Source organism: Emys orbicularis, chromosome 10 (assembly GCF_028017835.1).
Source record: "Emys orbicularis isolate rEmyOrb1 chromosome 10, rEmyOrb1.hap1, whole genome shotgun sequence".
In the NCBI taxonomy this organism is placed as follows: domain Eukaryota; kingdom Metazoa; phylum Chordata; order Testudines; family Emydidae; genus Emys; species Emys orbicularis.
Genome location: NC_088692.1, coordinates 90,901,860 through 91,023,755, shown reverse-complemented (window position 1 = coordinate 91,023,755; position 121,896 = coordinate 90,901,860). Strand labels below are relative to the sequence as shown.

At 44.9% G+C, this 121,896-nt stretch overlaps 2 protein-coding genes across 2 annotated transcripts; one reads left to right on the top strand and one right to left on the bottom strand.

Moving 5' to 3' along the window:
- Positions 1-4,873: 4,873 nt before the first annotated feature.
- TUBGCP4 (tubulin gamma complex component 4) lies at positions 4,874-40,250 on the top strand. Its single transcript, XM_065412844.1, has 17 exons — positions 4,874-4,951; positions 5,031-5,159; positions 8,637-8,759; positions 9,377-9,430; positions 10,367-10,423; positions 14,478-14,557; positions 15,590-15,791; positions 21,611-21,776; positions 23,888-24,012; positions 25,150-25,200; positions 27,795-27,900; positions 28,644-28,751; positions 29,054-29,192; positions 31,227-31,404; positions 32,945-33,079; positions 39,339-39,455; positions 40,107-40,250. The coding sequence occupies exons 1-17, from the start codon at positions 4,874-4,876 to the stop codon at positions 40,248-40,250; spliced, it is 1,992 nt and encodes a 663-aa protein (XP_065268916.1).
- Positions 40,251-43,013: 2,763 nt separating this feature from the next.
- TP53BP1 (tumor protein p53 binding protein 1) lies at positions 43,014-106,260 on the bottom strand. The gene is made up of 27 exons (XM_065412843.1): positions 106,096-106,260; positions 105,832-105,964; positions 105,417-105,504; positions 104,932-105,014; positions 103,444-103,605; positions 102,889-102,970; positions 100,303-100,487; positions 98,149-98,275; positions 95,072-95,166; positions 90,305-90,510; positions 87,806-89,108; positions 75,955-76,074; positions 75,024-75,260; positions 74,357-74,414; positions 70,810-70,902; positions 68,799-69,303; positions 62,810-62,962; positions 52,954-53,243; positions 52,248-52,424; positions 51,543-51,973; positions 50,852-51,043; positions 50,053-50,256; positions 49,186-49,401; positions 48,435-48,523; positions 45,812-46,011; positions 43,838-43,983; positions 43,014-43,201 (listed from the first exon to the last, which is right to left on the bottom strand). Exons 1-27 carry the CDS (start codon positions 106,258-106,260, stop codon positions 43,014-43,016), a joined length of 5,928 nt encoding a protein of 1,975 aa, XP_065268915.1.
- Between the last annotated feature and the right edge of the window lie 15,636 nt (positions 106,261-121,896).

Sequence of the window (121,896 nt, the reverse complement as noted above, 5' to 3'; positions counted from 1 at the left end):
AGGTCTGATACTCACAGATGGCGCACCACGAGGAAGCACAAGCAGGAGAGCGCAAGAGGGGAGGACTCCTGTCTCAGACTGAGAAAGCGGGACAATCAGCGAGTTATCTTAAGTGTCTATACACAAAAGCAAGAAGCCTGGGAAACAAGCAGGGAGAACTGGAAGTCCTGGCACAGTCAAGGAACTATAATGTGATTGGAATAACAGAGACTTGGTGGGATAACTCACATGACTGGAGTACTGTCATGGATGGATATAAACTGTTCAGGAAGGACAGGCAGGGCAGAAAAGGTGGGTGAGTTGCATTGTATGTAAAAGAGCAGTATGACTGCTCAGAGCTCCGGTATGAAATGGCAGAAAAACCTGAGAGTCTCTGGATTAAGTTTAGAAGTGTGAGCAACAAGGGTGATGTTGCGGTGGGAGTCTGCTATAGACCACCAGACCAGGGGGATGAGGTGGAAAAGGCTTTCTTCCGGCAACTAACAGAAGTTACTAGATCGCAGGCCCTGGTTCTCATGGGAGACTTTAATCACCCTGATATTTGCTGGGAGAGCAATACAGCGGTGCACAGACAATCCAAGAAGTTTTTGGAAAGTGTAGGGGACAATTTCCTGGTGCAAGTGCTGTAGGAACCAATTAGGGGCAGAGCTCTTCTTGACCTGCTGCTCACAAACTGGGAAGAATTATTTGGGGAAGCAAAAGTGGATGGGAACCTGGGAGGCAGTGACCATGAGATGGTCGAGTTCAGGATCCTGACACAAGGAAGAAAGGAGAGCAGCAGTATACGGACCCTGGACTTCAGAAAAGCAGACTTTGACTCCCTCAGGGAACTGATGGGCAGGATCCCCTGGGAGAATAACATGAGGGGCAATGGAGTCCAGGAGAGCTGGCTGTATTTTAAAGAATCCTTATTGAGGTTGCAGGAAAAAACCATCCCAATGTGTAGAAAGAATAGTAAATATGGCAGGTGACCAGCTTGGCTTAACAGTGAAATCCTTGCTGATCTTAAACACAAAAAAGAAGCTTACAAGAAGTGAAAGATTGGACAAATGACCAAGGAGGAGTATAAAAATATTGCTCAGGCATGCAGGAGTGAAATCAGGAAGGCCAAATCACACTTGGAGTTGCAGCTAGCAAGAGATGTTAAGAGTAACAAGAAGGGTTTCTTCAGGTATGATAGCAACAAGAAGAAAGTCAAGGAAAGTGTGGGCCTCTTACTGAATGAGGGAGGCAACCTAGTGCCAGAGGATGTGGAAAAAGCTAATGTACTCAATGCTTTTTTTGCCCCTGTCTTCACGAACAAGGTCAACTCCCAGACTGCTGCACTGGGCAGCACAGCATGGGGAGGAGGTGACCAGTCCGCTGTGGAGAAAGAAGTGGTTTGGGACTATTTAGAAAAGCTGGATGAGCACAAATCCATGGGGCTGGATGCGCTGCATCCGAGGGTGCTAAAGGAGTTGGCGGATGTGATTGCAGAGCCATTGGCCATTATCTTTGAAAACTCATGGCGATCGGAGGAGGTCCCGGATGACTGGAAACAGGCTAATGTAGTGCCCATCTTTAAAAAAGGGAAGAAGGAAGATCCAGGGATCTACAGGCCAGTCAGCCTCATCTCAGTACCTGGAAAAATCATGGAATCAATTCTGAAGCACTTAGAGGAGAGGAAAGTGATCAGGAACAGTCAGTAAGGATTCACAAGGGCAAGTCATGCCTGACTAACCTAATTGCCTTCTATGATGAGATAACTGGGTCTGTGGATGAGGGGAAAGCAGTGGATGTGTTATTCCTTGACTTTAGCAAAGCTTTTTTGCCGGCAAGTTAAAGAAGTATGGGCTGGATGAATGGACTATAAGGTGGATAGAAAGCTAGATAGATCATCAGGCTCAACGGGTAGTGATCAATGGCTCCATGTCTAGTTGGCAGCCGGTATCAAGCGGAGTGCCCCAAGAGTCGGTCCTGGGGCCGGTTTTGTTCAATATCTTCATTAATGATCTGGAGGATGGCGTGGACTGCACTCTCAGCAAGATGACACTAAACTGGGGGAGTGGTAGATACGCTGGAGGGTAGGGATAGGATACAGAGGGACCTAGACAAATTAGAGGATTGGGCCAAAAGAAACCTGATGAGGTTCAACAAGGACAAGTGCAGAGTCCTGCACTTAGGACGGAAGAATCCCATACACTGCTACAGACTAGGGACCGAGTGGCTAGGCAGCAGTTCTGCAGAAAGGACCTAGGGGTTACAGTGGACGAGAAGCTGGATATGAGTCGACAGTGTGCCCTTGTTGCCAAGAAGGTTAACGGCATTTTGGGCTGTATAAGTAGAGGCACTGCCAGCAGATCGAGGGACGTGATCATTCCCCTCTATTCGACATTGGTGAGGCCTCATCTGGAGTACTGTGTTGTTTTGGGCTCCACACTACAAGAAGGATGTGGAAAAATTGGAAAGAGCAACAAAAATGATTAGTTTCAGAGTAGCACCCGTGTTAGTCTGTATCTGCAAAAAGAACAGGAGTACTTGTGGCACCTTAGAGACTAACAAATTTATTTGAGCATAAGCTTTCGTGGGCTACAGCCCACTTCTTCGGATGCACAGTTCTTGGGAGACAGACCTGTCCTTGCTTACAGACAACCCCCCAACTTGAAGCAAATACTCACCAGCAACCACACACCACTGAACAAAAACACTGACCCAGGAACCTATCCTTGCAACAAAGCCTGATGCCAACTCTGTCCACATATCTATTCAAGTGACATCATCATAGGACCTAATCACATCAGCCATGCCATCAGGGGCTCGTTCACCTGCACATCTACCAATGTGATATATGCCATCATGTGCCAGCAATGCCCCTCTGCCATGTACATTGGCCAAACCGGACAGTCTCTACGCAAAAGAATAAATGGACACAAATCTGACATCAGGAATCATAACATTCAAAAACCAGTAGTAGAACACTTTAACATGTCTGGTCACTCAATAACAGACCGGAGGGTGGCAATTTTGCAACAGAAAACTTCAAAAACACTCCAACGAGAAACTGCTGAACTTGAATTGATATGCAAACTAGATACAATCAACTTAGGCTTGAATAGAGACTGGGAATGGCTGAGCCATTACAAACATTGAATCTATCTCCCCATGTAAGTATTCTCACACTTCTTATCAAACTGTCTGTACTGGGCTATCTTGATTATCACTTCAAAAGTTTTTTTTTCTCTTACTTAATTGGCCTCTCAGACTTGGTAAGACAACTCCCACCTTTTCATGCTCTCTGTATGTGTATATATATCTCCTCAATATATGTTCCCTTCTATGCATCCAAAGTAGTTGGCAGTAGCCCACGAAAGCTTATGCTCAAATAAATTTGTTAGTCTCTAAGGTGCCAAAAATGATTAGGGGGCTGGAGCACATGATTTATGAGGAGAGGCTGAGGGAACTGGGATTGTTTAGTCTGCAGAAGAGAAGAATGAGGGGGGATTTGATAGCTGCTTTCAACTACCTGAAAGGGGGTTCCAAAGAGGATGGATCTAGACTGTTCTCAGTGGTACCAGATGACAGAACAAGGAGTAATGGTCTCAAGTTGCAGTGGGGGAGGTTTAGGTTGGATATTAGGAAAAACTTTTTCACTAGGAGGGTGGTGAAGCACTGGAATGGGTTACCGAGGGAGGTGGTGGAATCTCCTTCCTTAGAGGTTTTTAAGGTCAGGCTTGACAAAGCCCTGGCTGGGATGATTTAGTTGGGGTTGGTCCTGCTTTGAGCAGGGGGTTGGACTAGATGACCTCCTGAGGTCCCTCAGAACCCTGTTGGGAAGGGGTTCCTTCCCCCAAAGCCTTTTTTTGGCTGTTACAGCCTTCTCAGGAGTTTCCCAGTATCATCAAACCCAGCCATTCAAAGCTCTTGAGTCAACCCCCCCAAAATGATGAGATTTTAAAAACTACGATTTTTTTAAAATAAATTTGGTGTGTGTTTCATTTGCCTTCTGGTTTCTGTGCAGTTGGGGGCACCTGCTTCACATTTTGAAGCTTTTCCTGCAACCACAAGGGCTAGAATGTTTTTCTTAAATGAAAGCTGAGATACTCACACAATCTTCAATGCCAGCAGCTGGGGCTTTAAGAACAGCCCCAAATATGACAAGACTTGTGACAAAATCTCAGGAGTTGGCCACACTGGTTCCCCTCTGGAGCTGCAGCTTCCTGGCTGCAGGAAGGGCAGATTTCTCTGGATTTCCAACAAATCGGTTCCATGCTAAGTAAAAAGAAAAGTCCTTTTCCCCCAGAGGATCCTCTCACCGGCGGGGTGGCCATGGAGGCGGTCAGGGCAGTCCCCACACAGGCTCTGTCACTGTGGAGATCGCCCACAGGCCGGGGTCCTTCGAAGGGCGAGCGGGAGCCGAACGGCTGTTTCGCACGAGCCTCGGTCTGGAACTACACTTCCCAGTGGCCTTTGCGGGAGCAGCCTTTCCCTTCGGTCTGTGTGAGGCGTGGGACTACACTTCCCAGTGGCCTTTGTGGGAGCAGCCTTTCCCTTCGGTCTGTGTGAGGCGTGGGACTACACTTCCCAGTGGCCTTTGCGGGAGCAGACTTTCCCTTCGGTCGGTGAGAGGAGTGGGACTATATTTCCCAGTTGCCTTTGCGTGAGCAGACTTCCCCTTCGGTCGGTGAGAGGCGTGGCACTACATTTCCCATTGTCCTTTGCGTGAGCAGACTTTCCCTTCGGTCGGTGAGAGGAGTGGGACTATATTTCCCAGGGGCCTTTGCGGGAGCAGACTTCCCCTTCGGTCGGTGAGAGGAGCGGAACTACACTTCCCAGGGGGCGTTGCGGAGCTCGCTGGGCGCGTGGAACCAGTCGGCGGCTGGTTCCAAGTCCCAGGATGATTCACGAGCTGCTCTTGGCGCTGAGCGGGTACCCCGGGGCCGCGTTCACCTGGAGCAAGAGGAGCGGTCTCCAGGTACCACCCGGACCGGGTCCCCGTCCCCCCATTACCCCGTGCTCAGGCCCTGCGCTCACCCGGCTTCGCTTCTCCGCAGGTGTCCCAGGAGCTGCCGTTCCTGCACCCCAGCGAGAGCAGCGTCCTCAACCGGCTCTGCCGCCTCGGCACCGACTACATTCGCTTCACCGAGTTCATCGAGCAGTACACGGGCCACGTGCAACAGCAGGTGCGGGCGGGCCGAGGGGCTGAGTTCTCCCTTCCCCTCCGGGCGCATGGAGAGCCCCCGGGGGAAGGGCGCGCTCCTTCTCCATCCCCTGAGCCCTCAGTGGAGTCAGGACTCAGCTCCCTGCGGGGTGTGTGTGTGGGGGGGGGGGAGTGGCCCCTACCTCTCGCACCGGTCTGGATGTGCCTGTAATTAAACTCCATAATACATTGATTATTGCGTATAAAATGTGAGGCCTACCCCAGAGGCTTATTAACTTGTTACCCTACTAGAAAATAGTCCTTCAGTTTGCTAATGTGCAATAAACAAACATATCACTTTGTGTCTCCAGCAAGATCTGCCCAATGAGAAAGACAAAGCCCACTTCAGCACTTCCCTGAGCATCTGACCTCTCATTTGAAGTCAGTGGGTGGTGCTTGTACCAGGGCTGAATTAGGTCTTAAGCCTCCAAAATGAAAGGATAGAGAAACACTTATGGCTAAACTAATTTTTCAAAGCAAAATCTATTAACTAAACTGCCTCAGGATGGGACAATATTGCTATGAAAAATAGACTTCAGAAAGGACAAAACTGCTTTCTCGCCACAAGACTTTCAAATTATCCATGGAAAAAGCTTTCCCAACTTTACTTACTCAGTAACTCATTATTGTACTATAGAACTACTTTCTGTAAGAAGCAATAGCTCCCACTCTGAAATTTATGCCACTATGTTTTTATTCTTTCCAGGCTAGGTTCACACTAAAAATAGCATTGTGAAACCCTAGTTGTATGTTAGACTTGTACATTCAGAATAATGAAATTTCAGTAAACAATTAAAACACTTTTTAGATAGTAATCTTAAAAATGTATTCCTTCCTGCTATGGTTTAAATACCTCACTGCTCCGTTTAAGGAACAGAGAGTCCTGTGGCACCTTTAAGACTAACAGATGTATTGGAGCATAAGCTTTCATGGGTGAATGCCCACTTCGTCGGCATTCGTCTACATGCATCCGACGAAGTGGGCATTCACCCACGAAAGCTTAAGCTCCAATACATCTGTTAGTCTTAAAGGTGCCACAGGACTCTGTTGCTTTTTACAGATCCAGACTAACACGGCTACCCCTCTGATACCTGCTCCGTTTAAATAACTTATTTGGAAGTGTCTAGAATGCGGAGGTAGAAAGAGCAAAGATGTGAAACCACAGGATGAGTGTGTTGGAGATATGAGGTGAGGGGACGTGTAGCTCTCTGTCTTATGCAGTGGGTGACTCTTCCATAACCAGTTGAACTGTGAAGTCTGTAAGGTCCCTCTGAGGCACACTTGCTCTTCCCCTCAGTCAAGGTCACTCAGCATACTTCTCTCTGCATTTGTGCATCAACCTAGCCAGCTCCCGAAGGCTGACTGTCTCCGTGGAGCAGCTCAGTCTCGTTTAATGGAATGGATTAAAAGACTTGCAAGCATAAATTTGGATAGAGCTGCAGAAATCTAATTAGAGGCCCTCTGTGCTCATTGAAGCCTTCACTGCAATGGAACAAACGACCAGGGTGTAGAAATGAGAATGTCAGAACAAAGGGAATGACAAAGGATATTAGAGGGGTAGGATTACTTTGCCTTGATAAAGTTTATTAACTTGCATCTTCATTCTAAACACCAGGGTCCCATTTCAGCCTTTGAGGTCCTAAAAAAAATTACTGGAGAAAGCTGACAGACAGTCTTGGAGGCTGCAGTCCTTTAGCCACACAATAGGTACAGCCCAGAAAATGTGGTACAAACTTTCCTCCATATTTTCCCTTACCAGTGTATCTCAGTCTTGAACTGGATTAACTACCTACAGTGCTAAGAAAAGATTTCGGTCTTCATGGTCCATGCGGTCTTAATGTCAATAGACAGGTCATCAAGATACTCCTTTTCAACTAATTCATATGTGTAAAAGCCAGAAAAGACCATTGTGTCTCTAATCTGATTATTTACGTAACATGGATTATAGAATTTCACCCAGTGATTTCTGCATTGAGCTAGAGCAGATCTTTTTAGAAGTCCGTGATGAAGAATCCACCACGTCCCTTGGTAATCTGTTTCAGTGGTGAATTACCCTTTCATTAAAAAATTGCATTTCTTTTCCATTTTGAACTTTGACTTCGGCTTCTAGCCACTGGATCATGTAACGCCTTGGTCCACTAGTTTAAAGAGCCCTCTAATATTAGTTGCCTTCTCCCTGTGTAGGTAACTATAGACTGATAGAGTTGTCTCTTAAATATCTCTTTGATAAGCTACATATATCAAGTTTCTCTCTAGCCTTTAATAGTAAACCAGGGTTTCTAGACCACATCCTTTTTTAAAGTGGATACCATAACAGGACACTCTACTGCAGTAAAAAGAACAGGAGTACTTGTGGCACCTTAGAGACTAACAAATTTATTAGAGCATAAGCTTTCGTGGGCTACAACCCACTTCTTCGGATGCAGTAGTGGGCTCACCCATGCCATGTATAGAGGCAATATTACCTCCTACTTCTGTACCTCATTCCTGTGTTAATACATCCCAGTATTGTTATCCCTTTTTGCAACAGCATTGCATAGGGAGGTCGTGTGCAGTTGGTTATCTACAATGACCCTCCACATATTTTTCAGAGACACTGCTTTCCAGAATACAATCTCACATCTTTCCCACTTTAGCCAAATTAATTGGGAGGGGGAGAGAGGAGACTGTTTCTCCCCCATCATACATATGCATGCCAAGTAGCCTTTTCTAGCAGGGAAGAGAGAAGAGCAAATGACTCATGAATCCACTACTGGCTTTACAATGCAAACCTAAATTTATCTGATAGGTGCTTAAATATTACCATGATGATTGTATAGAAAACCCTTAAATAGATAGAGGCAGGAGGCTATGTATGATGGCATTATATGGATACTTACGTATTCAAAACTGGACTCAAATCTCTTATTCTGGTTAAAAAAAGAAGCCTTAAAATAGATAACAATTTCTTGTTACTAACAGACTGTCTGGATTTGTAAAATAAGGATAATGCTCACTTATCCCACAGGGATGGCAAGGCTGTGTTACAGTTTGCAAAGTAGTTTGAGATTCACTTGTGAACAGTTCATGTCAGCACAAAGTAACAGTGAAATGTACAAATGGCCACTGTATTATGCAATCTTCTGTCTCAAGAGTTCCTTACTTGTATATCCAAATGGACTGAATACAATTCTGCTCCATCTTTGCCAGCTGACCCACCTCCAGATTAACTGCTGATTTTATTGGTACTTTCAGTGGTTGTTTAAGATGGACTTCACTATTTTTGTTATTTGGATTGGTGATCTAGTGGTGAACACCTCTATCCACTGTCACTTAGGCCTAGCTCCTCAAAGATATTTAGGAGCTGAAGGTTGAAATCAATGGGAACTATGTGCCTAAATATCTCAGGGATCTGGGCCTTAGTTCCCAGTCCACTCATCAATGTACTGGGGCTAATTCAAAACTTACTGTTTGATTTTAGGATCATCACCCTTCCCAGCAGAACCAATGTGGGTTACATGGGATTTACTTGCGGGCCTTCTGTACAGGGCTCGATTCAGTGCTGCAGCCCTACCGACAGGCGTTGCTTGACCTGGAGCAGGAGGTAAGGGAGAGAAAACTGGAAGAAGCTGTGCTCTATTCAATGTTATGAGCTGAAATACTGTGCAGTGGGAACTTGTCTCTTCAGTAACAAATAAGCTAACAAGAAGCAGCCAAAGATGGGATGGAATCTTTCATTTCCAGTGCGGGGGTGTCTTCCAAATTGCTGCTGTGAGGTTCCACTGTAACCCACTGGTCAGTATGTTACATGTCCCCCTCTATGGCTGATCCACTATGTCAGATCCACAGAAAATGCAAGTGTTTGAGTCCTCAGTTTCAGATCCTTATTCTCTAGGTCAAGCTGTAGAGAGTCATGCTTATAGCTCTGAAGGTCCTCAGTTAAATCTGTGTTGTGTCAGCCAAGTTGGTAGGCGTCACACCATCTCTTGGGTAGATTCATTTTGAGTCAATGCCCAGTGATTGCATGGGCTGCTCACTCTCATCATAAGTAACAGCCTGAAGAGGGATATGATTCAAAAGTTTTTGTGAAAAAATCTGAGAGTTAAAGTTATCAGGACTTCTGAGGGTACAGTTTTGCTATTTACCTTTTTCCACCCAGGTTTAGTGCTACCGATTAGAGGCTTATTTTGGTTTGTACTAACTTTTCTGTTGTGGTTGCAGTTCCTGGCTGACCCTCACCTCTCCATCTCCCACATTAACTACTCCCTGGATCAGGTATGTTGCATTTGTTGCCATCTTACTACTGGTATATACAGCATGTGCAATGTTGCAGAGCTACCATTGTTACTAAAACTTCAATTTCTGATGTTTGTACACTTAAATTCCGAGCCTTAAAGTTGTATTAATGTCATCTTTAGCTTTTAATATGGTGTAGTTATACTTGTAAGAAATAGATTTTCCTTTCCAATGTCCACCTTCATGCAAAATTGAAATAGCTGGTAGCATGTATCACACTTCAGAAATGTTAGGAAAGCTACAGTCTGCACTTGACTTTAAGCAGCTCTAGCTTTCAGATTACAAACCAATTTGTTTTCTTTAATGACCTTTTCACCACAGAGTGCAGCTGTTGGGGTCATGTGCCTACCTATGTGGCCATGGAACCTTTTTGACTAGATGTCAGCTGGGGAGGCACGCATCATTGCCTTGTCAGGGATAGAATAGCTCCCCCTTTAACCATCCAACAGTTTCTCTCTGCCTTCAAAAGTCCCATTTAGAGTTTAGCTGCATCATAGAGGGAAGCCAGTGCAGCTCTTCCTATCCTCAAATTAGAGTCTCCTAAATTTATCATCTTGAGAGACTTCAGTACCCACTTAGACAGCACTTCTAGCACATTGGCACAACTCATGTCATCCATGAAAACCTTACTAAGTGACCAAAGAATCTCGGGATAAGCGTCACCTCCACTGTTCAGTCTAGTTGTTGACGTTAAGGTAGAGTAACATCACCAGTATCCTGGTATAATCATCATCTCATCTCTGCAGAAGCCATGGTCTCTCTTCCAGGGACATCCAGAACACTAAGTGGGGCCAGTGAGGTGATAGAGTGGTAAACCACCACAACCAGCTGCTGTCCATACTAGCCCCTAAATGCCCCATCCCTACATATCGCTACTTAGAAGCCTATTTTTACATGTTGGTCCTTGCTTTGCAGTTCCAACTCCTCTTCCCCTCGGTGATGGTTGTGGTGGAGCAGATCAAGACCCAGAAGGTATGGTAAATGGGAGCTGGTTTCTCTGTAGCAGAATCTGTTGTTCCCATCCATTCCCTTTAGTTAAAATTGCATGATGGTGTAAATGACACTAGATGTTTGACAGAGCTTGTAGGAGATAGGTAGATGGGGCTTCTCAGGAAACATTTGCTTTCCTTTTCAGAGTTTATATCTTCCTCCTGAAGACTGCATGGTTCAGGCCAGGGAAGATTTTTGAGGATCAGCAAGAACGAGGCACTGGGGTGGTCAGAACCATACATATGTGCTCCCTGTGTATGGGGCAGATTATCTATTTACTGGCTATGGATTGGTTTTTCACTATGTCAGTGAGGCACCTTGGACATTGCTCATTTGGTGTCACTTACATAAATAGATGGAGAGACTAAGGCAGAAAAATTGTATGGTGGAGGTAGCTCAGCAGCATGAAGCTCGTGCACTGATATCAAATTCCCTTATTTTCCCCTTTGTAATTTACAGAAGATGGGGGCGGAGGATGGAGGGGTGAGCTGGCAAGGCTGTAATTGGAGCTGGTGGGAACGGAAGGTTGTGCATTTCTGTGGTTGGGGAAAGATTCTGAGACAGGTTTGAACGGAGAAACAGAGGGAAAGATTTGGAGCAAGGATGGAAGCAGATGAGTTTGGGGAGTGAGACTGCAGAGAGCCTTTGTCTTTGATCACATTTAATTCACAGTAGAAAAGTATGGAGCACATTTGCCACCTTTATTGTGTGTTGGTGACTGGGATTTCTTTTTCTTGAGTCTTATAAATCCCAAAGACAAGGCAGAAGAAGCAGGATTTCTGACTTCACAATCCATGAAATGTCCTCTAGCCAGTAACGGGGGTTATGGGAGAACTTGTGTGTTGAAGTCCACAAGTCTGCTGGGCCCTTATGTGGGGTGTGGGAGGAAGGTATATAAGAACATGAGAATGGCCATCCTGGGCCAGACCAAAGGTCCATCTAGCCCAGTATCCTGTCTTTCGACAGTGGCCAATGCCAGGTGTCCCAGAGGCAATGAACAGAACAGGTAATCATCAAGTGATCCATCCCCTGTTGCCCATTCCCAGCTCCTGGCAAACAGAGGCTAGGGACATCATCCCTGCCCATCCTGGCTAATAGCCATTGATCGACCTATCCTCCATGAAATTATCTAGTTTTTTTGAACCCTGTTATAGTCTTGGCCTTCACAACATCCTCTGTCAAGGAGTTCCACAGGTTGATTGTGCAAAGCGTGAAAAAATACTTCCTTTTGTTTCTTTTAAACCTGCTGCCTATTAATTTCATTTGGTGACCCCTAGTTCTTGTGTTATGAGAAGGAGTAAATAACACTTCCTTATTTACTTTCTCCACACCAGTCATGATTTTATAGACCTCTCTCATATCCCCCCCGAGTCATCTCTTTTCCAAGCCGAAAAGTCCCAATCTTATTACTCTCTCCTCATATGGGAGCTATTCCATTCCCCTAATCATTTTTTTGTCCTTTTCTGAACCTTTTCCAATTCCAATATATCTTTTTTTTGAGATGGGGCAACCACATCTGCATGCAGTATTCAAGATGTGGGTGTACCATGGATTTATATAGAGACAATATGATATTTTCTGTCTTCTTATCTATCCCTTTCTTAATGATTCCCAGTATTGTTTGCTTTTTTGACTGCTGCTGCACATTGAGTGGATGTTTTCAGAGAACTATCCACAATGACTCAAAGATCTCTTTCTTGAGTGGTAACAGCTAATTTAGACCCCATCATTTTACATGTATAGTTGGGATTATGTTTTCCAATGTGCATTACTTTGCATTTATCAACATTGAATTTCATCTGCCATTTTTTGTTGCTCAGTCACCCAGTTTTGAGAGATTCTTTTGTGTAACTTTTTGCAGTCTGCCTGGGACTTAACTATCTTGAGTAGTTTTGTATCATCTGCAAATTTTGCTACCTCACTGTTTACCTCTTTTTCCAGATAATTTATGAAGATGTTGAATAGGACTGGGCCCAGTACAGATCTCTGGGGGACACCACTATTTACCACTCTCCATTTTGAAAACTTGACCATTTATTCCTCTTCTTTGTTTCCTGTCTTTTAACCAATTACCAATCCATGAGAGGACCTTCCCTTTTATCCCATGACAGCTTACTTTGCTTAAGAGCCTTTGGTGAGGGACCTTGTCAACGGCTTTCTGAAAATCTAAATACACTATATCCATTGGATCCCTTTTGTCCACATGCTTGTTGACCCCCTCAAAGAATTCTAGTAGATTGGTGAGGCATGATTTTCCTTTACAAAAACCATGTTGACTCTTCCCCAACAAATTATGTTCATCTATGTTTCTGACAATTTTGTTCTTTACTATAGTTTCAACCAGTTTGCCTGGTACTGAAGTCAGACTCACCGCCTATAATTGCCGGAGTTACCGCTGGAACCCTTTTAAAAAATTGGCGTCATATTAGCTATCCTCCAGTCATTTGCTACAGAAGCTGATTTAAATGATAGGTTACAGCAATGGTTCTCAAACTTTTGTACTGGTGACCCCTTTCACATAGCAAGCCTCTGTGTGACACCCCCCCCCTTTTAACTTAAGAACACTTCTTTACATATTTAACCCCATTATAAATGCTGGAGGCAAAGTGAGGTTTGGGGTGGAGGCTGACAGCTTGTGACCCACCATGTAATAACCTTGTGACCCCCTGAGGGGTCCCGACCCCCAGTTTGAGAACCCCTGGGTTACAGACTACAGTTAGTAGTCCTGCAATTTCACATTTGAGTTCCTTCAGAACTTTTGGGTGAATACCATCTGGTCCTGGTGACTTATTACTGTTTAGTTTATCAATTTGTTACAAAACCTCCTCTGACACCTCAGTCTGGGACAGTTCCTCAGATTTGTCATCTAAAAAGAATGGCGCAGGTTTGGGAATCACCCTCACATCCTCAACTGTGATGACCAATGCAAAGAATTCATTTAGTTTCTCCGCAATGGGCTTATCGTACTTGAGTGCTCCTTTAGCATCTCGATCATCCAGTGGCCCCACTGTTTGTTTAGCAGGCTTCCTGCTTCTGATGTAGTTAAACAAAATTTGCTATTACTTTTTGAGTCTTTGGCTAGCTATTCTTCAAATTCTTTTTTGGCCTTCCTAATTATATATTTACACTTAATTTGCCAGAATTTATGCTCCTTTCTATTTTCCTCACTAAGATTTAACTTCCACTTTTTAAAGGATGCCTTTTTGCCTCTCACTGCTTCTCTTACTTTGTTGTTTAGCCACAGTGGCTCTTTTTTGGTTCTCTTCCTATGTTGTTTAATTTGGGGTATACATTTAAGTTGAGCCTCTATTATGGTGTCTTTAAAAAGTTTCCATGCAGATTGCAGGGATTTTACTTTTGGTGCTGTACCTTTTAATTTCTGTTTAGTTAACCGCCTCATTTTTATGTAGTTTCCCTTTCTGAAATTAAATGCTACAGTGTTGAGTCGCCGTGGTGTTTTCCCTGCTACAGGGATGTTAAATTTAATTATATTATGGTCCCTATTACCAAGCGGTTCAGCTATATTCACCTCTTGGACCTGATCCTGTGCTCCACTTAGGACTAAATCAAGAATTGCCTCTCCTCTGGTGGGTTCCAGGACTAGCTGCTCCAAGAAGCAGTCATTTAAGGTGTCAAGAAACTTTGTTTCTGCATCCCGTCCTGAGGTGACCTGTACCCAGTCAATATGGGGATAGTTGAAATCCCCCATTATTAGAGTTTTTTATTTTAATAGCCTCTTTCATCTCCCTGAGTATTTCACAGTCACTAACACCATCCTGGTCAGTTGGTCGGTAATATATCCCTACTGCTATATCCTTATTATTCAAGCATGGAATTACTATCCATATTTCCCCTTCCTTCCAGTTCTCACTGGGACCCATTTCCCTTGCACCGTGCACCATTTCCCATATCATTGCAAAGCCTTCTTTGTACATTCAGCTGTAAATGTAGCATTTGAACATCTGAAACTTCGGTATAGAATCAAGTGAAGATTTCTCACTGCAAATCCAGTTTGACCACTTTGTTTCTTCTGCAGATTCATGGCTGTCAACTCCTGGAGACTGTCCATAAACACAGCTGTGGGGGGCTGCCCCCTGTGCGTAGTGCACTGGAAAAGTAAGGAGATTCACTAATACTACTGCTTGGCTATTATGCTCTTGTAACAGCTGGAGTTAGTGCCAAAATATCTTCTCTCTCTAGCTATAGCAAATAGAGATATGTCTAACAAGAGCCCTGTGCAGTCTGAAAGGCAGGAGTGGAATGCTGGGCTGACCGCCCTGAAGGCTCAAATCCTCTGTTTATGTACAGGATAAGTACAACATAGACAGCTGCAGTACAAGCTTCCTTCACACACTGAACTGCCAGTTATCTAGGGTGACCAGTTGTCCCAATTTTATAGGGACAGTCCTGATTTTTGGGTCTTTTTCTTATATAGACTCCTATTACCCCCCCACCCCCATCCCGATTTTTCACATTTGGTGTTTGGTCACCCTACACATTGTGAAAAGGCATGGCCGCACATAGAGAAGGAAGGCCAGGATAAGAGAAGAATGGAAGACATGTTGTGATCAGCGCAATCTCACCGCTGAGCTTGAGGCATTTCCTACGGAAGATGGGAGTTTACTCTCCCTGGCCTCTCTGCTGAGACTGCCAACGAGGGACCAGTTGTGACTGGCTTAGGGATGGCTTTGTAAGTCTTTCTGTCTCCCACGCCTGCACTTTTCCCCTTACCTAATGCAATTTGTATGGAAGTTGCAAAGGAAGAAGTTCCATTGTGTCAGTTGACCCCCTGGATCATAGATTGGAGATTCAGACGTAGGGTGATTTGATTGGCTGAATATTACTAGAAATGGGCTCCCTTGGAGGAGGAAATTAGAGCACTGACTTTCAAGGTGCAGATCGTGGAGCTGCTAAGATGGCAGCTAAGTGAGTAGGAGCAGTGATAAACTAACATATTGGATACTGTAGTTTGATCCTACTTCCTGTGAGGGAGGTAAACAAACAGTACTTTAATGGCACACTCAAGGCCATTCACCTTCCTCCATGAGCAAATTTCACTTGTTAGCACTTCAGCTCTCACCATGCGTATTTCGTTCTGATTGTTATATACACTGCCCTCTTTCACTTTCCATTATGCTTGGTCCCCAGGATCCTGGCTGTATGTCATGGAGTCATGTATAAACAGCTCTCTGCCTGGATGCTGCATGGACTGCTCCTGGACCAACATGAAGAGTTCTTTGTTAAACAGGGCCCATCTTCTGGGAATGTCCCTGCCCAGCCTGAAGAAGAGGATGATGACCTGGGAATTGGGGGACTAACAGGAAAACAGCTGCGAGAGCTGCAGGACCTGGTGAGATTGCAGGTCAAAGCATGGCATTCTCAGAGCATTAGAGAATGTAGTCAGAAATCTGTCTTTTTCTGCTTCAATGAAAGAGCCATGACTTAACGGGCATTAATGAGCAATGGTAGGATGACAAATCAATGAGATACTGTAATATGCAGCTACAAACTAGGCAAAAAGGACTGGTGAGGTCATAGAGGTGGGGGATATGGAATGTTTTAAGCATTGTGCCACACGTGTCAAACAAGAAAAGAAGCAGGAAAGTAAGAAAAGGAGAAAAGTTTAGCATGGATAAATGACTAAGTCCATGAGGTTCAGACTAAGCAGATATCCTTCAGAAAAGGGAGATTCAATTCTAGTGAAGCCATTAGAAAGGATCAAATTACAGCAAGTAAAGTGAGGAGGTGGGTGAGGTAATATCTTTTATTGGACCAACTTCAAGCTATACAGAGTTCTTCAGGTCTGGGAAAGGTACTTAGCTGTGACACTTTAGCACCTTTCTTAGACCTGAAGAAGGGCTCTGTATAAGCTCAAAAGCTTGTCTCACCAACAGAAGTTGGTCCAGTAAAAGTTATAACTTCACCCACCTTGTGTCTCTAATATCCTGGGACCAACACTGCATCACCTTGATCGATTGGTCCGTCAGCCCTCCTATTGATTGCGCTGATCACAACACGTCTTCCATTCTTCTCTTATCCTGGTCTTCCTTCTCTGTGTGCGGCCATGCCTTTTCATAATAAAATCTTCCCATCTCTTTGGAGGTCGTCCGAGTGGTTGTTTCAGTTCCCGTGGGTGCCACTCAGCGACAGCTGCAGTCCATCAGTTGCCAGTGAGCCTCGCTATATGCCCGGTCCATCACATTTTACTGTACCTGCTTTCAACAACAACGTCCTGCACTCCAGTCTGCTGTCTGATCACTTCATTGGGGACTTGGTCGCAGGTTGAAATCCCCAAAATTCTTTCCATCACCCTCTCCATGATAGACCGTTGTTGCTCCTCTATCTTTGTCAGTACCCAGGTTTCGTTGCTGTACAACATTGCCAGCAGTACTGTTGAGCTGAAGAGGTCAGAACGTGTTGCCTTATTGATTTTTTCCTTGGAGGACATCCTTGATAGAATTGAATGTGTGCCAACCAGTTTTCTTTCTTCGCGAGAGTTTGCCTTCCTGATTATGGCGCATGTTAATTTCTTGGCCCACATAAACATATAGCTCATCTTCTATTTGTTCTCCCTTGACTATTATTTGGGCTTTTGGCAAGGGATCAGACTGCATACATTTCATTTTAGAGCGGTCCTTTTGTGTTGAGTTCTTGCAGCATTTTCTGTAGTTTGATGGTGTTTTCAGCAATTAACACGATATTGTCCGCGAATCTGAGGTGGTTTAACTGCTCTCCATTGATGCTAATTTCACCCTTCCAATTCATCTGCCTCATTACCATTTTGAGGCAGGCTGTGACGAATTTCGGTGAAATCGTGTCTCCTTGCTTCACACCTCTTTTGACTGGGATGCGAACAGGAGTGTTGAACAGCATTATATCCATGGTGCAGTAAGAGTTTGCTTCCTTTAGTAGTTTGAGTCGATGCCCTGCTCTGAAAGAGCTTTCAGCACTGCATTGATCTCTATGCTGTTGAACGCTTTTTCATAATTGTTGAAGGCAATGCATAAAGGGAATTTATATTCCCTTGAGCACTCCAATAGCTGGTTTATAGTGAAGATATGGTCTGTTGTGCTAAAATTCCTTTGAAAACCTGCCTGCTCTGTTGGCTGCTGTTCGTCCAGATTCTGTGAGAGTTGGTTTGTTGTTATTTTGGTGAACAGCTTGTAGACATGTGAGAGCAGACATATTAGAATCATAGAAGATTAGGGTTGGAAGAAACCTCAGGAGGTATCTAGTCCAACCCCCTGCTCAAAGCAGGACCACTGCCAACTAAACCATCCCAGCCAGGGCTTTGTCAAGCCGGGCCTTAAAAACCTCTAAGAAAGGAGATTCCACCACCTCCCTAGGTAACCCATTCCAGTGCTTCACGACCCTTCTAGTGAAATAGTGTTTCCTATTATCCAACCTAGACCTCCCCCACTGCAACTTGAGACCGTTGCTCCTTGTTCTGTTATCTGCCATCACTGAGAACAGCCTAGCTCCATCCTCTTTGGAACCCCCCTTCAAGTAGTTGAAGGCTGCTAACAAATCCGCCCTCACTCTTCTCTTCTGCAGACTAAACAAGCCCAGTTTCTCAGCCTCTCCTCATAAGTCATGTGCCCCAGCCCCCTGATCACTTTTGTTGCTCCCCGCTGGACTGTCTCCAATTTATCCACATCCTTTCTGTAGTGGGGGGCCCCAAACTGGACGCAATACTCCAGATGTGGCCTCACCAGTGCCAAATAGAGGGGAATAATCACTTCCCTCGATCTGCTGGCAATGCTCCTACTAATGCAGCCCAATATGCCGTTAGCCTTCTTGGTAACAAGGGCACACTGCTGACTCATATCCAGCTTCTCATCCACTGTAATCCCCAGGTCCTTTTCTGCAGAACTGCTGCTTAGCCAGTCGGTCCCCAGCCTGTAGCGGTGCATGAGATTCTTCCGTCCTAGGTGCAGGACTCTGCACTTGTCCTTGTTGAATCTCATCAGATTTCTTTTGGCCCAATCCTCCAATTTGTTTAGGTCACTCTGGACCCACCCTCCAGCGTATCTACCTCTCCCCCCAGCTTAGTGTCATCTGCGAACTTGCTGAGGGTGCAGTCCACCCCATCATCCAGATCATTAATAAAGATATTGAACAAAACTGGCCCCAGAACCAATCCCAGGGGCACTCGGCTTGATACCAGCTGCCAACTAGACATCGAGTTGTTGATCACTACCCATTGAGCCTGACAATCTAGCCAGCATTCTATCCACCTTATAGTCCATTCATCCAATCCATACTTTAACTTGCTGTCAAGAATACTGTTGGAGACCATATCAAAAGCTTTGCTAAAGTCAAGATATATCACGTTCAATGCTTTTCCTGTATCCACAGAGCCAGTTATCTCATCATAGAAGGCAATCAGGTTGGTCAGGCATGACTTGCCCTTGGTGAATCCATGTTGACTGTTCCTGATCACCTTCCTCTCCTCCAAGTGCTTCAAAATGGTTTCCTTGAGGACCTGCTCCATGATTTTTCCGGGGACTGAGGTGAGGCTGACCGGTCTGTAGTTCCCCAGGTTCTCCTTCTTCCCTTTTTTAAAGATGGACGCTATATTTGCCTTTTTCCAATCGTCCGGGACCTCCCCCGATCACCATGAGTTTTCAAAGATAATGGCCAATGGCTCTGCAATCACATCAGCCAATTCCCTCAGCACCCTCGGATGCATATTGGACGATAGTTCTTCAGATCTTCGTGATCACCTTTCTTGTACAGCAAAATGATGTTGGACTTTTTCTAGCAAGAGGGTATTTTTGCATTTCCAAGCAAGGCTAAACCTTTGAGCAAGGGTTTACCAGAGGTCTTGGCCTCTAGCTCTTATTTTGGTTCTAAGTCGGTCTTTTCCTGAAGCTTTTCCTTCCTTCATTTGATAAACTGTATGCCAAACTTTGCTGATGAGGACTGGGAGTACGCGCTCGTTGGTCTCTTGAAGTGTTGGTAGCGTGACATTTATTTGAGATGCGAACAGTTCGGTGTAGAAATCTTTGCAGACCGTTTCCATCCCTGTTCTGTCAATTACTGCTTTTCTGTCCTTGTTCTTCAGCACCATTATTGTCAACCTGTTCAGCATCAGTTCCCATTTGCATTTTTTGAGGCTTCTGCAATCTTTAGCCGTCTTTAAGAGCCTTTCATTTCAGTACTTCTCAAAGTCCTCCTTTAGTCTTATTAGCTTGCAGAGCAGGGAGTACTCAAGTTTGTCGCCATCATTTCGCTTCATATTCCTCCGCCTCTCTAACAAGTTCCTTGTTTCCTCTGAGATTCTTCCCTTTGCTCTTTTTGGTCTTTCTTTCTAGGCTAATTTCATGCATTGCCTCAGCTTATCAGCAAAGTTTTTGTAGTCCTCATTGCAGTTATCTATGAGGTTCCAGTCTTCTTTGGAAATGTTTGCTTTCGGGATTGCCTCGTTGAATATTTTCGGCTGCAGTCTCTGATTTGCCATCTGTAGCGCTTTCTTCTCCACCTTTTTTGTTGACGTTGAGCCTCGCTCTGAGCAAGTGACAGTCACTACCGGTGTTGAATGATGGTACTACTGAAATGTCTTGTACGATGCGCCGCTGATCAATCAGAATATAGTCGATCTCGTTCTTATTCTTCGCATTGGGTGCGATCCATGTCCACCTCCTCTTAGCCTTCTTAAACCAGGTGTTATCAATGAACATTTCTTTAGTCTCCGCCAGAGTTGCCAGGCGCTCTCCTCATGGATTCCATTCGCTGATGTCATACCTTCCAATGAATTTTTCGCCTTCTTTCCTCCTTCCGACCGTGGTGTTGAAGTCTCCCTTCACAATCGTATATATGGATTTTTGAGCGAGGGTTTCCTCAAGCTCCTGATAGAATTTTTCCACATCATCTTCACTTGTGCACAACACTGAATACAGCAAGTGTATTATTATGCAGCCTCGCACAGTATGGCTGTTTGTCCTTCTCTAGCAGTTAGACCAGCAAGGTTTGAGTGTGGTACTGAATTCAAAGTAATGAACTTGGTCCTTTAGCTCAAACAGTAGAGGCCTCTGTTTTAAGATCCAGCATTCCCAGATTCTGTTCAGATGGCCTGACTGGGGCATTGTTACCAAAGTATGGGGATTGCTTAGAGGCAGTAGCAGACTCAAAGTTCTAGTTGATCCAGCCACTAGTGGGAGACTGGAGGGGGACCAAACCACACTTAGTGTAGCTTTCACACAGATAGATGGACCTAAGAGGGATTTTTAAGGGCAGATAGCCAAAGAAAAATTATTTCAGTATATTCTACAGGAAGTCTGAGAGAATTGGTAAATCTGCACAATCTCGAGGCGGTGAAAGGGCTGTTAAGGAGAATAAAGACACTGCAGAGGAGCCTAATGATATCTTTTCCTCAGTCTTCACCATAGAGGACATTGGAGATTCCTGCCTGAGGGCTACTTTTTTCCAGATAATAAAGATGAGGCACCCTCAGATTGAGGTATCAGCAGAGGAGGGAGGTATTAGAATGAACTGATAGATGAAGACTGCTCAGTCCTGCTGACTTGTTCTTAATTTAAGAGGGCTGGAGGGACTTGAGAACAGAGTGGCTGAACTGTTAACAAAAATATGCAAATACTTCCAGAAATCAGCTATTAAATTGGAGAACCAGAGACGAACAATTCAGCTCTTTAAAAATGGTACTGAGGTGATCCTTGGATTATGAACCAATGAACCTTTCTCATCAGTACCAAGACAATTGGTTGAAATACTGATTAGAGAGTTATGAAATATCTAGATTAACAGAAGGACAAAGTAGCACTGCTGTTGAGGAAAATCATGCATTTCTACTTTACAGAATTTCTGAATATGTTAACAGAATACTGGATAAAATAGAACCAGTTAATATAGCACTATATTTTCAAAAAGCCTTTCATATGCAGCTATCAAGGAAACAAATTACTCAAGGGGTGAGAGGCTGCTGGCATGGATTAGAAACAGGCTAAAACACCACTGGGATCAGTTAGACTTACCTGTATCTGAATAATGTAGGGTGTGTTTGCGTTTTTTCCACTTTATTTACATTGGTTTTCCTCTCTCTTGTTTTTTCGTCCCATGCACCTTTCTTTCTGTTCCCCCAATCCCTCTTTCTGCCTGGCCTTGTGTTTTCTACTGCTTCCACGTTCATCTCCTTGGGGGTTGTGATAGCGCCTGATTGAGGAGGAGAACATGTTAGCACCATCTCTGAAACAGTTTTCTCTGCGAGTGGAAATGTTACCATCATACATCCCTGTCCGGGTTGCTGAGAAAATCCTCTTTGTGGGAGAATCAGTACAGATGTTTGAGAATCAAAATGTGAACCTGACCAGAAAAGGTAGGAAACAACTGCCCTGTTGGCTTGTTTACTTGGCTTCTTGCCAGAACTTGGCTGCCCCATGATCTTTGTTCATTTTGATTAACTGCAGAGTACTTTCCAAAGAGTTGTATCATACATCTCTCAATACTATGATCTTTGGTTTGTCTGGACTCAGCTGAGAAGAGTTTTAAATAGTTGGTCCAACTCCAGTGCAAGAACCAGCACTTTCTTTGGACTTACAAGCCATGCTTTGAAGCCATGGAGGTTTGTACTCCCTCCCATTTAGCTCTTAAAGTTGTGGTTATCACAGCAGCCAAGAGTGTGTATTGTCTGGCTGACCCACCCTTCAGTGTTTCATAGAAAAAAGCTTGTCTATATCCACACCAAAGATCCTGCCAAAAGGATGCCCAAATTCCATCTCATCCAGTTCCCTAGTCTTCTCCTCTTCCCATCCCCAAATCTCACAACTTTCCAGCAGAAGGGACATGGCACAAGTTGGATATAAAGAGGCTTAGAGTAACTATCCGTATCCAATCTTGTTAGTGATATCAATTCTGTTCTAGTGCCTTATGGTGTAGAAACCTGTTCTATCAGACGAGGCAAGCTCTCAGAGCTGATGCAATGAATGCTTTCCTCTCTGAGACCTGCCACAGAGCTGCATTCGCATTTTCACTCAGCCCTGCTCTCTCAGCTTTGGAGTCATGCACAGATACCAGTACAGGGATAGCAGTGGTCATGTGTCCGCCCCCCACCCCGGACAAACGACTTCATAGCTATTAGGACTACATGCAAAAGTTTGTCAGACAATTGTTGGGGAGGCAATAGTTAGTGCAACTTAGCCCTTAAACTTTGTAGCACAGTTGACTTTGTGGATGCAGTAAAATCTGCGCACTATCAAAATCAACAGCTCCTTTGCTGGCAAACTTCCTGAATTCCTCCTTCCCGCCCCCCCACCTCACTTCAGTCTCCCTTAATATTTCCTCTTCACCAGAAATGGACCCCCACCAAGCATCCTTCCTGAGAGCCTCCCACCTTGGGTTCAGAGGTCTTTACGTGGCAATCCCACTGTGTACACTGCCACACCCCTTCACGGTATCTCCCTCGCTTATGCCCCTCTGTTCCAGCTGAACTATTCCTCAGCCAGTGAGTCAGCTGACACACACACTGGTTTGCCAGCACAAGAGTGTTTGCCACTAGCAGGGACAGTAATAGGTGGCGTGGAGCTGGTAGCTGAGGGGTGGTGAGGAGTGCAGCTACCACCTCTCCCTCAACTCCATCCAGCAGTCCATCCATGGATCACCAGCTGGTATTCCTGCTCTGATGATCCACCTGCTGTTCGTCAAAGTGAATACTAGCTGGTGAACCATCAGTGTCTCGCCAGCTGAGGTGTGGCGCAGCTGAAGCGGGGGGGTTATTATTGGTGGGGCAGGGCACGTGAGAGAGCATGGGTTGGGGAGAAGGGGTGGTAGGATCAGAGTCCATTCCTGAGTAAGGAAGATTCTGTGGGGGGCCATTCCCAAAGAGGGCATGGTGTGGAGGGAGGAACAGAATGGGACTTGCAACCAGCAAACTAAGGAGGTTTGCCAGCTGAGGCAGTTGTCACTGCTGAGCCGGCCATGAGGAGCCTGCATCTGGTTTTCGGGGGGGGGGGGGGGCACAATGTAGACAAAGGCAAACCTTAGACCAGGTGAGGGTGACTAGTGAGGATGCACTCGATTGTTGGTGCTTTATTCAGTGTTCTTGTGTAGACAAGGCCAAAGACCGTAAGAGAGAGGGGTTTGGTTTTTAGTTTAGTTGGTCAAAAAATCTGATCTGAGTCCTGGATTGGGATGGAACTAGCAGGAAACGTCATTGCTTGCAGAGTGACAGATGCTGTGCTATTGTGACAATAGGCTGTCTGGAAATGTTCCACTTACCAGATGGCCTAGAGCTGTAGGTAAGTAGTATTTGTTGTCCAATGAGTAAGCAACTTTGGACATGAAGGGCTGGCACAATGTTCCTAGGCAATCCACACATACAACTTTCCTGGGCAAGGCTGCTGAACAGTCCGTTAATAGCATACCTGGAAAGTGTCTTGCTTTTTCGTGCTGTTTTACTTCAGTCCAGATGCTCTTCTCTTTTCTGGGTAGGCTCCATCTTGAAGAACCAGGAAGACACTTTTGCTGCAGAGCTACACCGCCTCAAGCAGCAGCCACTCTTTAGTCTGGTGGACTTTGAGGCTGTGGTTGACTGGATTCGGAGCACGGTTGCTGAGGTAATCCCAACATGGGGGGTCCTGGGTCCACAACTCCTACCAGGGGCTTAAACACCTTGGAACCCTATGCCTCTCCCTTTGCAGCTTAGAAACACCACATGGACCAAGTCTTTTGGGAAGGAATGTGCTTGAGGGAATCCTGACTAGACCCCCAAGGATAGCTAGGGACAGAAGCATGAGCCTCTGGAGAGCTCCTTGGTTCTAGAAGACAGGGTGTGTCAGAACCTGCCAAGAGAGTGAGTTTCTGGGGAAGGTGGGACATGCTAGAGCTCATGAGGTGAACAGGCGTGGAAGGAGCAGGCAGTGGAGCTGGAGACTTTACAGGGCAATGTTTAGTGAGACAAGGAAATTAATGGACAACTGTTGCTTATTTGCTGTGGGAGGGAAAAAAAGGAGTTAGCGTCCACAGACTTCAAAGGTTTTTGACTTCTAAAACTGTACTGAGAGGAGATAATGCTGGAGGATACGTTTGTTTATTGAATGTACATTATGATAGTGTACTCGTACATTTATTTACAAGATTATATGAAAAGTGAGTATTTGAACATTTACCTACCCTCCTTTATTTTTTCATTTCCATACTTTTAAATACTTAGTTAAAATATACATATCAAGGAGAGTTACAGTCCAAAACACCCTAAGAAGCAACTTTAATGAAGTTTTGTCTGTTAATTATAAAACTTGTCAATAGAGCCCATATCAATGGGAACCTCAAAGGAATAATGCTCGTTCTGCCCATTTACCCAAGCCATCCCGAGGGAATTGAATTGGAATCAAGCAGTTCCTAGAAGGAGGGATGGAGTTGGTTTGATAACAGAGTTTGATTTTCATTACAATTTGTTATAATAACTACTTGTATTTGACTGATATTTAAGAAATCCTGGTTGCAGTTTGCTGCCAGAAGTAATCATGCTGGTGTGAGTTAGAGGGTTCATTAATTAGTAACATGGGCTGCCAGCAAACGGATGCTCCCTCTTCCTATTCTGCCCTAGTATTGGATGGATTGTTATATGTAGACATTTTTTTAAAACTATGCTCATCATCGTGGTATTCTGAGTGTGGTAGCTAACGGGTTCAGTTAAGAACACTGAGTTTGGAGTGCTGGGTTCTGCTGAGCATGTTCTGGTTTCTCCTTAGCACCTATGGAAGCTGATGGTAGAAGAATCAGATTTACTAGGACAACTAAAGGTAACCTAACTCTTTCTCTGAAAAAGCTGAAATTGAGAGATTTTTAAATGAGTTCTTTCCCATCCAATGTCAGCACTCATTTTCTGTGTTTGCCTCCATTGGACAAAGCTGTTTTTGCGTCCTATATTCTAAAAATGGGAGCACATGGCATGATCTTTCAGGGTCTATGATAGAATCAGAGAAACGTAGGGCTGGGAGGGAGCTCAAAGTCATCAAGCCCAGTCCCCTGCACTGAGGCAGGACCGAGTAAACCTAGACCATTCCTGACAGATATTTGTCTAACCCAGGAATTCTCAAACTTCATTGCACCGTGATCCCCTTCTGACAACAAAAATTACTACACGACCCCGGGAGCGGGGGACTGAAGCCTGAGCCTCCCATCCAAGCCCCACGGCCCTTGCTGGGGGTCCAAAGCTGTAACTCAAGGGCTTCAGGGTGGGGGTGGGGGGCTGTAACCTGAGCCCACCACCCAGAGCTGAAGCCCTTGGGCTTCAGCTTTGGCCACGAGCGGTGGGGCTCAGGCTTTGGCTTTAGTCCTGGGCCACAGAAGTCTAATGCCAGCCCTGATGACCCCATTAAAACAGGGTCACGACCCACTCTGGAGTCCCAACCCACAGTTTGAGAACTGCTGGTAACCTGTTCTTAAAAACCTCCAATGATGGGAATTCCACAACTTCCCTTTGAAGCCTGTTCCAGTATTTAACTACCATTATGGTTAGAAGGATTTTCCTAATATTTAACCTCAGTCTTCCTTGCTTCAGATTAAGGCCATTACTTCTTGTCCTACCTTCAATGAACATGAAGAACAATTGATCACCATCCTCTTTATAAACAGCCCCTCATGTATTTGAAGACTACACCTCCCACCACACCAAATCTTCTTTTCTCAAGACTAAACTTGCCCAGTTTTTTAAACCTTTTTAACCTTTCCTCACATCATGGACCGTGAAATCTGGTCTTTTGTGTGCTTTTACCCTATACTATACAGATTTCATGGGGGAAACCAGCATTTCTCAAATTGGGGGTCCTGACCCAAAAGGGAGTTGTAGGGGAGTCACAAAGTTATTTTAGGGGGGGTTGCGGTATTGCCATCCTTACTTCTGCACTGCCTTCAGAGCTGGGCGGCCAGAGAGTGGCGGCTGTTGGTCGGGTGCCCAGCTCTGAATGCAGTGCCTCTGCCAGCAGGCAATACCATACCATGCCATCCTTACTTCTATGCTGCTGCTGGCGATGGCTCCGCTTTCAGAGCTGGGCAGATGGACAGTGGCGGCTGCTGACTGATGGCCCAGCTCTGCAGGCAGCAGCACAGAAGTAAGGGTGGCAGTCCCATACCATGCCACCCTCCTGTGGTGGTGCTGCTGGCAGTGGCTCTGCCTTCAGAACTGGGCTCCTGGCCAGCAGCAGTGCAGAAGTAAGGGTAGCAGTACTGCAAACCCCCCTCCCCCCCCCCCCCCCACACACACACACTAACTTTGCAAAAAAACAAACAAACAAAAAACAACCCTCCTTCTGGGGTAAGGAACCCTACAATTAGAATACTGTGAAATTTCAGATTTAAATAGCTGAAATAATGAAATTTGATTTTTTTTAAATCCTATGACTGTGAAATTGACCAAAATGGACTGTGAATTTGGTAGGGCTCTACTCATAGATCAGGTATTCTAAACCTTTGAACATTTTTGTTGCTGTACTCTGGCCCCTCTCCCATTTTTCCTAAAGTGTGGCTCCCAGAACTGGACACTGTGCTCCAGGTGAGGCCTCACCAGGGCTGAGAGCAGGACAGTTATCTCCCATGTTTCACATACGACACTCCCATTAATACACCCCAGAATATCAGCCTTTTTCACAACTGCATCACATTGTTGATTCATATTCAGTTTGTGATCCACTATAACCCCAGATTCTTTTTAGCAATACTACCACCTAGCCAGTTATTCTCCATTTCATAGTTGTGCATTTGATTTTTCCTTCCTAAGTGCAGTACTACGCACTTGTCTTTATTGAATTTCATTTTGTTAATTTTAGACTAATTCTCTAATTTGTCATTGTTTTGGATTCTAATCCTGTCCTCCAAAGTGTCTGCACTCCCTCCCAAGTTGGTGTCATCAGCAACTTCTATAACCATACTCTCCACTCCATTATCCAAGTCATTAATGAAAATTGGAAGAGTTCCAGAACCAGGACTGAACCCTGTGGAACCCCAGTAGATATGTCCTTCCAGTTTGACAGCAAACCATTGATAACTACTTTGAGTATGATCTTTCAACCAGTTGTGCACTCACCTTATAGTAATTTTATCTAGACCACATTTCCGTACGAGTCATTCTCTAGGATTCACCCAAGTGTGTGTGTGTGTTGCAATCTGCATCTTGGAGAGACACCACAGACCTTTGGGACATAAGACAGATTCTTCCCAAAACCAGAAATCCTGCTCTGGAGATTCAGGTTGTACAGCTGCTCTTTAAAATGGTATAAACTGCAGTCCGTCCAGTAATGAAAGCAGATACTATAAACCAGGAAAGGTAGGTAAGTGGGGGTTTTATAATTTCTGTTCAGTTCTTTAGAGTTTTGAATTTAAATATTTTTCTTCACAGATTATTAAGGATTTTTATCTATTGGGGAGAGGAGAATTGTTCCAGGCCTTCATAGACACTGCACAGCACATGTTAAAAACCCCACCCACAGCTGTAACTGAACATGGTGAGTAATCATTATTCAGTTGCCAAGACCTGCTCACTCTGCCCACTGTGGTAAGAGGACACCAGCCCGTGTGAGACGCATTCAGTTGTGTTCTGGTGCTTGTGCTCAAGTGTGAGACTCGAGCAATCACCAAGGATGAACCTGTATTTTCCCACTGCAGCATGCAGCTGTCTTAACATTGCTCTGGATAGTCTCCATGACATCAGAGCTAAGCAGATGTAGGTGGCAGTGTGCTGTAGAGAACAATCCTGCACTGTCCAAGGAGTAAGATCAACTAAATGGGATCTAAAAGAGCTTTTCCTTCTCTTATATTGGTCATTTACCAAACAATTGCCTAGTAATTTGGTAAATTACTTTGCAAACACAGGCAGGTCATATCTTTGGATGAGTGCACTGGGAGAGAGAAGCTGCCATCTTGGCATATAGAAGCACCCCCTTTACTTCTTAGAGATGATGACATGCAGGTTGCTGAACTAGAATGTAGAATGTCATACAGACTGGCCATCCCTTCATGACTCTGTCAAGTATCCCATGTGGTAGGGCAGGTCAGTGTTCCAAAGCTGAGGCAGGAAATCATTGAGAGGGATGGGAACTAGTTGCAATTTAGAACATTGCCTTTGAGTCCCAGCATGAGCTACTAAGGACTGAGTAGAATTCTCAGCCTCTGGCCCCGTAGCAACTCTGTGATTGGTGTCAGTTGTACCTTGATGCTCTCTTTGACATTCATGCTCTTTCCCTATCAGATGTCAATGTTGCGTTCCAGCAGTCTGCTCACAAGGTGTTGCTAGATGATGATAACCTCCTTCCTTTGCTCCACCTTACCATTGAGTATCATGGAAAGGAGCATAAAGGTATTGACTTGGGCCTGCTTGCTAAGGGTGGGGATAGTGGTGCTGGCCTGCTTCAGTCTCTCTATTCATACTGCAGACTTTTAGGATTAAGAAATCTTAACTCTGTGTGCTCCCTCTCCTCTTTTGCCTTCATGACTCAGAAGTTTCTCCCCCCTCCCCCACACCACATTGTACCTTTGGATGCCCTGCTGCTGCTGCCTCTCCTCATTCAGTCCTTCCCTCCTTTGTTTCTTACCAGGTATGTCTCCCCCCACTAAGAATCTATATATGGGTTATAGTTCAGCAACTCCATTCTTTTCCAGATGCTTCTCAGGCTCGTGAAGGCCCTTCCCGGGAGTTATCTCCCCGTGAAGCCCCCACATCTGGTTGGGCAGCTCTGGGGCTCTCTTATAAAGTGCAGTGGCCATTGCACATCCTCTTCACTCCTGCTGTCTTGGAGAAGTGAGTACCTGATCCTTGTCTGTTCATGTAGGCAGCCCACCTTGTAGGCATCAGCCATGCAGTGATTCTCTATCCTTCACACTGAATGAAGGAAAAAAGCTTCATTGCCTTTGTCTGCTTTCCAAATTATTCGGCATAACTTACTTACATTATGGCCACTTGTTGCTGATGTCATGGCGAGTGCAGTAAGGTACTGCTAGATTTGCTTCTCCCTCAAAAAACTGTCCATCTACAGCTCTACTCCTTCCTCCTCATGGTGAAACTCCTGCAGAGCACTAACAGAAAACCCCTGTAGCCTGATAGGTGTATCAATTGATTGATAAGGGTTCGGTCTCCTGAGTGGCTACAGCATCAGGAAGGTTATTCCCAGTATCATTAGAATGTGAGACCTGAGGAGCACATGAGAAACTATTGCAATTTATCACAAATCTCTTTATTACAAATCCACTAAGCAGCTAAATAGTCTCTCAAACACAGAAATACAACAGCAGATTGAGTGAAGTGTTTAACCCTGTAACTGGCATCAGATCTCCTGCTGGGGAACCCTGGAGTGTCAGTCATGATCTCCTCCTCATCCTCATCTTCATTGTCATCACCACCAGTGGGTCTCATTGTGGCATCTCCTAAGGCACACAGGCTGAGATACAGCTTTTATAATGTGTAACGCTGATGCCCACTTGGGTTCATACATATTTATGAAGGTTTCATCTATATTTTATCTGTTTCCATACCCCACTAAATTTGGGGTGCCTCATTTTCCATAGGTTAACTTTTTAGTTCCTTTTATACCCATTAACATTTACATTACTCAATCACTATAACAACTTGTGGTTAGCACTTTACTGACACCCTATGTCTGCAAACATCCCCCAAATACTCTAACCGGCTTTAACTGGTACATGGCAATATATATTTCCTAAATATCAGCAGTTAACACTGCTGTTCCTGTGACGGTTTCATCTTGTGACAGGGTGACTCAGGGGTAAGGCTGCATTTTAGTCACGGACAGTAAACAAAAATTCACATCCCTTGACCTGTCCATGACTTTTTTACTAAAAATACCAGTGAATAAAACTTGAGGTGGGGGGGAGCCTTCCCGGGGGCCCCATTAGTGCTGGGGGAGGGTGTGGGGCAGTGGCACGTGGCCTGGGACCCCCGCTGGTGCTGGAGGGGAGTGGTTGGCAGGGATGGCAGGCTCCATACCTAGCTCCGTGCCTCTCCCCAGCAGCAGAGTTTGGGTGTGGGAGGGGACAGGTGCTTACCTGAGGGTTCCCCAGAGGCAGTGACATCCCCCTCACTCAGCTGCTAGGCGGAGGCACTGCCCTTGCAGCTCCCATTGGCTGCGGTTCCCCGACAATGGGAGCTGTGAAGCCAGCGCCAAGCCTCTGCCTAGCAGCTGAGTGAGGGGGATGTTGCTGCTTCCAGGGCGCCCCCTCAGGTAAGCACTGCCCAGAGCCCACCTCACCCCGTCCTGTGCCGCTGCCCCCTCCCACACCCAAACTCTGCTGCAGGGGGGTCGGGGGGTGCAGTGGTCTGAGACTGCTCCAGCAGGGACCGATGCATCTAGTGCAGGGGCTGCCCCTGAGCCAGGCGCACTGGCCCCTGCAGAGGTCACGGAGGTCATGGAATCCATGACTAATGTGACAAACCTGCAGCCTTACTCCTCAGTTAGCTACTCATGTCAGTCTGTTTCTAAGCCTGAGGCCTTGTTTGACTAAGCTAAATACCTTGCAGGCCTGAGGCCAGTAGGCTCTGGGTTATAACATTAAAAAATAATTACATTTCACCTCTGTATCCTCAATATACCTGATTTTTTTTTATTCTTGGCTACACCCTGAGTTCAATGCCATTAAGGACAAAAAACATTTCTATTTACAGGGCTGGGCCATGCCCCCACCTGTTCTGCATGTTGCTGTTCTGCTCTCCTCCTCCTTTTTGTCTCATGTCCATGTTCCAACCGTTGTCTGGTGTGGGACTTGGGCTCCAAGGAAGCCTTTCTTTTTCTTGAGAGGTTGATGTTTGTCTTGGCTGCAGATACAACGTTGTATTCAAATACTTGCTGAGTGTGCGGCGGGTCCAGGCTGAGCTGCAGCACTGCTGGGCTCTCCAGATGCAGCGCAAGCACCTGAAGTCCAACAGAACTGATGCCATCAAGTGGCGTCTGAGGGATCACATGGCCTTCCTTGTGGATAATCTTCAGTACTACCTGCAGGTGGGGGTGCAGAAGAGGATGATGTGTGCCATTTAGGCAGATAAACAGGAAGAGGGAAATGGAGGGGAGGCACTGAGCAGGCGTCTAAATCCTCTACAGCAAGACTCAGATTATGCCACACCGTATCTTTTCCTGGGGAGTTTGCCTGCAGGTTGTAGGGGAGAAGGGTGGATAGGGTGGGGAGAACAAGGACTGAAAAGCACAAAGCAAGAGCTATTAATTGCTGGACTGGTGCCAGAGCAGAACTGCTGAGCTGAGGGACCAGGGACTATCTTAAAGCTTGTGGTCTCGTGAGCCAGCAGAGCAATAAGTGAATGCTATGCAGGAATTCCAGCTTTCCAGTGATACCTAGTGTTCATAGGTAGCCCAGGTGGTGTTTGATACCATCCTGCCTTTCTCTCCTTCAAATTCAGCTGCAGCCTGAGTTTAGTGGTTGCTGTTTTGAGCATTGTTAGAAACAATGCTGTAAACCAGTAGTTTTCAACCTGTGGTCCATGAACCTCTGGGGGTCCGCAGACTGTCTGAGAAGATTCTTTACCACAAAATAGTGATTTTCAACCTGTCTGTGGACCCCCGATGGTCCACAGATTATGTTTAAGATTTCCAAAAGGGTCTGCACCTCCATTTGAAATTTTTTAAGGGGTCTGCAAAGGATAAAAGGTTGAAAACCACTGCTCTAAACATCTGAGCTTGAAACTGCAGTTTTCAAAGGGTAAAAATTTAACTTCTAGTTGCCAGGATTTTGTGAGGCTATTGGCTGTTAAAATCACACTGGCACTGTGAAATGAAAGCAGAAGCATGAGGGGTGAACAAGACCATGATAGATGAAAACTGATTCGGAGGTGCAAAAAGCTCAGCTTTTTGTTGAATATTAACTATATAAAAAGTGTCACAAACCTTAAAAGAAAATGACTATTAAACTCTCCCCTCAAGTGATAGTTAAACTGAAAAAATATTTAACTTCCCCAACCTTGTAGCTGATATTTTCTCCAATTAGCTTAATTGGGCAGTCTCAGTGCCTCTTGCATGTGGACACAGGGACTGCTAATGACAACAGTATGGGACTCAGGTTGGCTTCCAGAATTTGGGTGAGTGCGACAAAGGGGCAAATTAACTTTGTTTTGTGAAACTCTTGAAATGTTACATAATTAACTAAAAGATTGAAAAAATAAATTGCTAACCCTGCTTTAGAATCCAATATTTCATGGTTTGCCAGTAGGAAAAAAGTGGGTGAGAATTTAATTAATATTTAACAGAATTTGAAAGGTGAGAGAACTTTAAACTAGTTTTTAGACATTTTGGGGCAGGGGGGGATGAGGGGGAGGGCAGAAAATGGCCCATTTTTGAGAAGCTCTACCAGTAAATAACAGATCCTAGATTAAGGTTCAGACAAAAGTGTTCAGACTCGTCTGGGGTAGGGCACTCCTGAGATTTTTCTAGCTCTTGCTTCAGGCAGGTTGAGGAGGCTAGGTAGAGATGGAATTGCTCCCAGCAGGTAAGGAAGAGTGGTACTAATGAGATTTCTGTACCTGCCTATCAGGTGGATGTGCTGGAGTCTCAGTTCTCACAGCTTCTGCTGCAGATAAACTCCACTCGGGATTTTGAGAGCATCCGGTTGGCTCATGATCACTTCTTAAGTAACCTGTTGGCTCAATCCTTCATCCTGCTCAAACCTGTAAGTAGATTTTGCTCTCTGGTTCTTTTCCACAAGATACCCCAGGGGTTTTATATTCCATTGTGAATAGATATACCAATAACATTTCCCATATTCATATAGATAAGGTCAGAAGGGACCACTGTGATCATCTGTGACTTCCTGCATAACTAATTCCTGTTTGAACTGAAGCATCTCTTTTAGAAAAACATCCAATTTTGATTTTAAAATTTCCAACGATGGAGAATCCACCACAATCCTTGATATGTTGTTCTAGTGGTCAATGATCCTCAGTGTTAAGTTACCTTATTTCTAGTCTGAATTATCTAGCTTCAGCTTCCTGCAACTGGATCTTGTTATACCTTTGTCTGCTAGATTGAAGACGCCATTATCAAAGTTTTGTTCTCCTTTATACACCTCTACCCTGATATAACGCTGTCCTTGGGAGCCAAAAAAAATCTTACTGCGTTATAGGTGAAACCGCGTTATATCGAACTTGCTTTGATCCGCCAGGGTGCGCCCCCCCCCCCCCCCCCGGAGCGCTGCTTTACCGCATTATATCCAAATTCATGTTATATCGGGCCGTGTTATATCGGGGTAGAGGTGTACTTAGACTAATCAAGTCTCCCCATAACCGTCTGTTTGAGGAGCTAAATAGATTGAGCTCCTTCAGTCTTTCACTATAAGGCATATTTTTCAATCCTTTAACAGCTCATCTCTGCACCCTCTCCACTTTGTCGATCTCCTTGAATTGTAGACACCAGAACTGGGCACAGTATTCCAGCAGCAGCTGCACCAGTGCCAAACACAGGGGTAACATAACCTCTCTATGCCTACTCAATATTCCCTTGTTGATTCATTCAATGATTGTATTAGCTGTTTTGGCCCCAGTGTAGCACAGAGAGCTCATGTTCAGCTGCTTATCCAACATGCTCCCCAAATCTTTTTCAGAATCACATCTTCCCAGGATAGAGTCTCCCATCGTATAAGTAGGGCCTATGTTCTTTGTTCCTAGATGTCTACATTTGCATTTCACCATATTGAAATGCTTATTTGCTTGCATCCAGCTTACCAAGATGTTCAGATCACTCTATCAGTGATCTGTCCTCTTCCTTATTTACTACTCCCCCAGTCTTTATCATCTACAAACTTTCAGTTTTTCTTTTAGGATGGTCACTTATAAAAAATTTTAAACACGGTAGAGCTAAGAGAGGATTCCTGCAGAGCTCCACTGGAAACACATCTGCTCGGTTATTATTCCCTGTTCACAGTTACATTCTGAGACCTTGCAGTTAGTCAGTTTTTAATCCAAATGTTGTGTAGTACCAAGTCAGATGCCTTACAGAAGTAAAAGGTAATAGTGTTGATATAATATACTTAAATCAACCAAACCTGTTATCTCAAAAAACATACCAAATTAGTTTGACAGGATCTGTTTCCCATGAACCCATGTTTATTGGCACTAATTATATTACTCTCCTTTAATTATTTTTATTAAAGGAGTTCCATAACAATCATTCCATTATTTTGACCAGGATCAATATCAAGTCATTCCATTTACTCTTTTATAAATATTGGCACATTTACTTTCTTCCTGTCCTCTGGAACCTCACCAGTGTTCCAAGACTTACTGAAAATCAAAATTAATGGTCCAGAGACCTCCTCAGCCCTCTTAACTTGCAATTATGTGGTTTTTAATCTGGACCTATTTATTTAAAAATGACTTAAAGCAGATACTAATATACTCCTGAGTTAGTTAGAATGGAAAATATTTCATCACCATATGATATGATTACATCATCTGGCTTTTTCTCAAATATGGACTAGAACTATCCATATTGAACACTTCTGCTTTTTCTTCAGTGACAATTCTACCATTTCCATCTAGTAATGGAGCAAAAGACCATTTAGGATTTTTTGTCCTTCCTAATATAATTTTAGAACCTTTTTATTGTCCTAAGTGATGTCTACATTTGCATTTAGTGATTTAACTAAGTGATTGGGCAACAAAATGGCAAATGAAATTTAATATGGATAAATGTAAAGTAATGCACATTGGAAAAAATAACCCCAACTATACATACAATATGATGGGGGCTAATTTAGCTACAACAAGTCAGGAAAAAGATCTTGGAGTCATCGTGGATAGTTCTCTGAAGATGTCCGCGCAGTGTGCAGAGGCGGTCAAAAAAGCAAACAGGAATCATTAAAAAGGGGATAGAGAATAAGACAGAATATTATTGCCCTTATATAAATCGATGGTACGCCCACATCTCGAATACTGTGTACAGATGTGGTCTCCTCATCTAAAAAAAGATATACTGGCACTAGAAAAAGTTCAGAAAAGGACAACTAAAATGATTAGGGGTTTGGAACGGGTCCCAGATGAGGAGAGATAAGAGGCTAGGACTCTTCAGCTTGGAAAAGAGGAGACTAAGGGGGGATATGATAGAGGTATATAAAATCATGAGTGATGTGGAGAAAGTGGATAAGGAAAAGTTATTTACTTATTCCCATAATACAAGAACTAGGGATCATCAAATGAAATTAATAGGCAGCAGGTTTAAAACAAATAAAAGGAAGTTCTTCTTCACGCAGCGCACAGTCAACTTGTGGAACTCCTTACCTGAGGAGGTTGTGAAGGCTAGGACTATAACAGCATTTAAAAGAGAACTGGATAAATTCATGGTGGTTAAGTCCATTAATGGCTATTAGCCAGGAGGTTAAGGAATGGTGTCCCTAGCCTCTGTTTGTCAGAGGATGGAGATGGATGGCAGGAGAGAGATAACTTGATCATTGCCTGTTGGTCCACTCCCTCTGGGGCACCTGGCATTGGCCACTGTCGGTAGGCAGGATACTGGGCTAGATGGACCTTTGGTCTGACCCGGTACGGCCTTTATGTCCTTAACTCTACTGGCCATGTATTTCTTCTTGTGTTCTTTTGCTTCCCTTACCAATCTTCTACAATTCCTAGCTTCTACTTTATATTCATTTCTATCAACTTCCCCTTTTTCCATTTGTAATTTTTTTATCACTGCTTTCACTTCCCCTCCAAGCCATGCTTTTTGGTGGTCGTTGTTTTTGGGTTTTTTTAATCAGTGGAGTCTTTTTTTCTCAATTGTGGGTTTTGGGGCATCTAGTAAAATGTTCTTATAGTTCAACTTATTCCCCCTTTTTTGTGCAAATTCTCTCAGCTGATATGTCTCATAATTGTACCCAGGTTTGTGAAACTGGCGCTCTTAAAGTGCCAAGTTATATATTACTGGTTTGGACTTCACATTTATTATGTGCAAATCGTATGAGCAAGTCGTCATCATTTGCACTTATGCAACCACTAAATTTTATCAATTCCTCTGTCAACATGAGGTCTAATATAGAATTCTCCTGTGTTGGATTCATCATTGCATGAGATAGAAAATTGTCATCTATAATTTTTAGTAATTTCAAGGACATTTTAATACTGGTAGCATGAAACTTCCATCATGCTGCTAAGATTGAAGTCCCCCAGGGTAATGCAGCTAGGGTCATCCTGCTTCTTAATGTAATGTGGTGATCTGCATCATATACCGACTAATACCACATCTTATGTTTTATCTGTAAGCATTCAATATCATTTGCTTCAGTCATCAGTGACTTGGAAACAGGTGTTTCCATTTTTGACAGTGTGCCCTCTCCCCTACACTGTACTTCCTAAATAGTGATTTTAACATTCCCATCATGCAAGTCTACTTGGTTTCAGTAATACCACATAGGTCTAATTTATGCTCATAAATGAACAATTCCAATTCCTCTTTTATTACCCGGGTTGCTAGCATGGGTGTATAGGAAATTAAACAATCTCTTCTCTTCATATCTGTGGTGCTTTGAATAACTTTGTTCTCAACATCTTGATTTTATACAAAATGAGTGCTCAGTTGTCCAATCAAATTATCTACCAGCCAGTCTAAATCCCACCTCCAGTTCACGGCTTCAATGTTTGTTTACCTAATGTCTGTCTGTCTAAACTTAACAGTCCAGCTGCTCACACCTAGTGACCTCAAACAGTAGGATAGGTCATTAAAATGCTTGTCCATTCCCACAAGCAATGGACAGTGCAAGTACATTTTCTAGCACCTTGTATAGTCCAGTTTTAAACCTTTACAATGATAGGACCCCCATTACTTCCTTTCAGAGAGTATAAAAACATATCCCAGATGTGATCACCCCAAAGCCTCAGATAGGGAAACTGGCACCTTACGTCTTAGGACCTATTGCTTCCTTGTATGTAGCCCAAAATTGCAATAGCCTGTTTTGCTGCCATGTTATATTTCACACACTCATATTATGGTATTCTAGGTTTCTCCCTGGCTTTTAGTATCTGGGTTTGATTGTATTTCTGTAGAGGTATTAGCTGCTTTTCCCCCCACAGCATTTAAGGCCAGATGGGACCTTAGATCATCTACCCTAACCTCTGACATATATTGGAGGCCACAGAATTTCACCCAGTTACCCTTCATTGAGCCTGCTAACTTATTTGACTAAAGCAAGTTTTCCAGAAAAGCACCAGGCTGGATCTAAAGACAGCAAGAGAATGACAATCATTGTTTAAAAAAATTATGCTTTCTTCCCAAGCTGAATTCTACAAAACTGGGTGACGGGGCAACAGAATGGCAGATGAAATTCAATGTTGATAAATGCAAAGTAACACACATTGGAAAACATAATCCCAACTATACATATAAAATGGAGTCTAAATTAGCTGTTAACACTCAAAAAAAAAAAAATCTTGGGGTCATTGTGAATAGTTCTCTGAAAACATCCACTCAATGTGCAGCAGCAGTCAAAAAAGCAAATAATACTGGGAATCATTAAGAACGGGATAGTTAGTAAGACAGAAAATATATTGCCTCTATATAAATCCATGGTACGCCCACATCTTGAATACTGCATGCAGATGTGGTTGCCCCATCTCAAAAAAGATGCATTGGACTTGGAAAAGGTTCAGAAAAGGGCAACAAAAATTATTAGGGGAATGGAACAGCTTCCATATGAGGAGAGAGTAATAAGATTGAGACTTTTCGGCTTGGAAAAGAGACGACTAAGGGGGCATAGAATAGAGGTCTATAAAATCATGACTGGTGTGGAGAAAGTAAATAAGGAAGTGTTATTTATTCCTTCTCATAACACAAGAACTAGGGGTCACCACATGAAATTAATAGGCAGCAGGTTTAAAACAAACAAAAGGAAGTATTTTTTCCACACCGTGCACAATCAACCTGTGGAAGTCCTTGCTAGAGGATGTTGTGAAGACCAAGACTATAACAAGGTTCAAGAAAGAACTAGATAAGTTTATGGAGGATAGAGCCATTAATGGCTATTAGCCAGGATGGGCAGGGATGATGTCCCTAGCCTCTGTTTGCCAGAAGGTGGGAATGGGCGACGGGATGGATCACTTGATGATTATCTGTTCTGTTCATTCCCTCTGAAGCACCTGGCATTGGCCACTGTTGGAAGACGGGCTACATGGACCTTTGGTCCGACCCAGTCTGGCCGTTCTTATGTTCTTATTTTGCTTATTCATGCCCAAGTTTCTAGTCTCCTTTTTCTCCTTTTCAGATCATTAGTCCTTGCTAGGTGACTCAGCAGGGAAGCATATCTATCCCCCTAATATTTTTCTGTTAGACTCCCTAACAGATTGTAAAAAGTGAATTTTAAAAGTCAGTGTCCCTATTTACGCGGTTTTCTTTTTGTGTTTCTCTCACTTTGGATGAAAATCTTTCAAGCTCTTATTGCTACGTTTGTGTTTCAAACACCTGTAGTGGATCGTTTGTTTAAAAATTGTTTTCGCTCGCATTTTAAATTGTGGCAGCATGTCTCGTTTGTACAAAAATCTCAAATGTTAGGCTACATTTAAGCTGCGTCCCTTCAACTTTATTAGTATGATTTTAGATTATCAGCTTTCTAAATAAGAAAAGTGATTCAAAATATTTCATATTACAGCCCTGAAGTGTCCTAATTTTAAAAGAGGTTATGTGTAGAAGTAGTGGGCTCCCTGTTCATGGCTTTAAGGAAAGGAAGGGGTGAGTTAAAGTGGAAGAAGTTGAAATTTATAAAGGTATTGGAGGGAGGGCAGCAAATGACACTATGCTACATTCCTCCTCCTCATAGGATATTGCTGCTGTTTTTAAATAGTCAGGTCAAGCAAGACCCAATGAACCAATGTGGGAAAATGCCCTCTCATTGGCTCTGTTTTTGGCATCTAATTTTAAAATTGCTTTGTTATGACTTACTCTCTCTGCAGGTTTTCCATTGCCTGAATGAAATCCTGGATCTCTGTCACAGTTTCTGTTCTCTGGTCAGTCAGAATTTGGGCCCATTGGATGAGCGTGGAGCTGCACAGCTGAGCATCCTGGTAAAGGTGAGTCTTTGTCCATCCAGGTCCTCTCCTCCTTTCTGCTGTGTGCATACATAGGACATGACAAACAGATAGAGCTGATTTTGGATTTAGGCTTGACAATGACAGTTACATTTTTTTTTAAACTGATTTAGTAAAACCAGTGCAAATCCCTATGTGGACACTTACTTAGGATTAAGAGTAGCCACCCTATGTCGATCAGGAATTTGTTTTAAGCTAAACTGAAATTAAAAACAAGTTTTAGTTAAACTGGGGCAACTCTTATGTAGGCAAGGCAGCACCCAGGCCCTACCCTTTGCTGTCTACAAAGAACTGATGAGTGCAGAGCTGCAGCCAGCAAGCTCGTCACCTGTGTTGAGCAAGCAAATACAAACTTGCAATAAACTTTATAAGATTGTGGTGTTGGGAAAAGCAGCTTGTGAGTCTCAAGGTCTGTACTTTCACCCTGTTATATCAAGCACTAGAATGTCATGGGGGAAATAGCTAGCTTACCTTACAGTGGAGATGGCACAGTGTCACTTTGCTGTCAAAGGCCACTTGTATCTGGAAGGAAATGTCACTTTAGGTCCTTGAAAGATTGTTTTGGCAGCAGTGAGGGACAGAAAGCCACAGTAGCCTTAGCATCCTCTTGTTCTGGTCTTCTGTAATTTGCAGGGCTTCAGCCGTCAGTCCTCGCTCCTCTTCAAGATTCTCTCCAGCGTTCGCAACCACCAGATAAACTCTGACTTGGCTCAGCTGCTGCTCCGCCTGGACTACAACAAATACTACACCCAGGCTGGCGGGACCTTGGGCAGGTAGGAATATGCAGCACTGAAGCCCGTAAGGGCATCAGGTTTGGTGGTAGCAGCAACTCTGCTTTCTGAGGTTATTAAAACAAAGTGGATTAACTAATTCTTGGTGATTTTATTAAGAGGTTCTGTTGTGGGAGGACTTGGTAATTTTCCTTCTGGGCCCAAAATTACTTATCAAAAGGCTCAAATGGGCATTACATGGACTAAAGTGCTGCCATGTGATGGGGCCAGTGGGTCTGAATTAGTGCCACTCACCATAGCTGCTGCTTCCTCACGGTTTGTACATTTACTTTGGGATCAATGTAAGCTACCTACCATGTGGTGTTCACTGATCACTGGAGCCATCTACCCACTTGCATGGAGGGAATTTCTTAGGGTATGTAATTAATGGTGTCTCTTTCCTCCTCTCTTGCAGTTTTGGGGTTTGAGCACTGAGACCGGTTTTTCTGGCTGAGAACTAGTGCGCAGCAAGGACAACAACTGCCGCTGCAGTGAGCGTATTTTCCTGGCCCTGTTCCTAGGGAATTCGCATTTTCCTGGCCAAATCCTTCTCAATAGCTGTTTGATATCCTGGCAATAGCTGAATATAATCTCTCTCTTCTGGAAAAAACGAATGGGGAGAATGTCTCATGCAGTCAGTGCTCCTAGTGACTGCAGGGAGCCATTCCACTCATTGAATACAGCAGTGAGCACACGCTCCTGTAGCATTTCTATATCCCTGTTGTGCTTCATACCTGGTGTCATTTTCTGAAGAGGAGGAAATGCAAGATCACGAAGCTCCTCTTCAGCCAAACTGTTAACCTTTGCCACTAGGGAAGCACAGAGAGAAGTATCCTACAAAATGCCTCCGTATGGTAAAAGGATCCGACTGTATGCATAGGGTTCAGTTTGTACAATAAATCATTTTGCAGTTGCCATGATCTCCGATTCAAACAAATCTGCAGATATGTCTGATGCAGCAGGGAGAAATCACAAGAATTGGGTTGTAGGTGTACGTTGCTGTAGTGCTGGATTAGGCAGCTAATAGTGTCTTTACAGCCTAAGGTTTGTGCAAATGCACACTGGACTTTGTTTGAGCAAGAAAGAGAAGTATGGGGTTATTGATGCAAGCTGTTTCTTTCTGTGAAAAGAGAATTTTATCTTAACCCAAGGAGAGGTAAAGGCAGTGGTGTGGTTAGGTCTAAGCACACCTGTTCTCACTTTCAGGTGACAAACAAGAAGCAGGCAGCATTCTCTCCAGCAAATGTGAACAAACTTGTTTGTCTGAGCGATTGGCTGAACAAGTAGGAGGACTGAGTGGACTTGTAGGCTCTAAAGTTTTACATTGTTTTATTTTTGAATGCAGGGGATTTTTTTGTATATAATTCTACATTTGTAAGTTCAACTTTCATGATAAAGAAATTGCACTACAGTACTTGTATTAGGTGAACTGAATAATTTTTTACAGTGCAAATATTTAATCAAAAATAATATAAAGTGATCACTCTACACTTCGTATTCTGTGTTGTAATTGAAACCACTATATTTGAAAATGTAGAAAACATCTAAAAATATTAAATGGTATTCTATTATTGTTTAACAGTGTGATTGAGATTAATTTTTTTAATCGCTTGACAGCCCTACAATTTACACTCAACCTCTTTTGTACCTACAGCCTTCTGCCAGCTATGGACTATGAGGTCTTGATACGAGTGCAGCTGGCTAAGGCCTGTGTGGTAACTGCTTGCTTGTGTGATGGGGGCCAGATGCTGTACTGTTCCTGCAGGGGAAAGGGCTTGCCTCATACCTGGAATCTTAAAGTAGGGCTGTCAATCACACAACGCCTGTGATTAACTGAAAACAAAATTAATGTGTTAATCACATACCTCTACACAGAGAGGGAGGCATGGACAGGAGGTGGCTAGAGCCCCAGCCCAGAGCCTATATTTGAAAATATAGAAAACATCCAAAAATATTTAAATAAATTGTATTCTATTATTAACAGTGCAATTCAAACTGATCAGTTTTGGGGTTTTTTTGCCACCCCTACTTAAGATAACTTTAACCCTTCAAACACTGCTGCCTGTTCCAATTTTCTGCTCTGCCACCACAGATAAATAGTCCCCAGGGTCTATGTGCCTTCTCTGGTATCAGCCATGCCAGTCTGTGCACAGTCTAGTATACATGCTAGGAAACAGTAGCCAGAATGGTCACAGGAAGGCAGGCAAGATAGCACTTGCTCTACCCTGGAGTTCCATAATCGCAGCAGTGCCAAGCACACCTTCACCCACTTTCATCTCAAATCCATCCTGTGAAGAGAGCAACATCAGCAAATCCAAGCTGCTCCGCAAGAGACATGCACATCCTAACCCGTGCGCGCACACAGCAAGGGAGTACTCAGTGCCCCACACTAGACCTGGCACTTGGTTGTGGGGTGAATGCTCCCACAGTCAAATAGGGCATTCAGTTCATTGGTCTGGACTTACTTGGGCTGAGATTTTAGACCTGGTAGCCACCTTTAAAGCAAGCAGGAGAGTGACAAGGTGTTTAGCAAGGGGAAATTTAGCTGAAATCCACTATCTGCCCCTGAAAGGAGCCAAGTCATGGGCTCATAGGGGGGGGAGAGAAAAAGTGTTACCACAAGAGATTCAACATTTATTTCATCATAAAAGTCCAGCAAATAAAACTATATACAGTGATCCATGCATGTGGCCAGTAACACAGAGACATTTAAAACCTGATTAAAAACACAGTCTTCACACCAGCAGGGAGGGCAGGACACAGGGTGGCATTAGCAGGGGCCATAGTCATGTTTATATTTTGGATGCTTGTTGTAGCCAACTCTCTCCCCAGCAATGAGGCTCTGAATAACCCACTCCTGCGACACAACAGGCAGCCGTAATGCTTCCGCACACTTCAGGACAGCAGCTGGGCAGGACGAGTCACTCACCACCACATCAAACACCCCCAAAGCAATATCTGCAGGGAGCAGGACACAGGCTATTGTCAGGGGGAAAAGAAAAGACTCCTCCCTCCCTGCAGTAAAGAGATGCAGTCTCACTGGTCCAGCAACCTTAATCAGAAAATTCTATGTCTTGTAAAGTTAAAAGTACTCCACATCGAGGCTTGAGCTCAGATGGAGCCTCAAGTGCTGAAGATCAAAAAACAAGGCTGCCGTTTGGCAGATGAACAAACAGCTGCTTGGTCCCACATCCTACATGAGCTCCATAGCTCACAGGTCACCCTCACTGGGACTGGAGGGAGAGGAGATTCATTGCCTGACAGCAGACCCAGAAGGGAAGCAACTGCTGACCCAGTTTTCCCTTTCTAAAAGCACAGACTGGACCACCACCTGAACTTCTGCAGCATGCAATAGTTCACTCCCAAAATGGTGTCAGGGGAAAAGCGGAGACTTCCCCATTTTATCCAGGCAGAGGATTTACCAGTTATCCTGCCCTATGTCTGCTACCCCATCACTGCTCTCACCTACAGCAGCCAAAGCCCCTGATCAAGACAATTCTAAATCATCTGAACTCCACACAAGACTGCACAGGCACTGAAATCCCAACTACTGGATATGAGATTCACACATGAGGCTCTCCGGCTGGTGGGTACCTTTGTTCTGGGCATTCGAGTAATGTTGTTTAACTGATGCTGCTCCCCCTGTCATGAGGATTTCTGACCAGAGCTCCAGGAAGTTCTGCTGTTGGTCTGATACCAGAAGAACCTTCAGGTTACCAAAGGGGTTCTCTCGGGGGTGCCTGGAAAGGGAACAAGAGGAGGGTGGAAGTGGCAGATCCCTACAGACTCAAAACAGTAACTTAATTCTAGGGCCACTTACTCTGGTAGCCTGTCTGCTTAGTTAAATGACCCCTCACCACCCTTGTATCTGAATGCCTCACAAACATCAATAACTTTATCCTCCCAACAGCCCTTTGAGGTAAGGAAGTATTAACCCCTTTTACAGATAGGGAAACGGAGGCACAGACACTGATTTGCTCAGTCACATGATGAATCTATGGCAGAGCTGGGAAATGAACACAGATCTCCCATGTTCCAAGCCATGCCTTAGCTACAAGGCCACTGTCCCTTCTCAGTGAGGACAGGGGGTGGGGGTGGGTGAGGGTGAGAAAAATTGTGGCTGGAGGGGATTGCTGAAACAAAGTATACTAGTGTTGTTCTCTTCTAATTGTTTAAGCTCTTTCTGGTAGCAAGGTGCCTGCAGCTGAAACCAATATCCTGGGTACATTTTCATCAGAGCTGCATACAGCAGGATTGTCACTTCCCTGTTCAATTAAGAGGATAACTAAAATTAGAGATGCCATTGTTTATGAAGCCAAAATAGCAGGCCTTCTGCTGCCATCTCTCATTGCAAGCCCACATTCCTGCATCCCAGATTTCTCCTGCCCACGGAGTATTTGGGAGTGTTGGGTTATTTCTGCCCCAGATGTATTAGCTGTGTTTTCCCCAAAGAATCTCCTCAGAAATATGAAGGAAATAACAGTCTCTTTCTAGTTCCCTCTCTATTTTTCTGTCCTCTGTTTAGTATGTATTTGCTAGTGCAACATGTTAACCTTTCCCTTACCAGATCATTAATATTTAATAAAATAGATACTGTTGTGCAACTCTGCTGCATCCACTACACAGCCAATCTCAAGGAATATGATAACCTATCAGCTGCTTTACTCAAGTCCATAGCCAACATCTGCTGCTTTCCTTAATAGACTACAATTGTAATTCAAATTTACAATAGATCTGCTAGTTTTCATGGGCTAGGTAACCCATCTGGGGCCTGTCAAACCAAGTAATTCTAATGTTCTGAGAACTGAAAAAACCCTCTATCTGGACCTGTGTCCACCCTTCCCTTTCTTCATTCACTCATGAAATCACTTGCTTCAGTCATCTTCAAGTCTCTTCCATGGGGCCCTCCCCAAGTTGTCCTTGATTTTAACTCATTTCCCTTCACTCATGCTGTGGGAGTTCAACCTTCCTCAGAATTCCCTTTTGTCTAGCACCTGGAAAACACTGGCCCCAGAATATGGAAGCACAGGAGGTAAGCAGAGGGGACAAAAGAGGTTGGCCAGTGAAAGCTGGCAGGGTTCTAGAATCTGCCCCAGAAACTAGAGTGAGGAATACAGCTCCCTCTGCCCAACTGCATATATTTAACCTGTTTGCTCCCCAAAAGCCCTTGTCCTAATGGAGCCCAGGATCACATGGTGCAGAGAATAATTTCTGTCCTATGGGTGGGGATAGTGTCTGCTATAGAGACAGACCTTCCCAACTAGAGAATTCAGTTAGATAGCTCCAGCTGCTCTTCTCTTCCTTACTTCAGTTTTGCTTCTTGTTGTGTCCAGGGCTAAAGGCAGATTGTCACAGGACATGGTCTGCTCACTGCATGACCCCAAAATATTGCTCCCACGCATTAGGGAGAAAACAGGGGGCTATGTTCCCCCCTCTATCTAGTTACTCATATGACTCCCAATATCACAGTAGTGCAGCACCTCCCAATCACTAGTGTATTTATCGTCACAACAACCCTCTTACTTTAACCCTACCTATGCCTTCAGATCCTGGTTACTCAGTGCTTACCACTCCAGCAGCCTTTCCTCTTGGAGGCTGTAGCCAGCTGGGAGAAGATAATTACAGTAGTTTTGAAGTTGGTTAGCATGGCAACTGTCACGGACCCAGACATGAGATACACAGGGAATTCCATTGGCAAGGCACAGGAAGTACTTCCGGGTTCGGCAGTGCTGATCTGCAATCAGGAGACACTGATATGCCGCGTTACACTGGGGGGGGGAGGCAAAGAAACAAAGCATCAGAGCCTGGTACTACCGAAGCAGCAGGAAGAATCCTTCCATAAAAACTCTTTGGGGGAGGGGAAGTGCAACTAAGAGCACTCAGGAGGCACAGAGGGCAGGAGGAGAGGTGTGCAGCTGCTCCCTGCAGGACTACACTCCACTAGCCATCCACTTAGGCATCGCACATGAAGTATATTCCCTCAGTCTTCTGTGATGTCAGGTGGTTAAGGTGACTTGGTCATCTGGCTAAACCTGAAAAGTCCACCCCTTCCAGGGTCCTAAAGTCCAAGAAATCTTCTGAGCTGAGCTATGGCCCTCCTGGGCTTTTGTCAGTCTACAACTCCTCTCCTTAATATCATAGTTTCATCTGATAAGATGGCAGTAGGGGGGGAACCCAGGGCCCAACCTATTCAGTGGTTCCCAGCCCTGGGACCCCCTAAAGAGCTGGGCTTCCTGTCCCTGTAACCAAACAAAAAAAGGACTTGCACTCTTTCCCAGGGCCTCTTCCTACACTACCAGCCTTCCTAGCTGGCCTCCTACCCTTCGAAGAACACGGATTCCTAGCAGTCCCTCTCAGCTTGGCTCTCCCAGCTTCCACCAGGTCCTCCTTCAACAGGAGCAACAGATCACCACTCTTCCTGGTGTTGTCTCTTCACCCTGCCTCTGTACTCCTTTAGCAACAGCATGCCTTCTGCCATACTGCAGCCCTCTTTGGCCTCTTCAGAAACAGTATGAGCAGACACCCGTTCACCAGTAGTCTGTGTCTTTCCCAGGACTCCTCTCTTTACACCCTCAGCAGGCCTGCTCCTAGTCACCTGACTCTTTGGCTCCGTGTGGGGAGGAAGGCCAACTCTGGTGCCGCTGAGCCCTCAGCCTTCTTAAAGGGCCACCTCATGCGGTGATACAGGACTTAAAGATCTTCTAAACTCGAGGTAGATTATTTTCCGGAAAGTCCAGAGAGGCATCAGAGTATCCAAATATTTGGAGATTTAACCTCAAGTTTCAAACCCTCAGGCTGGAAGCTGTCTGGATCTTTGTATTTCATTGGGCCTTTCATCAGGAGATCTTCCAAGAGAGGTAGCTCCCAAGGAGTTCAGACACTTTTGGAATCAAGGGATCCAGGAGTTTTAAGGCTAGCCGGGGGCTACTGGGGATTCCCTGACCCTCTCCAACATGATCTTCCTAGCAACTCTGGTGAGAAGAGGCAGAGGAATGAAGGTCAGATCAGCTGAATGAGGAATCATCTGTCCTCAAGACTGTTGATTCCAGTGCCTGGAGCAGAAGAGATCCAATGTTTTGTTCTTGATGGAAGCAAACCAATTTATTTGTGGAAAACCCCATTTGAGAAGCACTAGAGGGAGAATCTGTTGTTCAGTTCCCATTCCCCCGGGGAAAGAGTACAGTAGCTGAGCCAATTGACTTGGGTGTTGAACTTGCCCTTGACATAGGCTGTCCCGAGAGAGAATGGTTTCCTTTCTGCCCAAAGGAGGATTCTGGTGGCTTCTGCCTGCACAGAGGAACTGCAGGCCCTGTCTTGCCTGTTGATATAGACCACTGCTGCCTGTTGCCCGACTGTACTAAGGCAGCAGAGGTCAAGGGAGGGGAAAAGCATCTAAGGGCATTCCTGATGGTTCTAAGCTCTGGTGGGGAGGGAGGCGCAGAGAAAGGAGGACGACTGCCCACCGCACCTATGGGGTTGTGGCCTATTTCCCTTCATGAGGCAGAGCGATCTAGAGACGCTATGGATGGTGGCATAGAAGCAAAACACTCTGCAGGAATGGCTAACTGAATTAGTCTCCAGACCAGACAATTGTTATGATAATTTGTTTTATTGGTTTTAAATGTGTTGCCTTTCGATTTCCTTAGGTGTCATACAGACATCAAGGAGACTGATGGTGAATTTGAGCTCCTCATCACATCCCTTCTTTGTCTCCTCTTTAAACAACAATCTGAATTTTTTCAATCTCTGTTCACAACAGTCTATGAGCAGTCCACAACAATGCGCACGTCTCCCCCAAGTTGATATAGTTAATTTAGAACCCAGTAAGGTGCAAGAGCAGTTTAAATTATTTCTTCCAATGTGAATTACCTTGCACTTGTCATCAGTGACTTTCATCTGCTTTTGATCAAGAGCATCAAATGCTGTGGGAAGCCCAAAAGAGGAAGAGAAAGGTGCATGGGCCCTATTCACAGACTAGGGCCCCACTCTATCATCCAACCCATCCCTCCCCACAAGATTTCCAGGCATTACACAAACATTGCTTACACCACCCATCACAACATGGTTCCAATTGCCCTGCTCTGTACTGCTCCAACCACTCTCCAGAGTAGTCATCCTCCCCTCACATAGTTTCAGCTCCTCACCATTTCTATAGGAATAAATTTTGGGCAATCAGACTGCACGTCCTCACCTGGGTTTCATTGAAGTCCTCCAGGATGTAGCCGGCTCCAGTTCGCAGCTGCAATGCTGTGTACTCTTTGTTGTAAGGAATTGAGAATTCTAGAACAGGAGGAGAAGAGAGCTAAAAGCCTTGGCTACCTAAGCTATGCACAGCCCATGCCCTCAGCCCACAAGAGAGGAACAGACTGACCCCACAGAGATTCTAATATCAGGAACATATGGTGAGGACACAGAGCACCTCATGGAGATACAGCAGAGAACGGAGTACACTGCTGGCCAAACTGGTCACTCAAGTAACCCATGACTCTGAACAGCTGCTTTTAAAATCAAAATATCAAGTTCATGCACATTAGCACTGTATCTGCCAAGGGTAAGTTCAAGCCTCTTGTTCCGGCTTTCAAGCCTTAAGTCACTCAGCCCCATCCTGTGTCTGAGAGAGACTCTGTTCCCATATCTCCTCCTGCAATCTGCCAGTAATGCCAGCCGCGACACCACCTTCATTTCCTTCACTAACTGAAGAGCCTGCGATCCTTACCATAATTTTCATCCTATGCCTCCCCTTCCCTGACATCATATCCTTCCCTGAAGCAGAGACTGGGTCTGTGCTCATTTCTGTGAAGGGCCTAACACACAATGGGATAAATAGTAAAGAAGTGGGGACAACAAGAATTTGCATATATGCCTGAGTAGATACCACCCATCCCCTTTCCCTAAACCTACAGGATTCCACCTGGAAATACAATGGGGAAGATTCATCTCACCTTCCTCTTCCTCACTACTGCCTGCAGGACCATCTGATGGCTTCTGGTGAATAGCCAGTTTGTCACTGGGGGTTGCCATAGTGAGAAGGAAAGCATAGCCCAGAAAGAGGGTCTTGTTGTGGGGCAATGGCCCATGATGCTCCTCCAGCATCGAGGGATCTCCTGTGTGATCTCCACTTTCACAAGGACTCACAAATTCACCTGCCCTCACTGCCCCTGTGGAAAGAAGGAACTGCTATGAAAGCCCCAGCATTGGGTCACCCAATGCAATGGCATCAGGGATAAATTCAGGCTGTTCCAGATGGCTCACCATGCTGGTACTTTTCCTTGGTGGATGCCATGTTGTGCTCCAGAATTAAAAAAAAAAAAAGTTTCTAAGTCTCTTGCCCTCATGGTTGCAAAGAATCTTCAAAAGATAACTGGAGTGTATCTAGCACAATAATGTCTGCTAGAGCGGGCAGACAGCCTGAAACAATGGCTCAGAAAATGGACAGCTGTCCCATTCATTTCCATGAGTGTTAATTCTGAAGTCTAATCATGTCAACAGAAATGTCAATATGTTAGGTATTTCAGTGCTGATCAAAACATACAAGAAAGGGGAGGGATGATCACATCCCTAACATCTGAATAATATTCTGCAAAGCACATCTTGGATGGGCAGAACTTGGGACAGCATTGCAGCTTATTTTTAATCCTTCTGTCCAAGGTAAAAGAGTCTCTACATGTCCAAGGAGAAGCATAGCCTCAAACACAGAGGCCATGGGTTCCAAACATTTACTCAGGAGAAAGGGAAAAATCTACTTTCACATGCAGGGAGAGAAGCCTGCAGCCCCTGAGTTTGTTTAGGGCAGAACGGAAGGTTCTTACCAGGTTTCATTGCTGCAGACTTGCGCCCTCGTTTGGCTGGGGATCTCTCATCTTCGGAGGCAATTAGCTTCCTCTTCCCAGACAGCAGGCCTGGGGCAACACGCGGACTCTCCAGTCCTTTGCGAGTGGGTGTAGTGCTGCTGCTGGAAGTGCTGGGTGAGCCAAAGTTACTGCGCCGCTTCCGCTTCCCCTCCACCAGGTTATCTAAACCACGGTAAGCCAGTGGCCAGTCATCCATCTCCCACTCACCAAACCCACAAGCATCACCCATCCCAGAGTGATAGACAGCCTCATATGCAGAGCACACAGAGCTTTACACATCATCTCCTGGCCCAGGGGGAGAGAATCAGCTTTCCTACATCTTGTGTCTTCGTTCACTCCCCATGAGACTCCTTACCTGCCTTCAGGGGGCTGACATGGCATCCCTTCATTGAGCTAAGGCAAGTACTACAGATGCCCCTGCAGCTCCCTCTCTTCCAGTCACTGCCCCCTCTTGGCATCTGTTCCTTCTAGGTAAATCATACCTGTGCAGCAACCACACACAGTGCTGTTGGAGCAGCACTAGAAAGCAGAAGCAGCAGAAGCATGATCCATGCTTAATTAGGGCCTGTCCAGGGTCAGTTCCCACTGAATTCTTATAGATATCATGCAATGCCTCAAGGCTGCAAATAGACAAAATATGACTAGCAAAGTCAGTGTGTTGCCAGTAGAACCAGAAGCTGACTTCACACCTGGAGTAACACATGGTTTGGATGCAGTTTGGGAAGCCCCTCAACAGTTCAATACAGTCACTTCTTACCCAGGCTGATATCAGCTGCCTTGGTCAGAGGTGTGATTGGTTCATACGGACTCAGCCCAAACTGCTCCCGAAGCTTGTTTCCTTGTTCCAAGGACAGGATTACTGCCATACGCTTGTACCATTTCCTCTGGCCTTCCTTTTCAATACAGTAATACAGCTCTCCAGACTCCTTCCGGTGGCCCTTCACCACACCTGACAAGATAGCAAATTAGAACTGTTTACTGACAAGATCTTTGACTCTTCACACAACGCATAGTCAACCTGTGGAACTCCTTGCCAGAGGATGTTGTGAAGGCCAAGACCATAACAGATTTAAAAAAAGAATTAGATAAATTCATGAGGATAGGTCCATCAATGGCTATTAGCCAGGATGTCGTCCCTGGCCTGTTTGCCAGAAGCTGGGAATGAGCAACAGGGGATGGATCACTTGATGATTGCCTGTTCTGTTCATTCCCTCTGGGGCACCTGGCACTGGCCACTGTTGGAAGACAGGATACTGGGCTAAATGGACCTTTGGTCTGACCCAGTAGGGCCATTCTTATGTTATGTTCCTGACCCTACCCCACAGCCAGGCACCCACCTCCCAGCAGACAGCTCCTGCTGGATTCAGTGACCTACACCAAGGCCACTGGCCTTTTTCAGACCAGAGAGGAAGTGAGGAATTGAGCTGCAGGAGCACAGCTGTTGTTACCTGCACTGAAATACTCATCCTCAGAGAGCGCAGTCACCTCAGTTTCCAGTGGAATGGGATCACAGAGTAAAATATCTTTGCCTAAGACATCACACTCGTATCCATCATCAAAGAGCAGCTTGTACTTCCCTGCCCCAACATCCTGGGTGATTGTCCCAGAATAGAAGTAGGCATTTGAGGACCACTTGGCTACAACTCGCAGGCCCACAAAGCTGCTCCCAGAGGATAAGTCCGCACTGTCCGAGGGACCTGCCACCACCTGCAAGGGAATTTCCGGAGAGTCACTTCGGCGCAAAGTGCAAGGGCCAGCAGCATCAAATCTGTCCCCACCATCTGGTGGGCGAACCACAATGCGCACAAAGGGCTTCTCCTCTGGTGACGCTGTAGTCGAGATATCTTCCACCCCTAGCAGGCCACTCCCAGCTGCATCCCTGGGAAAGGGAGAGAAAAAAGATGTGAGCTCCATGGGGAGCACAGAAAGCAACTATTATGTATCAAAGGAAGATTTCCCAAGCTGGGTACTTGCATAATCACTCCTTTCTCCCCCACCAACCATAAACCAGCCACCTCTCTCTGCTCATCCCTGCAGTTCCCCACTGAGCCCCTTCTCACCCACTCCTCCCATCATATGCAGCCACCTGCTCCCTATTCACTATTTGCTCATTCAAAAAAGAGACCCGGTTCCATCCTACTTTTCCAGGGTACCTTGTTCCAGTTGCTCGAGATGGCGGGCGGCCCCTTCTCCCTCGCCCACGGGGTGTAAGAGGTGCTTTCCCACCCTGTCGGATGCCAAGTGCTGGGTCTTCATCCTCCTCACATGCTGTTGCTCCTGTCTGACCGGCCCTGAGAGGGGACCCTGGCTGGCCAGCCCCTTTTCTAGGGCTAGGAATTAAGTGATATTATTTCACTGCCCTAGAAGAAGCCATCAGCAAATCCACTCCCTCCAAGTTTCTATGTGTCCCCAATTTCTGGGGAGAAGTTTGCCTGACAGCCACCTTGCTGGCAGAGTTTCATGAAGCCTACGGGAAGCACTGCACCAAGGGGAGGCAAATCCACTCCTTTCAGGAAGAGAGGAGGGGTTGGGAAAAATAAAGAAGAGAACAGAAGATTTTCCCCTTTCCATATATCCAATCAGATCCCTCCCAGGAAATGTATGCAATACTCCACCCTTAGGACAGTCACCATCCACTTGTCTTCATGAGACTTAGCAGCTCACCCTCTCCCCAACCTAAGGTTGCCAACCCTCCAGGATTGGCCTGAAGTCTCCAGGAATTAATATTTAATTAAAGATTAATCTTTATGTCATGTGATGAAATCTCCAAGAATACATCCAACCAAAACTGGCAACCCTACTCTAACCCCACCCCCCAAGGAAGCACCTGCCTTCCTGTCCCCAAGGCATTATACGCACCTCAATTTTCCTAGGACTCCTCTACCACTGGGTAAGGCAAACTCTCCAGCTTCCATTCCGCTGACTTTCCCTTTGAAAGATCCAGCTCCCCTCCCTGAGCTACTGCCACCATGTGTAGCTGACACGCCACTACTGGCTCCACTAGATGTACGATGGAGACTCGAGACCTTGGATGAAAGGGAGCTGATGTCACCAAGGTCCCCGGAGGTCAGTGACGAGCCCCCTGTTGTTCGGGAGGGGGAGATGTCTGTCTCACTCTCCTGGCAATCCACTATGGGCTCTTCAGTTTCCTGAAAAGGAGAGGTCAGTCTATGTGAGACAGAAGCTGTATGTCGATGGAGGGTGTCTAGTGGTCAGATAAGAGCTCTGAGAGAAGAGGGGATCATGTTCGTATCACATGAACCTGAATACATCAATCCAGCCCAAGAGTCTGGACAGATCGAAGAGAGGGAACCCTAACTCAGAAGGTGCTGGATGAGCTCCATGTGAGCGAGGAGAGGTAGTTCCCTTGTACAGTAACTGGAATTCTTTGAGATATTTGCTTCCTATGGAAGTTCCACATGAGGGCATACGTGCACCCATACACACTCTTGCCTGGAGATTTTTTCATTAGCAGTACCTGCAGGTCCATGCCTGCACCATATGCCTCTTCATGCTCCAGTACAGGGGCATATAGGGAGGAGCAGACCACACCACTCCACTTCCTTCTCAACCTCAGAGCATGGTAAACTTCCAAAGCAGAAGGAAAAGGAGGATAGGTAGAGGAGCATCTATAGCGACAAAACATCTCAAAGCCTCCAGTTACTGTTCATAGTAAGTAACCTCTTCCTTCTTGGAGTTATTATCCTACGGGCACTCCACATGAGGAGCTTCCTCAGCCACATCTCAATGCAAAGAAGGGTGCTGAGGAGGTAGATTCAGTACATAGGGTAGAACAGCTTCACCAAAGGCTGCATCTGCTCTGGAGGCCTATACTAAGGCAGAACGCTGTGAGAACATGTTCATGGGGGATGAGTGGGCTGCCTTACAAATGTCCTTGATGAATACCTTCCTAAGGAGAGCTATGGAAGTTGATTGAGCCCTTCTGGAAGGAGCAGTGACTTTAGGAAGAAGTGTACACCAGAGGATGCATACCATGCCAGAATTTAGGTAGTCTCTGGGTGGAAATAAGCGTGAACCCTCATCCTCTCAGCAAAGAAGAGGAAGAGCCTGGGGGAAACCCTGGAGGGTGTAGTCCTGTGTCGATAGAAGGTCAGAGCTCTAATTATATCCGAAGTATGGAGACTGGTTTCTTGCCTTAAAGAGTGAGGCTCGGGGTTAGAGACTGGTAGTTGGGATGTCCTGAGGGATATGGAACTCCAATGAAATGAGAATGGGGATGCAAAGTAACTTTGTTTGGGTAGAACACTGTACAGTAGGCTAGGCATGAGGGCACCTCCTTCCCCATCTCTCCTGGCTGAAGTGACTACCACAAGGAAGGAAGTCTTGAAGGACAGGTGGAGGAATGAACAGGTTCCCACGAGTCTGAAAGGAAGACTTAACACACTAAGCATGAAATTGAGGTGCCAGGATGAAGTAGGGTCCCAAATTGAAGGAAACAGGTTAAGGAGGGTTACCTCCTGGCATACCAGGGTACAATCCAGCCTAATGAGTAGCTGGGTCACCCTTGTCCTGTAACCTGGGTGCCCTTTACAATGCTTTGCTGCTGTAGTCTCCAACCTGGACTGCTCACAGCCTCCAGCATGGAAGTCTTACCAGCCTTGGTTATGCTGTAGGGTGACCCCCAGTCCCAGATTTTCTCCCAGAAAAGTATGGCCTGTACTGCCCAGCCCTCTCCTGAACAGTACAAATATGTTAAATCCATTATTCCTTTATGGGAGTAACAGGCACACAACTTATTACACCAAATGTAGTTGCCCAGACAGTTCAACTTGAACACACTAGATTAGATAAAACAATAAAACAAGTTTATTAACTACAAAGAGAGATTTTAAAGGAGTACAAGTAATAAGGCGTAAAAGTAAAAAAAATGTTAAAAATAAAATGCTTACTGGTGCCTAACTTAAAGTATATTAGAGAGACTGAAAACAATGTTGCCTGATCTGTTGATTGTATATTAGTTCTATTGATTATTTAAGAATCAATAATTAGCCACTTTGTGGTTTGGCAGGATTTCATTCCAAGATCAGGCCCAAATTTATTAGAATTACTATTAATCTGGGAAGCCCAATGTCCACAGGACCATATCACACTGAGGAAAAACCTTTCGCGGTTGCAATAGTTTTATTAACAGGTTGTAAAATCAAACACTTCAATCCAGAGATAATATAAGATGAACATCTGAGCATCCATCTACTCACACCATCCCTTGCAGTAACCCATTGTTAGTCATTATCTCCTTCATCACCATCATCAGGTGTCATCCTGGTGTCTCCCAAGGCCCGTAGGCCAGGATATAGCTTTTATAACGGGTTATGCTGATGCCCATGATGCCTAATGCATATTCATTAGAGGTTTCAGATCCATTTCATTATTTGAACTTTCACATCCCACAAAAGTTGGGAGTGCCCTTTTCCCATAAGTTACTAGGCCTTTTACCTCAAGCTTATTAGCATATATGTTAATTAGTTACCATGGCATTCTTACGGTTGGACTTCTGCTTATGTTCCTATCTTAAAATCTCTCAAGCTGTCATCAACAAGTATATCTTATGGTTACCAATCAGCAGTTTAGTCATTACAGCGTTCTATCTTCTGATAAGAACGGCCATACTGGGTCAGACAGAAGGTCCATCTAGCCCAGTATCCTGTCTTTCAAGAGTGGCCAATGCCAGGTGCTTCAGAGGGAATGAACAGAACAGGTAATCATTGAGTTATACATCCCTGTCACCCATTCCCAGCTTCTAATCAAGAGTTACTCTTGGTTAGCTGCTTGTGCTAAGGCTTTTTAGGCCTTGATTAGTTTAGCTAAACTATTGTTTTGCAGGCCTTGAGGTTTGTAGACACATTGCATTACTGTCTTAACTTATACCTATGTCTTACCTAGCAAATACATATACCTATAGGCTACAAGAACATTAAGTAATTGCTTTTGATATTCTAAACTTGCCCCTTTGGGACACATCCGTTCAAACAGTAATAACCACATTCTTAAAAATGCCTTAAAGACAAGAGCATCCTTGGAAGTGTGATAAATGTGTTAGGTACTAAAGGACTGAATTGATTATCATAAGTTAATGTAATAAGAAATATTGGTAATCTCCATTGTTTCTTGGTGTAATTGCTGAGCCTCAACTCTACAGTCTGAGATAATGGCTTGAAAGACTTTATTGTGTGTATAGCACACACCCAGAACAGTGGTTATGTCTACACTTGAGTTCTGAACTGTTGATTGTAAACTAACGTGGTTCTGGGTGAACTAATAAATTGTTTGTTGAAGAATAAGCAAGTGTCCTGATTTAAGACATATTTTTCAAGTTAAAAGTTGACTTGAAAAGAACCTAGCGAGGAGTACGCGGCATCGATGGGGGAGCCTGCCTGCAGCGTCTGGACCCGTGGTAAGTTCGGACTAAGGTACTTCGAATTCAGCTACGTTATTAACGTAGCTGAATTTGCGTACCTTAGTCCAAAGTGGGGGGTTAGTGTGGACCAGGCCCAAGTGTGTACACATATCCCCTTTCAGTCAGATTTTTGGTACCAATGTCCATGGGGTCTGCACTTGCATCCTGTATATCCTCGTGCTCTGATCCGAGGGCATATATGGAGCTCTCTCAATTACAAAATTTGACATAGCAAGGACTCCAAAATAGAGGAAACGGAGAGAAAAATGGAGTGCCCATTGAGACAAAACATCCAGAAGAACAGCAGTTACTCTACAGGTAAGTAGCCACTCCTTCGAGTATTTGTCCCTGTGGGTGCTCCATATTAGGTGGCTCCTGAGCAGTGTCCCAGTAATGGACGTGGGTGCTGAGGAGAGATCTAGTACAGATCGAAGAACAGCTGCACCCAAGGCTGCATCTGTCCTGGAAGCATGCACAATAGCATGGTGCTGAGAAAAAAAAGTGCACAATGACCAGGCATCAGCTTTTCAGATGTCTGCAATGGTCATGTTCTAAAGCAGGGCGACAGATGTGGATTGTGCCTAGTGGAATTGGCAGTCTCACAGAAGACACTCCTACTCCATCAGATTTAGGAATAGATTTGATGGTTATTAGCATATATGTTAATTAATATATTAATTTGGGGGGGAGGCAAGTGACAACTCCCTACCAGGTCGGACAGATCAGTGGTCTCCAAAGTGGGGTGTGCACACCCCAGGGGTGTGTGCAAGAGGATCCTTCAGGGTGCACGGCAGGAGGAGTGCCACCAGAGCTGCGCCGCTTCCCTTCCCCTCCCTCGGCAGTTCGGCCGGGAGTCCGAGCGGCTTTTTTTTTTTTTTTTTTTGTGCTTCGACAGTTTGGCCGGGAGCAGGGGGTGCGTGCTCAAAATTTTTTTACTGATGGGGTGCGCGATCAAAAAAAGTTTGGAGACCACTGGGATAGATTCCGAAGAGGGGTAACTGATCCCAGCCCTCACTATGGCCAGTAGGAGTCAACAGGTGGTAATAGGAGTCTGAGTGACTGAGTCAAGTGCGGTGGTGGCTGGTCCCAGCACTGTGGGGTTCTCCTGGGAAATGGATAAGGGCGGTACAGGAATAGTTCTTCCGATGGGTCTGAATCTCCCGAGGAGGAAAAAGCCGACTAGGGTTCCAGTGTTGGTACTGTCAGTGCTGTTGGAGAGGTGTAAACTCTGTGTGAGTGTGAGAGAGAGAGGATAGGCTCCGTCCTTCAGGGAAGGTCTCTTGCAGGAGATATAAGCTCCCTAGAAACAGAGGGTCCTGATGGAGGGTGGATTCTGGAAGTGACCTCGAGAGATCATCTAGTCCATTCCCCAACACTCATGGCAGGACTAAGTATTATCTAGACCATCCCTGACAGGTATGTGTCTAACCTGCTCTTAAAAATCTCCAATGATGGAGATTCCACAACCTCCCAAGGCAATTTATTCCAGTGCTTAACCACCTTGACAGTTAGGAAGTTTTTCCTAATGTCCAACCTAAATGGCCCTTGCTGCAATATAAGCCCATTGCTTCTTGTCCTATCCTCAGAGAACATAAGAATATAAGAATAGCCCTACTGGGTCAGACCAAAGGGCCATCTAGCCCAATATCCTGTCTTCCAACAGTGGCCAGTGCCAGGTGCCCCAGAGGAAATGAACAGAACAGGTAATCCATCCCGTCGCTCATTGGCCTGCTAAACCCAGGGTTGTGAGTTCAATCCTTGAGGGGGACACTTAGGGATCTGGGGCAAAATCAGTACTTGGTCCTGCTAGTGAAGGCAGGGGGCTGGACTCGATGACCTTTCAAGATCCCTTCCAGTTCTAGGAGACAGGGTTTCAAAAAAACAAACAAACCCACAAACAAACAAACAAACAATTAATGGAGATATCCTGTTATAGACTTGGCCTTCACAACATCCTTTGGCAAGGAGTTCCACAGGTTGATTGTGCATAGTGTGAAAAAATACTTCCTTTTATTTGTTTTAAACCTGCTGCCTATTAATTTCATTTGGTGACCCCTAGTTCTTGTGTTATGAGAAGTAGTAAACACTTCCTTATCTACTTTCTCTACACCAGTCATGATTTTATAGACCTCAATCATATCTCCCCTTAGCCATCTCTTTTCTAAGCTGAAAAGTCCCAGTCTTATTAATCTCTCCTCATACGGAAGCCGTTCCATACCCCCTAATCATTTTTGTTGCCCTTTTCCAATTCCAATATATCTTTTTTTGATATGGGGCGACCACATCTGCACACAGTATTCAAGATGTGGGCATACCATGGATTTATCTAGAGGAAACATATTTTCTGTCCTATTATCTATCCCTTTCTTAATTATTCCCAGCATTCTGTTTGCTTTTTTGACTGCCGCTGCACACTGAGTGGATGTTTTCAGAGAACTATCCACAATGATTCCAAGATCTCTTTCTTGAGTGGTAACAACTAATTTAGACCCCATCATTTTATATGTATAGTTGGAATTATGCTTTCCAATGTGCATTACTTTGCATTTATCAACATTAAATTTAATCTGCCATTTTGTTGACCAGTCACCCAGTTTTGAGAGATCCTGGGTCTTAACTATCTTTAGTAATTTTGTATCATCTGCACATTTTGCCACCTCACTGTTTACCCCCTTTTCCAGATCATTTATGAATGTTGAATAGGACTAGTCCCAGAACAGACCCCTGGGGGACACCACTATTTACCTCTCTCCACTCTGAAAACTGACTATTTATACCTACCTTTTGTTCCCTATCTTTTAACCAGTTACCAATCCATGAGAGGACCTTCCCTCTTATCCGTGGCAGCTTACTTTGCGCAAGAGTCTTTGGTGAGGGACCTTGTCAAAGGCTTTCTGAAAATCTAAATACACTATATCCATTGGATCCCCTTGGTCCACAAACTTGTTGACCCCCTCAAAGAATTCTAGTAGAATGGTGAGGCATGATTTCCCTTTACAAAAACCATGTTGACTTTTCCTCAACAAATTATGTTCATCTATGTGTCTGACAATAGTCTTTATTATAGTTTCAACCAGTTTGCCCGGAACTGAAGTCAGGCTTACAGGCCTGTAGTTGCTGGGATCACCTCTGGAGCCCTTCTTAAAAATTGGCGTCACATTAGCTATCCTCCAGTCATCTGGTACAGAAGCTGATTTAAATGACAGGTTACAGACTACAGTTAGTAGTTCTGCAATTTTACATTTGAATTCCTTCAGAACTCTTGGGTGAATACCATCAGGTCCTGTAACTTATTGCTGTTTAATTTATCATTTTGTTCCCAAACCTCCTCTAATGATACCTCAATTTGGGACAGTTTCTCAGATCTGTCACCTAAAAAGAATGGCTCAGGTTTGGGAATCTCCCTCACATCCTCAGCTGTGAAGATCAATGCAAAGAATTCATTTAGTTTCTCCACAATGGCCTTATCGTCCTGGAGTGCTCCTTTAGCATCTCGATTGTCCAGTAGCCCCACTGGTTGATTATCAGGCTTCCTGCGTCTGATGTACTTTAAAAAAAAAAAAAAAAAAAAAATGCTATTACTTTGAGTCTTTGGCTAACTTTCTCAAATTCTTTTTTGGCCTTCCTAATTGTATTTTTACATTTCATTTGCCAGAATTTATGCTCCTTTCTATTTTCCTCACTAGGATTTAACTTCCACTTTTTAAAGGATGCCTTTTTGCCTCTCACTGCTTCTTTTACTTTGTTGAGCCACCGTGGCTCTTTTTTAGTTCTTACTAAGTTTTTTAATTTGGGGTATACATTTAAGTTGAGCCTCTATTATGGTGTCTTTACAAAGTTTCCATGCAGCTTGCAGAGATTTCACTTTTGGCACTGTACCCTTTAATTTCTGTTTAACTAACCTCCTCATTTTTGTGTAGTTCCCCTTTCTGAAATTAAATGCTACAGTGTTGGGCCACTGTGGTGTTTTTCCTGCCACAGAGATATTACATTTAATTATATTATGGTCGCTATTACCAAGAGGTCCAGCTATATTCACCTCTTGGACCAGATCCTGTGCTCCAATTAGGACTAAATTAAGAATTGCCTCTCCTCTGGTGGGTTCCAGGACCAGCTGCTCCAAGAAGTGGTCATTTAAGGTGTCAAGAAACTTTATCCCTGCATCCCGTCCTGAGAGGACATGTACACAGTCAATATGGGGATAAATTAAATCCCCCATTATTATTATTACTGAGTTTTTTATTGTAATAGCCTCTCTAATCTCTGAGCATTTCACAGTACTTTGCATTTGTCCTTATTGAATTTCATATTTACTTCAGACCATTTCTCCAGTTTGTCCAGATAATTTTGAATTTTAATCCTATCCTCCAAAGCAATTACAACCCCTCCCTGCTTGGTATCACCCACACACTTCATAAGCGTACTCTCTATGCCATCACCTAAATAACTGATGAAGATATTGAACTCAGACCTGATCCTTGTGGGACTCCACTCGATATGCCCTTCCAGCTTGACTGCAAACCACTGATAACTACTCTCTGGGAATGGTTTTCCAACCAGTTATGCACCCATCATGCAGACAGTTAGTGCACGGTACACTGGATCACTGCAGATTTCACACCCCAGCTTACCATGCATTAACTCACCATTTAGACATGTCCTAATTTTCAGTCAGTCACTTTCCAAACCACCGTTCTTCAGACAGGCCGAAGGTTCCTCATTCTCAGCAACAGCAGAGTCCCAGGGATGGTTGCAATTTAAATCTAACCTGCCAGTTGTCTGAATACCAAAAAGGCACACTATTTCTTAATGCAGGTGTATGTTCACACAGCAGTAGTAGTAATTAATCTCTCATTTATATAGGATCATATATCTGTATAAGGGCTCAACTTATTTTGTAAGATATAAGAACATGGATCTCAGCCTGAAAGCATAAGATGTTTTAATGCCCCAAGCTACGTTCCCTCTAAGGTGCGCGCCTACGCAGGAGGCCACCAAGGGCCGCACAGGTGTGCACCCTGCACTCAGGGGTATAGGGGAACGTAGGGGGTGGTGATGGGGGAGCTTGGGGCGTGCAGGGCTGCAGTCCCAGAGCTGCTGCAGCCAGGGAGAGAGACGCTCTCCCCCAGCTCAGGTGCTGCTGCGGGAAGAAAGGGCTGGAGGGAGTCCTCTCTCCCTGCCGCAGCCCTGGGCAGCCTGCACCCCAACCCCACATCCCCGGCCCTACCACAGAGCCTGCACCCCAACCCTCTGCCCCAGTCCGGAGCCCCTTCCCACACCCTGAACCCTTCATCCCCAGCCCCACCCCACAGCCCGCACCCCCCATGCCCAAGCCCTGAGCCCCCTCCCACACTCCAAACTCCTTGGCCCCATCCCTGCCACACATCACCTCCATATTGGTGCACATAACAAAATTCATTCTGCACATGGGTGGGAAAAATTAGAGAGAACATTGAAGGGAATGTTTTTGAGACTCTTCTGATAAGCAAAGCGATCAAGGCGGTTTCTACTGATTCCTTGGTCTCCCAGAAGGAGAGTTAGCTCAAAAATGAATATAATGCAGCACTAAGTTACACAGTTTTGTTAAATCACTAAAGATTGTTGTTCCCTGTTGGAATTTTTACCCCTCTGAAACTCTCAATGTTATGAAGGCCAAAACTACAACTGGGTTCAAAAAATAATTACGTATGTTCCTGGAGGATAGGACCAGGAATGGCTATTAGCCAAGATGATCAGGGATGTAACCCCATGCTCTGGGTGTCCCTAGTCTGACTGCAAGAAGCTGGGATTAGATGACAGGGGATGGATTACTCGATAATTGCCCTGTTCTGTTCATTCCCTCTGGGGCAACTAGTATTGGTGACTGTTGGAAGACAGAATACTAGGCTAGATGGATCATTGGTCTGACCCAGTACGGCTGTTCTTAAACCATCTTTTTCTGCAGAAGGCAAGTGAGGCACCTTCCATCACCTCACACCTGTCCATTACCGGCCTAGTCAAAGGAAGGAGAGAAATAGCAGATATTACTTCAGCTAGTGTAATATGGTCACCACACAAGAAACGTGGCATCAACATAAGGAAGCAGCTTTTCATTTAAACACGGTGTGATTCTTAATGAAAGATATTCAATCTGATAGGGGTGAGCAAAGATCAGTGCCAGAGCATGGGAGCTTGTTAAGTTAACTCTGCTGTTTCCTGTGGCCACACAAATATCAGCAGCCAAGGTCCCTGCTCATTTGGATTTAATCTGTCCTCCTGCAAACAGATCACTACTTTCACCCCTGAAATTGGATTTACCTCAATCACCTTCCGCTCTACCTCAGCGCCATCTACATAGTAAACATCTGTGATGATACGTGTGACAACTGTGCGCACTTCACGGATGGTTCGCATGTGGCGATGCTGGACGCGGCCTCGGGGTGGCTGGGGCAGGTTAAACTCCTCCTCTCCCTGCAACGACAAAATGAACTAATAAATATGAAAGCAAGCCACCCCACTGCACAAACATTTTTGTTGTGCAATTCTGTGAACACCATGTTACCAGGAGACAACATTCAACAAGTTGTTTTAACACCAGACTCTGATCAAATGGAGAATTTCTGCCACGATTCCACACGCAGGTTTCTCCACAACATTCTTGATTCTGGGCTGCCTCAGGATTGTTGTGCAGAAGCCTTCATAAGTTGTTCAAGGTAACAGAAGCCCAATTCAGCCTGTTACATAATACTCGCAGCTGGAAGCCCGTGCTGTTGCACAAGTAAGGCAGTTGGGTCAAGTAATCCACTATCCATGCAGTGTCCCTCATATAACCAATACAACTGTTGCATGCAAATTAGCTGTAAAGGTAATGATTGGTTGAGTTACATCTGATATCATGATAGTCTAGGACAGTGGTCTCCAAAGTGGGGGTGCGCAAGAGGATCTTTCGGGGTGTGCGGCAGGAATAGCGCCACCAGAGCAGCGCCGCTTCCCCCCCCCCCCCTTCGACAGTTCGGCCGGGAGCAGGGGGTGCGTGCTCAAAAATTTTTTACTGATGGGGTGCGCGATCAAAAAAGTTTGGAGACCACTGGTCTAGGACATCGGTTCTCAAACTTTAACAACCTGAGGACCCCCACTTTTATTTTAAAATTTTCATGGACGCCCAAGCCTACTGATGTTTATTTACATTTGAAGAAAAAAATTCCATGTTCATGAAAAGCTCTATTAATTTTTTATTTATAAACTATTGTACCACTAACATTATTATTTATTAGACAGATGCACATAAATGTGTCTGGGTAAGGAACTATTCTTTATTTTTATCATCATTAAATCTAAACAGCTAGAAAACTTCATAAAAAACCCACACAAACTAACAAAACATTAATGTGAAGGATGTTGTTCTTTGCCAAAACAAGATCACAAATGTTTGGCTCATTGGTGGAAAGTTGTATTCTTAGATCTGGTTCTACAGTCAGTCGATTTCTGTAGTTTGATTTCACATATAAAAGTGCAAAGAATGCCCATTCACATAAATATGTTGTGGGAAACGACATTAAATACTTCAGTGCTTTGGTTGACAGTTTGGCATAATCAGGTCTCAGACATAACCAAAAGTCCGTCAGACTGTACGGATTCAAAAATCAAATTTCAAAGAGGTGTCACATGAAAGATCCACAAGGCTATTTTCTTCAGGTGGTGTTAACATCTAACATTGAATGGATCCCTGATCCAACTGTTACCGGAATCGGGAAGAGGAAAATAATCCCTGAAGTTGTTCTTCAAAGCCTGCAAATGTTCAATGAGAACGTTTTGTATTTCATCAGAGATTTTCTTCTGACATTTCAAGAAAATCGTTCAGCATTGGAAATGATTCATACACACAGTTCTGAAGACAATTTGACCATAAAGTCCAATTTTTTAATCAGCACTTCTGCTTTGTCTTCAACTTTAAATATAGGTTACAGCTACCCCTGGTAGGCTCAAATTTAGTCCATTCAAATAGGTGAAAATATCGGCCAAGTACGCTACCATAGCTAACCACGAAAAAAATCATTGAAATGCTCGCTCAGTTGAAATGTCTCTATGAAAAAATATTCATATTTCATCACGCAACTCAAACAAACGGTTGAGTACTTTCCCACGAGACAACCAACGCACTTCTGAATGTAAAAGAAGCTGTTTATGATCACTACCCATGTCATCGCAAAGGGCATTAAAGATGCAGGAATTTAGTGGATGAGCTTTAATAAAGTTGACCACTTTCACCACCGCATCCAGCGTTGTCTTCAGTTTTCCTGCCATTTTTCTGACAGCTAATGATTCTCGGGGTATACAGTAATGATTCCACGCAACTATAGGTATGAGATCCTTAACACGTGCAACGAGTCCACTGTACTTTCCTGACATTGCACGAGCCTCATCAGTACGGATTCCTACCCATTTTGAACACCTGATTTCATTTGTTATTATGAAATCATCCAGACTATTAAACACAGCTTCAGAGGTAGTATGTGTTGGTAATGCATGGCAAAATAGGAAATCTGTGTTAATTTTACTGTCAAATTTGTATCAAATGAATGCCAGCAAATTAGCATTGCCAGAAACATCTGTACTTTCATCCAGTTGCAGTGAATAGTATTGACTTTTGCGTACTCTTGTAATTAACTGCTCTTTAATATTCAGACATATCTTCTATTCTACAGGTGACAGTGTTGTTGGATAGTGAGATCAAATTTAAATCTTTTGCAGCTTGATCCCCAGCATTGCACTGGTCATTGCTTTTGCAGCAGACAGAATTAGTTCCTGTGCAATAGTGTGAGGTTTCCCTGCCTTTGCTATTAGTAGGGATACTTAAAAAGGCTGTGTTTGCTTCTTATCATCATCCATTTCTGGCTTGCACATAGTTTTTGCTGCTTGTTTTGGAAAAATTCGAAAGATTGGTTCATGTGTTGCTTATATTTAGTTTCTAGATGCTGGCGAAATTTGGCTGGTTTCATGCATTCGTTTGATAATAATTCATAGCAGAGAACACATTGTGCTTTCTGCCAGTCTTCAGAATCTGCACTTGTAAATCCAAAAATAAGTAATCATCACAGTACTTACGTATTTTGCATTTTAGTTCACGTTTGAATAGTTTCACTCTAGCATGATGCACCTTCACCTGAGTCACCATTATTTTTACATTTTAACCAGCGAACCATAATTATTGGCACGTATAATAATGCCAAAAAGTGTATAAAAACAGAACACACATGTATAATATGACACCATAAAGCAAGGGTAAGAACATGAGCTTCAACGCCCAGGTGCTGGCTTCTAATTTTCCCCGGGAGCGCTCAACCCCAACTCAGCCCCAGGCCCTGCCCCCACTCCACCCCATCCCCCAGGGCCCCACCCCCACCCCACCTCTTTCTGCCTCTTCCCCCGAGCGTTCCCCATCCCCGCTCCTCTCCCTCCCTCCCAGCACCTCCTGGTGGCCCTGAACATGACTCGCAGACCCCCTGGCGTACCCTCGCAGACCCCAGTTCGAGAAACACTGGTCTAGGACACTTGGCAAGTCATAGATACATGCCTTACTTTAGCTGAAAGCCTGTGGTGTCACACTGGTGTAATCTGTAAAATCAAAATGGCTGAAAACTTAAAAACGGAACGGTCACAAAGTGAATCCCAGTGCTGATTGAACCTAGTGACATTCTGAACAAAAAGAACTCTCAGCCATGCTCCTAGCGGTTTCCTTTGTTTCACACTGAATCAGACATTCTACAGTTCAGAGTGACCCACAGAAGGACAACTCTGAAATCTTATTATATAGTGTAAGTCAGCAAAGTTGAAGACAAATATTGGTATTAACTAGCCTGCTTAAATTAAAAGAACTGAGGTAAGGGGTCTTCGAGCACCCTGGTAAAGTCACAAGTTGGCACGGCACAGGCTGAAAGATTCTAGAAACGGGAAGAAGTTAAAATCACCAATATGTTTATTGGTTAAAGTTGGGAACGAAGTTGCCTTCCGTTTCTGGACATTGTTTATTGGGGGTGTGGGTGGGGGGAAATCACTGAAGGGCACAGCAGTTTGCGGGGACTGGAAGAAGCGAGCTTCATCATCATCACTGCTGCTGCCCACACCACTTGCTGGTAGAGTTGGATTAATTGATTTTTCAGTAAAATCAGAACAAATTCAGCTTCAGAAAAGAAAGTGAGCATCTTCCCTCCCCTCCACCTTTATCCCTGTGGCTAGGGCACTTGCCTGGGATGTGGGAGACCCAGGTCTGAATCCCCATTCTGGAGCAGGGACTTGAACTCAGATCTTCCCCCTCCCAGGTGAGCATCCTAATAGCCAAGCTGTCGCCTATTCGGAAATGGGTTGCTCTCAATTGCTCCTGTTGAAACTTTTCCACTTTGTATAAATACTTAAATATTCATGGGACCAAAGAGATAGAGAATGACGGGTGATTAAGGCACTCACCTGGGAGGTAGGAGATGTGGGTTCAACTCTTCTTTGCCTGATTCAAAGGAGGGATCTGACCTCATCTCCTACCTCCAAGGTGAGAGCCTTAAATCATCGGATCCTGAAAGATGTCCTGACCACACTAAGTCAGAAAGGGGAAAACCTACATGACACTAACAGCTTCAGCTACCTTCTTAATAAGACATCTAGGATGCAAGTCAGAGTTTCCTGCTGTGTCCCACTCAGTCACGTCATCTCCCCATTCCACCTCATTTCTCTTCTCTCTCTCTTTCTGTCTTACACGGTCAAGACAAATCTACTCTTGCAACACTGCTGCAAGCTGCATGACCAGAAAGGCAAGCTAAAAAGCAATGCTTTAAACAGCTTGATGCTGGTAAAAGTTTGCCTGGTCTTGGAAAGGTGGATACAACTGTGTGACAAGTCTATACTTTCCCAGCAGTTTGACTGTGACAGCAGAAGAAAGCATCAGATAGAAGTGCTCTCTTTGCTAATCTTTCCCTTTTGTGTGAGTTTGTCTTGTTTCATTTTACAAAGAAATAGGATCAGACTTCAACAGCAACAAGAGCTCAAGACCATCCAAATGAACTTTTTCTTTTCCTCCAAACAGTCAATTGTTAAAATGAAAGCCTTACATAATTCTTTGTTTCAATAGCTTTAGCTGTTTTCCTTCTTCTGTGTGTTTAATAAAAAGGTTTTTAATGGCAATTGTTATAATGAGAGGAAACCAATGATAACTTGATAAAAAATCCCAAACCACAAAACTGTTTAATGTTAAAGTAAGATTTAACATCTTAACACTTGTTGGATATGAGATGCCCTCTTATCAAAATATTACCAACCAGTGCTCTGAAAACAGAGCAGAATATGTAAAAAGCCTTAGGAAACAGGAGCTCTCTTCCCATAGTGTTTCCAGTCCAATACACCCCTTGCCCCTTGGACAGGAAGCTAGGTGATTAAACGGGAACATCCAGATCATATTCAGCTTCTCCTTGAAGTAGTCCAATGGCAAGGGTGCCACAGAACTGGAGTAAATGGAAGGAGCTAAAGCTGGATGTGATGGAACCTAAGAAAATACCCAATTGGGTCAATTCACTCTGCATAAGTTTATCAAGGAATCTTCTTGCCTAATAGTCATATCCAGGGCCCTGTGTCTCCTTCTGATTTGGAGTTTGCCAGAGAATCCACCAATTGCTTTCACTTAAAACCACCACATATTTTCTAGCGCTTATGGTTGTGAAGAAACCTTCAGAATGTGATCCCAATGCAGTGGTCTTCTCAAGTCTGCACACTTCTTTACAAGAGTCCTGAGGCTTTGGTCAGTCCATTCCACTCCTCTCACTGGGTTCATCTCAGGAGGAAAATTTAATAGAACAACATTTTAAAGCTATTTCTTTCCAGGAACACTCCAGGAACATGCTTATCCATGGCCATTGGATGAAGTCACAGTGATAAGGGCTGGTTGCATGCAGAAGACTAAGAGTTCAAACCCCTTCCCTCAAGAAGTTACTTCCAGCCCTGCCCAGCAGAGAGAGGGAAAGAGGAAATGTATTACCTTACCTGTATCCTGGGTACAAAAAAGCAATAGTCACCTGCCATACACCTCCCCAGGTGACAGATGCCCAACATTCCACTACACAGCTCTCCCCACCCACTGAGACTACTTCTCCACTGCAATTTTGGTACATTCAAAATTTAGGGCTAAGGATGCAAAGTAAAACCACCATAAGGACACTGTACTGACTGGAGTATTATTTTCATATCTAATGCAGTAAAGACTTCAATTTCAGAACCTAGGGGCTGAAACTACATAAAAGCGACCCGAGCTCTTGCTCATTCTCACCTGGCTGTGCAGAGACTCAGTGTCATCTCCAGGGGCATTTGCAAGCTTCTCTCCACTCTCCTCAGTTTGGACCTTGGCATCTTGTTGGCCAGGTCTTTGCCCAGCCATGCTCGTTCCCACTTCTACCTGACTGCTCACTCCTGTCATGGTCTGTGTTGCTGCTGACACAGCTGCTGGGGCCAAAACAGAACCTTCTGTAGTTTGGACCTCTTTGTTACTGGTGCCAGCCCACAACTGCTGGCCTTTATCCCTCTCATGGGTTGCCAGAGCCTTACTCAGCTTCTCCTGTGTGTTCTTCCCTTCCTTTTCCAGTTCCCTTTCAATATCAACTTCCATAGCCTCTCCCTCTTTTGCATGGGATGGCTGATGTTTGGAGTCCTGCTCTGCAGGCTGAGAAACTTTAATTTCCCCACAAGGGATGTGCTTCTGACGCTGTTGCCAAGCTTCAGGATTGTCATGCAGCTCCTCCTCCTCCTGTGTGCTTGGGAAACTGAACAGGTTCCCCCTGCAAACCAATCACATGCAGATCAATATTAAGAGGATGTTCAAAGCAATAGGTGCCCAAGCACCCACCACATGCAAGCAGGACTCCCCGTGCTTTTTATAGGATGTTCATTTAATAATCTGTTGGGAGTGCATAAGAATCACTTAGTTTTATGCACTGGGAACAGATTAACTGGTGACTCTACTACAACCTTCCTGTAGCTAAACACAGCAGTGTTCCTATAAGTGCCAATGTTCCTTTGAAATGTCATCACCTCCAAAGTGACCCAACCAGTGGTAAAGATGACACTTAGCACAAACTAAAGCATTAACTAAAGTGTGTTTTGCTCCAGGTATCCGATACCAATTAGACACAGCCCTACTGGTAGTTATCCCATCTTCAGGAACCATCACACTTTACTGTACCATTCCTTTGGTGTTACGGTGGCTAATGACAATGAAAAATGTAACTGGGAGATGGTGTAGAGGAGCAAACACTAATGTTTTCTAAAGTTTTGACTAGACTTTATCTACCTTTTGCTGACTGGCCATTTGCTCCAACCTACTCCCACACTGATTCTCAGTCTCTTCACCTCAGCCCCACTCTACACATACCCCTCATGCATTCCTTCTCTCCCTCTTTTCTCCTGCTCTAACCCTGTCACCTCATTCCCTTTCCTTGTATTTCCATTTGGCTATACCCCCACCAAAAGAGGAGGGAGGGAAGAGATAGTGCAACAAGCATGGCATTTGCTAGTATCTCTTATCCATTTCCCCTACCTTTTGTCTGTCTTGTCTAGATAGACAATCTTCTCAGGGCAGGGACTACCTCCTGCTCTGTGTTTGTATAGCGTCTAGTACTATGGGGCCTCAATCCTGGTAAGTCCATAGGCACTACCATAACAAACATGATTAATAATACTATATACAATGCATGTATGTTAATCTGCTGTATGTGAGAGCCCATACCCCTGTAATCTCACTCCCCAATCAACAGATGTCAAGCAAGGTGCAAGAGTGAAAAGCTTCTGGATGCTAGTGGCTTACATAGTTATACTGCATTGTCTTCTAACAGCTACCAGTAAGCACCTCTATAACCCTTTCATTTTAATTTGGTGATAGCCAGCTGCATTGTAAGGAAAAAAATGACTTGGAAAGAACAAGAAACAATAGCTGATATGGTAACAAATAAGACCATGCCATTTTTGGCAGGATAAGCAAAGGGCAAGGAGGCAATAGCCCTTGTATGGACAGCTTCTGAATGACCCCACCTACAACACTGTCTTCGGCTCTGGGCATCTCAGCCAGCTGCAACAGCAGCACTCCTCAGGTCAAACTTCAAAGCTAGAGAGCACAGCTTGATTACTACCTGATACACACCTACCAGTCATATTATTGATTACATGCACACAGTGCCCCCCGTCTTTCTCTAGAGGTCACCCAAGAATCAGTACACAGCACAGGGCTCCTAAAGGGACATGGGACCTCACTACAGGGCCAAACAAAAATAAAATGCAAAGCTCTATACCTAAATGGAGAAGCAGGAAGATCATGACCTCTGGCCTCATCCTCTCGTCGGACTTCACAGACACGACTAAACACAGACAGTGTCTTCTGTGAGCTAGTTGTACAGATTAAAGAAACAGGTCACAATCACAGGAACTAGGAAAGTACTGTCATTGGAAAGGAGAAATGTCTAAAATCACTAGAACCAACAAGAGACTGGCCTTTAGGCTGATTAATTTGTTGTGCCATAAATCAGCAAAGCAGTTGGAGTTGGTCAGAGCTCTCCAGGGTCAAGAGACAACTCACAATTGTAAAAAGTTGTTTCCCACTTCCTTTGTCTCAGGCCCCTTCTTGCCAGCCAGGAGAAACTCAGTAGCTTGAGACAGTGCAGTAAGCATGATGTCAGCATTACACTGGCTTTCGAGAAATTACAGTATCACTGTCCAGTACTTCCTCGCTGCCACTAGGTGGTGATATTAGATAATTTGCACCTTACATTTTAATAAAAGAACAGGAGTACTTGTGGCACCTTAGAGACTAACAAATTTATTAGAGCATAAGCTTTCGTGGGCTACAACCCACTTCTTCGGATGCATATAGAGTGAAACATATATTGAGGAGATATATATACACACATACAGAGAGCACGAACAGGTGGGAGTTGTCTTACCAACTCTGAGAGGCCAATTATGTAAGAGAAAAAAAAAAACTTTTGAAGTGATAATCAAGATAGCTCAGTACAGACAGTTTGATAAGAAGCAAGTGTGAAAATACTTACAAGGGGAGATAGATTCAATGTTTGTAATGGCTCAGCCAATCCCAGTCTTTATTTAATCCTGAGTTGATTGTGTCTAGTTTGCATATCAATTCCAGCTCAGCAGTCTCTCGTTGGAGTCTGTTTTTGAAGTTTTTCTGTTTTAAGATAGCCACCTGCAGGTCTGTCATAGAATGGCCAGACAGGTTAAAGTGTTCTCCCACAGGTTTTTGAGTATTATGATTCCTGATGTCAGATTTGTGTCCATTAATTCTTTTGCGTAGAGACTGTCCGGTTTGGCCAATGTACATGGCAGAGGGGCATTGCTGGCACATGATGGCATATATCACATTGGTAGATGTGCAGGTGAACGAGCCCCTGATGGTATGGCTGATGTGATTAGGCCCTATGATGATGTCACTTGAATAGATATGTGGACAGAGTTGGCATCGGGCTTTGTTACAAGGATAGGTTCCTGGGTCAGTGTTTTTGTTCAGTGATGTGTGGTTGCTGGTGAGTATTTGCTTTAGGTTGGGGGGTTGTCTGTAAGCGAGGACAGGTCTGTCTCCCAAGATCTGTGAGAGTAAAGGATCATCTTTCAGGATAGGTTGTAGATCTCTGATGATGCGCTGGAGAGGTTTTAGTTGGGGGCTGAAGGTGACAGCTAGTGGTGTTCTGTTATTTTCTTTGTTGGCCCTGTCTTGTAGGAGGTGACTTCTGGGTACTCGTCTGGCTCTGTCAATCTGTTTTTTCACTTCAGCAGGTGGGTATTGTAGTTTTAAGAATGCTTGATAGAGATCTTGTAGGTGCTTGTCTCTATCTGAGGGATTGGAGCAAATGCGGTTATATCTTAGAGCTTGGCTGTAGACAATGGATCGTGTGGTGTGTCCTGGATGGAAGCTGGAGGCACGTAGGTAAGTGTAGCGGTCAGTAGGTTTCCGGTATAGGGTGGTATTTATGTGACCATCGCTTATTAGCACAGTAGTGTCCAGGAAATGGACCGCTTGTGTGGATTGATCTAGGCTGAGGTTGATGGTGGGATGGAAATTATTGAAATCATGGTGGAATTCCTCAAGGGCTTCTTTTCCATGGGTCCAGATGATGAGGTCATCAATGTAGCGCAAGTAGAGTAGGGGCGTTAGGGGACGAGAGCTAAGGAAGCGTTGTTCTAAGTCAGCCATAAAAATGTTGGCATACTGTGGGGCCATGCGGGTACCCATAGCAGTGCCACTGACTTGAAGGTATATATTGTTCCCAAATGTGAAATAGTTGTGGGTGAGGACAAAGTCACAGACTTCAGCCACCAGGTTAGCTGTGACATTATCGGGGATACTGTTCCTGATAGCTTGTAGTCCATCTTTGTGTGGAATATTGGTGTAGAGGGCTTCTACGTCCATAGTGGCCAGGATGGTGTTTTCTGGAAGATCACCGATGGATTGTAGTTTCCTCAGGAAGTCAGTGGTGTCTCGAAGATAGCTAGGAGTGCTGGTAGCATAGGGTCTGAGGAGCCCGATGCCAACTCTGTCCACATATCTATTCAAGTGACATCATCATAGGGCCTAATCACATCAGCCATACCATCAGGGGCTCGTTCACCTGCACATCTACCAATGTGATATATGCCATCATGTGCCAGCAATGCCCCTCTGCCATGTACATTGGCCAAACCGGACAGTCTCTACGCAAAAGAATTAATGGACACAAATCTGACATCAGGAATCATAATACTCAAAAACCAGTCGGAGAACACTTTAACCTGTCTGGCCATTCTATGACAGACCTGCAGGTGGCTATCTTAAAACAGAAAAACTTCAAAAACAGACTCCAACTAGAGACTGCTGAGCTGGAATTGATATGCAAACTAGACACAATCAACTCAGAATTAAATAAAGACTGGGAATGGCTGAGCCATTACAAACATTGAATCTATCTCCCCTTGTAAGTATTTTCACACTTGCTTCTTATCAAACTGTCTGTACTGAGCTATCTTGATTATCACTTCAAAAGTTTTTTTTCTCTTACTTAATTGGCCTCTCAGAGTTGGTAAGACAACTCCCACCTGTTCATGCTCTCTGTATGTGTGTATATATATCTCCTCAATATATGTTTCACTCTATATGCATCCGAAGAAGTGGGTTGTAGCCCACGAAAGCTTATGCTCTAATAAATTTGTTAGTCTCTAAGGTGCCACAAGTACTCCTGTTCTTTTTGCGGATACAGACTAACACGGCTGCTACTCTGAAACCTTACATTTTAATATCCTCCTCTTCCCAGTGTGAGCTGATAACAGCTTTCATGACACAGCAAAAAATACCTGAGATGACAAGCTCGCATCACACTTGAGAGGTCAAACTCGCCACACAGCTAGAAAGCTTCCCCACTCTCAGAAAAATGAGTGATGGCAATGCTCACACAAAGCATGCAATTCTGTGGCAAAGGTCTCTTAACACTTATTTCAGGATTTCCTCCCTGCCCCAAACTATCTGAATCTGTCACAACCAAATCCTGGTGGGCCACCATTTTAGCCCCTCCACTCTTGCCAGGGCCTCGTGGGGCCAAGGAAGGCAGGAAGTTAGCAGGAAGCCCCCGGGCCAGAATAAAATGGCAGGTGGGGGCACCTGAACCAAGGCAAGAGCCCTGCACCAGAAGCATCAGTGCAGGTGCCAAAGGGTTAAGGCAGAAGCAGTGGCTGAGCCAGCTCCATGCTGCTGGGTCTCATTTTCATTTATTTTTCCTGCTGTTGGTAGATGATCATTTTTCTCATTACCAAGATCTTTGCATTCAACCGCTTTGCTTGGCAACAAGCATCAGTTACCTGGCAACAGCCCCAGCAACAGCAGAGGATCCATTTTTCCTTTCACTGGCTGCAGGCTCTGAAAGAGATGGGGGAGGGGAGAAAGAATCCTGTTAGCATCACACCTGAACAGCCTCCCTGCCCCCATGAGCTCTGCAGCTAGAGGGGTTGAGCAACAGGAGAGAAGATAGCTATGAAACCATCCCATCCCCCCTCAATCAGCTTCTCACTGCAACCCCCAGCCTGTATGAATACTTGAGTATATTACATAGATTGAGCATAAGAGCAGCATTCAGATACTGAAGTTACACTTTTCTCAAGATAACCGACTGGGATCACATCTCCTAATTGCCCCCCAACTCTGTTGAAACACACAAACCTAGCTCTCTGCCCTAGGAATGTCTCTCTCCACCTGGAAGTGCCTCTGCTTCACTGCAATAGCAATGAGACACGAGCTCACCTCCCCCATCCAAGTGGGTCTCTACACCCGTCTCAGCTGCAGGACACACTATTTTCTTAGAAGTTACTGTGCAAGGGAACTAAAAAAAGGATTCCTGTGAGAGGCGGCCAGCAGCTCTCCAAATGAAGCTAATTCCAAGCCCTTGTCAAGTGACTGGCATTGGGTGGGGTATCCCAGGGTGAGGAGACAGTCAGAACCTACATATTCCCCAGTTTTCCATTCCCTTACTTTCCAGACTGAAGGGCAGACTCCCCTCACTCTCCTCGCTCACAGGGGTAGCAAGGTTCATTCGAAGACAGAGTTTTCCATCAGCCTCAAGAGCTGCACCAGAATCCCCCTTTTCACACTCTTCCAACACATCTGTTGATGTCATAGCGCTCTCCACAGTGACATCATTGGTCCCAATACTGCCCTCTGCTGTGACATCGCTGGTTACTATGGTTCTATTTGGGCAGCTGCCATCCACTAAAATGAGGAAGGAAAGAAGGCACAAAATACAAAAGTGAAAGTGGCCAGTGTAGTCTTTGCTGCATTGGGTTCAGCTCCCCGTGGGTGCCTAGGAGTGGTGCAATTGTATGCTTCAGTGGCAAATAGCATAGCAGTGGACATTCCTATCAGGCTGCCCTTAAGAATGTCTCAGGGATTCAGTTCTGTAGTGGTGACAACAGCCTTAGTCAAAGGCCAACTAGTTCCATCATCCACTACAGAAACCACTATAGAAGTCAACTGCTAAGTCAGACATCACTTAGGATGCTGCCTGAAGAGGCAAAAACAGTATACATAGGAGATGATCTTGCCTTAGCAAAGGGGAAAGATTTGGACTAAGAGGGCCTTTTGAGTCCTATTGTCAGGAGCCTATGACTGACACAGCACCATGCATATCGAATTCATACAAGAAGACACAAGACTGGCACACCCACCTGTGGTACACTAGAGACTACATATAAAGGGGGAAATGTTTGGTTGGATGAGTGAGTGACCAGGGTCAGAGTACCAATGGGAAATTGTGACAGGTGAACATGCCCTGCTCACAGCACAGGGCCAGCCAATGCCAGCTCCTAAATTAGGTTTAAGGCTTTAATCAAGATCTGTATCAAGACTCAAGTCAGCTTCCAAATCTGCTCCAATTTCAAAACAAGGCCATTCTATTCAAACTCACCAATAGGAGTGCTGTGTCTTCTGGGTCCCATTTTAAGCTGCCCAATAAGAGATGGGGTCACACTGGTCAAGGGCTGAATAACATCACCTTCCTTTGGCAAAGTGAAATGAAACAGCGTTCCTTAAAGAGAGACGCAGAATTAGTGATCTGCAGGAGAGGTCTGTACCTGAATATATGTGGAGAGCACTGGAGATCACTAGGGATGGGGAAGAGTTCACCCTCCTTCTGCAGTAAATAAGTTACTGATCTCAAACCAATCACTCCACTGAATAGCTTTTCTGAACCTAAGGTCTTCACAACTCATGTCTTTCTACCCTACAAATCTGTCATCCCAGAAAGAATTCCCCAGTGGGAGATTTGGGCCACTACCATAGCTTCATACAACTTCCTCCACACTCTAACAAAAGGAGAGATTAATTATGCAAATGTGGGTAGTGGTTTTGTAATGTGTAGAAAGGAGTGTTATGTTCAAGGTATGCCCAGCACTGTAACAGAAAAAAGGGTGGAAGAAGAGGGCAGGAATGCAGGTTAGGACTGAAGTGCATTGGAAGAGCTGTGTGGGAGTGAAGGAGAAGCTTGAAATAATACTCTGAAGATAAAGCACTATTTTGAACAAGTGCAAAAAGCTTTACAAATCTTAAACTTACATAACAGCTGGCTGCCCTCTACACAGGTCTAAACACACTTTTGAGAAGTGACAGCTTGGCATTTAAAAGAGTTAGAGAGCACAGCCACAAAAGTTTCCCTGGATAGAGAAATCTGAGGGAAATAAACTGAGCGGAAAAAAACATTGTTGAAAAATGACCAACTAATTTTATATTATTTAGGATTTTCAACTACGAGGCATAGCTTGCTAGGGATGGGGAAGTATCAGAAACAATGCATATTTGATGGCAATTGAATAATTTAAGGCTGTCACGGCATAAGGGGTTGCTACCATAGAATCTGATCTCACTGTGTCGCAGAACAAATGGAGCCCTGATGACCTGGCTTTCATGAGTGGAATGACACGATAATCCCCTGAACGGTAAGTCTCTTTTCTCAAATAAAAGTTTAGTTTTTAAAAAACAAATGTTTAAGTCACATTTAGATTCAGAAAAGCTATTCAAACCTTCTTGCAAACTGAACTATCTTAGAGAATACACAACTGAGTGCAGCAAGGCTAATGGAGCATAAGAAATTCAAGAAAGTTATTGTTCCATTACTAAGAGTTCTTCATATTTGACTTTTATACTCAACAACTATAAAAAAAGTTGTTAAAATGCTTTGAGAAGAATTAAGGATGGTTGATTAAGGCCTTGTCTACACGACACAGTTTTGTCACCAAAAGGCAGCTTTTGTTGATAAAACAGTGGAGGTATACACACTACAATGCTCCTCCCAGCAACAAAACTTTCCTGCTTTGCCGACAAAATAAAACCAATTTAGATCGACAAAGCATCAGTGCAGACACTGCATCCATTACACTGCTGTAACTGGCCTCCAGGAGGTATCCCACAATGCGGCACCGTGACTGCTCTGCTCACTGTTTTGAGCTCCGCTACCCTGCACCCAGCTACACAAGTATGTGCCCCTCCCCTTTCAAAGCCCCAGGAAGTTTTGAAACTGCTCAGCTTGGACAGTTCACATAGGCCTTGGCTACACTCGCGGATTCACAGCGCTGCCACGGCAGGCGCTGCGAGAGCTCCACCTCTCCGAGGGGAATAGCTTGCAGCGCTGCGAGGGAGCGTGCAGCGCTGCAGGCGCTGATTACACTGGCGCTTTACAGCGCTGCACTCGCTGCGCTCAGGGGGGGTGTTTTTTCACACCCCTGAGCGCAGCAAGTGCAGCGCTGTGAATTGCCAGTGTAGCCAAGGCCATAGCTACTTCCCAGCTGAGCATGCTGCCTCCCAGCAGCAAACACACTCCTGCCTGTACTACAAGGGAGGGTGGATCTCCTGGGTCTGTGAGGAAAGGAGGCTGTGGGAGAACTCTGAAGGAATCACGGAATCAAAACATTAACATGGAATCCTGCTCTCCCCTGCCCTAGGATCACAGAGGCAGGCAGGCAGGACAGATTGCTGCAAGCGGGAGGGGGCGGGGGAAGAGACCCCTGATGTGCTGTGCAGAGCCAGGGAGGGAGATGAGGGCTGATGTCAGTGTGTGGTCCCCGTTCCCCCCCACCCCCCGCTGGGGCACCTGGGTGGGAGGACAGGTGGACACCAGCTGTCAGTGCACAAGTTTCTGGCTCAGGATTGTTTGCTTCTGGCTGCTGTCTGAACTTAAAGAGAGCGTGCCACACTCTCCTGCAACACACACAGTCTCTCTCACACACAGAGACACACACACTCTCCCACACACACTAACACAGGAAGCCCACAAAAGTGTGTTAGTGTTCAGCAATGTCAGTTGATCATATTACCGAGTGCTACTTTAAAAAGTGACTTACAATGTGTTACTTTTCGGGCACACACAGCAATCATTACATGGTTCCTAGCATGGTGCAAAAAAACAATGCCAGGCTCGGCATACTACAACACCACAAGTTACTGTGGCACAGTGTTAATATGCTCCTTGAAGGCATCCCCCAGCCAAACACCTGTCCTTATAGCCTTGTGTTCATAATGCACAGCACAATATTGAACACAGTGCAGGATCCAGGCTTTCTGACAGAGATGGCTGGCTCGCAGGTTACCAGGGCAATTGAAAAGCGGCAGGCAACGTAGTAGGATGGCCATGGAACGATGGGATTGAGAAACCTTCATCACGTGATGCTGTACCTGCCCCCATAAGGCATTGCAACCCCTCAAAAGCACCCTGTGGCCAGTTGCACAGTGGGATAGCTAACCACGGTGCACTGCTCTCTGTGTTGATGCAAGAGCTGCTAGTGCGGATGTGTTCCACCGACACAAGATGACACTGAACAGTGCACTGATACACAGATACACTCCCACCAACAACACAAGAAGAAGAACTCCACATGGACTCCTCCTGAGGGTCAAAATGACAGTCTGGACCTATACATAAAATGCTTCCGCCGACGTGCACAGGCAGATATTGTGGAAAAACAACAACGCTTGCCTCATAATCTAAGTCGTGCAGAACGCAATGCCATCCACAGCCTCAGAAACAACCCTGACATTATAATCAAAGAGGCTGATAAAGGAGGTGCTGTTGTCATCATGGACAGGTCTGACTACCAAAAGGAGGCTGCCAGACAACTCTCCAATACCAAATTCTACAGGCCACTTTCCTCAGATCCCACTGAGGAATATACTAAGAAACTGCACCATCTACTCAGGACACTCCCTACACTAACACAGGAACAAATCAACATACCCTTAGAGCCCCGACCGGGGTTATTCTATCTACTACCCAAGATCCACAAACCTGGAAATCCTGGACGCCCCATCATCTCTGGAATTGGCACTCTCACTGAAGGATTGTCCAGATATGTGGACTCTCTACTCAGACCCTATGCCACCAGCACTCCCAGCTATCTCCATGACACACTGATTTCCTGAGAAAACAACAATGCATTGGTGATCTTCCAGAAAACACCATCCTAGCTACCATGGATGTGGAGGCTCTCTACACAAACATCACACACACAGATGAAATACAAGCTGTCAGGAACAGTATCCCTGATGATGACACAGCACAACTGGTTGCTGAGCTCTGTGACTTTATCCTCACGCACAATTATTCCAAATTTGGTGACAATATATACCTCCAGACCAGTGGCACCGCCATGGGCACCCGCATGGCCCCACAATATGCTAACATTTTTATGGCTGACCTGGAACACTTCCTCAACTCTCGTCCACTCACGCCCCTTCTCTACCTACGCTACATTGACGACATCTTCATCATCTGGACCCATGAGAAGGAGATTCTGGAAGAATTCCACCATGATTTCAACAGCTTCCACCCCATCATCAACCTCAGCGTGGACCAATCTACACAGGAGGTTCACTTCCTAGACACCACGGTACAAATAAGTAACGGTCACGTTAACACCACCCTATACTGAAAACCCTCCAACCGCTATGCCTACCTTCATGCCTCCAGCTTCCATCCCAGACACACCACACAATCCATCGTCTACAGCCAAGCGCTGAGGTACAACCGCATTTGCTCCAACCCCTCAGACAGAGACCAACACCTACAAGATCTTCACCAAGCATTCTCAAAACTATGATACCCACATGAGGAAATAAGGAAACAAATCAACAGAGCCAGAAGTGTACCCAGAAGCCTCCTACTGCAAGACAAGCCCAAGAAAGAAACCAACAGAACTCCACTGGCCATCGCCTACAGTCCTCAGCTTAAACCTCTCCAACGCATCATCAGTGATCTACAACCCATCCTGGACAATGATCCCTCGCTTTCACAGCCCTTGGGAGGCAGGCCAGTCCTCAGCCACAGGCAACCCGGCAACCTTAAGCATATTCTCACCAGCAACCACACACCGCACCATAGTAACTCTAACTCAGGAACCAATCCATGCAACAAACCTCAATGCCAGCTCTGCCCACATATCTACACCAGTGACACCATCACAGGACCTAACCAGACCAGCTACAATATCACCAGTTCATTCACCTGGACGTCCACCAATGTTATATACACCATCATGTGCCAGCAATGCCCCTCTGCTATGTACATCGGCCAAACTGGACAGTCCCTATGTAAAAGGATAAATGGACACAAGTCAGATATTAGGAATGACAATATACAAAAACCTGTAGGAGAACACTTCAACCTCCCTGGACGCACAATAGCAGATTTAAAGGTAGCCATCTTACAGCAAAAAAAAACTTCAGGATCAGACTTCAAAGAGAAACTGCTGAGCTTCAGTTCATTTGCAAATTTGACACCATCAGCTCAGGATTAAACAAAGACTGTGAATGGCTAGCCAACTACAAAAGCAGTTTCTCCTCCTTTGATGTTCACACCTCAACTGCTAGAAGAGGGCCTCATCCTCCCTGATTGAACTAACCTCGTTATCTCTAGACTGATTCTTGCCTGCATATTTATACCTGCCACTGGAAATTTCCATTACATGCGTCTGACGAAGTGGGTATTCACCCACAAAAGCTTATGCTCCAATACATTTGTTAGTCTATAAGGTGCCACAGGACTCTGTTGCTTTTTACAGATCCAGACTAACACTGCTACCCCTCTGATACTGTTCTGTAATGTTATTCTCCAAGATGTGTTGCACATGTCCAGTCCACTCAAGGTGTGCACACCCAATGTGTCAGCTGAGATTTTTCCTTTAGCAGTGCCCATCAGGGCAGTGCATAGCCCTCTGCTTCCTCCTAGTGCTGCACGATGGTATAAAGGGTAGAGCTTTCCCCCACCCTGCTTAGTTTCCTCTTACCAGACAGACTCCAGTATAGAGGGGAAGGAGGGTGGGTCGTGGAATGGACATGCACAGCACATCTCAAAAAACAACAGTTACAGGACAAGTTAGTAACCTTTTTTCTACAATTGATTGCACATGTCCATTCCGTTTCAGGGGACTCAAAAGCAGTTCAATCTGGAAGTGGGATCGGAGTCTACCTAAATAATGATTGAAGGACGTCCAAATCTGGCATGGTCTCTAGCCTGTTGAGAGATGGCACAATGAGATGCAAAAGAATATACTGATGACCAAGTTGCAGCTCTAAAAACATCCTGTATAGGTATTTGAGCTAGAAATGCTACAGAAGATGCTTGTGATCTCATTGAGGGCAGTCTCACTCTGGTTAGTGTAGTTACACTGGCAACGTTGTAGCACAAACATATGCAGGAGGAAATCTAACACGAGATTCGTTGAGATGAGACTGGATCTTATCCGTGACTATCACGAACTGTTGTGAAGGTGACCTAAACGATTTAGTCCTGTCCAAGTGAAAAGTTAACACTCTCCTGACATCCTAAGTGTTAAGTCCCTCCTCATCCTTATGAGTCTGAGGCTTAGCAAAGGAAGTTGGTAAGTATGCTACTGATTGATGGAGAAGTGAGAAACCAGTCTGACAGTAAATCATTGATAACTACTCTTAGTATGGTCTTCCAACCAGTTGTGCACCCACCTTATGGTAATTTCATCTAAACCATATTTCCCTAGTTTGCTCATAAGAACGTCATATGGGACTGCATCAAAAGCCTTACTAAAATCCAGATATATCATGTCTACTGCTCCCCCCACCCACTTCTATCCCCTTAAACAGATTAAAAGATGGCTAACTGGTAGGTCTCAAAATGTAATTGCAAACTGAGAATCATCAAACGGGTGTGTTTCTAGTGAGGTCACATAAGGATCAGTTCTTGGTCCTATGTTATTTAACATTTTATCATAAAACACAAGAACCAGGGTCATCCAATGAAATTAATAGGCAGCCAGTTTAAAACAAACTTAAGGAAGTACTTCTTCACACAATGCAGAGTCAACCTGTGGAACTCATTGCCAGGGAATGTTGTGAAGGCCAAAAATATAACTGGGTTCAAAAAAGAATTAGAGAAGTTACTGGGAGACAAATTCAGACTGGAAATAACATGTACATTTTTAACAACGAAGGTAATTAACTATTGAAACAGTTTACCAAGGGCCATGGGGGATTCTCCATCACTGAAAATTTTCAAAATCAAGACGATGTTTTTCTAAAAGATCTGTTCTAGGAATTATTTTGGGGAAGTTCCGTTGCCTTGTTATCCAGGTAGTCAGACTAGAGGATCACAACAGTCCCTTCTGGCCTTGGAATCTATGAATTTCCATATTCTACCCCCAATTGAATATCCACAGACATAAGACTTCTCCATGTCTCTCTTACATCTCACTAAATAATGTGCTTATGATCTTCATCATACTTTCAAACTGCAAAAGTCTCCTCATTCACTGGATTGTTCCATCCTATTATGTGGTCATGTTTTTCAAACTTTTCACGAAGTTTGGTATTGAAGACACACACAAGTAATGTTCAGTGATCTCATTTCACCCAAACTTCCCTAGAACACTTGGACTTACAGCTTCTGTTCAGGCACAAGGACGTCTGCCACTTCGGGGATGCCTACACTGCAATTAAAAACCAGTGGCTGGCACATACCAGCTGGCTTGAGCTAGCAGGGCTTGGGCTAAAGGGATGTTTAACTGTGGCGTAGATGTTTGGGCTCGGATTGCAGTCCAAACTCTGAGACCCTACCACTTTGCAGGATCTTAGAGCCTGGGCTGCAGCCTGAGTCCACAACGCAATTAAACAGCCCCTTAGCCAGAGTCCTGCTAGCCTCAGTCAGTTGGCACTGGCCAGGCACGTTTTTAATTGCAGTGTAGGTATACCTTTCCTTGACCTTTCCAACCAGGGTCACATATTCCCAGTAGTTAGTGTTCCATGTCACAATAACTGAGGAAAAGGGGAGAGAGCCAAAAAGAATATAAAGAAGTTGGAAAAGCTCTCAGGAAGAAGTTAAAGATGCCATAAAAGGCAACCAAAAAAAAAAGGAAGGAAGATGTACATAAGTAATTTATTAGAGAACAGCAACAAAATTGATTAAGGGGCTAAACAGACTGACTAGGAAAGATTCAAAGAAATTAGTATATCTTGGCCAATTGAAGATTGATGGAGGAAGTGAGAGAGAAGAGGAAGATATAAAGCTATACAAGTCTTTGGAAAACGAAGAGGGAGTGGCACGATTTAGAGTAGTAAGCAGTTATGGGCTGAAGTTAAGCAAGGGAAATTTAAGCTGAATGTCTTAAGACACAAGGTGGGTGAGAGGTAATATCTTTCATTGGACCAACTTATAACCTCACCTACGTTGTCTCCCTAATATCCTGGGACCACCATGGCTACAACATAGGAAAATTTGACAGTGAGATCTATTACTTTATGTCTATTTTTTTTTTTTTTTTTTTTTTTTTTTTTTTTTTAAGAGCAGACCTAAAAAGACTAATCACCTGAACAAAGAATGCAGAACAAGCTTTAGGGGACAATCCTGCAGGGGCCACTCATCCCCAGGAGATGGAATTTATCTAGTCCAATATTTTTATGTTTCATTGGTCCAGGTCCCAGACTGCCCTATCTGAATCTGCCAGATGATTCACAAACATATACCTTCCTGCTGAGCAGTTAATTTAGCTCAACAGAATTATGCCACATTGTAAGATCTGCCATGATCACAGCAATATACATATTGCTATAATGGATGAGCCTACAAAGCACATAGTGGCTCATCTACCCAGAAAATCATTGTGAAGGTTTTTAGAATCATGAACCCGATCATGAAATGATTGCTTTCACCCAAGATGCCTTGCACCTTCAAATTCTCAACCAATTTGACCCTACATGTCAGAATGAAATCTAGAACAGCCTCTTTTCTAGTTGTTTTCTCCATGTTCTGGAATAAAAAGTTGTCTCCAATGTTTTCCAAGAACTTGTTGGATAATCTGTGCTCTGCTGTATTATTTTCCCAACTGATATCTGTGTAGTTCAAGTCCCCCATCACCACCAAGTCCTGTGCTTTGGATGATTTTGTGTTAGTTGTTTAAAAAAATAAATAAATAAAATAATCCACAACCTTTGTCTATTCTTCTTCCTAGTTAGGTGGTCTATAGTAAACCCCTATGACATCACTCTTGTTTTTTTACCCCTTTTATCCTTACCCAGAGACATTCAACAGGTCTGCCTCCCATTTCTATCTTGACTAGGTAGATAGCCAGTGTGAAAAAATAGAGATGAGGGTGGGGAGTAATAGGCACCTGTATAAGACAAAGCCCCAAATATTGTGACTGTCCCTATAAAATCAGGACATCTGGTCAATATTCCAGTCGTGTGAATTATCCCATTATGCCAATTATGTTATAATTGTGATTATTCATTAGTATTTCTAGTTCTTCCTGTTTATTATTTATACTGTTTATTCAATGCATAGACATCTAAGACGTTCATCAGTATTCCCTTCCATATTCCCTCGTCTTGCCTTTGTTCCTGCTATGATTGCCTATGTTCTCCTGGGATTGTGACTCTTCTCCCAGGTATCCATGTTCTGGACTTACTTGTGGGCTTTTGTGTTCTGCCCCCATCAAACCTATTTTAAAGCCTGCCTCACTTGGTTAGCCAGCCTGTATCCAAAGATACTCTTGCACTTCTTTGATAGGTGGACCCCGTTTCTGCTCAGCAGTCCTTCTCAGAACAGAATCCCGTGGTGGAGGAAGCTGCAACCCTCCTGGTAACACCATCCACGTATTCACCTGCAGGACGTGTCTGTCCCTGCCCAGACCCCTACCCTTGATCAGAAGGATTGATGAGATCTTCACCTGAACCCCCAAATCCTTCTCCCTCACTCCCAGCATCCTGTAGTCACTTCTGATCTGCTCAGGATCATACTTCGCAGTATCATTAGTGCCCACATGGATGAATCTTAGAACCACAGGGCTAGAAGGGACCGCAAGAATCATCTAGTCTAACCCCCAGCCAAGATACAGGATTTGTTGTGTCTAAACCACCCAAGACAGATGGCTATTCAGCCTCTTTTTGAAAACCTCCAACGAAGGAGCTTCCACGACTTCTCTAGGCAGTTTGTTCTGTTCTCACCGTTAGGAAGTTTTTCCTGAGATTTAATCTAAAACTGCTATCAATAGTTTGAACCCATTGCCTTTTGTCCTGCCTGTGGGAAGAGAAAAAACAGTTTTTCTCCATTGTGTTTATGGCAGCCTTTCAAGTATTTGAAGACCACTATCATGTCCCGCCCTTAATCTCCTCTTTTCCAAATTAAACATACCCAGGTCTTTCAGCCTTTGCTCATATGGCCTGCATTCCATCCCTTTGGCCATCTTTGTCACTCGCCTCTGGATCTTTTCCAGTTTCTCTACATCATTCCTATACATTGGTGACCATAACTGGACACAGTACTCCAGCTGAGGCCTAACCAGCATCAAGTAGAGCGTTATCATCATTTCCTGTGACTTGCATACTAGGTCTATGTTAATGCAACCCAAAATTGCATTTGCTTTTTTTGCAACAGCATTGTATTGCTGACTCATGTCAAGGTTGTGATCCACCACAACTCCCAGATCCTTCTCAGCAGTGCTGCTGACAAACCAGTTGTCCCCCATTCTGTATTTGTGCATTTGTTTTTTCTTCTCTAAGTGTAGCACCTTATATTTGTCTTTGTTTAATTTCATTTTGTCGTCTATAGCACAGTTCTCCAATTTTATCAAGATCCCTCTGAATTTTAGCTCTATCCTCCAAAGTCCTCTCCAGTTGGATTGCTTCCTTAACCTTGTAGGTCTCCATATACATATTTTCAATGAGTTTCTGATGTGCATGGATGCTCTTGAGCTTGGCCACCTCCTCCTGTGGCTCTTCCACCTGCTGCCTGAGAGATTCTACCACTAGGCACCTGCCACACTGCATGCTCTGGCCAGCCTGGCTTTCTATGATGGGGAAATAAAGGTCACAGCCTCTGCAAATCCACACCAAGACTTGGGTAGAGGCATCCATGGTCAGGTTCTCTGTCTGAACACAGTTGCAGATGGAGGATCCAGGAGCAGTGTTGGTATTGGTGATACAGCCTTTCCAAACCATGGTGATTCCATTATCTCTCTCCTACAAGCCCCCCTCACTGCCTAGTCTTAGTGGGAGCCTCATCTACCTCAAAGTTACTCCTTTTTTCCCCAACAAGAAAAGAAACAACATGAAAATGCAAAGAAACTATTATGAAAGCAATAGAGAGAGGCCTGGAGATATGATTGCTCTCTATAAATACATCAGAGGGATAAATACCAGGGAGGAAGAGGGAGTTATTTAAGTTAAGCGCCAAGGTGGACACAAGAACAAATGGCTATAAATTGACCATCAACAATATTAAGCTCGAAATTAGATGAAGGTTTCTAACCATCAGAGGAGGCAAATTCTGGAACAGCCTTCCAAGGGTAGCAGTGGGGGTAAAAATCCTAACTGGCTTCAAGACTGAGCTTGATAAGTTTATGGAGGGGATGGTATGATGGGATTGCCTACGATGGCATGTGGCCCATCGGCGACTGCCAGTAGCAAAAATCCCCAAAGGCTGGAGATGGGACACTGGATGGGGAGGGCTCTGAGTTATTACAGAGAATTCTTTCCCAGGTATCTGCCTGGTGGATCTTGCCCATAAGCTCAAGGTCTAACTGATTGCCATATTTGGGGTCGGGAAGGAATTTCCCCCCAGGTCAGATTGGCTGAGACCCTGGGGTTTTTCACCTTCTCTAGCATGGGTCACTTGCAGGTTTAAACTAGTGTAAATGGTGAATTCTCTGTAACTTGAAGTCTTTAAATCATCATTTGAGGACTTCAGTAACTCAGCCAGAGGTTAGGGGTTTATTTCAGGCGTGGGTGAGGTTCTCCTGCACACTGCAGGTCAAAGGTCAGACTAGGTGATCATGATGGTCCCTTCTGACCTTAAAGTCTATGAGACTCCCACAGGAGTCCCCTCCCTTCCGTGCTTAATTTTTTCACTAGGAACAAAAGCACTAAGTCTTAAAAATCCTTGCGCATTTGCCAGTGTGAGAGTGTTCTGTGTTTTCAAGGTTGTGTGGCAGCAGAATCCCAGAATAATGGAGTGAGGGAGTGGTTAGGAAAGAAGGAAATGGGAACCCGCAGAAGTTACCTTAGTGTTGAGGATGGTATCAGCAGAACCAAGAAGGGGAAAAAGAGAAAAAAAATGCACGTTATGCAAGTAGTATCAAGTCCTGGAGCAGCTCTGCACTTAGATACCACTGCAACACAATATGGCCCTTAGATAGCATGGGATTAGCCCTACTGGGGAAGCTTTGAGAATTACACAGACCTGTTCCTCTGCATTACAAACACACATTACAGAGAGACAGCAGAACTACTACATTAAATACACTTACCACTGGATAGACAGGGGGATTGCTCAGCTGCCCTCTCCTCTTCCTGCTCCAGATTACTTGTTTTAAATGGTTTTTCAGGCATATCCGCTGCCTTCTCCAAGGTCATCAGAAGTGGCTGCTGGCTCTCCTGCGGTGTTGCCAGCACTTCATCCCCTCTCCCTAAAGGAGCTGGAGGTGGCTGCTGATCCTTCTGAACTTGCTTCAATTCCAGGTCACCTTCAGCTTGACTCCTGTTCCCTTGACTGCCTGGACACTTTTTGGCACATGATGCTAATCCTGGGGCAACATCCACCTTTACCTGGGACCATGAGCTATCCTGCTGTTGCAATGACTCTCCCACAAAAGGCTGAGGGGGAACTTCACTGAGCTTTGGCACATCTTCTGGAGCAACCTTCAGGGACAGATCCTTCATGCTTTTAACTTCAGCGACCACATTAAAATCTTTAGATGTTTCTTTTTTCCTGGTCTCTAGATCCATCTGTACCAACCCATGGCTCAGGTCACATAGTTTTTCTGAGTTTTTGCCAAAAGCCTCACTGGATTCCACTTCCATCACTTCCTGGCCTTCATGTTCCTGTGTTTCCCTTAGAAGAATCAGCCCCTGAGACAGAGTTAGAGGGTCAGAGGATCCCTCTTCATTTAGCTGCTTCTCTTCTGCCTGCCTTTCTCCTCCTTGTTCCTCACATAGAGTCTCAGGGACTGCTTCAAACTCAGACGCCTCTCCTGATAACTTTTCCTTGATCTCAGTCAATGCTTCTTGACCCAGAGTGTGTGATGAAGTCTCAGACTGAACAGACAGAGTTGCAGCTGTCTGGCTTCCAGAATCACATGTGAGATCAATGCAAGCCATCTGTGCTACAGACCCTTCTGCTGCTACACCTTCAGCAACAGGACAAATGGTAGGTTCTCCTGTAGCCCACACAGCCTCCCTTTTCGGCTTTTCACAGTTCTCACTGAGCAGGGCTTGGCTGTCCTCACTCAGCCTTAATTGCATGCTGTAACTTTCTGTGGAATAGGGTTTCGGCTCTGAAGCTTGCAGTGTAGAATCCATCTCAGTCTGTGTATTTTCACTGTCTTGGTTGGTTTTCAGAGAGCTTGTGTTGCCTTCTGTCCTAGTGGGCTGACTGCATTCACTTGCAGAGAGTACTAGCTTACAGGACAATTCAGGATCTCCTGTGGGGATCTTTGGCAGAGCCTCTGTGGTTTCAGAGACATCTGCTGGCAAACATGAACCCGGTAAAACTCCACCCTTCTCTTCTCCACTAGGCTTCTCCTCCAGACTCTGAGTTGAAATAAAAATATCCTAAAAAGGATAAAAAGAGAAGAAAAATTAATAACTCTATAGTTCACATTCTTCTAGCCAGCCTACATGCTTGGCATCTGATCCATCCATTAGGCACCCAAACAGCACACAAGCAGCCCCATCTCCTAGTAAGGGACCTGGGTTCAGGGACACAGAAAATTCATCCAGAAACTCAAGTTTTAAGGGGACTATTTTCCACTTCTCTGAGCAATAACTGCCCTCCTGCTGTGAAGGCACGTAACCATCATTCATCATCATCATCATCTCAAAAGATATGAGTGTGTAGTCAGAGGTGCGATCATTGATACCTCTTTGATCTCACATGACCCCACCCCAGCATAAACACAGGGAAGGAAGAAAGGTGGTATGTTGCCAGCTGGGCGCTAGGAAGCTATGCTCTATTAAGTTTTTCTACGGCACTAACCAGCCACAATATCAGAGCACCAAAGTCACCTTTTCCTCAGGAAGAGAGGTTATTAACTGGTGTGTCCTGGTTAAATTCTCCCAATAGAACCTTAACCCCCCCCCACCCCCACCATCACTTGCTCTTAGGTGGATGAAAATAAGTCTTGTCATAAAAAAGCCCCAGAGGAGTCCACAATTCAAAAAGGGTAGCTCACTTCCTGTAGCAAAAGGTGCAAGACCAAAATGACATTAGACAGGAAATTCTTAAAGGAAAACTGCAATGATTAGTTATAGCCCTTAAAAGACTACGTTTTAAACGCAGTACTACAAAATATCAGTGCTTCACTCTCCATAATAAAGAGAGGTCTCTCACAGCCCCCATTTTACTGACATATCCCAGCAGAAGACTAGCCCAAGGATGTAGTTTGAGACATAGGATATGCAAATCAGAATCAGAAAGAGACTTCCAAAGACATTGTAAAGAGAATGTCACGTGTTTCCTAGGACAGACTAAAAAACAGGCACCAAGAATAAATCAGATAAGAGTCTCTTAAATCACATTGCAGTTTTCTTATAAGAATACAATGGTACATGGTGGGTGTAACAGAATACCATAGAATGACTAGTGGGGATCAGGAAGAGCTCTACAGCCAACTAAGCAGGAGAACCCCACACCTCAGGGTACAGAGAATGAGCCAGAAACCAATCCCCTACAATCAACCATGTACCAAAACTTAAGGGAACATGGTACAGGAAGAAACTGAGGGGGGAAATTCCACTTCAATACCCACATGGGAAAACTCTGGTTGTGATGGTATAGGGAAGGATCCAGGAACAAAGGCTGGGGCACTCTGGGATACAGGAGTTGAAACCTGTGGTAGTACATGCGGTCCCGGTGGGACAGGTGGATTGCCAACCTCTACTGGCTCATCTCCTCTCTGCTTCTCCTGTAGAAGGTCTCCTCCTTCTGCTGGAGCAGATCTATCCATCTGCTCATCTGATTTGAAAGAGGGATTTAAAAGTTAATTATAGCTGCAAGCAACACCTTAAAATTAAGACTGCCTAACATATTCCATTAAAAGATCCTGGTTTTAGTTGCTGATAGCTTTGCAAAACTAACAGTTTGGGTTGACATTTTTCATGAGGCATCTGCCTCAAGCTGAATTATTTTGGGAAGAATCAACAGAAATGGTTCAGCCATTTCCTAGGACCAGGCTAGGAAACAATATGTTTTGCCCATGTTAAAAAAAATTCATGCAACCATTTTGTTAGAGAAATCCTAGCACATCTCTGTTTTGAATAAGGGACTTGAGATTTGCCAGAGGGTTTGCCCTGGTGTCAGGGATGTGCCTTTTGCCATCCCTGTGAAAATAAACCTAAATGTACCCATGTTATAACCCCGGGGCGGGGAGGGGGGGGAAGAGAGAATCTGTTTGCACATGCTCAGTAAAGGTTTGTAGAGTCTGGCAGCATTATTCTCCCACACTGAGCATGCTCCATCCCCACCCAGCTCCTAAATGTCAACTGAACCACGCATTCACCGTACCACGGAGCAACTGAGCACACTCCATTTCAGGGCTGTGCAGGATTTTTCCTGCAATGGCTCCTCCCAGTGACTGGGGTCTGCTGTGGCACTGGGCACCAAAACAGGGCAGGGGGGAAAGTGTCTTCAGTGTTCTCTCGGATTTCAAGCCAAAAGGCACCGTTATGACCATCTACTCTGACCTCTGGTATAACACAGGCCAGAGAATTGCACCCAGTGATTCTTGCATCCAGCCCGTAACTTCTGGTTGGGCTGCAGCAGATCTTTTAGAAAAGAGACATCCAATCTTGATCTAAAGACTCCAAGTGCAGGAGAACTCACCACAGCCCTGGGGAAATTGTTCCAAGGGTTAATTACAGTACAAATAAAAAAAAAAATCTGAATTTATCTAGCTTCAGTTTCCAGCCACAGGATTTTAAGATCTATTGTAGGTCTTTTATGGTCCCCATTATCATAACATCCAAGCACCTAAAAGTTTTAATGTAATTATTCTCCCACACAGCTGTTGTGCAGTAAGGAAGTGTTATCCCCATGTCACATATGGAGAACTGAGGTAGAGAGACACTAAGGGTAAAATTTTCAAAGATCTCCAAGTGCCATTTTCAAAAGGACTTAGAAATCTAAATCTTACTGAGTCAACAGGCTTTAGGCTCCTGCATGCCTATGCCATTTTCAAAAGTGACAGGCATTTTTTTTTAATTTTACCCAAGATGACTTGCTCAGAGCAGAGAATAAACCCAGATCCCCCAAGTCCTAGGCTAGCACCATGACTATTAGATCATCCTTCTTTTCAGTGTCTTCTATTAGTATCCAGGCAGCACTGAGGAAAAAGCAGGAAGCAATGAAAAAACGTGAAGGAGCGGGGGCAAAGAAACAGGGATAGATAGATTCAACCGTTAGAGAACATTTCCTTCCAGGGCCTGGAAATGAACCCAGGATTCCAGAGTCAAGACATTCTTCTGCTGTCAAACAAATAGCCATGAACTCACCAGCAAAACACGTGTTCTCCCCCTTCCAGTGGATTGTCTACATGGAGGATAACAGCCTACTGCTGTTACCAGTTAGTTATTCAGTTAGCTCAACTTGTAGAGGTCTGTGTTGTGGAGCTAAAGGTCCCAACCCTGCTGACAACCTATATGGGGATCAATATTGATCTATATGATTGAATTTGTGCATTTTTCAGTTGTCTTTAAAAAAAAAAAAAAAAAAAAGCCACACACACCCACCCCCCTTGGGAAATTGCATTAAAAATGTTTAGGGCCCTACCAAATTCACAGCCATGAAAAACACATCACGGACCAAATCTGGTCTCCCCCCGTGAAATCTGGTCTTTTACCCTATACTATACAGATTTCACGGGGGGAGACCAGTGTTTATCAAATTGGGGGTCTGGACCCAAAAGGGAGTTGCAGGGGGAGGGTCACGAGGTTATTTGGGGGCGGGAGGGGTGTATTGGCACCCTTACTTCTGCACTGACTTCAGAGCTGGGCAGCCAGAGAGCGGCAGCTGTTGGCCGGGCGCCCAGCTCTGAAGGCAGTGCCCCACCAGCAGCAGCGCAGAAAAAAGGGTGGCAATACCATACCATGCCACCCTTACTTCTGCGCTACTGCTGATGGCAGCTCTGCCTTCAGAGCTGGGCGCCCGGCCAGCAGCCGCTGCTCTCCAGCTGCTCAGCTCTGAAGGCAGCGCTGCCAGCAGCAGCAGCGCAGAAGTAAGGGTAACAGTACCGTAACCTCCCCTACAATAACCTTGTGACACACACACACAACTCCTTTTTGGGTCAGGACCCCTTCAATTACAACACTGTGAAATTTCAGATTTAAATAGCTGAATTCATAAAATTTATGATTTTTAAAACCCAAGGACCGTGAAATTGACCAAAATGGACCGTGGATTTGGCAGGGCCCTAAAAAAATGTTAAAAGAACACTAAGGTAGCAAAGTCACGTACTTAGAAGTTAGGAAGTGTAAGTTTAAGGTTGCCTTTGCAACCTTAATTCAGCCCCCTTCTGTGGATCCATGATGATAATACAGACTTTAATCACATATTATTTTTCCATAGGACCCGTCTCCTTCAGTGCACAGGCAGGATGGTGCTTAGGGAATGAAACAGGGTTGTGTAACAAATGAGGATGTTTTCTATAGGATCCCTGCTTCTTTGGAAGGTGTGTGGTGAACAAAGAACTGTCTCATGGTATGATGGCATATACAAACCATACACTGGCCAACAAGGGGTTCAGGAGCTGCTCTGAGCTCAGCACAGACTGGAGAAGAAGTTAAAAGGAGCAGAACAGCTCGCCTGTGGGCAGGCCAGGGGAGAGGACCTACACCTTGCAGCTCCTGAGGGAAGGCAGGATATCTCCCATGCACAGCTGCTTGACGGTTCCTCCCTGAGGGAAGGGAGGACCTACTTTTCATAAACTCTGACAGGGAGGCATTTCCCTCTCTCACATACTAACCCAGTTTGTGTGTATTGATTCTGTGTTGTGTTTATAGACTGCCGCTGACAGGGAGAGACTTAGAACTGAACTGGCCAGAGGTCCAAGGCATGAGAGGAAGCAGCTGATGCCCCAAAAAGGAGAAAGCTGCCATGCCTGGACACAAGGAGGTGCCATGCAGTGAGCTGACCCCCTTCACGCTTTCCTGTACAGACTGTGAACTGTGGACAACAGAGGGATGATAGGAAGTGGCCCAGGGAAGGCAGCCTTAAGGCACTCCTGGGCATCAGACCCTTTTATTGCCCTTACAGAGCCCTGGGCTGGAGTGGGAAGGCACAGCTCCCCTACCAAAAACCCCTCTGCAGGTCAAAGGGCCTAAACTCCTGATTACTAGGCAATGCTCCCCCACGTATGAAGACCACCACAAATGGTTAAGGCATTTGAATGTCATCCTAGAGAACTGGATTCTACCTCTGCCTTTTCCACAAAGCTCCTATGAGATGCTGAGCAAATCACTTAAATCAATCCTTTCACCAGTGGTCACTAGTAGTGTGGTTCTAATTTTCTGGGAGCCTCGCTTGAGACATCTGGGGCCACATTTGCGGAAATGCTGAGCTTTTCAACTGTAAGTGAAGTCCAAGGGATTCTGTGCTTTGAACATGAAAGTTGCTAAAAAATGCTAAGTACTATTTAAAAAAAAAATCAAGCTTTAGGCATCTCAAGTTGGGCACTCAGAATTAGTGAACACTTGATAACTTTGGCTTTAACGTCACTTTCTTGGTTCTTCATCTGTAAAATAGGAATACCACCACCTGACCTTGCATGGGTACAGGTAAGAGAATCATCTGAAAATAATGTCTGAAGCCCTCAGATGCTACAATGAATACACCATAGCAACAGGATTTGGATAGTGTATGTTTTAATAAGGCCTGGAGTCACATTTTGAACAAGGAGGATAAGAAAAATATCGAACAGTTACCCATTCATTGAGCACTGTCCTTTCCGTGTACTGAATGAGGCAGGGGTCCTGTGGAAACCAGTAGTATGTAATTATAAAATTGAAGACGGTATTATAATGCACAAGGGGTCTGAATTAAGGTATAGTGATTCTTTAATTTAGGTGTCGGCTCCCCACCCCTCCAATGCAATATATTTATACATAAGAGAAGAGGGATTCCTGCTGCCCTGCAGTACCTATCCTGTAACATGAATGCCTTGCCTCCAAGGGAGCACAACGGCAACTGACCCTCAGCATCCAATGTTCAGTGCATCCCCACCTTACCAAGAGAAGGGGGAAACTAGCTGATGATGCCATACTCTTCATGTGCTATCTACCTTCTCCCAAAGGTACAGGGAGAGCCACTGTGGGAATGGCCAATCGCATGTGCACTTAAGAAATCAATCAAGTTTGAAGACTCTGGGGGAAGGGCTGTGCAGGGGGAGAAGGAGAGGCGCTTGTTACTCAGATTGCAATATGGAAATGATTCTAAGCGGTGTTTAGAGGAAGCTACACACACAGGCTGGAGGAGTATGTATAGGGAAAAGCCAAAACCAGATTTGTATTCACAGACGTTTTACCTTTTGTTTCTTCCTGTTCTGTGGGACTGCTGGGGATGATGAGAGGATGGGATCCAAAGGCACCAGGAGAAGGAGTAATTAGGCCTGAAGAATAACTGCAGAGAGAAAAAAAAATAAAGTCAAGTCACAGGTCAGTTAATGCTTTAGTTATTTCTCTTACTCCACAAGAGTAGCTCCAGCTTTTAACAACGGGAGCCTGGTTCACCAGCTAAGACAACCAAGCCAATGAGCTTAAATCCCTCAAATGACCGTAAAGGAGTACAGGCAGGGGACCCGCAGCTCAGTTTCCATGTAGCAACAGTCTACAGATCACAACATGAAGTCCAAAAGCAGGGAGAATCCTACTTATCAGACTGCAGTTAAAATAACTTGACAACAGATATGGAAACAAGCATTGTACTGACATATAGAAACAAAAACAAACTGTCAAGAATGGAGGAGACATCTAATTCAGTATCTTGTCTCAGATAACTGCCAATATTGGATACTTCTGAGGAAAGTGCAAGGAACTCTGGGGTAGAAAGTTATGCAATAACTTCCTCTCTGGGCAGGTTTCTTCCTAAGCGCAGGAAGTTAATGGTTGACTTATGCTCTGTAGCATGTTCCCTTATTTATTATCTCAGGTCCTTATATGCGCCCCATTATCAAAGTACCTGAATGCCTCACAATGTTTAATCAATTTACCCTCACAGTACCCCACAGTGGTAGGTAAATGCTGTTACCCCATCGTACAGATGGGGAACAGACAGACAGGCTAAGTGAGTTGCCCACGGCCATACAGGAAGTCTGTGGTGGGGCAGATACTTGAACGCAAGCCTCTCAAGTCCATTGTATCCTGTTTTTATTCTACCTAATGAAACTGTGCATTACTCCTCATGTTAGTGCATAGTCTGATTTTTACTAAGATCTTGCCTTACGATAGCACTGAAGAAGTCAGAGTTTCACAGATTAGTTATACATTGTACAAAAATTTCCTCTCAGCAGCTTTAAACTGCTGTCTGAGTTTAACTATATCCGCGTGTTTTTTCTATTATGAGAAGAGATAAATGGGAATCATTCATACCATTTATTGTTTTGCATCCTTCTAACACATGAGGATGGAGTACCAGTTCTGAACTGTAGCCCAGGAAAAGGGGATAGTGGTGTGCAGGGGAAAGAAAAAAGCCAGATTGGAGATAGTCAGGGATGGAATTTGAAGACAGGAACTCCAGACAGCAGCTGTAAGCAGTCTGTTCAATGAATTTAGACATGAAGGGGAGAAAAGAGATGGGGCAGTAGCTGCAGAACTACATGGGGGGTCAATGGTGGGGAGGTTTGTTTGTTTGTTTGAAAGGTGGGAGAGACTAAAGCATGCTTGCACAGTAGAAAGAGAAGAGAGACAGGTTAATAAGGACAAAGCGTGCAGAGAAGAATGGATGAAAGGGAGATTGGGACCTGGGTGGAGTTACGAGGGTAGGTTGAAGGGTTAGAGACCACCACCACAGGATGAAAAGCTCTTGTATCAGTGACGGGGCAATGGGGAAAGTGGTGGGGAGGAAGAAAAGGCTGAGAAGTCTAATTTTGGCACTTTTGTCGGGGGGGGGGGGGGGGAGGGGAAGAGAGAGAGAGAGAGAGAATCAGTAAGCTCCAGTGTAGAGAGTGAAGTGGGGCTGGGGAGGTTTGAGAAAGGAGTCAAAGGTGGTGAACCGGTGAATGGGACTGCACACGTGGGAATCTGAGTGGAGAAGCAGAGGGCTTGGCTAAGATGGTAGCATAATTGAAGGAGGAGAGAGAGAACTGTAGTGGAGAAAGTGAGCATGGTCACAGAACTACTGCCAGATGTTCCGCTGTGCGAATGTGGCAGTGGAGGATACAGATGATGGGGAAGAGCTAGGGTGGGCCTTCTGATGGGAGAGAGGGGCAAAGGAGTCAAGGGTGGAGGGGAGTGTAGAATGCAGAGAATCGACAACCATGTCATGGGAAGAGACAACAAGGAGGAGCAAGCTGAGAGCGGAAGAGAAGTCACTAACACTGATGGTCTGGAAGTCTCAGAAGCATAAGGGCAGCAGGCAAGAGGCAGATATCCTATCTTCAGAGAGACCAAGTGATTGACAGAGTGGGGGACTCAATGTTGAAGAGATTAGTGCTTGGTGAAGATGTGAATGGCTATCCTAGGGAATGGGAGGATTGATCCAGGTTCGCAGGTCAAAAGAAGCGATCTGTTCTATCTTTTACCAGAAGAGTTAGCTTTGTATTATCAGAGAACTTTGTCTGACCACAGTCAACTTTAGTACCAGTCAACTTCCCCCAGTTTCTCCTAATTTAAACAATACACCTCCACCCTAGCCACAGAAAATTAACAAGGTGTTTCTGCATCAGAAGTATGGCTCCTCTGAATAAAATGGAGCCATTTCCTTTTGTGTAGGCTCTCCTTTCCCCAAATAGTTCCTCACTGCCTAACAAGTTTTAAACCCTCTTCTTTACATCACCATCTTCTCAGCCATAGGTGGACACTCTGAAGTATCCACATCCAGTCACCTTTGCACTGAAGTTTATTTCAGAGACAGCTAGCAAGGAGATCCTGAAGTGTGCATGGAGCTGGGGACACCTTCCCCAAGAAAGCTATTGGGAGTTCAGGAGAACTGATACAAGGTAAAAATAATTAGCTTAATTTTTTAATTATCGCTTTGGAGCTAAGACTGAACAGATTTTACAACTCCTCTACAGCCTGCAACTTGACATAACCTGAATAGAACCAAAAGGAGTATAATTCTCTCCCAAGCAGCACAAAGTCCCCACTCATCTAACAGAAAACCCGGTAAGGTCCCCTATTCTCCTTGAGGAAGGCTGAAAGGTTACTAATGAGCGCAGTGTCTTCCCCCCAACGGAAAACCGTGTGAAAAGCCAGAATTATACCTTATTAGCTATTAAGCTTCAAAGACTTCAGTTTACAGAAAACCACAATTACAATTTAATCCATGTTTGAAGATTTAACCCCACCTGCTCTGCTGGGCTGTTTGTCTCAGTGACTCATCCCATGCAGGACAAGTGCATATTAGAGGTGTTGGTTGTGTGTTGTGTTTTGTTTTTTTGCTTACGTGGAAAGACTCTCCTGACCAAGGGACCCCTGCCCAGAGAGATGCAGGAGGTGCAGAGTGCCAGCAGGGGTGCATGCCACGGAACCTCCCACTTCCACCCTGGTTATGGTACAGTCACTCTCTGAAGCTATTTGGAGCAAGAGGAAACAGACTGGATTATTATAAAGCAAGTTATAATAAATAAAATAATAATACTAATATATGGAGATATACCTATTTCATTGAACTGGAAGGGACCCCGAAGGGTCATTGAGTCCACCCCCTGCCTTCACTAGCAGGACCAAGTACTGATTTTGCCCCAGATCCCTAAGTGTCCCCCTCAAGGATTGAACTCACAACCCTGGGTTTAGCAGGCCAATGCTCAAACCACTGAGCTATCCCTCCCCCCCTCACTTCTGCAAAGTTACCTCCCAGTTTGACAAAGACCAATATTCTCAGTGAGACAAAAAGGGATTTTGGAACCACGTGTCCAAGGCACATGAAATGCAAGCATCATAAGGCTAAGAGGTAAAAGGCTCGTTACTGGCTGGCAAAAGTGGCCTGCTCTCTCATACTGGATTATAAATGTTTACACAAAAGAACTGTAGGAAAAAATTCTCAATGGTTCCAATACCAGTTCAGCCAAATCAATGCTAGAACTGGTGGGAGCAATAGTGTAGACAAGGCTCTGGCAACAACAAAGAAGAAAACTTACTGCTTTTACCCTTTTCATTAGATAAGTAGATTTTACATCCAGAAGGTTTAACAGTGTTATAGCAATTTAACTAAAGCTGTTTAAAAATCACACCTTTTAGTTAAACCAGTGCAATTTTGTTTTGACCGGGCCTTTAAACCATGATCAAGTCACCTTTTTAACCTTCTTTTCAATAAGCTAAGTAGAATGTCTTAAGTCTCTCATGGTAAGGCATGTTTTACAGACCTCAATTCATTTTTGTGACTCTTTTCTGAAACCCCTCCAATTCTTCAATATCCCTTTGTCGTGTGGATACAAGAAGGGGACACAATATTCCAGTAGTGGTCTCACCAGTGCTATATCTATCTATCTCTATATCTATCTCTCTCTATCGAGAGAGAGAGACAGCCAGACAGACACAACCTCCCTATTCCTCCTCTATATACCCTGTTCATACAGCCAAGTATTGCTAAACTTACTGAAAAGCAAGTCTAACTGAAATATGGTTAAAATTATTCTGGTTGCTGGAGCCTTTACACTAGCACTTGTACCAATTATAATACCAGTTCAGCTGAACTAATAAGAATTTTGGGGATAAGTTTCCCCAACATGGACAAGGCTTAAAATATGTGCCCATACTTTTTCTGGTGTCACATAAAAGGATTAGCAGTTTTACTGCCATGCCTTTTTGGGGGGGAAGGGGGGAGTGCAGGGAAAAGGGAGGAATGCTCAAACAACCCATTCTAATGGCATTATTATGATTCACTTCAGAACAACGAGAGAACATTTGAACGCTCCTCACACAGGAGAAGGCTGTGTTTTGCTTTCCAAAGTACTTTCACATTCAATCAAACATACTCAAAGCATTCTGCCAACTGTAACCTGCTTCCCTGTAAGTTGCTGTCAAAGGGCACATCTGCGCAGTAATATCCCTTAAAAAGTCCACACAGTCGAGATATTTAAACATTTCGCCATCTGGGATCCAGTTTAAATCCTGCATAAAGTCTTTCAAAACAGAAGTAAAACCTACGAAGTCTTCATCCCAATTTCAGCTAGGTCTGCCCCCCCCTGAGGATCTGTTATCTTGTTACAGTTCAATATTTTTATCCCAAATCCAAGCTGGACATAGCCCTTCCCACTGAGGGTCTGTCTTCTTGCTTTCCCAGCACCTCTTGCCTAGAGTTTGGCCTTCTCCACCAGATTTCCCCTCTGATGACTTCCCCCTGCTGACTCAGGACCTCACAGGAGCTTTCTTACTCCTACAGTGTCTGCAGGCAGCTGCAGATAACCACCCTTATAAGCCCCAGGTGCCTTCCCTCAAGTCCAGTGGAGCAGCAGATAATCAGTCCAGTTGCGCTGGACCCCACTTCCTCTTAAAGGGGCCAGTCACCCTGTGACAGATGCATAGCCCCCAGCTAAAAAACAGAACAGTGACTGCTCCCTTGGGATGGATACTTTGGCATTAGTTGGTCTGTTTTTACCTGTTGTGTGGCTCTGGGAAAACATATCTTCCTGAGTTGACAAAATCTCTGACTCCTGCAGACAAGGATCAGGTCTCTTCTCAGCGGGCAACCCACTTTCAAGCATGTCGCAGACAGACATTTGTATCCTGCTGATCTCTGTGTGTTGCTGTGGAATTCTGGGAGAGCTAGACATAACCTCTGACCTGGGAAATTCAATTTATAGTCGTATTGCAGAACTATCATGAATATTTACCAGCCCAGGTACAAAAATCTACTCACTTGTCCTCACCACAATGATAGCAGGAACAAATAAAACATTTTTACCCATGTCAAAATACACCTGCCCAGTGTTAATATGGGGTGGGAGTAAGTAGAATTTAAAGCTGAGTTAAACACTTTATAATAAAAAGTAAACTCAAGGTTCTGATTTCAGCTCATTACAAAGTTGCAAAAACAGGTTTTAAATAGAATTTTAAAACATTACTTATTAGGGCTGTCGATTAATTGCAGTTAACTCATGCGATTAACTCAAAAAAATTAATCGCGATTAATCACAGTTTTAATCGCACTGTTAAACAATAGAATACCAATTGAAATTTATTAAATATTTTGGATGTTTTTCTACATTTTCAAAAATATTGATATCAATTACAACACAGAATACAAAGTGTACACCACCGTTACACTACACCAATACAAAGTGGCCACCATTCCAGGGGACATGCTTCCATGCTGATGACACTTGTTAAAAAAAATTGTGACTGAACTCCTTGGGGGAGAATTGTACGTCTCCTGCTCTGTGTTTTAGCTGCATTCTGCCATATATTTCATGTTATAGCAGTCTCGGATGCTGACTCACCATGTTGTTCGTTTTAAGAACACTTTCACTGCAGATTTGACAAAACGCAAAGAAGGAGGTACCAATGTTACATTTCTAAAGACAGCTACAGCACTTGACCCAAGATTTAAGAATCTGAAGTGCCTTCCAAAATCTGAGAGGGACAGGGTGTGGAGCATGCTTTCAAAAGTCTTAAAAGAGCAACACTCCGGTGCAGAAACTACAGAACCTGACCCACCAACAAAGAAAATCAACCTTCTGCTGGTGACATCTAATTCAGATGATCAAAATGAACATGCATCCGTCTGCACTGCTTTGGATGGTTATCGAGCAGAACCCGTAATCAGCATGGACGCATGTCCTCTGGAATGGTGGTTGAAGCATGAAGGGACATAAGAATCTTAAGTGCATCTTGTTCAGCCAATTGCTCAGACAAACAAGTAGTAGGACTGAGTGGACCTGTAGGCTCTAAAGTTTTACATTGCACTCAAAAACAAAACAGTTATGTAACAACACCAAAAAAAAAAAAAAAAAAAAAATCTACATTTGTAAGTTGTGCTTTCACAATAAAGAGACTGCACTACGGTACTTGTATTAGGTGAATTGAAAAATACTATTTCTTTTATTTTTACAGTGCAAATATTTATAATAAAAATATAAAGTGAGCACTGTACACTTTGTATTCTGTTTGTAATTGAAATCAATATATTTAGAAAAAGTGGAAAACATCCAAAAATATTTATATAAATGGTATTCTATTATTATTTAATCAATTTATTAATCGAGCAATTAGTTTTTTAATTACTTGACAGCCCTATTACTTATTGAACAGGAAGCCGCTATCATAAAAATTGGACAATGCAAGTGGAACCTAAAGAATATGCTTTGCCAGTTAACAGTGAAATTGGAGAGTTTCACCGTTGGAAGTTTTATAATTAAGAGTTATTAATAAAAACAACTTTTTTGGTTAAACAAAATTATAAAACTTCCAACAGTGAAACTCTCCAATACCCAACAGAGTATCATTAACAAACACCCGAGAGACCACAGCCCATTCCCTGAAAACAGGGACAGTGACGTAGGTTTCAAAATGTCCTTTAATAAATATGTTGCTTTCTAAAGTTAAAAATGAGACACTAGCACTTTCTTCTAGCCTATTGCATTGCCACATAAAAAAATAAAAATAAAAGTCATATGACCATTTCCACCCCACCCCCTTCCCAGCCAGGAAAGGATGGGAGCTCTCCTCAGCCACCATTACTGGGCCATTCAGCAACTTACACTGTAGGAAGTTCTCAGGCAGTGTGACAGGGCACTGAGCAGGAACTGCTGAGCCAGCCCTCTGTCACTCCAGCTCCAATTCATCTCCCTTAATTGGAGCTGGTTAGACCACCTGGCCCTAAGTGGGGAAGCAGAGACAGCTGCTGCCTAATTAGGGTGGGGCTGTATAAAAGCCGGGGGGGACGACAGGAAGAAAGGGAAAAGGCAGGTAGTGGAAGCAGGGAGGTAGCTCTCCCCTCCTTTCTGCCTGCAGACAATAAAGGGCTACTTAGATGGTGAAAAGGTGGTGGGAGCACAGCCTGTAAATAAACTGCATGGGTGGTTATTGAACACAGGGTCTCTCGGTCTTTATCAGCCAAACAGGGGCAGGAGCTAAGAGGGCCCTGCAGCACCTTGTTACAAGCAGTAATACTTGTTGTTTTCTCAGCTTTCCTCCTTCTGCATGCCCCCACCCAAGGTACCTACAGAGAGGGCAGTTGTTTTACCTTCCAGACTTCTCTTGCTGGCACGGTACACCAGTGTAACTTTCTCCAGTGGACAGAGCTTTACTTCTAACTATGTGCAGCTCTAGCAGGAGACACAGAAAACATTTGTTACTCAATTTAAATAATCTGTGCTAACAAGTATCAATGAGTGTGCTTGGCACTTCACATTACACAGATCTCAACACAACCCTGTCATGAATTTACAATCTAATCTAGAAGGTCCACTGATAGAGAAAGCAAGAAAGGGATTGTGAGGTCTGTAGCAAAAAATAGATTCAGTGTCAGATTTTCTGGATTGTTAGAAGCTAGCTAAAAAAAGAGGTACTCCTAGAAAAAGACAGATGTTGACACTTGGGCAACAACATAACAGTGAAGGAACAAGCCCAAAGGAAACAGGAAGGCAGAATTCCCCTTCTCAAGCTTTGGGCAGCTTTAATATCCTTCCTACTCTTGCACTTCCTATCAGAGGAAACATGCCACCTACAACTCAAAAGGATGCAGAGAGAAATTTACCATCTAAGGAAAAGATCTCTATGAACAAGACCATTTACATACCCTCATTAGGGTCATTCCTCATGGGATTAGAACAGGTAGGGACAGTGCCTGCTGGCTGAAGCTGGTGCCCTCTGCCCTCTTCACTCAATGTTGAGTCTCCCTCGAAGTCCTGGCTTTGTGAGAGTTCCAGAGCTCCAAAACCCAACTGTGATGTGCCAGAATCTAGCACCAAACATCCATAAAGAAAAAAATAATTTATGTACAAATTGCCATTAGAATTGACCCCCATTGCACACTGAAACAAAATAGTTAGCTAGCTCACAGACACCTTCCCAGAGAGAGGACCCATTAAAGTGCCTACTATAACTCTGAGCTAATACCCACGGAGACAGAAAAACTCAGCTGCTCTCAGTAGTCTACAAAAGCTGCACAGCACCTCTTTAATAATTAAAATAAACCAATAATATAATAGGTACTGTGATGTTGTGCAGTCTATATGGTTTTATAAAAATATGGTAAGTGAATATAATGTAACTGGGATATGCTTCATGCAAAAGGTCTCTTGTAAGGTATCATTACAAAGCTTATAATCTACTGTGTGATCATCCTATTTGTATAAATGTACCACTCTTGTATCTAAAACTAGGAATATGAAATATAACTCTGAGGGCCTATTGTAATTATGCAAAGTGTGGGCCATTAACGGTGGTTTGGAATCTTGATGATTCCCATTAACCAGGACCATTGTCTGCAGATGGCTGTGTTTTACCTGTGAGTCTTGCTCAGTGTGTGTGCTGGCAAGTAATTTGGGGCAAGTAATTCAGACTCTGGGTCTTTGTTGGAGCAGATGGGAGTGTCTGTCTCAGCAAGACAGGGGGCTGGAGTCCTGAGCTGGCAGTGAAAACAGGGATAGAAGTAGTCTTAGCACATCAGGTGGCAGCTCCCAAGGGGGTTTCTGTGATCCAACCCGTCACAGGTACAATGATTGACATTAAAAAGCCCTCATTTGCCAACAAGTTACCAAACAATGGTATCAGGTAATGTACTGTATCCCAGGAAATAATTGTGGTAATTCAGCCTCCAAGGGTAGCACTTGTGGGTAAACGCTAACATTTAATGACCGCCATCACATCAAGTATCCTTTATTGCTAGCATAACAAACTTTTAGAAAAACCCAACTATATTCTAATGATCTGGCTACTTCCATGCCCTCCTAAGCCCCTTCCTGTCCTGAAGACCTTAGCCAGTGCAAGGATAAGAACTACTCCACTGACATTTGAGAGGGTGTATGGGTGGGTAGAAAACTCGTGGTTTTCAAACACAGGGCAGACGGTCAGTATTGATTTCTAAAGCCCCCAAAGTATTTGGGGATGAGCTCTCTAAGCAAATTGTTGTTTTTTTAACAGTTGCTTCATATTATCTTAATCTGATGGGAAACAGTGAACCTGCTGAAGGGGAAAATTATATAAATGCACACACATGCTAATGGAGCTCCAAGCAGATTTTAATGCTCTGAGGAAGTCACTGAAGAGTCTAGAGCAGAATTACCTTCAGCACCCAGCAAGTGGGTAGTGCAGTGTGAGGCATCTTCACCTGCTTCCTCAGCAGCAGCTGCTACTATCCCAGGAACCCTGCAGTGGAGAGAAGAGATGATCTGGACAGTTAGAAATATAGCACACTGGGGTTTTTTTTCAGGCTGTTTTCTTAAGTTTATTTTTGTTCACAGATGGGTCCCTCAGCATCTAAAAAAAAGAAATCGCTGTCCCCTGAATTCAGGGCTGTTCCTCAGTACATCTGAACCATCCCAGAGGATCTCACAGATTTCCAGGAAATGTGCTACATTTCACAAATAGGATTTTCTGCTGCATTCTGAATTGATTCGCTATTGTACTGTTACACATCAGTTAACCCCAGCAGCACTGGCGTTCCAGCCTATGCCACCACATAAGGGGGAAGGTCACTAAAATAATCCCTCTAAGAGGAACAGAAATGGAGATGGGGGTGGAGGCAAGGGCAAGGAATATTCTATCCACCTGTTGTTCTTGGTAGGCTGAGGCAATCGATCAATAACTTGGCTGAGTGAACCAGTCGTGTCCAGATGGGTAGAACTGTCCATGGACTCTGAAAACATAATAGACCATTAGAATGGAAGAGAGGCAAACTTCTGGCTATAGGGACGGACATTGAGGAGCGAGGAAATAAGCAGCGTTCTGACAATAACAGCTCCCTGTTATAGTTGCTTAGCCCACTCATCCCTTCCATGGTCACATGCCTTGATACTCAGCTCTTCACAATGATTCCCAAAGCCCTGGTACCATCCTCTCCAAAGCCAGCGACCCCCAAATGTCTCATCAACACAAGCATTGCTCTAAAATTCATTCTCCTGCAACCGGAGAATGTTAACTTCTCAGAGATAAATAAAAGGTAAAGTTACTTGTGCTCCCTCACCTGTGAGCTGCTTTTCCTCATGGCCTCTGTCTTCTCCTCCACCAGCAGCCAGTTTGCTACCCTGAGGGCTGGTCATGATCTCCTGTAAAACACATGCACCTGATTTCTGCATCTCCAGTTCTTCATTAGGCACCTGGACAGAATTCAGCCTAAATTGAGCTTACTTCTCCCACACAGCCCAAGCAAACTACATATCAACACACATCTACATAGAAACTTGTATTTCACTTCCTTCCTACCTCCCTCAAAGGAACTTTCACTCACCAGTACTGGGCTCTGGCAGTTGGGAAGAGGTAGGGCTAGCAGGCTGAGGCAGCCATGAGCAGTGTCCTCTATCACTGCACTCTCTGGCTGGGAGTCCTCAACTATCAAGCAGGGAGTGTCCTGCTGAGAGAAGCCTAAATCTAGCTGGCTCTGGCTGGGGTCCATCCACTGCCCTAAAGAGAGAAGACAAAGGGGTCAGTGCAGCTGGAACTTGCTGCAGGTACTGTGGAAGTTATTCTGACTCCCTCTGGTGCCTAGGCAGATGCAGGAGATGGAGACTAGCACATGAAGGCACCCACCCAAACTAGAGCTTCTAGCTCTCACGTCCCTCCTTGGGTAGCGCTGGTGGCCAATCCCACACCTCCCATCCTGCATCATACTCCCTGCACGCATGACATCTCCCCCGTCCCCTCTGACGGCTCCCACCTCCTCTCGGGGACGGCACGGTTAGGCGGGACTAAAGCCCCGGGAACAACCCGGCCCTGGGTTTGGGCCCGCACACGGCTGTCCCTCATCCAGCGTCACCCACGGGCTGCCCGGCTCACACGCCCACCCCGGAGGGAGACCAGAGAGCAAGCGTGACCAATCAGGACGGGGTAATAAGGCCCTGTATCAAACAAAGCCCCTAACAGCGGGGCGGCCCCAGGAACAGCGGGACGTCTGGTCACCCCGCCCCCCAATGAGGGCCGCGTTTGGCCGGGCCCTGCCGCTTGCCTGCTTCCCGCGGCTGCTCATGCTTCAGCCTCGCTGATGGGCGCCGCCGCCGCAGCACGTCCCGCCCCACGCACGGCTGCGTGGTTACCACAGCAACGCAGAGCTTCCTCCCCGCCCCCTCCGGCTCCAGAGGCAGAGGCCGGACCGGGCGGGCGGGACAGGCACAGGCCCGGGGCGGCTGCGGAGGAAGAGAGGCGAGGCCGCCCGCGGTGCGTGCTCCCAGGGAGCGGCTTGGCCCTGCCTCCCGCAAGCCCCGGGCCAGGTGTCGTACAGGAAACTGCTCCCTGTAGCAATGGGCTACTTGGAGTGTACTGAGCATGCGCACACGAACTGAGCATGCTCAGTAACATCTGCTGAAGCCACTGCCCTTCACCCTGCCCTTGTTAGCGGTAAGAGTCTGCGGACCAAAGGGGGTGTAATCTCTGTAAAAAGCAGCCACCAGACTCTTACCGCTAACAAGGGCAGGGTGAAGGGCAGTGGCTTCAGCAGATGTTACTGAGCATGCTCAGTTTGTGTGACCATGCCAAAAAACACTCTGCTCCCCTGGCCTATGTTTTGCCAAACACTGGTGTCTCAGTCCACCAGGGTAACTGTTACCTCCCTGCCCCCCTTGTGCTGGGGTTTTACCCTCGGCCAGACTGCCATCCTCTGGCAGCACCTCACCCCTGGGCTTAACTCCATCTCTGCTTCTAGCTGCTTGACCCCCTCAGTCAGTTTTCGTCCCCTGCTCAGATCCTGGCCACCCCCCTCCTCTGATTTGTCCCCTTTGCCCTTTTGTAATCTCTGTAAAAAGCAGCCACCAGACTCTTACCGCTAACAAGGGCAGGGTGAAGGGCAGTGGCTTCAGCAGATGTTACTGAGCATGCTCAGTTTGTGTGACCATGCCAAAAAACCCTCTGCTCCCCTGGCCTATTTTTTGCCAAACACTGGTGTCTCAGTCCACCAGGGTTGTGACGACACAAAAAGCTTCCTCTCAGAAGTCCCTACTGTGGGTGCACTGAGCATGCGCACCCGAACTGAGCAGGTGCAGTAACATCCGCTGTTGCAGCTGCCCTCACTCTGCCCTTACTTTGAGTCAGACTTTGCTGCCTGCTCTTTGGAGGGGTTAAAAAGGGGCAAAGGGGGCAAATCGCAGGGGGGGCGGGTGTCAGGGTCTAAGCAGGGAGCAGAAATTTACTGGCCGGGGGGATCAAGCTATTGTAGATAGCAGCAGAAGAGGGGCTGGAGGGGAAAAATCGGGGGTGGGTGGTGGGAGCCGGGGGGAGCTGCTGCCAGACCCTGTGCGGGGACAAAACCCCCGTCCAGGGAGAGGCAGAGGGGGTAACTGAGACACCAGTGTTTGGCAAAAAATAGGGTGGGGGGAGCAGAGGGGCTTTTTTATTTCCCTTCCCACAGACAGCACCTCTCAGGATGGGCTTCCCAGGGCTGGGTTCTTAGAGGCACACGCATTCCAATGCTTTTTCTTAAAGGCACAGGCATCCCAATGCCTAGTCACTGCAGCTCCTCTTTGATGTAACCTACTGAGGTGCTGCAGCAGGAGACTTAATTCAGTGAATCTGGGCCTTCCCTACACCCTCCCCGCCCCAAAGGGCTGTACATCCCCCACTCTCCCCCCCAAAAAAAATTTCCAGTGCACCCCCAGTGGTCAACTAGTTACAACGGTGTTGCCAATTTTGTCATTGATTGGAAATTTGAATTGAAATTGAAACATTAATATACACTTTAAAAGCATATACAGTGTATGATAAAATACTTGTACCTGAAAAAGTATAATAGGTTTAAAAAGTATAAACAAAGACTAGCTTCCTCACACAGCTGTTGTTTTTTCTGACAAAGTTGGCGCATTAGTTTCGGCAATGTTGGCCAACCTTATAATTTAAAATTATGATTTGTAAGGAAGGTCTGAATGACCTCTCCCCTGACAGCTAATGATGAGCCAGGAGTGGGGAGAAGGCTTCAGGACCAGATTGTATTTACATGAACTCACCGATCCTGCCTAGGTATCCAGCAGACAGAGCTGTGTTGCCCAAGTGATCAATTTTGGCTGGTGTTGGGAGTTTCTGTACTAAACATTTTTATTATAATTAATTTTTACATAAGAATGGTCTGACCCAATATGGCCATCTAGCCCCATACTCTGTCTTCCAACAGTGGCTAATGCCAGGTGCTTCAAAGGGAATTAACAGAACAGGGCAATTATTGAGTGATCCACCCCTGTCGTCCACTCCCAGCTTCGGGCAAACAGAGGCTCTCAGAGCATGGTGTTGCATCTCTGCCCATCCTGGCTAATAGCCATTGATGGACCTATCCTACATGAACTTATCTACTTCTTTTTTGAATCCTGTTCTAGTTTTGGCCTTCACAACAGCCCCTGGCAAAAAGTTCCACAGGTTGACTGTATGTTGTGTGAAGAAGTACTTCCTTTTGTTTGTTTTAAACCTGCTGCCTGTCATTGGGTGACCCCTAGTTCTTGCATTATGTGAGGGAGCTTTTCACTTTCTCCACACCAGTCAAGATTTTCTAGATCTCTATCATCTACCACACCTTAGTAGTTTCTTGCCCAAGCCGGAAAGTCCCCCAGTCTTTTTAATCTCGCCTCATATGGAAGCTGTTCCATACGCCTAATCATTTTAGTTGCCCTTCTCCGTACCTTTTCCAACTCCAATATCTTTTTTGAGATGGGGCGACCAGTACTGCATGCAGTATTCAAGATGTGAGCATACCATGGATTTATATAGTAAAAGTGGAGGAGCTTGGTTTGCCAGGCTAGGTCTACACTGCAGCGGGGTTCCGACCTAAGATACGCAACTTCAGCTACGTGAATACCGTAGCTGAAGTTGCGTATTTTAGGTCGGCTTACCTAGCGGTGAGGACGCGGGAAAGTCGACCGCTGCCGCGCTGCCGCCGACTCCGCTGCCGCCTCCTGCCGAGGTGGATTTCCGGAGTCGACGGCAGAGCGATCAGGGATCGATTTTACCGCGTCTTGACTAGACGCGGTAAGTCGATCCCCGAAAAACCGATTGCTACCCGCCGGATCGGCGGGTAGTGAAGACTGATCAGCAAAGCCAATGCTGACAAACTATGTGAAAAGGCTGCAAAACACCAATCCTCTGGACTGCGTCGACATGCAGAAAGCATTATGAGCCAATCATTGTCAAAGCCAATTTTAGAAGTACTTAATGAGGTTGTTATGAATGCTGGAGACACAACACAGTTTATGCAAACAAACATGGCAGTCACATCATACTTTCTCTTTAAGCAAGAGATACCACACACTACAAACTGGAGGTCAATGTTAAGTGCGTTGTCATTTGTTAATCCGGAAGTTGGACATGGGTTCTGACAAGACCAGCAAATGCTCACTATCTTTCTGCAAGAAACTCAACTGACTGGTTAGAAGCATGCAGTGCAAGAGTGAAAGACTCAGCAGTTGAAAAAGTGAAGAACTCTCTCACCGCATTCAGAAAATGTGCAAACATGGCTGAGAGAGGATGGGGACAGGTATTTGTGCCTGATGGTATGGGCCCCCTCTGAGGGTTTGAAACACCAATTGCACCACCTCCTCTCTCCATGGTTGAATGTCAGAGCTAACTTTGATTCCATTAGGAGTCTAGTTACAGGCTGCTGAGCTGAATTCACTTTGGGCCAATGGTGCACCAGCACTGGGGCTCTCCTACTATACTATGAGCTGAAATCGCTAAGAGCTGAAATCACAAAAGAGCTAAAGTTATTAAGAGCTGAGATCACTGAGTGCTGTGTTAACTAGTGGGGGAGCCTGAAGCTATATTGCTCAGCAGCTGGCGGAGCAATTTGTGGGGACGACTGGACGAGCAGCGAGCGGCGCGGAGCCTTGCGGGGCCAGTTGGAGTGGCCCAAGGAACGGCAAGCAGAGCTGTTTGCGGGGACGGCTGGAACGGCTCACAGGTCGGTGAGCAGAGCGGAGCGGAGCAGCTTGTAGAGCGGAGCAGTTCGTGGGATGGCAGGGGGAGGGATAGCTCAGTGGTTTGAGCATTGGCCTGCTAAACCCAGGGTTGTGAGTTCAATCCTTGAGGGGGCCACTTGGGGATCTGGGGCAAAATCAGTACTTGGTCCTGCTAGTGAAGGCAGGGGGCTGGACTCGATGACCTTTCAAGGTCCCTTCCAGTTCTAGGAGATGGGATGGGAGTGCACCAATGCAAATGCGTGTCAAGTATTAAGTCACTGCCTATGTTATCTTGATATCAGTGGTAGGTCAGTAGATTAATTTCTAGATGTTCAGGTTACAGAAAACACATTGGCTGCATCTCTGAAACCCACATCTTAGAAGAGTGAAATGCTTGTCAATTGAACCCCAAACAGATGGCTGCCTGTGCATTTGATGGAGCAGAAAACTTCTCTGGAAGACATAGTGGAGTACAAGTTTTGCTCAGAAAAAAGTGTAATTCTAATCTTGCCAATACACACTGCAGAGGCCATCTACCCCAACTAGCACTAGTACAAGCTGCAGAATCTTAAAACGACATTTAAAAAGCTATAAATTTAATGTCTTCATTATACTCTTTTTCAGAGAGAGTCCAAAAGGACTGAACGTCTTGGGAAACATAGAAGATACATTGAGGCAGAAGTTAAAATTAGTCCAACCTGGGAAAATCCACTGGCTTTCTCATGAGCAATTCTTGGCTGTTGTCTTAAAATTACTGCAACCATTATTATTGGCTTTGGAAAGTATCTACCAAAATGAGATGGATCTAAGTAGTGAGGCTGGTGGATTACTTTTGCTACTAAGTTCAGAGAACACAATCGCCATTCTCTCTTGTAAGTCTACTGTTGAAACCTCTTGGGTCATTATACAATGCCATCCAGTCATCTACAACAGTAGTAGATCTCTATCCAGCAATGGAAGCTACACTTAGATCAATCAGAGAGAAAGCCATTGAAAATGTACTGGAAAAAGCAAAGACTTCAGTTCAGAAGTTGACTAATTAGGGCACTTATATTAACTCCTTAAATGAAGAAGACAAGAAGTGTTTGTTAAGACAGCTGAAAAAGTAAAGTACACTGACTTGATTCTTACATCTCTACAAAAACTACTTTTGGATTCCAAACCTCTATGTAGCTTTTACAGATGCCTGTCTTATCAAATACCAACAATTGAGTGGAGTGAGGCACTACCAGCAATGGGGCTGCCATGTGATCAGGACAGAATAGAAAATTTGAACACAGAGTGGAATATCTGTGATGTTATTAGTATAATCTGGGACCATATAGAACATGGTTGCAACCAAAGTCCTGTAGTGGCACCAAATCTTGTATAAAGGGGGTCAAATGAGGTGTCTAAGATAAGGTTATGGTTTGCTGGTTATAATTATGCTGTCTATATGTGTGTATCAATTTTGTAGTTGAAGTTATGAATATTGGCTCTGTACTGTCTGTATTTCAAACTTATGCTATGCTTCTGGGAAACATCCCAGACAAGTTGGTGTTAGCTCTGCCTAGCCTACTTGATGGCCCATTAAGGACCATCAGCTATACAATTGACCCATGGAGAGAAGGCAAATACGCCTTGTGACTCAGCAAAGTATGCAGGAACTTGCCCATGTGACTCCAGACTCCATTTTGCTGTAATTTTCCACAGTAAGGACAAAGAGGTGTTCTTACACCTGGAAAAGACTATATAAGGCTGATGCCTCGTCTCCATTTTGTCTTCAATCCTGCTTCTTACCTCCGGAGGGACTTTGCTACAAACAGAAGCTCTACACAAAGGACTGAGGACCCATCCCAGCTGGGGATGTATTCCAGAGACTTGATTTGAACCTGCAGTTTATTCTATCTCTGCTGCAAGCCTGAACCAAGAATTTTGCCATTACTGTATGTAATTGATTCCATTTAACCAATTCTAACTCTCATCTATATCTTTTTCCTTTTATGAATAAACCTTTAGATTTTAGATTCTAAAGGATTGGCACCAGCATGATTTGTGGGTAAGATCTGATTTGTATATTGACCTGGAGAACCTTTTTTCTTTTATTGGAGATTGGTTTTCATAACTATTTGTTCCCATAACGAGTGGCACTGCTGGTGATACTGGGAAACTGGAGTGGCTAAGGAAATTGCTTGTGAGACTTGTGGTTAGCCAGTGGGGGAGACCGAAGTCCTCTTAGTCTGGCTGGTTTGGTTTGCCTTAGAGGTGGAAAAACCCCAGCCTTGGTCTGTAACTGCCCTGTTTAAGCAATTTGTCCTGAATTGGCACTCTCAGTTGGGTCCCGCCAGAACCGCATCGTCACAATATCATACAATGAACTAATGTAGATTTGATTTCAACTTCTTCTTTATCATCACTAATGGCTCGACCCAATTTTTGTGCTATGTTTCCTGGGATGAAAGAAGTAGGAATTCATCTCTTTCTACTTCCAGTCACAAAAGCTACAGTTGAGCATTCTTTTTCCTCATTAAATAGAATTTTGTGTTCTGAGAGAAGTCACCTTCTGCCTGATCATGAGCATATCATGAAGGACTGGAAGTATCGGACACATGAGAAGCCACCAAAAATGAATGCACTGCATTTGAGAAGTTCATTTGCATGGCAAAATTACAACAAGAAACCAAGAAGGATGTAGATATAGTGCTTCATAGTAGGCTTGTATAGCCAACTTTAATTTGTGTGATGATTTAAAAACCATGAGTTAAACCTAATAAAATGGTTGTGAAACATTTTTCAGTGTTTACTATGGTGCCATACAGCCCACCTTTGCCCTAACAGTCTCACCCCTCATTGCTCCTCCCTCTGCCCCCTGTATTTTTGAGCACACACACCCCATCTCAATTTCTGTGGAAAACACGGCAGTGACATATTTTTTCTGTGCGATACTTGTTTATATCACATTCTGTCAGCTGCAGATTCAGCATCAATTATCCTCCAAATGTAAATAGCAGGGTAGGTTTGTTTATTTTGCTAGGCTGCTTCGCTGGCTCATTTGTTCGTGGGAGAAGCCTGAACCTCTAAAGAGCTATTCACCTCACTAAACACACCACATCCGTCGAAGACCTGCGGAGCGAGTGAAGGTCCTGCTGCCGAAGTGCCACCGAAGATCCGGAGCACCGCCAGGTGAGTAAAATAAAAGCGCCGCAGCGGATGGCGCCTTTTTTTTTTATCGCTCCCCCGGATGAGTAAAAAGGCGCCAAGAAATTGACAAGGTGCCACTTGTGCTCAGTGGGGGAGCGGCTGCTGGCCCGCTCCCCCCCAGCTACGCTACTGCCGCCACCCCCGTTGGCCTGGGACGGCGAACTGCGGCCAGTGGGAGCCGCGATTGGCCGAACCTGCGGACGCGGCAGGTAAACAAACCGGCCCGGCCCGCCAGGGTGCTTACCCTGGCGAGCCATGTGCCAAAGGTTGCCGATCCCTGAAATACACTGACCACACTCTAAGTACATTGCCTTTTTAAGTAGATCAGCAAGTTGAGACAGCAGCTGCTGCTAGCAAACTCCCTCCGTCCTGAGCCCTGTCGTGTCCCCCCCATTCTATGGAGATGGGGTAAGCGGGGGGCAGGAGCAGGGGGGAGGGGGACACCCTGACATTAGTCCCCTCTCCCCCCCAATCCCCCGCACAGCAAGCAGGAGGCTCCCGGGAACAGCTCTAAGGCAGAGGGCAGGAGCAGCACATGGCAGCGGGGGGAGGGACAGCTGAACTGCCCAGCAATTGATAGCCTGCTGGGCGGCTGCCGCACAGGGAACTTAGGGGAGCGGGGAGCTGATAGGGGGCTGCCAGTCCACCCTGGTTCCAAGCCCCCACCAGCTAGCTCCAACGAGCTGCTCTTTCTGCAAGCAGTGGACAAAGCAGGCAGCTGCCAAACAACATTATAAGGGAGCATTGCACAACTTTAAACGAGCATGTTCTCTAATTGATCAGCAATGTAACAACGAAACAACGTTAACCGGGACGACTTGAAGTGAGGAGTTACTGTATGAGTCAACAGTGTAATACTCTGCAAAAAAAGGGAACATAATTCTGGGACGTATTAGTAGGAGTGTTGTATGCAAGACACGAGAAGTAATTATTCCACTATACTCTGCACTGATTAGGCTTCAACTGGAGTATTGTGTTCAGTTCTGGGTGCCACATTTCAGGAAAGATGTGGACAAATTGGAGAAAGTCCAGAGAAGAGCAACAAAAATTATTAAAGGTCTAGAAAACATGACCTATGAGAGAAGACTGAAACATAACTGTTTTCAAGTACATAAAAGGTTGTTACAAGGAGGAGGGAGAAGAATTGCTCTCCTTAACCTCTGAGGTTAGAACAAGAGGCAATGGGCTTAAATTGTAGCAAGGGAGGTTTAGGTTGTACATTAGGAAAAAATTCTGTCAGGGTGGTTAAGCACCGGAATAAATTGCATAGGGAAGGGAATCTCCATCAGTGGAGATTTTTAAGAGCAGGTTGGACACACACGTGTCAGGAATGGTCTAGATCGGGGTCAGCAACCTTTCAGAAGTGGTGTGCCAAGTCTTCATTTATTCACTCTAATTTAAGGTTTCGCGTGCCAGTAATACAATTTAATGTTTTTAGAAGGTCTCTTTCTATAAGTCTATAATATATAACTAAACTATTGTTGTATGTAAAGTAAATAAGGTTTTGAAAATGTTTAAGAAGCTTCATTTAAAACTAAATTAAAATGCAGAGCCCCCCGGACCGGTGGCCAGGACCTGGGCAGTGTGAGTGCCACTGAAAATCAGTTCACATGCTGCCTTTGGCACGCATGCCATAGGTTGCCTACCCCTGGTTCTAGATAATATTTTGTCCTGCCATGAGTGCAGGGGACAAACTGCTATTTGGAGGAATTTGCTACATCAGATAGCAGTTTTTTACAATAGCAGTTTCTTACAATCCTTTGCATATCAGTAACTGCTACAGGTAGCACATTCCTACAGAGAGCAGTTTCCTATGTGTGACAATGCAAAAAGCTCCCTCCCAGAATTCCGTACTGTGGTTGCACTGAGCATGCGCACCTGAATTGAGCAGGTGCAGTAACATCCACAGTTGCAACATTCCTACTGGGAGCAGTTTCCTACACTACATGGCTCCTGTAGCTAACACCACACCATTGGAGCCCAGTGGAGATAGGGCTGGGAGACTGCTGCAGGACAAAGGGGAGGATGCAAGTGCCTCACTTAGTGGGGCCTTTCAGGCTTTCATTCTTCTGAGTTTTGCCTTTCAATAATCCACCACCAAGGCTCCACCTTTAGCTCCTGTTATCCTGCTCTACCCACTTTCCTAGCAAACAACCACATCTAGCCAGGGCCGGTGACACCACTAGGTGAAGTAGGCAGTCGCCTAGGGCGGCAAGTGGTTGGGGGCGCCCCGGCCTGTCCTCAGGCAGAGGCAGCTGAGTAGGGCACCTGAAAATTTGGGGCACCACTGGGTCTTAGTGTCCACCCAACTGGTTTTCCTATCCCTGTTCTGACCCTTCCTGCAGGCTCTGAGTCTTACTGGGAAGGGGATCTAGTAGTTAAAAGAGAAAAAGTCTCCTGCCTGCCAGACCTATTAGCACAACACTGAAACTGTTAAAGAGCCATTCAAGGGGTAATGAAGACATTTAACAGGCATTTGCCAACCCCCAGGTATCTACTGTCAGTTTCTGAATGTACTGACAAAAACAGTTGTGCATGACTGTAAATATTTACTCAGAACATGTCAGTCTACGGGACCTTAGTGTAAAATTTGCTTTAAAAATATTTCATTAGTGAGCTGGTGAAGCTTATAAAATCACATCTCTAAAAAATCCTTGCATAGATTTTTAGATGCACAATCATCTTTAGCCTTAAATGCTTGGATCTTCAGACATATGTTTTTTTAAATAAATTCTTCAAAAGACCCCCCTTATCTAAAATACACATTTTAATTACTATAGTAAAAAAGCTTACTTCCAAAGTCTTCCTGTCCTTTTTGTCCATCCATTTCTCCCTTCACCTCCTCTCCCCTCCTCCCCATTGAAAGAAGCAACAGCCCTTTGCTTCCAGATAGCTGGACAAAGAGTTTCCCTTTCTTTACTTCTGACTATCTGATGAACTAGTTTTAAGCAAATTCAGTACCTTAGTAAGATATAAAATCCTTTGTTATGCCTAAAATCTTTGGAAACATATTTTTTAAAGTTGGTGAAATTTCATAAACCTGTGTATTGTTATGGAGATATCACACAGTAAATTAGTGTTCCCTTTTTCTAAAAGCAATGAACATTGTTATGAACACACTAAACCTCTGTGACTGATTAATTTAAAATAAAGTCTGTTTCAGTGAGTTAAATATGTAGTAATCTGGAATGATTACTTTATGAAGGCTTAAGAGTACATTTAAAATATAAAATCAGCTTAGAAATACTGATTAAGAAAATGTAAAGCAGAGAAGAGCTGCATCATGTATTCCATAATATTTAATGTTGTATTCAGCAAGACAGCTGACTCACCCTTACTACAAAGTTTTTGCAAATAAATGTCTGACAAACTTCAGGGCATATCAAAAAACCTGTGACTGACATTTTTTATTCCCAAGTTTAGTGCTTTTAATTAGGTACCTTCTGCATGTCCATTCTGCGTGAGGGAGAGGGTACAGGGGTTTCTGCAGGGAACTGTGACTCTCCGCCACCATGAGGCGGGCCGGGCGCCTTGTTCTTCTTTCTGCCTTGTCCCTCCGCCCCCGCCCCCGCTGGGCTGCAAGCTCAGGCTGCCGTCGGGCATAGAGGCACCAGTTTAATATTACTGCATAGGTCCCCATAAATCCTAAGGACGGCCCTGGGGGCGCCAAAAAGTGGTGCCCTGGCTCGGCAGGGAGGAGCCGCCTTCCGGAGGCACCGGAGAGCCAGAGCATCGGCGGTGAGCCCTAGCCATGGAGGAGCCGGCGCGGCGCAGGGTGGCAGGAGCCCTGCAAAGGCGGCGGCGCCACTAGTGGGGAGCAGCCGCGCCCCCCACCCCCCTGCCTAGGCTGCAGAGGCCCCCGTGCGCCCCCCCAGCTCCCTCCTTGCCACGCTCGGGCTCCGCGGCTCCCAGGCATGTGAGTCTTTGCCTTAATGATACTCTGACACAATACTTTCCAGATCTGTTCAATGCTGTGGAACCACCAGTATTCCCTTTTATCAACTCTGAAAAGCAACAGATTTAATTTCACTGCGTGCCCTCTTTTTCTGCTATTGTGGGAAGAGGATGAATTAGACCACTTAAGTTCTCAAAGGGTTAAGTGGTCATAGGCCTTGTGCTAACCCTCTGCACAGGGGCAAATTTTCCCTAGTAAAATCTTTATGCAAATCTGTAGTGTTGTCTACACTATGCAAATTACTCACTGATGATGACAGGTGTCAACAATGGGTTCTGAACACTGTTCAACTGCAAGGCCCTGTCTATACTAGTAGATCATGTTAGCAAAATATTCAGCACTACCAAGTTCAGCCACATCAGTGGGAGCTCTAGTGTAAATACAACTCCAGTGGCTTCCAGCGTTTTCAGTGCTGTGTCAGTTAAAGCACAATTAATTGACTTGGTGCTAAAAATGCCAAAAGCACTGAATCTTAATCTGCCAAGAGTCCCAAGTCTAGGTAAGGGGGAAAAAAAGTAGTCAGCATCATTTCTGGTAGTATAGTTAAAACTTTATCCTTGGTCTCTCTTTGTTATTTGTATTCCCATAGCACCTAGGAGCCCTAGTAATGGATCATTGTGCCAGGTATCAGGTGCCTGCCACAATTTTTCCTTTTCTACACCTGCAGTTGAACTAGTGTTGAACAGTTTAACTGTTCTCATTGCAGACATTAATAGTCAACAATGGATAATTTTCATAGTCCAGGCAAAGCTTATGAGTATGACCTCTCCAGGAGCTCTTCCCTCACAAGTGCACGGCTTGTACAAGACGAGATTGTGGTGGTGTCCAGCCAAATAGCACCAGATTATGACATTTCTGAAAACAACAAAGCTCAGGAATTTCACTGGAAAATGGTGGGGTACGGGGGAGCTGTCAGGAGAATGCTAGAGCTCCATCATTAAACAGTCAAGTAATCAACCTTAACTCTGCCTCTGCTGCATATGCATTACTATAGAGCAGTCTAATTACATGATCATAACTATTTCTCAAATACTCTTTTTCCTATATGCTTGTAAGGTGCATCTTGTGTGGTGTGTAGTAAGTAAAGCAAGAGCCCTTCCATCATTCACTGTGCAAATAGTTAGGTGTGTTTCATGACTGACTGATAGTAGCAATTTTCCAGTCCTGCTACTGGCCTCCCCTGCTTCACTGCATCAGATTGCTGTGTCTTGTCCTTATTTTCAAGGCCCTGCAGGACTGTGTTCCTCCTCACTCAGGCAGCCTCACTTGTTATTATGTCACTTCACCTTGTCAGTAATGCCAGTCTAGATGCCCTTTTTACCCATATTTTTCCACACTTCCCTCTATGCTTGGAGTGCCCTTCTTGAGCTGAACCACAACCCTTTCCTCAAGACCCAATTCTTCTATTGGAGAAGTTTCTGTCTAAAATTTCCATTTTTAATTTCAATATTATTTACTACAGAAACCATGAACTAAGTATCCATATGATCTTATAAACTCTCCCTCCTGTCTGATTCGTTACATCCTATATCCCTCATGTATTGTTTCTGAGTTTTGTTTGTAAGCTCTTTGGGGGTAACAGTCAAAGTTTATCTGCATCAGGATATGCTCAGCACTCTTTAAGGTATTGTAAAACAACAATAATATACACGTAAGGGTGTAGGAAAGTGTTTGATATGTTCTGTCTGAGAACCAGTACATGAGTATGTAATTAAAGACATTGTAATAATTTATATGTGAAGGAGGCAGAGTTAAAGGTTCACCTTAAGCACTCATATTTAGTGAATCTGAAAGTTAACTGAACCTTAAAGTTGGATTAACAATCTTTTGTATTTAATCTAATATTTCATTTTTCTAAAAAGTTAACTTTCTAGTTTTTTCTCTTATAAAGAAAGAGGTTTTATTTCTTCACTATAGAAGTTAATGAGCTGCTGCCCTAAGATTCAACTTAAAGCCTGTCTCCAGTCCTACCAAAAGGCTGTCATTATATTGAATTTTTTCAGTGGCCTTTTACTTCCCTCCTATCCTCCTCCCAAACCTCACCCAGGTTACCTTGTTGGTTCTCTCCCTATGTTTATAATCAATTAATAAATAATACATGATTTTTAAACGATAGTGACTTTATTTCCTTTAAAAGCAAGCTGTGATTTAAGGGGGGAGGGTGGTTTGCTTACAGGGAATGAGTCAATCAAGGGGGTGGGTTTTCAACAAACAGAACTTTCACACCGTAGCCTGGCCAGTCATGAAACTGGTTTTCAAAGCTTCTCTGATGCGCAGCGCTTCCTGGTGTGATCTTCTAATCGCCCTGGTGTCTGGCTGTGCATAATCAGCAGCCAGGCGATTTGCCTCAGCCTCCCACCCTGCCATAAAGGTCTCCCCCTTACTCTCACAGAGATTGTGGCGCACACAGCAAGCAGCAATAACAATGGGGATATTGGTTTGGCTGAGGTCTGACCGAGTCAGTAACGAGCGCCAGCGACCTTTTAAATGGCCAAATGCACATTCTACCACCATTCTGCACTTGCTCAGCCTGTAGGTGAACAGCTCCTGACTCCTGTCCAGGCTGCCTGTGTATGGCTTCATGAGCCATGGCATTAAGGGGTAGGCTGGGTCCCCAAGGATAACTATAGGCATTTCAACATCCCCAACGGTTATTTTCTGGTCTGGGAAGTAAGTCCCTTGCTGCAGCCGTTTAAACAGAGTAGTGTTCCTGAAGACGCGAGCGTCATGAACCCTTCCCGGCCAGCCCACGTTGATGTTGGTGAAACGTCCCTTGTGATCCACAAGTGCTTGCAGCACCATTGAAAAGTACCCCTTGCGGTTTATGTACTGGGTACCCTGGTGCTCCGGTGCCAAGATAGGGTGTAGCAGGGTGGACACCTGCTCCTGCCTGAAAGGGCCTGAGATAGCCCAGGGAGCAGGCAGCATGAAGGCTGAGCTGATTGGGGGAAGTGGCTGCAGCTGGGGCCACACCCCAAACAGACTCAGCAGGCCTATATAAGAGGCTGGGAGCCAGGAGCTCAGTAGAGCCTCTCTCTGCACTTAGAGAGAGAGAGAGAGAGAGAAAGAAAGAAAGAAAGAAAGAAAGAAAAAAAAAAAAAAAAGGGCCTGGCTGCAGGGAGCTAAGACAGAGTACCTGAGTGGAGCAGGGCTGGGGAAAGGCTGAGGAGCTAGGGAGCTCCAGCCTGGAAAGTCCCAGGCTGCGGCCTAGTATTGGGCCAAGGGGTACTGGGGGTTGCAGAGGGCAGCCCAGGGCTAGGCCAAGGCAGCAGGTCCAAACCCTCCTTGCCAGTGATGAGTGGCCTATACTGCAGTCTGCCCCAGGGAGCGGGGGCTAGTTGGTGACTGGCAGTGGCCTAGTGCTGAGGCAAGGTGGGGATAGTGGGTGGGGGCTCCCCTGGGAGGGGAGACCTAGCGTGTGGGTACTGCCAGGGGGCAGCACCCAGAGCAAGGGGCACTGGGGTCCTGGGAGGGACACGGGGGCCAGTGCAGAGGACAAGGGGGCTCACCGCCCTGCAGAGGGCGCTCCAGGGGCTGGACGAGCTGATTCCCCGGAGTAACCAGTAGGGGGTGCCGCAGGGGTGAGTCCAGACCCTCTACATAGGGATATGGGTTCCATCTATCGCCCCACCACAGTTAGGGAATCCCATTGCAGCAAAGCCATCCACTATGACCTGCACATTTCCCAGAGTCACTACCTTTCATAGCAGCAGCTCAGTGATTGCTTTGGCTACTTGCATCACAGCAGCCCCCACAGTAGATTTGCCCACTCCAAATTGATTCTCGACTGACCGGTAGCTGTCTGGCGTTGCAAGCTTCCACAGGGCTATCGCCACTCACTTCTCAACTGTGAGGGCTGCTCTCATCTTGGTATTCTGGCGCTTCAGGGCAGGGGAAAGCAAGTCACAAAGTTCCATGAAAGTGCCCTTACGCATGCGAAAGTTTCGCAGCCATTGGGAATCATCCCACACCTGCAACACTATGCGGTCCCACCAGTCTGTGCTTGTTTCCCGGGCCCAGAATCGGCGTT

Bases quoted from the DNA above. Each gene is read 5' to 3' on its own strand.
- TUBGCP4 (XM_065412844.1), top strand. From the start codon at position 4,874: ATGATTCACGAGCTGCTCTTGGCGCTGAGCGGGTACCCCGGGGCCGCG. The intron at 9,431-10,366 runs GTATGTTGCATT...CTTGCTTTGCAG, and splicing joins TTAACTACTCCCTGGATCAG to TTCCAACTCCTCTTCCCCTC. The intron at 27,901-28,643 runs GTGAGTAATCAT...TTTCCCTATCAG, and splicing joins CACAGCTGTAACTGAACATG to ATGTCAATGTTGCGTTCCAG.
- TP53BP1 (XM_065412843.1), bottom strand. From the start codon at position 106,260: ATGGACCCCAGCCAGAGCCAGCTAGATTTAGGCTTCTCTCAGCAGGAC. The intron at 100,488-102,888 runs GTAAAACAACTG...TGAATTTCCCAG, and splicing joins CAGCAAGAGAAGTCTGGAAG to GTCAGAGGTTATGTCTAGCT. The intron at 98,276-100,302 runs GTAAAAACAGAC...TGCTCCAAATAG, and splicing joins TTCCCAGAGCCACACAACAG to CTTCAGAGAGTGACTGTACC.